We start from the raw sequence: 116478 nt of genomic DNA on the forward strand, positions 1-116478 counted from the left end.
ATTAAAATTCAAATACAATAATATCTAAATAAAAATACTGGAAAATTATTGTTGCAAACAATAAAACACCACAAGCTTTTAAAGCAAATCCTAAACTATTGTTATCTGAAATGTTTGAGAGTAGTCCTCTTGGACTGCTATCAAAATCAAAATTTCTACCAAATATACCAAATGTGAGTAAATAATTTTGTGGTTTGTTTAATTTATATACAATTGTATTCGTATCTTTCCGTTCCCAAGACCAAGACGATGATAATATTGGCATTATTGATGTATTTACTGTGTTTGGAAAATGTATTAAATTTTTCTTCTCTGGAAAATTTGCTCGAATTGTGATGTTTTCAAATGTAACTGGCCAATCAATTTTATTATAATCTGGAAATCTGTAATAAAAATTTAAGACAATCGATTACTTCAAAGAAATCCATCATTTCTCATCATTTTAGTTTTTATTCTTATTTTTGCAAGCGGTAATAATCAAGTCTGGTCTCTCATAGATATATAATATTTAACGGAAGTGTTGCAAACATAAACCAAACACATATAAAGACATACGACACCATCACAGTCATATACATATACACAAATCTGTTAACTCTATATAAAATGCATTAGGAACATATGTTCATTGATGTACGAGTTAGTTCCCAAAACTGCTACATCGTAACGCCACCAGTATCAGTGTCAAAACCACTGGCATTAATTAATTAATTACTTAATAACAAATTTTTTATTTCAACGCTCTCACGGGTAAACAGTGATGTTTATGAAAAAAATTTTTCAAACAACACTTGTTTATTTTTTTATAAGGAACATTTTTTAAGTTTAAACTTTTGTTCTGTCTCTAACGGTTTACAACGAGAATCGACATTCTTTTTTTAAGCCCTGAGCACGCTATAAAAATTCCAGCTTGATATCTCTTTTCGTTTTTGAGTTATCGTATCGACAGACGGATCGACGGACAGTCATTCAAACGGACAACCGGAAATGAATTACGTGAACACCTATACCAAAATTTTGTTCGTAGCATCAATATTATTAAGCGCACAAACGGAACGAAACTTAGTATATCTTGATATATTTCATATATACATGGTATAAAAATTATAAAATATAAGGTCCTAAATTTTTATGAAAAAATATATAATTATATACGTAAAAAAATTATATAACAACACAAACTACTAGAGTAGGATAATATTATTTAAAAAGTAGGAAAACTATCGCAATTATAAACGACAAGCGGAGTAAATATGGTACAACTCATTAAAAATAATGAAGTAGGTATCTTTTGTCTTTTCATTCAATGAATAAGTCAGGTTAGTATAACAGTATGATTTACATTTTAGCCTTAAAATTCAATCCTTTATATGTATATGGAATTTTAACGTAGAGATATGAAGATAGAGAACGCTAGCCTGTAAGTAGATGCGATATGCAAAGCGAGAGAGAAGAGAAGAGAGAAGAAAGAGAAGACGTGTCAGTACGTTCCCCTGTGTCGTTGTCTAATAAATACACTTATATTTGCTAATACATATAATAGGTACATATGATGATGACAAGGACACAGGGAAACTGATTGAGAGTCTTCTCTCTCATTCATCATATCGCATTCACTTACAGGCTAGTAGATTCCTCGCGCTCTCTGTGTATAATATTCTATGGATTTTAGTGTTAAGAAAGCTCTATCTAGGGATAGAAATAGAACTAATATTGTTAGCTATCACCAAAGAGGCTTATATACAGGGCGTTCTGTTATTAACTGCAGATCGTTGGCCTACAGAATAAGCTCATAAAGACGAACAAAAAAACTCTTTACCAAATTTCGATCTGAGGCCAGATACGGGAGATGTGCCTATGGGAAAATAGAAAGATTTTTGAATTCACAAACCTATCAAATTCATTAAATTAGTAGGTGTCACTTAGAGGTGACTATCATAAAACAATAATTGATTTAATTGGGTAGTGAATATTAAAAAAAATATTTTGTTGTTATTATTTATAAAGAAAACTGAAATATAAATCACCAATAGCCAGTTAGATGTGGGAGGTATCAAATTATATATTAATATAGGTACGGGGCAGGGGGGAATAAATAGTGTAATACAGAACACAAAATCTTAAACATTGTATTACTTTACAACTTCAACACACAACATACATACTTTGGTTTGTATCGGTGTATGTGTATCTCAGCATATATTTATCAAAACGGACAATTGTCCGTCTTGCGAAATATATGCCTAACTTATGTGATATTCGCACGATTAGTTGCGTACAACATTTAATTTACCAAGAAACGTAGTGTAGGTTTTAATGGGTTAGTTTTTATAATAACAAAAGTAGCCAAATAGTTTTTTTGTAATAATTTTGCATTTAGAGACGCCTTCCACTATGATAAAACACACCCTCTCTTTAAGTAGTGTTTTATTGGTTTCATTTAAAATGTTATTGAACTGTGATTCGCTAAAGATATACTAATTTATTTTGTTAATTATCTCGCAAAGTAGGCCTCATATCCAAAAGTGGAAAATAACTTTTTCCTTCGTCTTTATGAGCTTATTTTACAGGATAACGATCTGCAGTCAATAACAGAACGCCCTGTATAACATAGAGGCTTAAAAGCATTGGATACGCAATAAGATAATTATTGATCGCTTAAAAAAAGATCGAAGAAAGGGACCGCTTTCCCTCTTTGTCTCACAGCAGACAAAGCGAAAATATTTTGAATTATTGATTAAACACGTGCATGTATGGTATTTCATAAAAGTAATATAAGACAAACGAAGACAGCTATACGCGTATTTTCTTGTAGGTCTCTCTCTATAACAATCAACCGTTTGGATAGCCACATTACGGTTCTATGTTATTACTTCTATGGCTATCACAGACACACAATATTTTATGGAAGTGTTGTTTACAGTGGTATATATTGATTGCATACCATGCATACATTACATGTGTAAAATAAGTTGTAATAATTTTTAACAAGAAAAAATTTTGCTAAAGAATTAAATAAAACATTAAAACAATTGATTTTATTTTAATTTGGATCACTATGTCGTTTAAATATCGTTGTGGCGTGCCAATGTGCCAAATTCCGATTTAAGTTTTCATAAATTCCCAATTAAGTGTAGTGAGGAAGTAACATCTGGAGTATAATCCCTAACAGAAGGCAAGTTTGAATAAAAAACTTAAAATTTCGAAAATAAGTGAGTGTACTGGAAACACGGTGCGCCTTCCTTTAAAAAAGGGTAGAATTTTAAAATACAAATTGTAAGAGCAAATATTCACATCACGTTAAAATCGTGAAATGGAGCAAGTGTCTTTTGTCTTTTAATTCAATGAAAAAATCATCTGAGCCTAACATTTAGTTCACATTTTTTTTTCACAACTATAGAATGTAGAAATGTAAAGGAACAAAATCTCTTATGGTTGTTTGACTAAAAACAATGTCCAAAAAATACTATTAAATAAAGCGGCTAGAATGGCGCTTGTGTAGCAAAAGAGTGTTTGATGTGAACTTCTCTGTCCTTCTCTAATAACTTATTTAGTATCTACCCCAGTCTTATTACTTTGAGCACTTGTTTTAAATTTGCTACAGCAGCGCCATCCCGACGTCATTATTGATTAATGATTACCTTAATCCACAAGAACTGGTATTATTTGTAGTACAAGCAACAATTCCACATGATTGTATTCCACCATCAGCCATGCCACTAAACGATCGAACTCCGTCCCGTATTACAAATTGATACTTATAATTAGTCGAATTTAAATTCATAAGCGTCGTATTTCGACTTAGGCTAACATTAAATTCACAACAAACAGTATTTTGGCAAACTGTCTCATGAATTCTATCTTTATTTAATTGCAACGGCATAAAACTATAATTATTCATTTGATACGGAACCATTTGTATTGAAATTGATTCGTTGTTATTAGCAGGTGGATGTTTATTTTCGTATAAAATGGATTCTCCAAATTTAGGATAAATTTTATACGTATATTTTGAATTTGGAAGATAACGATTATCTTTTGATACTTCTGAAATAATCAATGTCGATTCTTCTTTTCCTGTTGCATAATAAACATTGTTCTTTGTACGGGCTTGATAAATTCCAGAACCAGTTGATCCAAATTTAGGATAATTTACATTTGAGGCTAACAGAGTTGCATTATTTACGTACGCCCATCCTTCTTGAATTTGTAAGGCTGAAACAAATATATCAGAATCACTACCAATGAAGGGAATTTCTATTTAAGATTAATTAAAACTAAAATTATTATTTTTAATCTTATTATCTGTTAGTGTATTAAATGTTTGAAGACGAAACCTAAATATCAATAAGTGAAAACAAACAATTGACTGAGTTAATTGTTGAAATACCATGTATAGACAGTGTTGATGACGCAATCGTTTGTTTTTTGACGTCACGTTAATAAAAAAAAGATATCCACTTTTAAATAGCTACACACACACTGATATTCCCATAGTAATGCATACTATAAAATTTGCACCTAATAAGCACCCTCGTGGGTAAACAGTAATGTTTACAAAAAAAATTTTCAAACAAAAATTGTTTATTTTTTTATAAAGAACATTTTTTACATTTAAACTTTTGCTCTATCTCTAACGGTTTACAAGATGGGTCCTACGGACCCAAGACCCAATTGACCCATGTTGCTCATTTACGAACTTGACCTCAGTTTTTAGGTCCTGAGTACGCTATAAAAATTTCATCTTGATATCTCTTTTCGTTTTTGAGTTATCGTGTCCACAGACGGACGGACGGACGGGCAACCGAAAATGGACTAATTAGGTGATTCTATGAACACCTATACCAAAATTTTTTTCGTAGCATGAATATTTTTAGGCGTTACAAACTTTGGTATAACAATCTGTTCGATTAAGTAAGAATATTTATATTATCTCAGGAAAAACTGGATTACATTTCAGGATATCTCCGATGATTTCTTTCGATAAAAGAAGGTAAAACTGAGATCATAATAGATCTAGTTATATCTTAGTAGATGTACCTGTACTCGTTCGTTTGTGTAGATCTGCTTACATCACAATTGATGTATAGTAGTTCATTTGTGTACATCAGAGTACATCAACACATAAGCGAACACCACTGTTGGTCTACATTGATGTATGTACACTCACTGTCAGAAAAAGTGCCACAGTTAAAACCATTCTAAGCGTACGCATCATATGTTATGTTATAATAGTAACACTTAGAATGTTTTAAAACGAGCATTTTTTGTGACATTGAGTATACGTTGATGTAGTATATTAAAACTGTTGATATAAATGTAGACCAACACTTATGTACGTCGATGTACTCTGATGTACACAAATGAACTACTATACATTTAAGGTTCATAAAATGACTCCATTAAATTTTGACAACAAAAAATATCGAAAACAGTGAGGTTTGGTAAAAATTGTCACGAGTCAAAAAATACCTAAAATCGTAAAAAATATAATATCTAATTGTTTTCGAATGAAATTTTTGACCGGAACCACAAAATAATCTTTATTTTCCACAATAACGAGTTTTCGACGAAAATCCTAATTTTATTTTTTCAAATGCTTATATCTGAAAACGGTGAGAATCGGTAAAAAATGCCAATTATTAAAAAATGCTAGTAATTGTTCATAATATCAAAGATATTAAAGAATGTGGTGTCCAGAAGAAGGGTAGGTACTTCTGTCTCACTCTCTGGCAGTAAATCGAATAAGCAGAAGTTTGAATGGTTTTGACTGTTAGACTGTTATTTCGGTTTTATTTCCCCGATTAAGATGCGGCTTTAATATATCACTTAAATTAACTGCGGATCACTTTACCTTGAGGAATCAAGGTAATCAATCTCTCCTATATGCCTTATAATTTAGAATATAAATTAATTAAAATATACAAGGGAGATAACATAATACTTTTTTTAATTAAAAATTCAAAAACTTACCTGTTAAAAATGGAAGTTCTGACATCCATCTTGTTGGAAATACAACATGTCTGATATTATAATTTTTAACTAACATTAGCGTTGGTTTGTCGAATAGAATGTCAAAACAAGTGAACAATCCAAATCTGACATTAAAATCGGTGTTGAATGTAGAAATCGTCGGAACAATTGTTGTATTAAACAAAAATTCTCCAAATAGATTATGCTTGCGATATCTAAAATTTAATATAGCTTTCAGGAACAGTGTTTTTAAAGAGTTTATAAAAAATAAAAAATAAAAAAGTATCTTTATTCAGATATTTAGTATAAGCAAAAGTGTTTACTATTTAAAATAATTATCCTGCCCGGTTTTTCAACGGGAAAACGGAATATTTTGGAGAAAAATAATAATTTTAAAGAAAAAAATTCGGAATAAATATTAGTGTAAGAATATAATAGAAATTCTGAAATGTTTTAAATTTTTCTCTGATTAATTCTGAAAAAATTTTCTAGAAGAGTCAAAAAACTTGTAATAATGCAGTCTTCGAACTGCTTAATAAGTTTTACATAAATCTTTTTAGATTTTTCCAGAGGGTTTTAGAATCTTTTAGACTTACTCATTCTTTTAAAATTGTTTTTCCTGCAAGGCTAAATTAGACTATTGGCAGAAAATATTTCTGACTGACAATTTTAATTTTCTCGTATATATCGCTCTGCTCTCCTCTTGTTATTGAACTCAATGTGAATTTTGGTTTAAAATTTAGCCCTTTTTATGTTTAAGGCAGTATCTAAGTCAAGTCAAGTCAATTATAATTTTTTTTAATTATATAATTTTTCCTGTAATATGTGTTTATAATTTATAGGTTAAACGTAATGGCTACTTTTAGGAATAAAAAAATGTATTTATATGAATTAAGGAAGGGTCGATTTATAAAACTATTTTAACTGAACTAAAATTTCGAATTATATATATCCCGTGAAATATGCTTGTTGACGGAAAAATAGAAACAAACGCCATGTTAAAAAAAAATTGATTTGAAAAGAACTTTTTTAATGTTGAAACGCGCGAGTATACTTTTTTGGCCCATTTTTTTGGGTATTTGCAGAATATTGATGTTTTATTGAAGTTTTGGAGGGTAAACTATCCCGGAGGGGAGGGGGTATATCGAAATCGTGATTAGAAATCCTTAAAGCTTTCGACTTGCTGTTTTGTACCTGTGGGGGCGAATTACCCCAATATGGGTAATATATCGGATTCTGGCTCAGAATCGTGATCAACGACTCCGAAAATCCCTGAGTATAGTTTTTTTAATTATTTTGTTAAATATTTTCAAAGTTTTAAATTTTTCAAAAATCACCCCAATAATGGATTCCAATAGTTGGCTTAGATGAAATAGTATTTTGACGCTCAAAGCGAGCGTATGATCTTTTCAATAAATTTAAAAAAATAGTAGTTAACCTTGATACTGCCATACTACCTTAATACTTCATCTGTGTAGTCTGAAGTCATCAGCTCTCTAGTCTCTTGTGATTAATTAAACGCAATGCATTTCTAACTTGTTGTGGAAATTGCCTAATTTCTACATACATACCTTGCGATAACTGTTCCATTTCTATCAAAAGCTACATTTGTGTTAAAAAAGTATAATTTATCTGAGCCACAATCGCGAGTATCATTTAACTCTTTTTGTGTGATATTGTTACAATCAAATTTTTCATTAATATTAGCTACGATATACATTTCATACTGTTTCGCTAAGCACGATAAATTTTTCAATACCTGTAAAAAAACATGTCAAAATAATTTATGTATTGCAAATTTTATATCTTGAAAACAATTTAAAAAAAATATAGTTTATTGTTTATATTGATAGCATTATCAACTTTCTTTAACTTTCCTCTGATATCGAAATGCATGTGTGTGTGCCTGACTGTAAAATTTGGGAACCCGGAAAAATGAATAAATAAGTCAGGAAAACTCCAAATAATCTCCTGACTAATTTGTTATATTCCTTAAGAGAAGTATTACATATTTAAATATGATAAAACGTGCAGTAATTTATTTTTGAAAATCTGAAATGTTTTAAATTATATTCTGATTAATTCTGAATAAGTTTTCTCGAAAAGTCCAAAACATTGTAATGATGCAATCTTCAAAATTTTTAAAAGTGTTACATAGATCTTTTCAGACTTATTCATCTTTCTATAATTGTTTTTCAGAACACTGCACGACTAAATTAGGCTACTGGTAGAAAATATTTCCGCCAGGAAGCTATCCAGCAAATTCAAAATGGTTAAATATAGAAATATTGGTCTTACAAATACGTGCAATAACTCGTTGGATTCGGAATGATGAATCCAAATTTTAAATTAATATTTATAATTTTACAAAAATTATGTAGTGTGACGGACGTACTCATTTATGTCACCACTACAACAATTTAAAAATAAAGCAAAAAAACCTATTTTCGGCGTTAAGTTCCGAGAGAGAAGATTTTTTATTGGAAATTTCTTCCTCTTTAAGAAACTTTTTTTTTAAATTTCTTGAACAATAATATTTTATGAAATATTGAAGAAAACAGAAATACCATTTATTCATCTTTAATTGTTTATAACTTTTCAAATTTTTTTATCTGATGAAAAACGAGCTATCACATGTATTTTTAAGACCATTATATCTACACTGAAAAAAATTAAAATAATGACAACCTCATTCCGAAATAAGCCGTTTCATATTAAAATAAAGTAAAAATATTTTCAATTTCCTAATGTTATGAACAAGTACAGCTAAATATTTGTATTTACAATAAAATGGGATTGAATTTAAAATATTGATACAAAATCACTGAAGGTAAATATACAAAATCGTTACTTCAATGAAAGAGATTGATTTCAGTTAAAAGTCATGTATTTTATTGAGGGAAAATAAAATTGTACTTAATTGGAATATATAATTGTGCAAATAAAGCAAATCGATGAATTAAAAGAAAATTTCTTTGCATTTGCTTTAAATAGTGGATTTGGTTATTATGATCACATATCTATCATGCCTAGTCCATACCTGATTGTGTCAACTACATGAAAATTGTTGTTAATAACTTACAGAAAGTTTGAAATAAACTTATTGATCATTTTTATAATATGTACCATATTTTTTGATATTATATAAATAACAAGCATCGGTAGCGCAGTTGCATAAGCGGTGGACTCAGGACACTAAAATCAACAGTTATCCATTTGTCGCTGGTTGAAATCCGATTCGAAGAAACAATTTTTTTGTAAATAAATCTGTTAGCAGGTATAAAACTTTTATTTTTTTTTTAAATAAATGTTTTATATACCTGCTCATGTAGTTGTGACAATCATATAAGTATTTTTTTATAATACTTATAGGTGGTAGTACCAATCAAAAAAAGATTGTTTAAAACTATGTTGCATTTCAATATTTGAAATTTGTTAAACAATATACTACTTTCATACAAACAACTCATGCGTTTGTGTCAACTTCACCACTCAATCCCGTACGGTAGTTGTACCACATTCTTGGCACCATTCTCCATATTTGATCTCGCGATGAGGTTGGTATTAATAATTTTTGTTCAGTGAATATTTCACCAAAACTGAATTCTTAAATAAGATATGGAATACTTACGCTAGAAAAATTATTATAATAACATGGACTAATTTTCTGAACTGGATTTGGAACGTACGATGAAAAATTAGTTAGGACTTTTCGATTTGGAATATTTGTATTACCATATATTCCCTGTTCAGGGAATACTAATATATCCACTCCCTAAATTAAATCAGATATTTTATATAAATATTTCCAATTTACATGAGCTTTAAAACCCACCAATTTCTTAGCATCATCTGCAACCGAATTGTATTTTTTTAAGTTATACTCCACGGATCTCGATTGATCATCCAAATGGTGTTCGTAAACTCCAGCAATATATGTTGAATACACCTAAAATAATTTAATCCATATTCAATCCAATTTTTATGTCCTACCTACGTTTTTGTAATAAATCAGGAGTATTTTAAATTGAAGGCTAAGTTTGTTACGGTTAGAAATATTGATGGTACAAATAAAATTTTTAAATGAGCAACGTAGGTCTATAGGGCCATGGGTAAAACCGTGCGTATCATAAAAGATAGTATAAATTATAAAAGCAAAAAATTTTCTTCTTGAAAAAACAACTTTTGTTTGAATCATTTTCTATGAAATCATTATTTTCCCGAAAGGTTGAAATTTGTGGATAAAACTTATTATTGATAACTGGGAGTTACAGCTCGTCAACTGGCAATAATAATTAGTACTGATTAAAATCAGAAGAAGACTCGAATTCAATAGTTACAATTTCGACTACCAGATGGCAATACTTGTATTTACCACTTTTTTAAGGCCAATATAAATTCAAATCAGATAAATCCCTCCAACTGGCGATAAAAATTTGTACTGTTAAACAGGAAGTGGACCGTTTTTGTTCCAGTTTAGACCACCTGATTACTTACCATTTATCGATAGTTTAGTCATACAATTGAAAAAGGGGCTAGTAAAAGTTTTAGAATCTTTTCATATTAGTTTTGGGCAAAAGATCTTTTTCCTCTATTTCGACCCTGCTGAGCCCGAATCTACAGGTTGCCCAACCAAAATTTCGACCAGAAGTGAGATATTCAAAAAGTGGTAGCCAAGATGGTGGCAAAACCCGAAATCGCCGCTGTAATGAACTCGAGAAACACTAAAATACAAAAAAATTATAGGTTGGGATTTTTCAAGTCGGCGACTAAGATTTCAAAAATTCACTCTAAAACAACATTTGAACTCAACTTTTAATTTAAGTACAAAATATAATACATAGTTGGTGAAACAAAAACGAAAAATTACAAAAGCTTACAGAAAAATTACTAGTGTGTCTCTCCAGAATTGAGACAGGTGCGTTTTTAGGGAGCACACAGTTTTACACACGGCACATTTGCTTTCTTATAGCTGCCTTTCTTCGTGTTACAAAGGCTCTTACCCAGAAGTTTACAGTTTTCGAAGAAAAGCTTCCAGGTGCCTATTTTTGTAATAGATTCAAATTTGGATGTGTCATAAAATCTTACTAGATGATTTTCAGGTAAAAGTCATGCACTGGAATGTATTTTGTATCCCGTGCAGTGCCGTTCATAACCCACAGATGCGATCACTTCATTTTGGCCTAGTGATGGGCAAGAAGAAGCACTACATCAGTGTGTCTAGTCATCACAACAATATTTTTAACTGTACAATCGACTACATGAAGATTCATAGGGTATCAGCTTTCTCGTGTGACACTCTAAGCAAATCAACAATGCGAGTTCGATCGGTGTCACGTTCTAGTATTCTATCGGACAAATACCTACATAAGTCCGTCTTTTTCTCCCAAAGAAATAAAAAGCTACTCCTGTTCTTCGGCAACGTTAGAATGAGTGGTTTCGCTTTGTACTGCAACAAAATACAACGTGAACTTCATTATACTTAAATCCATGACTCAATTTTCTTTATATAAAGCATTCAAGTCACCAAACACTTCAGCAATTTAATTTTCTAAGCAGGTTAATCCTGGCGTTACGAGCACAGATGAAGCTCGAACTATTTTATTTGGAGCTGTAAGCATACTAGAGTCACTCTCTCCTAGATCACACCGCTTGAGACACTGATGTAGTGCTTCTTCTTGCCCAACACTTTGCCAAAATGAGGTGCATGCATGAAATTTACATCTTGAATATCTCACTTTCGGTCGGGATTTCAATTGGGCAGCCGGTAGATTCGAATTCAGCAGGGTCGAAATAGGGAGTAAAGAACTTTTGCAAAAAAGTAATATGAAATGCTTTTAAAATTCGATTTTCTGATCTTTTGACTGGATTATCTCCAATCCAAGAAACAAACCATAGAAGGTTACAATTTTGCAGGAAGTTTCAAATATTGGGTCTATTGATCTCATACGAAACCTATTCGACAATATTAAGGAGTATCAAAGAGGTCAATTACTATCATTTTTTTAATAATGCAGTATGATGCTCTTTATGTCTTTCTGATTAATATTTCTAACAAAAAAAAAATCTATTGATACATTTTTAGGTAACAACTTTTTGATATCAAAAAATCGTGTAAAAAGTTATTCTCTGTATGACTAACGCCAAAATAATGGCCAACCAACGAGATATTTAGGCGTATAGATTAAAATGACCCACCCAGTATATTTGAAGGCAACTACTACACATCGAATTCACATTCAAGCATATAAGAAGAGTTGTTATGGATGTTAATGTGTAAAACAAAGAAAACAGAATAGCAGTGTTGTATAGTTTTTAACCGACTTCAAACAAAAACGGAGGAGGTTATCAATTCGACTGTATTTTTTTTAATTAAAAATATTTGAATCAAATGTAAATAATTTTTCGAAAATTAATTTTTGTCTCAATCTTCTGCTACCAGAGATTAAAATTGCAAATTATGAGTAAACCATTTGAGAATAATCGATGTTTATGAAGCAGCTTTTTTGTAGTAAGCAGTTAACTTCATCTAAAATCCTTGCTTAAAATTCTTTACTTCCATGGGCGTAAAAATTTGGGTGTTTTAGCTACCAAAAACCCCATATTTTACGCCCGTGAAGTGATATTACAGTGTCACCATACCAAATTTTATCCAAATTGTGCTATCCATTCTAAAGTTATGGACGAAAAACGATTTCAAACTTTTTTACTAGGGCATGTTGGGGAACTAGTTGTACTTTGGACAGAGTTGTACTTGGAACAATCATATTTCGTTCAAAAAGCCCTCGCTTTTGAGAACCGTTCTCTAAGGTATTTGAAACGTCATCTATCTTCATTAACATGAAGTTTGTTGTGATTCGCCAGCACCGTGTGAGCACTATTAAAAAAAGGTAATTTATTTTTTTACACTCAAAAAGTATGCTTTTTGGACTTTACTTTATGCCAATTCATGATCAAAGTGATTCATGTTTGTGTATCTAATAGTATCTTATCTTAGTATATTTATACCATGTATATATGAAATATACATAGTATCATAAGTTTTTATACCATGTATAACAGATAAGTCCCCGGTCTGACACATAGATGGCGTCGCTAGTATTAAATGCATATTATTTTTATATAGTACCAACCTTCAAATGATTCGTGTCAAAATTTGACGTCTGTAAGTCAATTAGTTTGTGAGATAGAGCGTCTTTTGTGAAGCAACTTTTGTTATTGTGAAAAAAATGGAATTTCGTGTTTTGATAAAATACTGTTTTCTGAAGGGAAAAAATACAGAGTCCGGAAACTCATTATCAAGCCAAGTTTTTGCTTCCACTGTATTTTTTCCCTTCAGAAAACAGTATTTTATCAAAACACGAAATTCCTTTTTTTCCATTTTTTTCACAATAACAAAAGTTTTATACCATGTATATATGAAATATACATAGTATATTAAGTTTAGTCCCAAGTTTGTAACGCTTAAAAAATGATACTAGGAAAAAAATTTTGTCATAGGTGTTCATAAAATCACCTAATCAGTCCATTTTCGGTTGTCCGTCCGTCCGTCTGTGGACACGATAACTCAAAAACGAAAAAAGATATCGAGCTGAAATTTTTACAGCGTACTCAGGACGTAAAAAGTGAGGTCAAGTTCGTAAATGAGCATCATAGGTCAATTGGGTCTTGGGTCCGTAGGACCCATCTTGTAAACCGTAAGAGATAGAACAATAGTTTAAATGTAAAAGTCCTTATCAAAAATTAAACAACTTTTGTTTGAAACATTTTTTCGTAAACATCACTGTTTACCCGTGAGGGCGCCAATTAAGCGGAAATTTTATAGTATGTACTATACTTGATTATCAGTTATGTATGTTTCACATGTTTGTATGTGTAATGTGATAAAGAAATCAACACTGACTATGCATGGTATTTCAACAATTAACTCAGTCAATTGTTTCTTTCACTTGTTTAATGATCTATTTTTGTTAATCCTGCGATTTCAATGAATGTTTTGATAGAATTTGTATTAAGGGATACGAAAATAAATAAATTTCAACAGAAAATTAAAAAATTAAAGTTAATAAAAGTATTTATCTCAATTTGAAGCTGGCCTATCCAAAGTGCAACAGACACGGTCCAAAGTACATCTGGTTTGTTGTACCTAGAATAGTTTTCTCTGTTTTTTTCAAGTGGCTAGTAGTCCCGGGTTTTTGAAAATATACACAGTTTTATGAATGAATCATGTAGTTAATTAATTGATCTTTACATACATGCAAACTAGGCAGATGTAAATAGCGCAATAATTTTTTTATTAAATAAAAATTTCAAAAACTGGCCTAGGTACAACCGGTTCCCTTTAGCTAAATCGACTTATTTTGATCTAAGCTTTATGTAATAGAGCGTTGTAAAGGAAACAGGAATGTGTTTATTGGGATTATCGTCTTCAGTGGTTTGAGCTTTTCTTTAAAAAATAGCTAATATTATTTTGGGTATCAAAAACACATCGCAGAGTGTTTATTTAGTGTAAAAGATTGTTTCCAGTCGGTCTATCAACAAAGATACAATTGATTTGATTTTTATAATCACTAATAATAACATTGTACATACCTGTAGATAAAAACATGACAAACAAATCAAAATTAATAAATTATTAAAATCCATAATTACTCTAAACATGTATTCGCGTTTTTTACTTTTGGTAACAATTATCTTAAACTCTATAATGAATGTTTCTTAAATTTTCATTTCAATAAAATAATTATCCTTTGTGTGTAGACCGCTAAGTATTATGTCTTTGTGACGATTAATAACATTTTAAGATTAAAATTAATGATTTTATGATTACAAATGATAGCAGTTTTGTAGTAAGTTTTATAATATAATATTATTTGCTAAGACTAATAATAACAGAACAGATAAGACGATATTTATATATGTGTATGTATATATTATTATATCCGAATGACTTGGTACTTTTATTGAAGATATTATTAATTAAACAAAGGACTTGTGTAGGTAATTAATAAAAATATTATTAATAATACATCAATAAATACATAACATTCGTGTAATCGCATAATAAATCATGAATGAAAAAAGTGAATTTTTTATGAATTTATTGTTATTAGTAAAGTAGTATCATTCTTTATTATTATGCTAAAATTCCCCCCCCCCCCTAGGAAAATTATCGTAAGCTCTAGGGCGGGGATGGCGTAAAGTACGCGCTGGTGTCACGCGACACAATATTTTGGGCACGCCACCGATCACAAAGTTCACTATGAATTATCATATGTAACACTATTGGATTTATTTTTATTATCTATTACATTTTTGTTATTTTGACCGTTTCTTATTTTATTTTTGGAAAACTCTTCATTGAGATAATTACGAGTTTGTTAGGTTGAGTTTGTTGACTATAAAGGCGTTGGGTTCTGAAGCTTTTAGCCCCTGCCTGCGTTAAAAAATGGGGCACTATTACAAAAAACGGAAACATTATAGTAATAATATATAAAAATCAATTTTACATTCATATATTTATATATAAAAGATATGCGATTTGAATCATATATTAAAAAAAAAAAAAAAAAAAAAAAAAAAATGTTTCGCTAAGATTCAGAACCGTGACCTCGAATGTAAGATTTTTGTTGCTATGTAGGAAGTAATTAATTTTGTAAAAAATATAATATTTATGACAAAATGCATGATTAACGAAATTAAAACAATTTTCAAATAAAGCTTATCAACATAAAGTAAGCACTTCTGTCTGTGTTTTAAAATTTAATTTACAAATAATTTTACAACATAAATATTATCTGATTGTTCTCATCCATAATTGTATCGGTAACTTGATTTGCCCTGGTGTTATGGACCAGATTTCAATTATATTAAACTCAAATAATCTCCAGACGAAGTTGAAAATAAACCAACGAAACGTTGAGAATAATTTTGAAAATTTAATATATTTTATTTTTTGCCCAAGTTCCCGATATTTAATCTTGCATTTTGTTATACAATTATGGATGAGAACAATCAGATAATATTTATGTTGTAAAATTGTTTGTAAATTAAATTTTAAAACACAGACAGAAGTGCTTACTTTATGTTGATAAGCTTTATTTGAAAATTGTTTTAATTTGGTTTACATTTGTATAAATGAAAAAAAAAAAATTTATATTCCAAATATACAAAACGAATTAAAATATAACATTTTTTTTAAATCGAAGATACTTTTTATTGGGGGAGGGAAGTCATTAAATGCAGAAAAAATTTTATTTTAGAAAGAGAAATAATTATTTCAGAAGTATTATCTGTAAATGAAGTTATCACAATTGTAAGTAACGTCTCTTCCGAAGAGATCAGGGTGTAGTACCGCCTACTCTATACCGATGTCACCATATGTCTAAAAGTCAAAAGTAAATTTGGTCTGGTATTCCGGCATCCAGCCCGCTCATTCTTTTTCTTTGTGTCGTAACATAAAGGGTATCAAGGGTATCCTCACGATAGATCAAAGAAATGAGGATAAATGGGATTTTAAACAGAGAGGGACCCTGACCTCTTCACTTAGATAGAGCTTCACTTACAGGTAATTTCATATAATCAATGCATGAATAAAATACAGTAAGAAAAAAATAATCAATAGCTTAGGAAGTTTAGGATGATCATCATTAAATGAAATATAAAAAATAACGTTATAGTGGAGCTCCTAGAGTATTCAAAACACAAAAAGCTTGAATATCCGAGATATTTAATGAAAAATATAAAAAATACATAGAATGTTTAGCTAATAATATATATAAAAAGTTTACCTCTTAAAAAATTGTGCTCTCGATTTTTAACCCCCGAAGAGGCGTGTTATAAATTTGACCGCTATGTGTACCTGTCTGTGGCATCGTAGTTCCTAAACGGATTAACTGATTTTGATTTTGTTATGTGTCAAGTGCGAGTTTGGGGTTTCGTACCTGAAACAACTAAAAAAGGGGCGATGATAATCAAAATCGGTTCAGTTCAGAGAGAGAGCTATAAAGAACAAAGGTAATTTAATGAAGAATGTTCTTAGATATGTTTCAAGTGCGATATTAGTGTTCCGTACCCAAAACATTTGTCTTGTTTTTTTAACCGACTTCAAACAAAAACGGAAGAGGTTATCAATTCGACTGTATTTATTTTCTTTTTTTATGTTTGTTACCTAACTTTTGACTGCGTGAACCGATTTTGATGATTCTTGATCTGTTTGAAAGCTGGTGCTTCCCGTGTAGTCCCATTTCATTTTGTTCCAGTTCTGACAACGGCATCAATGCGAAAACCTTAAAAGTCTTAAATTTGCATTAAGTATGCACAACAAGAGGACGAATAACTCAATATCACGCCAATCGATTTCGATGATTCTTTTTTTAGTGACAAATTAGTTAGTGTACTTCAGATTCACTAAAAATCACAAAATAATAGAAACTTTTAACAAGAAGAAAACCGACTTCAAAAGAAAATCTTTCCCAAAATAAATTAATATGCACTAAAAAGTAAAAAAATAACTACAATATAATGTAGTTAAAATTAATGTTATATTTGCAGTCGGTGTCAGCCAAGCTTATGTAGCAAACTGTTCTGTCAGAGTTGTTTCTTTGGCTGACACCGACTCCAAAAATAACAATAATTTTAACTACAATATAGTACCTTTATATTTTCATGTTTTAGTGGATATTAATTTATTTTGGGAAAGATTTTCTTTTGAAGTCGGTTTTCTTTTTGTTAAAAGTTATTTTTTTATAATTTTGTAAATTTCATATTGAAAAATAGATTAATAATTGCAATAATTCAAATATTCTAATACATGTTAAAGTTAAATAATTATATAGAGATAGTAATCGGGAAAAAAAATTTGTTTGTTTAAATATTTTCCATTTTTTATATATCAATTATTTTCCTTTGCTTATAGTGATTATTTAGACTATTGGCAGAGAAATATTTCAACAAAGGAACTCCCAATTACCCCCCCAAAAAGGGGTTAGGCCCGCCCCTGAGATTGGTCGATTTTATGGTACGATGTTGTTACAACCTAATAAACAACTATAGAAAATTTCTAAGATGCAACGCTTTTCCTTTTAGATATTTTTTGAATATTAGTTTCATTATACTATACTTCTTATGGATGTTTACCCACCGAAAGTAAGTGTTATATTAAAAAAAAAAAAAACGTCTATCACTTCAAACGATATCTGATTAGTTTGTGAAAGCCAACGCGAGGAACAGACAGGAGCGCCGCCAGCCATTAGGCCCGAGGGGGACAACCTTAAAGGTACAGAATATGAATTATAAAAAAATAAATTTTAAATTTACATTTTGCTAAAATTGCTAAAAAGGGCAAACAAAATTTTTGTGAATTTTGAGACAATACATTTTGCTTAATTGATTATAAATAATTCCTTGGAATTGAAATAAATTTCTTCATTATCTTATGCAATATGAGTACAAAACAAACAAAAAAGTTGTTAATTTTTTCCTAAATAAATTTTCTTAAATAACAAGTGAAAACAAACAATTGACTGAGTTAATTATTGAAATACCATGTATAGACAATTTTGATGACGCAATCGTTTGTTTTTGACGTCACGTAAATAAAGAAAGATTTCCACTCTTAAATAGCCACACACACATAACTGATATTCCCATATTAATACATACTACAAAATTTTCACCTAATTAGCGCCCTCGTGGGTAAACAGTGATGTTTACAAGAAAATGTTTATTTTTTTATAAGGAACATTTTTTACATTTAAACATTTGACCCAAGACCCAATTGACCTATGTTGCTCATTTACGAACTCGACCTCAGTTTTTACGTCTTAAGCACACTATAAAGAAAAAAAAAATTTTAGCTTGATATCTCTTTTCGTTTTTGAGTAATCGTGATGACAGACGGACAGACGACAGACGACAGACAGACAGAGTATCAATATTTTTAAGAGCACCTAAACCAAAATTTTTTTCGTAGCATCAATATTTTTAAGCGTTACTCACTTGAGACTAAACTTAATATACTATGTATATTTCATATATACATGGTATAATAACAAACAAATAGTACAATATTAAAACAAGTAAAAAAAAAAATCAAAAAGAAAACCACAAACCACAAATTAATCGACTAGGACAGAGTATTGGTACTGTAAATTCTTTCATTAATAATAATAAATGATCTGGTTTTTTGATTTTATTTAACACAGTCGTTTTTTTTTTTTTTTGTTTTGTTTTGTTTTTTTTTTTTTTTTTTTAATTATTAATTTTATTTTAATCGTTTTAGTGTCCCGGCATTAAAAAAACCCTCTTATTATACGACATTGAAACTTTTTACACCAATTTATAGTTCCTAATTAAATTTTAAACTTATAAATTTTATATATTTTTGCAATTCCCTTTTAAGTTCCTCTATTTTGATATAATAATCGATAAGTTTGGTTAATGTTTTTTATTAACGTATACTATTTCGCACCAAAATTCTGCCATTCTGTTTTGTTTTTTAAAACACCTATCTTAGGACATATTTAGAAGACATGAGGTAATAAAGAAATTTACAAAAAAAAACATAGATATACAGTCAAAAAACAACTCAAATAAAAGTTGCAGAGTTTGGAGGGGGACATCATGTTCTGACATCAGATTGGATCTAGTTCTTTCGATTTTTTTAAAAGCCAATTTAGATTCTAAATGGTAAGAGATAAAATAACATTTTATTTTAGAAAATGTATCCTCATAAAAAAACCAACAATTTTTGTTAACACGTTAGCTTTCGAAAGAAATACGACTTAAAAATATGTCATTATCGCATTTAATAGAAAGAAAATGCGCTTAAATTTTATCGATAATTTTAGGTCAAAGTCATGGACACCGGCGAATGTCCTTTATTGCCCTTGACAAATTTTAGCTAAAACATTGTTCTGTACATACCTGCTGTTTTTTCTTTCGATTAAATGCATTAAAACATATTTTAAAGTCGCATTTCCTCCGAAAGCTAACAGTTTTCGAAAAAATGTTTTAAATAAAAAATGTTAGTTTTTGTATGAGGATGAACTTTCTAATTTAAAGTATTATTATATCTCTTACCTTTAGGATCTAAATTCACTATTAATGAAACCCGAAGAACTAAGTACAATCTGATGTCAGAACATGATATCCCCCATCAAACTCTACAACTTTTGTTTAAGTTATTTTTTGATTGTTTAAATACAAAACAGACTATTAGCCATTATAGATTAAAATGACCCACCCTGTATATTTCATATATACAGGATGTAAAAATTTTACTTAATGTTACAAAAGTTTACTTTACAAATTTATTACAAACTCATGTATTATGTTTCCCGCTATGCCTTATAATTTACCTACGAGATCAAATTGTACCCTCATCAAACTTTGCAATTTTTGTTTAAGATTTTTTTATTGATTAACTACAAAACGAGCGAAGCAAGATACGCGCGAAAAACATATCTATCCCTTGACAGTCCGGTATTAATGAGGCTATACATGTAACAAATATGTATTTTCCCCCCTTACGTTACTTTCTGTGGCTCTGCCCGCTTGAGTTACATAAACTTAATGTTTTTACACTATGGCAGTAATGAAACATCAATACGGCGACCTCCAGACGCCATATTAAGAAAAAAGAATGTATAAGTATTTCTATGTGACCCATTAGAGACCAAATGCGTGGACCGATTTTGATGATTCTGACGTCAAACGATTTATATTAGCCTTGCGAGTGCTAAACTAAAAAGGGTAAAATAAAATAAAAAAAAACGAAAAAGAAAAAGAAAAGAAAAAAACAAGTAGGTACAGCAGATTACAAAGCGACTTTAACAGTCGGAACCCATTATTGTGAAAATTCGAGCCGGTGTAGATTTTAATTGGTCCCGACAGTTAGTCGTTATTTAAACTGCTGTACTTGTTTTTTTTCTTTTCAGTTTATTTTGCATGAATAAAGAAAAGTAGAATTAGAATTTCGATAAAAAATATTTGAACGCTATTTAATATCAACATAAAGTTTTATTAATACATGCATAACAATGGAAACACACACATGATAATAATTAACAAATATTTGAAACTTCTTCACCGCTTCGATGTATCATGTTTTCGATTAATATCTTCAAAATCCACTTTCAAATTTCCATCGGTTAGCAACAGTCGAAATGCAACGTGTACGTATATTAAGAAATATATATAAAAAACATACATTATCAAGAATTTGAAAACTTTCCTCCTTATTTAAAGTGAGTTAGTTAATAAACTTAAACTTTGTCTTATCACATAATTTATTTGAAACGAAAATTTGAGTCGCTGTTTGTCACAAAATCAAAAGTTCCAAATTTTCAATATGCAACGTTTTAAGTAATTTTGATAAAACATGATCCGGGTGATGCTTGAGAAAAACCTGTACGAGATGATTGCATGGAGATTTTAATATAAGTCAAAGCCAATTTGTACCAAACAATCGTCGATCCCGTAACTTCAAACAAATGGCAATTGTCAATTTCCTACATTGCAATCAGTGGCGGATCCACCCATATGGGCATGATGAGCATGCCCATCACCTATAAATAGACTTATGATTTAAAACACTTGACTGAGTTAATTGTTGAAATACCGTGTATAGACAGTATTTATTAACAGTGTTTGCAGTACTTTTCAGAAATTTGATAAGTTTAAAATACTAAATTTACATCAATAGAGAAGCTAATAAATTTTATTATATAAATTCATGAGCATTATTTTATGACGAAAAACGCGCTTTTAAAGTACCTGGTAATGCAAGAAGCGTTATTGAAGGGAGCGGGACGCCTATTCACCTTTAGAATACATTCGATTTGTGACCATCACGCTCGAATAATTAACGCGAAGCGTTATTTAAAAGCGCGCTCGGAGCGCTTTGTCTGCATTATTTTCATTATTGGATCTATCAATATTTATCATTATTCTATCCATTATTCTTAGATAATAAATAATGCGAAGCGTTATTTTAGGTGATATTTAGGTATCTGATATAACGCGAAGCGTCATTGATAAGCGGCGTGCCTTTTAGCGTTTGTGATCATCATGCTTGCATAAGAAATCGCGGGCGCGCTTTTTATGCATTATTTCCATGCATTATTATGCATTATTATGCAATAAGTAAGTCAGAAAATAATTTCCTGGCAAATTTGTATATTCTTTAAAAGAAGTCTCCATGTGATAATAAATCCTGCAGTAATTATTTTTTTTTTTTGAAAATCTGAAATGTTCTAAATTTTAGTCTAATTAATTCTAAATTAGACTATTTGCAGAAAATATTTCCACCAGGGCTGTATATAATAAATGTTTTAAATTGTCATGTACATCGCTGTTTAGACCGTGGAAAATCTGGGTGAGAGTCCGCATTTTTCTCTATGTACCGAGGCCTTTGCCCACCTATCTACGCCACTGGGTATCGATGGACTTACTGTTACCACTTGCTTCAAATTTTGTTTACCCACCTTCATTCAGCGGGGGAAGGGGGCTGATCTAAAGTGGCTAATTGGTAATCACTAACCTAACTGCCCATGTTTCAAAAAAAGTCTACCTGAAATTATTTTAATTTTGATAATAACTCCAAAATGATTGTCGTTCCAAGATCGAGTCTTGATACAACACGGTAGAGAGGACGATACCTTCATTTGGTACTAAAATCTCCTCGCAGTCATCTCTCACGGATTTTTTTTCGTTTATCTCCCGGGCTAATATAATCACCTCTAATATTTCTACCGAGCGTCAACCAACACAATTAATTTGTATACCTCAATATTATTCGTACTTGCGTAAGTAAAAATAATAAGTAAAGTTAGTTATAAACTAATCGACTTAATTTGCAAAAGACTATTAAATTATATAAAATACGTTCATAAAGATAAATAAATATATTAGCCCATTGAAAAGTTACGTTTGGGGTTGTATGGCACGCCATTTTACTATTTAATAGGCTAATTTTTATCGAGAAAAAAATTAATTAATTATTTTTTTTCAATCAGAAATTTTATATTTTATATTTTGTAAAATAAATCTTAGTAAAAGAGAGATTGATATAAGATAAGATGAGAAAAGAGAGATGTGAATTAAAATTATGATGATAACATAATAAAAATGTATTATTATTATGTATCATCATAATAATAATGTATTATTATTATGATGATACATAATAATAATACATTTTTATTATGTTATCATCATAATAAAAATAATTATGATGATACATAATAATAAATCAGTTAATTTTATTTGAATTAGATTAAAAAAAATGATTGAATTAAAATTATGTACATAATGGAAATAGAGAATTAAAATTATGTACATAATAAAAATGATTGAATTAAAATAATTCATTTTTAAAAAGTAGACATAGAAGCCTTTGCACCCTGTTAGAATAAACAAGTGAAAACAAACAATTGACTGAGTTAATTGTTGAAATAGCCTTGCATTTTATTTAATTTATTAAAAAAGTTAAAATAATTAATACAATTATGGTGGCCTTCCGGTCGCTATTTGTATTTTTTGCTAGAATCACCAAAAAAAAATGCCCTAAAAAATTTTTTCCCAGATAAAAATTATATTTTTTCTCCTATAAAATACGCATCACCTACAAAAATATAGGATTTCACAACATGAAGTTGACTACCATTTAACCTAGAACCATTCCATCTAAAGATAAACAAGCATTTGGAATTGATCGAGGCTGTCAAATGATCAAACTTTTGTTTGAAACAATTTTTTATGTCTGACTTACATCAAAAGAGGATCAAGCGAATACCATATGTTAGAAGTAGAAGAAATAATTTATTTAAAAGTGCAATTAATATTTATTTTAATTCAAATTTCCACATCAACTCCCAAAACTTGTCAAACTTTCTTGGTCTTTTATAAATAGGCTATTCGTTGTGTGCGTAGTCATGGTAGGGACAATAAAATCGATGCCAACGCTTTAAGTGAAAAATTTTGGAGTTTAAGGGGGCTGTTATGACTAATTTGCAATTCTTTACATGTTAATGTAATAGAAATGTCAAATTAAAATTATTGAAAAAAACGAATTAATTAAACTTAATGCATTAAAAATTGTGAAAATAAGAAATCAAATTGAACAAATATTATTTTTCAAATGTAAATTATCATAATTATTTATTTAAATTTGTGAAACAAGAATATTAAATTTTAAATGTAAGTCTTAAATGCAATCCATACAATTATATATGCATCCATACAATTCTATAATTAGAGTAGTGTATCGTTACCATGGAAACGAAACTCACGCACGGAGCGAATATGTACATTTCCATAATTATATAATATCGACTAAATATCCACAATATATTGCGATCAAAGTGACCTGTTTAAGCCAAATGCGAACTTTATTTTTCAAATAGACCTAGTTTGTTTTTACAGATTCTCTCCTAATACTCTAGAGTCTAGACATATAATACTCAAATCATTATTAGGCAAACAAGTTAGTTGTTACAGTTGTTGTTTGTTGTTTTTAGCCACTGGTACAGGGTAGCCACGGGTTACGGTAACTACGGAAGCGGAATTCCCCACGGTAGTTCAGTAAAATAATACATTGTGGTATGCAAAAGGTCGGGTAGTTTTGATTTTTTCCTATGTTGTTAGTGTTAGGCCCATGACTTAAAATCCAAGTTTTCCACCTCGGGGTGCCAAGGCGCGCCGCGGGGCGCGCCACTTTTTAATGAAATATCGAAAATTTGACCATTCCTAAGTGAAATCTCGCGAACGGTTTATTTTACAGAAAATATTATTTTAATAAATTAAAGGGTAATAAATTTGTGACAGTTTAAGCCCAACACCAGGTTTGTAGCGTACATAATGGCTGAAATACAAACCTTCAAAATAAACCAATTTTTCAAAGATTTGTGAAAATCGTGATTTTTTAAAAATATTTCCACAATATAATTGTTTAAATCAAACGCCGTATAATTTAATTGTGTATGTTAGTTTATTTGCTATAAAAGAATAAAAGAAAGTATTAATAAAATTATGAAAGAAAGAATGAAAAGTGTGTTTGTAGGAGTTATATATTAACATTTTTTTATCAATGAATGTCCTATTTAGTTAAAACAATACAGTACACTTTGGAAGTATTTGTTACAAATAACGATAACAGTATCTATTTAAAGTTTTCGCATTTTTGATGGGCCAGGATGGAAATGCTCAAGCTCTGCCTGATGCTCCTTGTTCTCTTCATCCAGTGGAAAATTTAACTCTCCTATATCTTCATGTTTAGAGTTATTTATTGACGCCAGCTTGTCGTCTTCGTCTTCAAAGCTCTCCTCAAACGGATTTATTTCCGAAACGTTTTCGCAAGATTCTCCTAGAGAACAGGTGCATAGAGAAGAACATATAAGACCAGCTTTACGGCAACCACATGAGTTCTTGCACGCTTTCTTACAATTGCAATATATCATTTTAAGAAGGGATTCAGGAGCTGCATCTCTGTCCATTTTGAGGGGAGAGAGCCCAAATCTGGTAGATACCCAGCCCCATTCAAGAGGGTTTTTCTCTTGACCTAGCCACTTCTGTATCTTAAAAATGATACTTTTAAGCAATAACCATGCACGAACATTCAGATCATTTTAAACAACAAATCTGACAATAACATGACAATAGAATTAATTTGTTTTTACTAAACTACTAACACTCAGCTGATCAATTAATAATGCAGGTTTACCAACCTATATCATTGATCCCAATTATCTTAGTTAATTTATTTTGAAGATCTATAATTCAGCCATTATTTACGCTACAAACCTGGTGTTGGGCTTAAACTGTCACAAATTTATTACCCTTTAATTTATTAAAATAATATTTTCTGTAAAATAAACCGTTCGCGAGATTTCACTTAGGAATGGTCAAATTTTCGGTATTTCATTAAAAAGTGGCGCGCCCCGCGGCGCGCCTTGGCACCCCGAGGTGGAAAACTTGGATTTTAAGTCATGGGCTCAACACTAACAACATATCCAAAAATCAAAACTACCCGACCTTTTGCACAGCAACCCCATATTTTCATACATATTTACTGGATTACGGGTCGTGCTATTATAATATTATTATACTAAAATAATTCGGTTGATACTCCGTATTTTTAGACGACAAATTTTTACTGGACATGCTTTAAATAATTTCAACGAAAGTTAATTTTGATAAGAACAATGATCAATCAAATTTTTGACACCAACGCATTTTTTTATTCAAAAATTTCGTGTAGTATAAATTTTGAATATGTTTTTTTAATGAAGTGAATACATAAATGGAAATTGAAAATCATTGATAAAAATTAATTTTTTTTTAATTATTTAACGAAGTAAAACGAATTTAATAAAATGAAGCTGGATATCGTTTTCGATTTAATATTTTTAATGCTTTCAACTGTATTATTACAAGTATGTAATCGAAAATAAAATATAAACTTCTATTTCTTAAAACATATATTCTTAAACAAGTGAAAATAAACAATTGAATGAATTAATTGTTGAAATACAATGTATAGACAGTATTGATCATCAGTGTTTGCATTATTTTTAATAAAAATAGAAAAGTTTAAAAAAACCAACCTACATATGTTATAGTTTACGAAAACTTTTCTAAACAAGTGAAAACAACCAATTGACTGAGTTAATTGATGAAATGCCATGTATAGGCAGTGTTGATGATGCAATCACTTGTTTTTTGATGTCACGTAAATAAAGAAAGATATCCACTCTTAAATAGCTACACACACATAACTGATATTCTCATATTAATACATACTAAAAAATTTGCATCTAATTAGCGCCCTCGTGGGTAAACAGTGATGTTTACAAAAAAATGTTTCAAACAAAAGTTTTTTATTTTTTTATAAGGAACATTTAAACTTTTTTACATTTAAAATTTTGTTCTATCTCTATCGGTTTACAAGATGGGTCCTACGGACCCAAGACCCAATTGACCTATGTTGCTTATTTACGAACTCAGCCTCACTTTTTATGTCAAATGCACGCTATAAAAATTTCAGCTTGATATCTCTTTTCATTTTTGAGTTATCGTGCTTACGGACAGACAGACGGACAGATAACCGGAAATGGACTTAGGTGATTCTATGAACACCTACACCAAAATTTTTTTCGTAGCATCAATATTTTTAAGCGTTACAAACTTGGGACTTAACTTTAATATACTATGTATATTTCATTATATACATGGTATAAAAATACATGTAATTGTTTTCTTTTACAAACTTTTTGAATTTGTGGAACCCAGATAGACATGTAAAGTATAATTAAGAGTTTATTTTCATATGCAACCCACATTACAGCTTGCCAGACAAATCACGGTTTGCCACACATTGCCTACCGGGCAATTTGAAATTTAGGTAAAATTTGGGTCCTTTAATACTTTGGTACAGTATAATATATTTGCGAACTAACATATATAGTTCTTTTTTATATCGCTAGATAGAGTCTTTCTTAGCATTAAAGTCCAATAATAATAAAAATAATAATTTAAACTACATGTTCTTTCTTATACAGCGATAAAAGTAATATCCAGTCATTTGCGTAGTGATTAAATAATAATATTTTTTAAATAAACTAATTTTTTCGAAATTTTTCAGTCTTATATGGATGCAGATCCGCCAAATTATGGACCATATAGAGAAACAAATACCAGCGATCCAAGATATCAAATTATATTACAAAAAGAATCTGAACAATATTATAAAAATAGTATATTCAATGTATATGATTTTTCAGTTGATAGGCGTCCGATAATCGTTCAGATACTAAATAATTATGTGGATTTTGTAAAACATTTAGCAATTGTGTCTCACAAAATGTTTATCACTCAAGACACTTTAGATACTGATACAATATTTACATTGACACGAACATATATGGCAGGAAGTTCTTTGTCAGATACAATTCTTGAGGGTTATTATATGTTCACAAATATGACTACAAGTGTCACATCAATATTTTTTGAAAATAGAACCATTACTACGGACATCTATCATGAGGAGTTTTAAGTATATTGTTGCAACAATCAATTATACGCCCGTTGAATTAGATCAAAAGAAGGGCTGACACAGGAAAAATTCCTTCGGAAATCGTTTGGGGGGAGAGGGCTCACTGGCAGCAGAGAATATATCGGTAAAAGATATAGTCTCTGCTGGCAGTCCATATTTCGGTTTTCGGAATTCCTAATATACTGTGTCATCCGCCATCTTGAATTGTAGAGTGAATTTTTGTTTATTGAATAACTCGTTTATTTTTAATTTTACACGGAAAATGGTCATTTCCAAACTTGTTTTCTACAATTTTGGTCCTTAACAATTTTTTCTTAGGATCGATATTTTTCGATTTAGACCCGAAAAAAGAGGTGGTCGTCGTTCCAATTCGAGAACTGCTCGATGAAGACGACATCGATAGTGACGAAAAGCTAGCGTCAGAACGAGTCACCACCGACTCTCCTGATCTTCTGGACGAAGTCGTCTATAGTAATGATGAAGACTCAGATGACCCAAACTTGGTCGGACTATCGAATAAAAGTTCCAAACTAACATAAGTTGAATTTTGAAGAGGTGGTCGTGAATTTTTGTTTGTTGCATAACTCGTTTATTTTTATTTTTACACGAAAAATAATTATCACCGTAGTTGTTAGGAATTAAATATTGGTTACATCGATATTTTTCAATTTATACCTGAAAAGAAGTGGGTGTAAACCTAAACATTCTATTATGTTGTTTATTATTGATTTTTTTCCTATAACCGATGATAAACTAATCTGTTGAAAATTGAGATTGCAATAAATTTGATGTGGACCATTTTTGGGACACACGATTACGGTAAAGGAAAAGAAGAGTGTACATGAAATAACTTTTGAAAAGTGCACTGAAAACAAATTCAAATTATGTTCGTTTGAAAAGTTTAGATGATGGTCCGGCCAAGTTTGGGCTATCTGAGTCTTCATCATTACTATAGATGACTTCGTTCAGAAGCTCAGGAGAGTCGATGGTGTCTCGTTCTGACGCTAGCTTTTCATCTCCATCGAGCAGTTCACTGAATTGCGACGACGAGCACCTTTTTTGAGGTTTAAATGGAAAAATATCGATTCTAGGAAACTATTTATAAGAACGAAATTTGTAGAATAATTAATTGCAAATAACTTTGAGAATAACTATTTTTCGTGTAAAATTGAAAATAATCGAGTTATTCAATAACCAAACATTCACCCTCAAATTCAAAATGACGCAACAGAGTTGGAATCCCGAAAACCGAAATTTAGACTACCATTAAACCTACCCCCCCACTGATTTCCAAAGGAAAATTCCTGTTGGGAATTTAAAATTAGTACCTTAAAGTACAAAAACATTATTTACTAGCCAATCTACGGACGTTTCAAACTAAGCGCCGCCTTTATGCAGTATCATTTTTGTTTACAATTTTAACCATATCTCCGATTCTATTGGTCGCATCAAGACGAATAAAAAAAAAACATAAATATTTGTTTTTTCATGCAGAATGGTACAAATTGTTTTGTAAAATTTTCAATAGTTTAAGATCTATAGCCGCATAAACAATTAATTTTTTATAAATAATTTCCCCCCACTCTGAGCGATGAACAACTTGAAAATTCAGAATCAGCGGGTCAAAATACGTCAAAATAGATTCCTTATTTGGTGGGGCCTGTAAATACATACGAAACCCATTCAGCGTCTACACACTATTATTAGATTAATTTCACTATCTCCTGACTTTCTGGTTTATTTCCCGGCTTCGTAACCTAACCTTAAAGTTATTAACTAGAAAAAACTTCAAACAAATAAAGAAAAATATATGGCTTAAAATGTTAAAATTAATAAATGTATTATAAAATTTGATTTGTAATATTTTAATAATTAGACTAGGAACTGATATGCATTTTTATGTGAAAATCCAAACCTAATTCTATCCTCCTCATTGCTAAATTCGTAGTTGATCATAAAATAACATTTGTATTGCCTCTACACCTGGCTAAATAACCCAGTTATTGTCAATAAATTACGCCTTGGACTGTTGATAAGGGTCAAAATATAATTGTTTGTTTGCAAACCTTACTGAATGTTACTTATTACCCAATGAACTTGCTACCAGCAAACAGTCTTAAAACATATCTTAGACCGACATTTTGTGTCGTCTTAAAGCATATCTTAGACCGACAATGTCTAAAGATCGGTTATACGATTTATCCTCAGCCAATATTCACAGTGGTGTAGAGGTCAATGCGCACAGAGCTTTGTAAAAGTTTCTTCTGTAGCTCGCAGAAATTAATTATTGAAAAATAGTGACTGAGTATCACATTTTGACTGAATAAAATGTTCTCTTACTCGAAAAAAGAGTTTTTTTGTTTTTATTGACTTTGTGACCTAGCATGATGAACAAAAGTTTAAAATCAACCCCCCTCCCCTTTGGACGATTCCTACGTACAGGTCTGGTACAAACAATGAAAAAAAATTCTACAGACTGAAATATCTTTTAATGTCAAAACTTTTTTACCCTTTTTCTATTCTTCAGAAATTTAGAACAATGGGAATAGACTGTCAGCTCGTAACAAAAAAAAAAAAAAACAATTTTTTACAGTCTGCCAATGATAGAGGATATATACAGAGTCTATAGCTAAGTTGGCTACATATAGAAAACTTTTTTATTATAAGGTTTACGAAAGAAATTTTTTTTTTATAAAAATCAAAATTATTAACATGCAGCTATTTACTTTTGACATCGAATATACAGGGTGTCTATAAATTGAGAAAATTCGATAGGAATGTTAATGGTCGTTTATAAATGTAGACCATTTTCAACAGATAATAAGAAAAACGGTTCAAGAAATCACTCCCGAAATATGTAGGAGTGTATTTAAACAATTTTGTAAAAAAACAATTACATGTACGGAACGCAAAGGTGGATACGTTGAGGCAAAAACGAACTGAAGATAATTGTTTTTAACGAAGAAGAATATAACGGTTTTCTCGTGTACAAACTTTAACATAACCAATATTAGTTAGTAAAAAAATATTGTTTTGTTAAAGTTTTTACAAGAGAAAACCGCCTGCCAATCAATTTTGAATGTATTGAACAGTTTTTCCGTTTATTTAAATGCATGGAAGACTGTAAAATATTTTTCTCTGTGTTTTACTAACAAATGTTAATTTTTAACTATGTATTAATTCGTTATGTTCAAGTTTGTAACATGTCTTCTTCCATTGGCAGGCTGTAATAAAATAAAGTTCGAAAACTAAAACCCCGACAATTACAGAATCGCGCTCTTAAAAGTATGAAAACAAGAAAATATTTTCATCTGAAATTGTTATGATAAGTAAAATCGTCATTACAGTCGGGGGACTTCTTTTCGGTCCTGTGAAAAACTGTTTAATCTTAGAGGTCCCCCGACTGTAATGACAATTTTACTTATCATAACAATTTCAGATAAAAATATTTTCTTGTTTTCATAATTTGAAGAGCACGATTCTGTAATTGTCGGGGTTTTAGTTTTCGAACTTTATTTTATTTAAACCATTTTGGGGTTATAGTTTTTGTGAGAAAGTATAACAACATATATATATTTGAAAAGTGCTATCATAGCTTTATGTCCTCTAGAAGGCGCCATATTATATTTAATGTGACGGTACATAACCAGCGAACGATCAAGAGGATTTTATCGATACCTCATTTGTCAAATTATGATAAGTAGTTTAGAAGCTCGGAGGGAACAGACGAAAATACATACATTTTAAACTATTTGCGGTTATAATTTCGTGATTGAGTGTAACAATAAATATATTTTTGAAAGTGCTAATTACGCCTTTTCATTTGATTCCAAACACGCTATAATTAAATCGGAATTTGTTTTTCGATCATAACTTTATGTCCTCTACAGGGCATCATATTAATGTGACGATACATAGCTTATAACCAGCGGACGATCCAGACGCTTCTAACGATATATTATTTGTCAAATTATGATAAGTAGTTTAGAAGCTAGGTGGGAACAGATGAACATACATACTGATCAGTCAAACATATAACCCTCACCATTGTGTAGTCGGGGTAAATAACTCTAGCCATTGTTCATTATGTTTTTCTGTTACGAGCTGGCAGTCTAAAAGCGAAAAATGATTACAAAAAAGATGATTTTCCATTTTTTTATGTTTATTTCAATTGAAGTTATAAATATTTAAACATAGAACATTTCGAATAAAATTTAATATCTGGGTACTTTAAATTCGGGACCGTCATCTTTTGGTCCTTTTCGTTTTTGAATAATATTCTGAATTTGTTGCCATTCACGATCCAACACAGCTTTCTCATTTTTATCTTTATGTTTCCGTGTACGCCGTCCGTCGGCCATTTTTACACCATATTGAAATGCTGCTTTCGGCAAAGCTTCTTTATTATTCATATAATCAGAATACTCTTCTTGTGTATCAAAATCCCAACGTCCAACCGGTCCTTTTTTATTACCCAAATCCATTTTTGTATAATCAACTTCGTCGTCCGAATCATCGATTGCATCTTGCATTTCATCTAAACCAGGATAACATTCAGCATAACCTTCAGGTTCTTGTGCTAAACGACTTAATAATTTCGCTGATCTAGAAGATACTTGTGGCGCGTTTGATGTCATCTTCTCATTTTGTTCGGATGAAGATTTCTCGAAATAGTTATGTTTACCACGTTCATCGCGTTCTATCTCATTATCACGACGGTCTTTATCACGCCGATCTTTGTCTCGACTTGACGATGTTGATGGTACATAATCACCAATGTCCCCATAAATACTATCATCAATATTCGGTCGTTCATTATCCGGTCGTAAAAGTATTCCTTTATCTTTTTTACCCTTCTTATTTTTATGTCGATTACCTTGTCGAAGGTATGTTAGAATTTGTGCCAATTTATTGATAACAATATCGTTTGTGGTTAAAGTAGGTGTCGAATCTAATGCTGGGATATCTACTTTGGAACGTATCAATGTTGTTGGTATATCCGTGTCACTTTCCTCTTCCAAATCAATCACGTATGCCATACGTCCAGCTACAAATAATTCGTTACGCTCAATATGACGTGATTTTAATGCACATATTGTCCGATGGATGTTTCTACCCAATTTTGTTTCGAATTGCATTTCGTCCTATTTGAAGAAATTTAAAAGTTAATTAAACCAATTTAAAACAAACAATTGACTGAGTTAATTGTTGAAATACCCTGAATTTTCGAAAATGTTTTCTAGGATTTTTTTTCGTTTTTCGTGAATTTTTCACAAGATCACTATTTGAAGCTAGCAAATTTTCAAATCCCTATCTTCCACAGTATAGGAGAAAATGGACAAAAAAGTTTTTTCATACAAAAGTTGTTTATTTGTTTATAAGGAACATTTTTTACAATTAAACTTTCGTTCAATGCCTAACGGTTTACAAAACGAGTCCTATGGATCCAGGACCCAATTGAAATACGTTGTTCATTTATGAAATCAAACTTGCTTTTTACGCCCTGAACACGCTATAACAATTTCAGCTTGATATCTTTTTTCGTTTTTGAGTTACCTATCGTGTTGACGGACGGACAGATAGACGGAAATGGAATAATAGGTGATTTTATGAACACCTATTGGATTTTAATGCTAAGAAAGATTCTATCTAGTGATTGAAAAAAGAACTATTGTCAAAACGCCAAATATAGTACAGCACATTAAAATGTATAATAAAGCATATATCTCCTTCCTTTTTTATCATTGAAATAATCAGCTGATTGTAACGAGAAGGGCTTACATTTTGATACTCGTGGCGCTGACATCTTAGCTTTGAAATCCAATAAGAAAATTTTGTTCTCATAATCAATATTTCTAAGCATTACAAACTTTGGGACTAAAATTGGTATACTTTAATATACATGGTGGGTAATTTTAATCTATAATGGCTCATAGCTCGATAACCAATCAAAACATAACTAACAAACAAAAATTATAGAGTTAGAAGGAGGGCATCAAGTTCTTACACCACATTGGACCTAACAATTTTTGTTTAAAGCATTTTTCCTCCGAGTTAGCTTTCGGAGAAAATGTAACTTAAAAATATGTCATTATTGCATTTAATCGAAAGAAAATATACTTAAAATTTATCGATAATTGTAGGTCAAAGTGATGAACACAAGCGAATATCCTCCATTGCCCTTGAAATCTTTTGACTAAAGCATTTTTCCGTTTTTTCTTTCGATTAAATGCAATAATGACATATTTTCGAAAGATGACGATTTTTGAAAAAAATTGTTTAGATGAAAATTGTTAGTTTTTTTATGAGGATCAACTTTCTAATTTAATGTGTAATTTTATCCCTTACCGTTTAATATCTAAATTGGCAGTTAAAGAAACCCGAATAACTAGGTCCAATCTGATGTCAGAACATGATATCCCCCATCAAATTCTACAACTTTTGTTTAAGTTATTTTTTATAATTGAGTTTTTGATTGTTTAAATACAAAACGTGCTATTAGCCTTTATAGATTAAAATGACCCATCTTGTATATTTCATATATAACAGGTGTAAAAATCTTACTTCATGTCACAAAAATTTATTTTGCAAATTTATTACAAATTCATGTATTCTGTCTCCTTCTGTACCTTATAATTTACCCACAGGAAGCAATTTTAAGCGTCATTTAAACGTCTATTTTAAAAACTTAAATCGTGGTCATAGAACATTATTTGCGGCTCAAAATACCTCAATATTAAAAAAATTAATCCGTCCGGTTTTTCTACGCGATAATTAGGAGAAAAGTAGTTATTTATAAGATATACTTTGAAAAAAATAGGAGTGTAGAAAGTTATTATAAAATAAAAGAAACTGAAAAAAATTTGAATAAAAAAACAAACAATTGACTCAGTTAACTGTTGAAATACCACAGTGTTCATTACTCTGTCACATAACACATGCATACATGTCACACATATATATCTGATATAGCCATATAGCCTCTCACGGGTAAACAGTGATGTTTACCAAAAAATGTTTCAAACAAAAGTTGTTTATTTATGAGAAACATTTTTTACGTTTAAACTTTTGTTCTATCCCTAACGGTTTACAAGAGAAGACCCAATTGACCTATGTTGCTCATTTATGAACTTGACCTCACTTTTTACGTCCTCAGCGCGTTATTAAAATTTCAGCTTTATATTTATTTTCGTTTTTGAGAAATCGTGATGACAGACGGACAGACAGACAACCGGAAATGGACTAAATAGGTGATTTTAAGAACGCCTATACCAAAGTTTTCTTCATAGCATCAATATTTTTAAGCTTTACAAACTTGGGACTAAACTGAATATACCCACTATGTATATTTCATATATACATGGTATAAAAACTTAATATACTAAGTATATTTCATAATACACATGGAATAAAAATATGTGGTTGTAGCACTAAAAGCGATAATTTTTTAATTAACGATATAAATTCTTTCAAATTATTAGAATACACAATAATTTTTTCAAATTTTTAAATTAATATTTAAAAGAATTTTTTAGTGTGAGATACTCGTTTTGACGCTATTACAACAATCTAAAAATGACGCAAAAAGGCCTACTTTCAACATTAAATTAAAATAATAAAGAATGGAGTTGGACTTCCGAGAGTTTTTTATTGGAAATTCTCTCTCTAAAATATTAATATTTTATGAAATATTGACGTAAAACGAAATACCTTTTTTTATTTTTAATTGCTTATAAGTTTTATGTGCTGAAAAACGCTTCTGGCACATTTTTCTAGACGTCATCCCGATAGCTTAAGCGAAAAGTACATTGAACTTACATTAAATGGAGTATTACTGATTTTGAATATCAGTTTTGGACCATTACTGTGAGTCTAAATCTAGATTTTTAGCCTTCAGGATGCTGTGTGTACAAAATGGTGGACGAAAAACTTCGATTTTTCGCTCGAATTTTTGCCAATAACTCCTTAATCTTTTTTAAATTAGTGACGTTTTTCTAAGCCAAATAGTTACAGATGGAACATTTTTGCTCATTCAATCAAATGAAAAAGAACCCTTCTTGCCAGCCATGAGAGATAGAATAAAATTTTAAATGTAAAAGTTATTCCTTATAAAAAAAATAAACTACTTTTGTTTGAAACATTTTTTCGCAAACATCACTGTTTACCTGTAAGGGCGCAAATTAAGACAAAACTTGGTGTCCAATTTCTCCAAATCTTTAACAGATAAATGAGAACAGCAAATTTGCAAGTAGCTTCAACTAGTGATCTTGTAAAACATTTTCGAAAAATGAAAAACAATTCTAATAAAACTTTCGAAATTTAGTATTATTTAGTGAAGCACTTTCTGGGCACCTTCACGGATAAACAAAGATATATATGTAACGAAAAAGTATTTCAAACAAAAGTTGTTTATTTTTTTTAAAAGAATAACTTTTACTCTAACGGTTTAAAAGAAGGGTACTTTTTCATTTGATTGAATGAGCCAAAAATTCTAAAAAATACTTTCAAAAATGTTCGAAATTTTCGGAAGTAATTTCTAAAATTTATTTTTTTCATTTTTCGAGAATGTTTAACAAGACTATTAGTTAAAGCTACGTGCAAATTTTCAACTCCCTATCTGTTACAGTCTTTGGTGTCCATTTTGGAGAAAATGGACACCAAAGTTTTGTTCTAATTTGCGCCCTCACGGATATCACAAGTGATGTTTACGAAAAAATGTTTCAAAAAAAAGTTATTTATGTTTTTATAAGAAATAACTTTTATATTTAAAATTTGTTTCACAGTTTACAAGTTGGATCATTTTTCATTTGATTGAATGAGTAAAAATGTGCCATTTAAAAATTAGCATACTCCTGTAACTATTTGACTTAGAAAAACAGCACTAATTTAAAAAAAAGGTAATAATTACAATTTTGAAAACCCACAAGGTTAAGGAGTTATTGGCAAAAATTCGAAGCGACAAAAAGCCGAGCGTCAAAATCGAAGTTTTTTGGCCACCATTTTGTACACACAGCATCCTAAGAGTTAAGGGTTGTCTGGATTTAGACTCACAGTAATGTTCCGAAACTCATATTCAAAAATCAGTAATATTTAATGTAAGTTCATCACTTTTGAATCCCCGAACCAAACAAAGGGATGTTATAAGTTTGACCGCAATGTGTGTGTGTGTGTGTGTGTGTGTGTGTGTGTGTGTGTGTGTGTGTGTGTGTGTGTGTCTGTCTGTCTGTCTGTCTGTGGCATCGTAGCGCCTAAACGAATGAATTGATCTTGATTTTTTTGTTTCGTTTGAAAGCTAATTCAATGGAGAGTGTTCTCAGCTATGTTTCAAGTGCGAGTTTAGGGTTCCGCACCCGGGCAACTAAAAATAGGAAATGATTCTCAAAATCGGTTTCAGTTTGGAGAAGGCTCTAAGGAATGGAGAGTGTTCGTAGATATGTTTCTAGTGCGAGTTTAGGGTTTCATACCCAAAAAATTTGTCAGAGGTTTTTCAAATTTCATTTGTTTATGTACGTTTCGTTTGGTGTACGAATCTAACAAGGTATTACAAGTATTTTTACGACCATTATAGTCTACAGTACAGACGGGGGTATGGTTTCTTGACTAACACTCTTACAAAACTTCGTGAGTGGCTTCATTTCAGGGTCACCTGCAACGTTTTCATTTATGAAAATTTTGGAAATGTGGGCGTTTTCAATGTGGATAACGGAAAACATGTCCATAAAACGACCTATTGAAAAAATATGAACATCCATTTGCTTTTTTCTTGAATGCAAGATAATTGAATAGAATAAGAGAGAATAATAGTGGCCTACAAAAATATTGAGCGGTTGGCGTGATCTCCACCCCCAACATGGAAAAATGAGGGTATGAAAATTTTACAACATTTGGCTTAATTTTTCAGAAATGTTTAATAAGTATTAGTAAAATTGAATGCTCATACTGGCCTACAAATTTCATGAGCCGTTTTCTCAGACCTACACATTAAACACGTCAGTTTAATGACTATATGTTTTATTATAAACACTTGTAGGCCACGAAAAACACATGAAAATTGAACTATTTTATGAATAAAAATTTAGTGGCTTGCAAATATACCGAGCCCTATGACGTAACCTACAAGAAAACAAAATAAAATTTATTCTTGTTTTATTCGGTAGATAGATAGTGCTTAGTCTTCTAGATTATAAACCGCGGTACATGTATCTAGGAGCCATTTGAAGATTAAAAGGATGTTCGACTTGACGATTTATTTGAAATGTTTTTCAGTATACTTAAAATTAAATTATTTTCTTTTGATATCTGCCCCATTTAGATTGTAGGCTACTACATTTTTTGATCATAAAATAGCTCAAATTTCATGTGCTACTCGTGACCTACAAGTGTTCATAAAAAAAAAATTCGTTAAATTGGCATGAAAAAAATGACATAGGTCTGAAAAAAGTCTAATGAAATTTGTAGGGCAGTATGCGCATTTAATTTTACTACTATTTCTTAAACAATTTTGTAAAAATTAGCCGATTGTTGATAAATTTTCATACTATCGTTTTTCCGACATGTTGAGGGTGCAAGTCACGCCAAACTGTCCAATATTTTTGTAGACCACTATTATTCTCTTTTATTATATTCATTTATCTTACATTCAAGAAAAAAGCAAATGGTGGTTTATATTTTTTCAATAGATCGTTTTCTTGACATGTTTTCCGTTTCCCATTGAAAACGCTCCCAATTTCCAAAGTTTTCATAAATGAAAACGTTGTAGGTTACACTAAAATCAAGCCACTCACGAAGTTTCGTAAAAGTGTTAGTCACGAAACCAATGCCCCTCTGTACTGTAGTCTATTATTTCTATATTTCACCAATTTGAACTGGTTGACTAGGCTAACATACAGATCAAGTTAATAAAAGCGTGTAAAAATTACCTCCTCTTTTTCCGGTATGATTTTTTTGTCTTTATCCTTGACAGCAGCAATTTCAGCATCCATTGATTTCATAGCCAATTCTTCTAACTGTTGTTCTTGTTCATGTTCTTTGGTAATAATTTCAGATCGTACTTTTTGCAGCAAAGCATAATCTAATCCTTTTACTAAATGAGTATGCTCCATATCACCACCCAAGAATTTTGACTCTTGAATCATTTGACGTCGTCGTTCAGCTGCATCCATACCCGATTTTAAATCGGGTGCTACAGCTCTATAAGCACTTGCAGTATTCAAAGGATCTTCACTTTGATAATCAGGATTAGCACCATCTCTACGTTCTCGAGCTCTATCACGATATTTTTCAGCTAGTTCAGCCATTTTATCATCTTCTTGTTTCTTTAATTTAGCATAGTAACTTTTCTTTTTACGTCGTAATTCTGCACGGTCTTCAGATCTACATAAATCGGTAAATTTTAATATAGTCTAAAATATTTCAACCTTTTAAATAAAATAACCAGTCGGTGAAGGCATACGTTGAATTTTTAAGCCGGTACCGATATTAATTATAGTTTATATACACAAGAAAAGTATTAGAGGAAAATTTTTTAACACAAAATTTTGCCATAATTTCTCAACAGCTGTAGCTCTGCGAAAAATCATTGAATTTCGAATTGCAATAGCTCGTTTGAAAACTTGTACTTTCTAGTTTTGAAATATATTGCTTAAAAATTTTTACCACGCCTTGCCGCTTTGCACCTTGGCTTGAAAGGATGAGAAATGTTATCCCAAAATTTTATATGGTGTTTAGAAGCATACTAAAATTTTAAAAATTATTTTACAACAAATTTGTTGAGACCTCTTGAAATTTTGTTTATTTTTCTTGAAATATATATCTGAAACTACTAGAAGTTTTTGAGCATATTGTTAGTACTTAACAAAGAAAATTGGAAAGCGCCAAGCATTAACTTTAGTTTTCATGGTAAATTCATCACTTTTTTTGTGTTGAATAAAACATAAAAAAAATATACGAGCAACTTTCTTTTCATTATAACTCCGTTAATTTTCGCAAATGACTTAAATGACTTTTTTCATTTTCAAGGGTTTTTATATTGCCTTAAAAAGTGTAGGACGCACTTTTTTCAAAAAACGTCAAATTTTTCAGTTATTTGACTTTAAATACTCCGAAACTCAATCGCCAATGACTAGGAAAGTGTTGGCTTTCGAAATATACTTAAATGGTACTTTTTACTTAGAATTCGTTACTCTATCGATTTCCGTTGTCATCATTTTCAACATATATTTTTCCACCCCCTAGGAGGGGGTATTTACCACCCCCTGGCCAAATTCACTACTATAGGAAATAATTTAGAGGTTTAATCTTCGTTTATTCATCATTTCGATAGTATCAAATTTTCATCAAAATCACTTGTATCTCAAAAACGGTGAGTTTTAGGGGAAAATGTTACGAGACAAACAATGCTTAGTTTAAAATTTAAGATCCAATGGTTTTTCTTTCATACTTCATTTTTTTCAACAGAATTAGAGGGATCGATTTTCTAGGTGCGCTCACACGCGCACATACCCTTTTTGGTGTTTATCCGGTTTAATTAATTATATTATGAAGGTTCAAAATTCAAACAAACTTCAATCCAAAAATTTCGAGTTCAGGTAGTCAAAATACATTTAAAACAAGTGAAAACAAACATCTGACTGAGTTAATCGTTGAAATACCATGTATAGACAGTGTTGATTACGAAATCGTTTGTTTTTTTACGTCATATTAAGTAAAGAAAGATCACTCTTAGATAGCCACACACAACTGATATTCCCATATACTAGGATACTATATAATTTTCGCCTGATTTGCGCCCTTAAAGGTAATCAGTGATATTTACGAAAAAAAGTTTGAAACAAAAGTAGTTTATTTTTGTATAAGGAATATTTTTTACATTTAAACTTTTATACTATCTCTAACGATTTACAAGATATGTCCTACGGACCCAAGACTTAGATGACCTATGTTGCCCATTTACGAACTCGAACTGACTTTTTACGTCCTAAGCAATTTCAGAATGTTATCTTTTTTCGTTTTTGAGTTATCGTATTGAAAGACAGACGGGCAGACAAACGAAAATGGACTAATTAGGTGATTTTATGAACATATACACCAAAATTTTGTTGGTAGCATCCATATTTTTACGTGTTACAAACTTGGGACTAAACTTAGTATACCTTGATATGTTTCATATATACATGATATAAAAACCTGGCTGGCTCTATAAACTAATGTTGGTTATTTGCACCACTACTGATAAAACTGAATTTCACATTCTGAACTATTAAAAATAATTGAGAAATTAGTGCTTTTGAAATAATTATGAACTTTTGCACCCCCTGGCCAAAAAAAACATTGAAGGGAAAGGTTACTTATCAATTACTTTATGGTCAATTCATTCAAAATTGGTACTAAGGCTCTATATTTATAGTTTCCATTGGTACAATGACACTTTAAACTAACCAGAATAACTTACTTTGGTGGTGCCATAGATGTTGCCTGACTCATTGCTTCACGAATTGATCCAGCTGCTGGTGCAGACGATGGAGCTACTCTTGGAGTCATTAATAATCTCCGAAAATCATCATTGGTAAGTCTTTGTGAACTTGGAGTCTCACTAGGACCCCCATGAAATTCTTCTTGTGGCATCTTGATTAACTTTTATTGACTTATATACTTTTAAATTGATTTTTTTTTTTAATTCAACAAACTTAGAAATTCTAATGTGAAAAGTTTACAAAATGTTTTATTTATTTTCAAACGTCAATTCTACAGCAACATGTCACTTTTATTTCTGTTAAAACTACAGACTTATATATTATATGATTGTTTATGATTATAATTGTCTGCTATATATGTCTGTGATTTAAATGTGTGAGTAAGATTGTTAGCCATTTTTATGCTACTGTCAAATAGACAAAATGCTCTCAGTTATTATTAAAATATTTAATTTAATGTTCTAGACACATGTGTTGTATGTGTGTGGAATTGATATTTCTTTTCAAATATTAATTCCATACAAAAAGCTTCAATTTTCAAAAAAATTATTGTCAATTTAAAGAACAATCTGGAAAGTTCTAAAATATATATTCTGGATAGTTTAAGAAATTTTAAGAATGATCTAGAAAGCTTGAGATGTTTTAATAAATGAATGAAATAAAAATGATTTTAATTATTATAGAATATTTTGGCATGTAAAAATTTAAAGAATAATCTAGAAAGCTCTAAAATTTTATCTAATCATCTAATATTCTCGATGATTTTAGAAATTTGGAAATTATTAGGAAAGCTCTTACCCAGCGAAGCGAGTGTTTGCATCTAGTTTTACATATACAGGGTAGGTATAATAAAACCAAAAAAATGAGAATCAAAAATAACAACAGCCCACTCAATCTGAAGTAATTAATTGATATATTATAATGTGAAAAGAAGGATGTTTGTTTTTTTGTGTGTTTGTCACATTTTCACGCAAAAAGTAATAAATTTAAATTAAATTTACTAATAATATAGCTCATATATCAAAATAATACACCTCTATCTCTATATATTATAAATGTGAAAGTAAGGATGTTTCTTTGTTTGTTACGCTTTCACGCAAAAACTAGACAATAGATTTGAATGATTCTATACGAAAATATAGCTCATAAATCAGAATAACACATGAGCTATAATTTATAAAAATATATGTAAAAACAAAAACAAAATTTAAAAAATTGAATTTATTCTGACATTTTACTGCTCCATCTATGATAAGCATTTTAAATCATAAATTAATGATTTCTGTAAAAAAATTACAATAGTAAATGTCAAACAATTCATGGCCTTCTTCTCTGAAATACTCAATGAATTATGACTATTTTATACTTAAAAAATATTAAAAATTGTGCAAATATATTAGCTGTGTAAATCAATTCCCCCGAGTGTTGTAAAAGGGGAATAAGTGAGATCAAGGGAGGCGAAGGCTATAAAGCGGTAGTTTTTACTTTTGGCCCAGTGAAGCGGGTGGGTATCAAGCTAGTAAGCTATAATTTTAAAAGACATATTAAAGAAAAATTTTTTTAAATTAAATTTAATCTATAACATTTCAATTTAATATTTATGTAAAACTGTTGAACGAGATACAATTCATGACCCCCTTTTTGAAGCACTCAATGAATCAAGAATATATAACCTATAAAAAAAATTTTAATCTGTACATATATTTATCTGTGTAAAACAATCCCTACCCCTATTTCGAGTTTTATGGAAGGGGGATAAATGAGAGCAAGCGAGGAGGAGGCTATAACGCGGTTATCTTTACTTTTAAGCCCAGCGAAGCGGGCGGGTATCAAGCTAGTATTTAAATAAACTAGGGCCTCAGATACTCCTAACAGAAAATAGTTGATAACTTTTGGTTAGTAACAAAGGGGGAATAAATTTAAATTCATAATGATTATTTTAACAATGACAATAATAATTATGGCGAAGCCATACATCTGTATAACATTCTATGCCTATAAAAAGTAATCGGAAACAAGTGAAAACAAACAATTGACTGAGTTAATTGTTGAAATACCATGCATAGTCAGTGTTGATTTCTTTATCACATTAGTGTATAGTGTATAGTTTGAACACATATTATAAAATTTCCGCCTAATTGGCGCCCTCACGGGTAAACAGATGTTTACGAAAAAATGTTTCCAACAAAAGTTGTTTAATTTTTGATAAGGAACATTTTTTACATTTAAACTTTTGTTCTATCTCTACCGGTTTATAAGATGGGTTCTAAGACCCAATTGACCTATGATGCTCATTTACTAACTTCACCTCACTTTTTACGTCCTGAGTAAGCTGTAAAAATTTCAGCTCGATATCTTTTTTCGTTTTTGAGTTATAGTGTCCACAGACGGACGGACGGACAACCGGAAATGGACTAATTAGGTGATTTTATGAACACCTATGACAAAATTTTTTTCCTAGCATCATTATTTTTAAGCGTTACAAACTTGGGACTAAACTTAATATACTATGTATATTTCATATATACATGGTATAAAAATAGCCTTGGAAAAAATTATCGGAAAAAATAGAGCTAGAGAACGATGGAAAAAATAGACCCGAAAATAGAAAAAATGTTAATTTTATGGTAATATAAGTTATATATGTGCGATATGTATGTATGTGTAATTCGGCAGAGTAATAAACACTGTCTATACATGTTATTTCAACAATTAACTCAGTCAATTGTTTGTTTTCACTTATTTTTTCAATATAAATGAGAGATCATCAATCACCATCAATTGTCTTTACGTCGATTGAACAAAAAGAGTCTCAAGAATTTTGCTATTGAGCGGATAAAAAAAAATTTTGGTCGATTAGAAATTTTTTTTCTAAATAAACTCATTACCCTCAAATGATTTAAATAAACCATTAACCATCAAAGAATTGGAGTGGGCAAAAATGAGATCGGGTTTAAATGAGCGGATAAATAAATGGAGCTGAATACCTGGTCCATGAAGGTTATAAGAAGGAGAACGATCGCTATAGAAAATATTGTCCCCGAAATATGGATAAAATAAGTGAGGCGCTGCGACCGCTAAGTAGTATCAATAAAAGCGGGTTGTTGTGCGCTAATTTGAAATGATATATCAATTTGTACATTATGCAACTAACTTCATCTACTTGTACTCATAAACAGCTAACTTCGCAGATACTACTTCTTGATGACAGCGCGGCTGGTGGCTGAAAAATGAACTATAAATTCTACAAATTTTCAGGGACAGGTGCGCTAATGCTTTAACACGTAGCGATTGTTCTCCTTCTTTATAACCTTCATGCTTTAACACGTAGCGATCGTTCTCCTTCTTTATAACCTTCATGACCTGATCTTTATATTACCTTAGTCTATGGTATTTACATATATTTTATCTATGGGTATTTACTGATATAGTCTATGGTACACATATACAAAAGCATACAAAACAAACAAATATTTTCATTTTTGAAATTGTTTTAAATAATTTTGGCAATTTTAATAATTATCAAGGTAATTAAGAACTCATCTTTATTTTATTTAACCAATTATTTATTTCTACACACGAAAATATTACGAAAAATGAATATGAAATTTTGTATGTTTTTTTGGTAATTAAAGAAAAAACCGTCAATTTTTTACCATTTCCGCAAACAGATTCGTAATCTACGTAAAAAAATACTATAATTTTCAGACGTTATAGGAGCATTTTTAAGAAGCTAAACTGAATATTTACCAAAATTACAAATTTGTGACATTTGGTACACGTCATAGCTATATAGACTATGAGGCGGTACCTGTCAGACATACGTAAGTATAAAAGCTAAAAATGTTTTTGCGTGTTCATACTGGTGTAGGGAACAATATTTGGGGGTTACAAACCTTGACTAACGGTGCCTTCGGTGGGTATCAGGTAATTTAGGGGCGCAGTACTTGAGCTCTCTCACGTTAAATTATAAAAGCTGAAATTTACACAGAGTGTTCAAATCACGATTCTAAGTCAATATTAAAAGTGAAAACAAACAATTGACTGAGTTAATTATTGAAATACCATGCATAGCCAGTGTTGATTTCTTTATCACATTACACATACAATCATGTGACACATACATAACTGATAACCAAGTATAGTACATATTATAAAATTTTCGCCTAATTGGAGCCCTCACGGGTAAACAGTGATGTTTACGAAAAAATGTTTCAAACAAAAGTTGTTTAACTTTGATAAGGAACATTTTTTACATTTAAACTTTTGTTCTATCTCTAACGGTTTACAAGATGAGTCCTACGGACCCAAGACTCAATCGACCTATGATGTTCATTTACGAACTTGACCTCACTTTTAAAGTCCTGAGTACGCTGTACAAATTTCAGCTTGATATCTTTTTTCGTTTTTGAGTTATTGTGTCCACAGACGGACGGACAGACAACCGGAAATGGACTAATTAGGTGATTTTATGAACACCCATGACAAATTTGTTTTCCTAGCATCATTATTTTTAAACGTTACAAACTTGGGACTAAACTTAATATACTATGTATTATATACATGGTATAAAAAGGTCAGACCTATCTGAAGGGTCTAACACTCCCCCAGAAGCGGTAGAAGGTCAAATGCACTGAAAGAGCCTCGCTCAGGTACATGAATGCATTTAAGAGAGTATTAGTGCAGTTTAAATTTTATAATTAATAAAAGTTATATGTGAATATTATTTAAAAATTATCATTCAATAATTTTTAAATAACCAGATATATTCGAAGGGTTGAACACCCCCTTAAATTTAATTTCTATTTAATGAATAAATAATTTTGTTCGCATCAAATTCAATAACAGTTTTCTAATGCTCTCTCATGCATAGTTCTAGCTAGCCTTTATTCAGTCTAAGGGGGTGTTCAACCCTTCGAATATATCTGGTTATTTAAAAATTATTGTTTGATAATTTTTAAATAATATATCCCACCAAAAACATAAATGTGTAAAAAGGCGTAGATGTCACAGAATCCCAATAAACTCAATTACGTCAGCCCAAAAAAGTTGTGAAATCCTGTAGGGAAAGAAATTCTTCGAAAAAAATTAATAAAAATGACATATTTTATTGAGTAACTCTTCCGTAAAGAAGCATTAAAGTATTACATTAGCAACTTTTCGGTGACTTCATACCTACACGCACCTGTATAGGAGAACAAAAGAAAATCGTTAACCCCCTACTACCTCCCTCCTCCTCTCTAATGCTATGACGTTTTAATTTTTTCACAACTTTTATTAAACATCAAAATTTAAATTTAAACAATCAGTATTCTTTAGATTATAGTCAAGCACCTACTTAACAAAGGCCGAATTTTTTTTACTAAAGAAAGAAAATTATTGGTTTAAATTTCTTGTCAAGTTTCTCCTTAGTACGTACTTATTTAATATTTTACTTCGCAAGTTTTTTATTTTTAAATTCGTTTTTATATTCCGAAAACTTGCGAAGTAAAATATTAAATAAGTACGTACTAAGGAGAAACTTACACATGAAATTTAAACCAATAATGTTCGTACTTTAGTAAAAAAAAATAGGCCTTTGTTAAGTAGGTGCTTGACTATAATCTAAAGAATACTGATTGTTTAAATTTAAATTTTGATGTTTAATAAAAGTTGTGAAAAAATTAAAACGTCATAGCATTAGAGAGGAGGAGGGAGGTAGTAGGGGGTTAACGATTTTCTTTTGTTCTCCTATACAGGTGCGTGTAGGTATGAAGTCACCGAAAAGTTGCTAATGTAATACTTTAATGATTCTTTAAAGAAGAGTTACTCAATAAATTTATGTAATTTTTATAAATTTTTTTCGAAGAATTTTTTTCCCTGCGGGATTTCACAACTTTTTTGGGCTGACGTAATTGAGTTTATTGGGATTCTGTGACATCTACGCCTTTTTACACATTTATGTTTTTGGTGGGATATCACTTCTTTTTGCAAGGCAATAGTATTTGGTTTGAAACAAGTGTTTGTAACAATTTTAACTCACCATTATGAATACATTGAATTACTGTTGAATACTGAGCATCGTACGTCAAGAGAGATGCCGGACAAGATGTCATCAAAATTGTGTTATTTATAAATATTGTTATAAAAATTTCATTTTCATATAACTCATATTGATTATTATATAATACATTCTATATAATTTACGCCTAATTTGCGTCCTCATGGGTAAACAGTCATGTTTTCGAAAAAATGTGTCATACAAAAGTTGGTTATTTCTTTATAAGGAATATTTTTTACATTAAAACTTTTGTTCTATCTCTAACGATTTACAAGATGAATTCCACAGACCCAGGACTCAATTTACATATATTGCTAATTTACGAACTCGACCTAACTTTTTACGTCCTGAGTACGCTATAAAAATTTCATCTTGATATCTCTTTTCGTTTTTGAGTTATCGTGTTGGCAGACAGATATTATGTAACTGAAAATATTTAGGCCTTATTCATGGGTAATACACACAGCTTGGTTTCATATAATAGTTCTGCACATGGATTGATCCTGAATATTACAACGGCTCATACAGGGGCTTTATATTTTGTAAGTGCGCATACTTGGGTCTTATATATTGGTAATGCGCACACTCTGATCCCATATAATTGTTGTGCGAATGGGATAATCTGGAATACAACTACTGCGCATAGATGGACCTTAAATTTTGTAAGTGTGCATATTTGGGTCTTATATATTAGAAGTGCGCACAGATTAATCAAAAATGATAGTTCTGCGCATTCATTTATCCTGAATCTTAAAACTGCGCATAGGCTAAATTTATATTTTGTTACTGCGCATATGTAGGCCTTATATATTGCTAGTGCATACATGTGGACTATATGAAATAGTACTGCGCATGGGTTGATCCTAAATATTACAACTGCGCATACAGGGACATTATATTTTGTAAATGGGCATTTTTGGTCCTTAAATATTGAAAATTAATTTATGCAAAGTGCGCATAAATTAATCATAAATTAAAGTTCTGCGCATGCATTTAACCTGAATCCTAGAACTGTGCATTAGCTTAATTTATATTTTGTTACTGCGCACATGTAGGCCTTAAATATTGCTAGTGCGCATATGAGGATTACATGTAATAGTACTGCGCATGGGTTGACCCTGAATTCAAGCAAGTCTGTCGAATTTCCAAAATCGCATCTTTCTATAATTTAGAAGTCTCTTAGAATCGGTATAGCTTAATCATTCCCTTTATAGATAAATCAATTATAGTGGAAGTGATGGAAAAATAATAACCCCACTAGCCTTACCATGTTTTGTTATCAAATCTAAACGTGTATACAAAATTTCAACTCAATCAGTTGAAGATATCTGCTTTAAAATTGAGCTATAAGATTCCCCCCATTTAACAAAAACGGAAACGACGGGAAAATTCGGTCAAGTCAACCATAAAAATTCAATGTCATTCAAAGTGAGCGTACTTACAAAATTTAAACACAATCGGTTGAGGGTGTTGGTAAAATAGTATGCTTTTGCATTAACGAAAAAAACAGGACTGGTTATTTCTTTCTCGAGGGAAAATGATTGTTTTTTCGAAAAAAATGTTTCAAACAAAAGTTGTTTATTTTTATGTAAGGAACATTTTTTACATTTAAACTTTTGTTCTATCTCTTACCGTTTTCTCAAAAATTGCAATTTAATATTTTATTTGCTCTTTACGGGAAAACAATTACCTTTACAAACAAAATTTTCATACAGCATTGTTAAATTTTATGCAAGGAACATTTCTTACATTTAAACTTTTGTTCTATCTCTTACAGTTTTTGCTATAAAGGCAAATTAAAATTTTCCTAATTAATGTGACAAAATCTTTCTACATGGTACTTTGAATTTGATAGGGTATTATTGTTTCGAAATATTTTATTTAATTTTTATAATATTTTAAGTTGAAAATATTGAAATTTTTTATTATTTTTTTTAATACTTATTCAAATTTAATCAAAATTGAATAAAAATTATATAAATAACAAATTTTTAAGCGTATTTTAGTTTTCCCATACAAAGTGTATAGGAAAAAAACTAGCCATCTGATTGGTTCATATTTTAACATTGATTTTTAAATGGGGTAAAAATGCACCTTTAATTAGCGAAATTTCCCATTTCCCGTTAAAAATTTTGATATTTGGTATTTTTTCTGGGGTATGATTTTTCTCTAATTTATTTTAACGAAAACTGCATCTTTATACCATTTCTCAGTTTTGCTGTGAATTTATATGAGTCAGTAACAAAATTTCGGGGCGTGGCCGTTTTTTGACGCGTTATTGCTCGGAAACGATGAGAGCCGTGAACGTGAAATTTGATTTACGGCGTCCCAGAGTATATATCTACTTAAGTTGAAAATTTCAACATTATAGCTCAAGTAGTTTCTGAGATATAAGGGTGTGAAAAAGGGCTATTTTATGTCCTGTATGTATAGTCACAACAAAACACATTCACATTTCACATACATCATCATACATTACCCTTTCAATTTTCCATATAATAAACTACGCTTACGCACTGTTGTGCTATATGATTCACATATAACTTTCATTAATTATAAATTTTAAACTGCACTAATACTCTCTTAAATGCATTCATGTACCTGAGCAAGGCTCTTTCAGTGCATTTGACATTCTACCGTGTCTGGGGGAGTGTTAGACCCTTCAGATAGGTCTAACCTTTTTAATATTGACTTAGAATGGTGATTTGAACACTCTGTGTAAATTTCAGCTTTTATAATTTAACGTGAGAGAGCTCAAGTACTGCGCCCCTAGATTACCTGATACCCACCGAAGGCACCGTTAGTCAAGGTTTGTAACCCCCAAATATTGTTCCCTACACCAGTATGAACAAGCAAAAACATTTTCAGCTTTTGTACTTGAACGTATGTCGGGCAGACACTGGCTCATACTCTAATAAGTGTACCGATTGATTCCCTAAATAACGTCTATTTATTGCATTAAAATTGAAAATAATTACAATGAGTTATGAATGCTAATATAAGAAATAATTTTGTTAATATAAGAAAAATGTTATAATTTGTAGGACAATTATGCGCCGTGGACTCGTTAAAAGAGAGAGTAATGGCTATAAACCACTGCACTTTGCTGTTGCAGAAGGTAATAAAGAAGTTGTCACGTTAATTTTAAGTAAAGGTGCTTATGTTGACGCTAAAGCGGCAGATAATATAACTCCTCTTCATATTGCTGCTGAGGAAGCAGACTATCGTATTGCCGCAGAACTTCTAGACTATGGTGCTTGTATTAACTCTTTAACATTGAAAGAAGAATATACACCACTACATTTTGCTTGTGAGAGTCCTGAAAATGGTAATACAGAAACTGTGAAATTATTCTTGAATAGAGGTGCTGATATTAATCTTAGCACGAAAGGTAATTTAACACCACTTCACATTGCTATCGAAAAAAATCGTGCACAAATCGTAAGACTGCTCTTACAACATGGAGTTGAAATTAATAATCTGGATAAAGAAGGTAAAACCATACTAAATCTTGCTGTTGAAGCAGGAAATTTAAAGATTGTTGAAGATGTTTTAAAATATTTTCCTGATATTAACAATGAAAGTAATAGAATTTCTTTTAAAAATGCAATACAATGCCAAGAAGGAGAGTACAAGCTGATTGTTAAGGCTCTTTTAGATTATGGTTTTACTATTAGCCCTGAAGATGCATCTAATCCAAAGTTATTATTTGTTGCTGTTGAACAAGTATATTTGAAAGTTGCTGAAGACCTATTGAACTATGGTGCTGATGTGAATATTTTACACAATCCACTTGGTGAAGAAGGACTTAGACCTTTACATTTTGCAGTCAAATATAGACAGGAAGAAGCAGCTAAATTATTAATAAGCTATGGAGCTGCTGTAAATGGTAAAACTACAATCGGAAAAACTCCAATATTTTTTGCTATAAATAATAAAGATTTAAAAATTACCGAGCTACTTATAAGTAATAAAGCTAAAGTAAAAAATCCTGAGCTACTGATTATTGCTGTTATGAAAGGGTGCAAAGAAATCGTTGAAACTCTTTTGCAACATGATGTTCGTATAAATGCTAGGGATCAACATGGAAGATCAGTATTGCATTTTACTACTCTGAGTGAAGAAAGTGAAATTGAGGATCTTAATTATATGAATATTAAAGGAGAAATTGCTGAACTGCTTCTAAGTAAAGGTGCTAATGTAAACGCTCAAGCTAACGATGGCGCAACAACACTTCATTATGCTACTAAAATGGGATATGCAAAAGTTGTTGAAGTTCTTTTGAAATATAATGCCAACGTTAACTGCAAAATTGTACGTAACCGTATTACACCATTGCACTTGGCTGTAGATAATGGCAATATGCAAATTATTGAGATGCTCTTGATATTTGGAGCTGATATTAACTCTACAGATGAGTTTGATAGAACAGCACTTCAATACGCCTGTCAAAACGGACTAAATGCAGAAGTTGTTGGAACTCTCCTGGATTATGGTTCTGGTATTTATTTGACGTGTATATCAATGCATAAAGCTCTTGATTATATCATGACTAGATACCGCTCATTCTCTCGACGCAACCCTGATGCTTATATTCGTCCGGCAAAGAAAATTCTTGAAGTTTTTAAACGTTACATAGTTAAAATGAAAACCGCAAATTTATTAGATATCAGTGAAAGTTATAATAGAAAACTTAATAATATTAATAAAGAAGATTATCAGGATAAATGTGAGAAAGAAATAGTAAGAATGAAAGCAGAAAAGATTAATAATACTAAAATTTCATTTTATGATATATTGGTAAAAGATATAAGTTCATTAGCATCATGTTTGTGCAATGAAAATATAGTGCAGGTTCTAAAAACAGATGACTATCAAACAAAATTTCCAATATACAGTAGAATATTAAAAAATCATTTCAAAATGGGCATGGATAGAAAAGAATTACAAAGACAAGCCAATAAAATTTTTGTCAACTTTTTTAAGTTACCTGAACAAATTTTAGACTGTACTGAAAAAATATTTAGTTACCTGAATGACGAAGATTTAAAGAATTTTAATGAAAGCTTTCAGGTCTAAAATTTAAAATCTACAGAGATTCAGTAAATATAAAAGTTTGTTTTTTGTAAAATTATCCATTTTGAATAAAGAGTTTTTTACTTTCACGTTCGTGTTCATAGCTAATTTTTGGCATAAAGCTTTCTTTAGCATTGGGCTTACATGCTTATAAATGTCAAATAAAGCTGTTTGTCGCTGGGATCCCACAAAATTACGGGAAACATTATCTCTATTATCTATAAAAAATATTGAAAATTTTCAAAATCTGAAAAAAGGTCCAAATAGATTAAGAAATTTCCTAAAATAAAGTTTCAACTGCCGGAATTGTATCTCTAATATTTATATATTTTACAGAGCCCTGAAAATAGCTCAAATACGGCAAGTCTGGCTCTCGCGCGCGTTCTGTCTCTAAGACCTACTAACAAAAAAAATTATTTTAACATATAAAATATGAATATAATTAAGAAATAAGAAAATTAATGTAGTTTTGAGATACATGAATAAACAATAATCCGTGGTTTAAAAATTGTTATCCCAATTTTTCCATTTGTTATGTAATTGTTAACCAACAATTGTTTCTATACAAAATGTTAACATTAAATCTCCGATAATTATTAAACTAAAACCCCAGAATTTTTTTCCCTCCATGAAGGTATTCTTAATAGGCTTACAAATAAAGTACCGTTTTTAAAATTTAAAAATTTTGATTTTTCAATTTGTTATTAACATTTGAAAATTAACAAATGAAAAAAAAAATTTTTTTTTAATTTTTGAATTGTTTTAATTTTTTATGGTTAAAAGCTACATAAAAATAATTTTTTCAATTTTTTTACCATTGTTGTTTAAAAAATTGTTATAAACAAATACATTGTTTATGAGTAAATCGAAATTTTTTTTTTTTTTTGCAATATGTTCATTATAACTCACATTGTGATTTAAATTAAGAAACAGTTTAAATTCTAAAAATTACAAATTGTATTTTTCTTCCGGATTAAATTAAAAAAATTTTTTTATTAATTTTTCATTTGTTTATTAAATAAATAATTTGTTATGAACAATTTTTTTTCGTAATTTTCCAAGAATATACAAAAAAGTTAGAAAAAATCGTACATGTGAACCAGACTAATAGAGATAATGTTTCCCGTAATTTTGTGGGATCCCAGCGACAAACAGCTTTATTTGACATTTGTAGGCATATATATATATATATATATATATAATAAGTTTGGCCTAATAATATCTTCATATGGGTCAGACACACCCAAATGAGACTCTGTAGTAGTAGGTAAGTATTTATTTTGTTTATATAATATTGAATTAAATAGGAGTTAATACACTCTTTATTATTTATTAAGAAAATAATTAATTATTTACATCCTTATTACAAATATCACATGAAATGACTTTCCTCCACTATGAATCCATTTTTTTTTTAACTAAATTATGTTGATAAGTAAATTTTATATCATATAAAAATCGTTTTTCTCCCTGGAGAAAGCAACTTAAGTTAACTTAAAAATTTTACGAAAGACATTATTACTTAGTACGGCTCTGGTAAAAAAGTACGATTGAAATCCAATTCAAATTTAAAATTCCTTCCGATTAAACCCAATATGAAATTTCCAATTCAATCCCATTCATGAATTGCAATCAATTAGAAATTGCCGACTAGTTCTATTGGATTGAATCAGAACGAATTCGAATTTTTTTCCAATTAAACCCCATTTATTTTAATTAAATTTCGATATCGAAACTTTTTTTACAATTGAATCTTATTCATTCCGATTGGTTGAATTGGAAATTTCCGATTCATGAATCGTATTTATTTTATCATGGTAACCTCATTGATATACATTGTAAGGAACTAGTTTTCTGCACACAAGGATTGTTCACACAATCGTATTCACGTTTCTTACAACATTTGAATCAGGAAGCGGGAACAAGCTAAGATGGCGTCGACTGGGTACGTGCGCGAACTGAACCAAAACTTAGAACAAAAACAAGGTAACTGAACCAAAATAAGGTATGCTCGATTCACCATCGAGCATACCTTGTCTAATTCTAGCAAGGTTCGGGGATTAAAAATAGTATAATAAATATTATTTACATATTATTCCATGGCAATTCAGTAGTAAAAACTAATCGTTCTAACATGCTATGATTCTAATAATTCGACTACCAGATATCCGCCCGATTTGCTTGGCAATTTCAACTTTGAAAACAAAGGCTACAGCGTTATAGCTCTAGATAAAATATAGTATGGTTTTAGCCCTCACTTTTCTTGACCTTGTAGATGTAACAACAATTTGCACTGTTACTATTCGTATTCATTTACTAATTAAAACACAATGGGAAATCACTTTTAATAAAATTTATTATTATTTAACAAAAATACAAAAATTAAACTTGACTCTTTTGAATACAAAAATTATTGTTTTACGTGAACGCAGACGAATACGAATACATACGATACATACGAATATATACGACACAGAATAACTAACTGAATATACACGAACGGAACATGTGTTTGGAAGTGTACCGCGCTCACGCAGAGAATATATCGGTAAAGCAGAAGCGAAAGTCTAATGCTAATTTTTATCGCATGCAATTTAATGCCATTTCTGAATAACCCCGTAAACTAAATTAATATAATCGTCTAAATCTCTAAATAGATCACATTATTATCTTATATATATAATAAGGTTCTTATCTTGAATAGTAAGGTTTTTGTTTTGCCTAAAAATGGTATTTATCCTATATGCATCAACATTAGAAAACTTATAATATTTAATTAATTTTGAAAACTTATTTATAAAAAAATTGAATTTTTAGATAATTTTTCAAAGTTAATTAAAGATTATAAGTTTTCTAATAATGTCATGCAAATAGGATGAATACCATTTTCATACAAACTCATATATTTTATACATTTTAAATTTTATCTTTTATTTTATGTTTCCATTTTTCAATAACTTAAATTATATAATCTTTGCTGCCCCTGCTCAAATTTGTATAGAAATGCATATAGAATTAAGGTAGTTCCTCCGCGACAGTCCAGTCAAAAAGTTTTGGACTAATACTATCATTCAGCGCATTAACTGTGCTATGACTGTACCATATATTTTTTTCACAAGACTGTACTTCCTCCACTACTATATCCCCTATACGTATACACACACACTATGAAATATACCTCTGTATGGAAATGTGGCAACGTCGCATTATTCTTATTACTATTTATCCTATACCTATACATGTACATATTACTACCCAACTTATAAACTATACAGTATCCGTTGCCACATCGTTTCCATACCACTAGTCTTTATATCCCCTCCACAAAAAATCATCGCTAAAACGAGTTATTGACTTAAGTTTTTTATCGAAACTATATGGTAAATAATTTTAATTTTTTTTTTAATATTTTCTAAATATAGTATTCTACATTATATTAGATTTTCATAGAGATGGTGAATGTCATTCATTGATAAATAAATATAAAATTGTCATTTTTCCACGCTTCTCCCATACTACACGTACAAATTGCGTCACTTTTAATTGCTAATATCTCATGTATGACATGGTAAATCATCTTCTAATTTTAACAGCATGTGTATTATGAATTAAATATTTTATATTCTGAGTTTTGAGAAATTCTTGGAATATCACTTTCGTGGAGGTACTACCTTAAGTATAAAATGTATTTTAAGTAACGAAACGTAAACATTAAACAGCAAAAAGAACGAAAAATATTAAAAATTGATATCTAGAAAAAAAAGAGTGTGTGTACTTATGTACACGCGTTAGAAGTTATACTTCTTTGGCGTATGAAAAAAATTTAAAATAACTCAAATGCAGTAGTAATCGACAATAAATATTAAAATCAATCAAAAAGATTTTGTTAAAGATTTGTCAAGTAATCTGTAATATAAATTAAAAAGAGATGATTAAAATTATTCGATTCGATTCACAAAATGATAAAATATTATTATCTAAAGTAATAAATAATAAATAATAAATAATTAAATTTTATTATTATTTGATTATTTGTTAGAAAAATAATAAGTTCTTTAGAAATATATCTATATATTATACTTACAAAATTAACCTCTAATATTTGAAAACACTGTAACTATACACTGTACTGTAACTATATTCAGTGTTGATATATTTTTTTATTATTTCAATTCTGTGGCTAACTTCATCATGTCGTTCGTGCGCGCGCAGCTCACAAATTCACTCTCATCCAAACGCGCCAAAAGAAGTATAACTTCAAAAAATATTGATATGAACATATTTTTTTTTTTTTCAAGAATTTTGAAAATCAATTTTACAAAAATTTCTCAAATATAAAAATAAAATACAATAACAACAATAATAATAATAATTGGCTTAAAGATCACTAAACCACTCACTTAAATTGAGTCACTAAAACACTCATTGCGTTGAGTAACTAAAACCCTCACTAAAATTGAGAAGAATGAAGAACGACTCTAGGTCGATTTGATAATATTTAAAAACAAACAATAGGGATGAATGGCTGAATAAAATTGATGTTGGTCCAGTGGCATGCTGATACATCAACCTAAAAATTATTAAGTCCAGTAGATTAACAATTAGTAATTATGTGCATGAGGGACAAAGCAGATTATATGTATAAGATGACATTTGTTCATCTCTTTTCCATATATTTTAATACACAACAATTAACCCTCAAGCATCATTTGTTCTGCCGGTTTTCCACTAAACAGCCAAACTGCCAGTTGAATTTAGGTTCTCTAAAACCTGAAAAATAAAAATTTCTTCTTATTCAATCATTAATAAGCGTAATAGAATATCGCGGTCACTCATTTTACTTCTTACCTCACTTTGAAGGACAGAACCATGGAGTTTATAAAGAAAGAGAACGATCGCTATGTACTAAAGCATTAGCGCTGTCGTTTGTAAGTAGTATATTAGCGCACAACAGCCCGCATTTAATGAGATAACTTAGCGATCCCAGCGCCTCACTTATTTTGTCCATATTTTGGGGACAATATTTTCTATTGCGATCGTTCTCCTTCTTTATAACCTCCATGGAGGTTAGAGAGAAGGAGAACGATCGCTACGCGCTAAAGCATTAGCAAGTCGGTCCCTGAAAATTTGTAGAATTTATAGTTCATTTTTCAGCCACCAGCCGCACTGTCGTCGGTAAGTAGTATCTGCGAAGTTAGTTGTTTATGAGTACAAGTAGATGAAGTTAGTACCATTCATTATTTGCTTTTTTTTCCTTTGAATGATATTATATACACGTATATTAAACGTTGATAGATCATTTGAAATTAGCGCACAACAGCCCGCTTTTAATGAGACAACTTAGCGATCCCAGCGCCTCACTTATTTTGTCCATATTTTTGGGACAATATTTTCTATAACGATCGTTCTCCTTCTTTATAACCTCCATGGAAGAAACAGTCAATTACGCGTCATCAGTACGCTCATCGTCAGCTGCAATATATTATCCATACTTTAAATTCAATGTCTGTGGTAGATAACATATATAAGTCTGTGATTCGTATGTCATTTGATGGCGAATTCATAACTTCTGAAATTATTAAATTAACCTATATTGTAAATTGGGTTATGTCGAATTTTTATAAATTGAATGAAAAATTATAATTATAAAATACAAATTTATATAACGGATCATATATCTACAGAAAAATGTCTGCAAACTTAATTAGAAATAACTTAAAGTTTTTACAGGTAAATTATTACATTATTTACCAAGTCTTAAAAATATAATAATTCATTTTTTTATTAACTAAACAGATTGTTTCCAATAATTTCCTCGAACCGAATTTAAAAAATCTTATAAATTATCAAGTAACTCGTCACCGACGAACAAAACATTTCAATCCAAAATTTAAATGGTTTCGTACACGAAAATATATAAAATTCGAAATACCCAACTTAAATGAAAAAAGTGAAGATTTACCTCCAGATGAAATTCGAAAACAAATGAAAAAGATGGGTGTTTTACCACCCAGACCATGGATGGAACGGCCATTTTATATAAGCTGTACTGGGGATATATTTGAACCTTATGTCCCGCCTGAAGGAGATGGCAAAGTTTCGATTATAACTACCACGGTAAATAAATTTTATTGAACTGTCTCAAATATTATAAATTATATGTTACTTTTACGAAGTCTCATCCACCACAAGGAAGAATTTGTCCTGAAACGAATACAAAAGAAAAATGAGCATAATAATTTAGTAATATACAGCGTGTCAACTTAAGGTAGTACTATCGGTAATAGACTTTGCATTAAGAATTTAATGAAACTTGGCATAGGTGTCCATTATTATATCATAATTAACCAGTTAAATTTTTAGGGGCCTTCAGAGAAATTTTAAAGATATTTTAACATTGATCCTTATGAGAAATCACAGATTTTATTTTATTTCATAAAACTGGACGTTCAGATTTTCAGTTCTCTGAAGGCTCCTAAAAATTTAACTGGTTAATTATGATATAATAATGGACAACTGTAAGGACAATAATGGACATATTATAAGGTTTACGAAAAAAGTTATTCTTTGTAAAAATCTCTGTTTTCGAATAAATTAATATTCAATTAGTCACTTTCGTTATCCAAATTAACCAGTCATCGTACTTAAAATGTTTATTTAATAATTTGAAACATTTATAACAAAATTAGCTTGATACCCGCCCGCTTCACTGGGCTTAAAAGTAAAAGCACTCGCTTTATAGCCTCCACCTTTCTTGATCTCACTTATCCAGCTTCCATGACACTCGAAGGGATTGTTTTTCACAGTTAAAATATATGCACAATTTTTTTATAAGTGTAAATTAGTCATAGTTCATTGAGTATATAAGAAAAGAAGGCCATGAATTCTTTGACATTTACTATTTAAAATTTTTAAAGAAATCTCTAATTTATGGTCCAAAATGGTGATCATAGATGGAGCAGGAAAATGTCAGATTAAATTTAATTTTTTTTAAATATATCTTTATAAATTATAGTTTAAGTGTTATTCTGATGTATGAGCTATACTGTTGTACAGTTTCATTCAAATCCATTCGGTAGTCTTTGCGTGAAAGCGTAACAAACAAATAAACATCCTTACTTTCACATTTATAATATACTAGCGGCCCCGACGGACGTTGTCCCGTAAAAACGTAACTCCAATTCATGAATACCTATACTACGTTTAGCCTGTCCGCTAAACCCATCCCGCTAAACCCCAATTTAACTCCTATTTATTGGAGTGGATTGACCTTCGACCTTTGGCCTGACCTTTGATAGTAGAGCTCGCTGCGCTCGCATATGGCTCTAATAAATGCCTATTGACAATACCTGAATACTATTAAAAATACATAGTACACATAGTATACATAATGTGATATGATTTATATGCGCTCCCACCATTTAATGAAATTTCATTTTTTTGGTACGGAGCCCTCAAAAACAGTTGTAGTGGACCGAATGGTAAATCTAAACCATTCTCCAATCCCCTTGAACTCACACAAAAAATTTCATCGAAATCGGTCCAGCCGTCTAGGAGGAGTTCAGTCACATACAGACACACACAAGAAATATATATATTAAGATAGGGATAATTAATATAGAACATTTATTTTTCATATATTACAAGTACAATTTCTTTTGTTGTCGAAGTAACAATAGTTATCTTCAGTTCGTTTTTGTTTCAACGTATCCACCTTCGCGTTCCATACATGTAATTGTTATTTTACAAAATTCTTTAAATACACTCCTACATATTTCGGAAGTGATTTTTTGAGCCGTTTCTCTTATTTATTATCTATTCTTAATGGTCTACATTTCTAAACGAACATTAACATTCTTATCGAACTTTTTCAATTTGTGGACACCCTGTTTATTCGATGTCAAAAGTGAATAGTTGAATGTAAATATTCTCAAAAGCAGAGATCTTTATAAAGAGTAACTTTTTTCATAAGCCTTTTAATAAAAAAAGTTTTCCATATGTAGCCAACTTAAGTAGATACGCTGTTTACATATATCGATAGTTATTTTATGTTGATAATACAGCGAGATAAAAAATAGAGATGCAATAAATCTTATAGCAAATAAAAGGGTGCATCCTTCCAATCTATCTCTAAATCTAGTACAAGCTGAGGAGTTTCGTACTAAAAAAAGTGAACTCGTCCGGTTTTTCAACGCGATAATTAGGAGAAAAATAGTAGTTTTTAAGAAAAAATACTTTGAAAAACTCGGAGAGTTGCGAAAAACGTGTTTTTGCACAGAAAAAAAAAGATTGAAAAAGTATTTAAAAAAAAAAAGTAAAAAATAAATACGGGGCTGAGCGCTAAAAAAACGAAACAAATGATACTAAAGGGTGGACCGCCTAACGTTTGGAATTTGTTAATTTAGTACATAGACTGATCATCACCCATCTGTCCGTACAGTGAAAGGTGTGCCAAAATCCAAGGGGGAGCGAGCCGAGCAACCACCGGAGCGGCAAAAATGTCAGGCGGCAAATCCTTAAAATATTATATACAGTAATATTGATAATCAGTGCTCTATAAGACCAGGGCTATTTCGAAATCTGTATATAAGTAGTCATTTTTAAGTTGTCATATGCTTGAAACTCGAAAAAAAAAGTTTTATCGATAATAAAGCTTAAAAACCAAAAATGTTGGGTATTTAGGCGCATTTCTTACGCAGACTTTAAACGTGACCTAGGTTTTCAAGTTCATTCCATAACTGTTAATTGATAGATAAACACTTTAAATTAAAAAGTTGTCATTGATTAATAAGGTAACACTTTTCCGCAAACCGTACAGTTTAGGCAAAAACGGACTGAAAAGTTTTACCCAAAATTGTATTTTCGTATCAAAATTGTTATTTCGTATAATTGTTTCTGCGAAATCTAGGCACTCTTCAAAAAATTTTTCCAATAAATCCAATAAGAGTGGTTCGTTTTTCCATGAAGTCCATTTTAGTTCAAATTGAATGAACAAACGCACAAAAAGCTATATTATTGCTGGGGATGCTTTTTACTTAAAAAAATACTTATCACGTATCCTTTTACATTTTTTCTTACGAATCTACAATGACAAATATGACAACAACACTTTGTTTTGACATTTCCACACCGCCGCCATAATGGATTTGATCCAATTACCTCAGATGTTGACTCGCTTAAATTCGTTTTGACGCTTAGTCTATGGAACTTAATGGTCTAAGGGCAGCCCATAAGTGCTAATGTATAATCGTAGTATACGAGTTTCAGCGCTTCTACCGAGTAAGGCTTTCAAACTTAATAGTCAATTGTCGCCCCCGCAAAGTAGCCAAACTTAATATTCGTCCCCGCAAGGGCTGACAAATTTAATAATTGATCTCCACAGACTCCAGATGTAACTTACAATTATATTTGTTTCTCTTCTGCTTTATAGTCTTTGATTTTGATGCTGGAAGGTTTGATGACAGGTCCAATGTGTCAGAAAGTTAGTTTTTTTTTTGTTTGAAATTTACGAAATGGTCACTTTTTGCTTGATAAAGTTGGGATATTTCCAAAGTGTAGAGTCTTCTACTCAAACTGTAAAAAATTTACTAAAATAATTTGATAAAAAGGATGTGCCAAAAACACAGTTTGTGGGTATGACTTCGCTGGATTTTTTTCTGTGAGAGCCATTAAGGACAAGTATTACGCTAACCATCCAGATTGACGATTTGAAACATGCAATTGAAGTTGTCATTGACGAAATAGAGGCCCAAACAATCGAAAATGTTCTGAAAAATTGGGTCGAAAGAATGGAATACTGTAGAGCCAGCCATGGCAGTAATTTGAATGATGTTGTGTTTCATGTTTAATTTCAAAGTACACTCTTTTCAATAAAGCAACAACTATTTAATAATATCCATAAATTTTTATTTTATAGCAAAATTAAATTCCAATTTTTAAATGGCCCAGCGTATAGCAAAAGTGAAATCCGTTCGAAACTTTAAAAAAAATTCATTTTTTTCACAATTTATTTTCTCGACTTGTATCACTCGCTAGAAATACGTTCGAGGTTGAAATTGTCGCGTTTAATGGTATCAATTTCGTTGCAAAATAGTATAAGGTTTCAGCACAATAGGTGCATTGGAAAATCCGTGCACGATCGGTAACGAAGCATCCTACAGCTATTTAAAACTAGCATTTTCTTCGTTAAGAGTGGCTCTACAAAGAAAAACGGAAATTTAAAAACTGCAGCAGTTGATCGACACAACATAGGACAGTGTGTGTCACAATTCATAACTGAGACTTGCAACCACCCCAAATGGCGATATAGTACAATTAAACTAAATATCTAAAAGGAAATAATTAATGCATCTTTGAAATTTTCCATAAATGTTTATTAGAATGTAAAAACTTCGTATTAAAAAATCGACCTCTCAGAGACGTACCTAACCCTCTTTTGGGGGGGGGGGGGTACTTGGGTCAGTTCAATCAATTTTTTACGTTTTACAAAAGAACTACGCATCAAATAAAAAAAAAGGTCATTTAAAAGTTCTAGCTGAATTATTTGTGCACATTTTGGTTTTTTTCGACTTGCTTTCTTCAAAATAGACCGAGATGTATCAATTTTAAAATGAAATTTTTTTGCTCATTCAATCAAATGAAAAAGTATCCATCTTATAAACCGTTAGAGATAGAACAAAAGTTTGACTCCGAATAACTTTTTTAGCACAAGTGGGATCGATGAGGATGACACATTATTCCTAAGAGTGTACCCAAGGTCTCCGTCAATATTTGACTGTGTGAATTTTTGTTATTTGAAATGTGTATTTTAACCGCATTAATGAACTATAATGCGGTTAAATTACACTCGCGTAGTTACATCTGTTTGAAATTTCGAGAAAATTAAAAATAATTTTTAAATATGCCACATTTTTTACGGTGCAGTATAATTAAAATCTATAATTCAAATTTTGTAATTTTTTTAGGGTGCGAAACAAAAATTGGAATTTATAGAAAAAAAGTCGAAATCTATGATGGCCGTACGAAAAATTCGTTCATATGATGATGATTTTGAACCACCTGAATTTTGTGAGGAAGCACAAGAAATATATAGACGAGTACACGAATATATGATGGCAAAGGATTTGAAAAAACTTGAAGATGTTGCTACAGAACGAGCATATCCCGAAATTATTCATAATATTAAAAACAAAACAATTAATTGGAAATTTTTAAAGTCAATTGAGCCTCCACGTTTAGTTCATGCACGTTGTACAGACGTTGTATCCAAAGAAAATATGTTTGCCCAGGTTACTGTTCGTTTCCATACGCAACAAGTAAGTACTTCTCAAATTATTACGATGCCGGTTTCCATGGCGAAACGATATGTGGATGAAATTTTATTAAAAACGTCAAATTGATCGAATAAAACTTTACTCCATGAGCTCTCGATGGAGGAAGTTGTTTATTAGCTTCAAAACCTTTACATACTTTTTTATCGACTAAAAATTGAAGAGAGAGGTTTACAATTTGAACGCTTTTTGAAAAAAGCTTTACCTTTAAGGTGGTTTTATTTCAATTTGAATAAAAATTATATACCTAAATGGTCGCATCAATGAATATTATTTAAAATCAAAAAACTTTCAGAGGGAGGAAATATTGTTTATACAATGTATATCCTTTTTATCTAGGAAAATTTTGCTACATAAAAAAATAATACAAATAAACTATATATCTAAATGGAAAAAATTAATGCATCTTTGAAATTTTCCACAAATGTTTATTAGGTTGTAAAAACTTCGTAAAAAAGTCGTCCTGTCAGGGGCGTAACTAACCCTCCTTTGGGGGGGGGGTAATCAGTTTTTTTACAAATTACTAAAAAACTATGCATCAAATAAAGAAAAAGCTGACTTACTTGTGCACATTTTCGTTTTTTTTTTCGACTTGCTAGCTTCAAAATTGACCGAGATATGAAAATTAAAAAATGGTATTTTTTGCTCATTCAATCAAATAAAAAAGTAGTATCCATCTTGTAAACCGTTAGAAATAGAACAAAAGTTTAAATTTAAAAGTTATTCCTTATAAAAAAATGAACAACTTTTATTTGAATCATTCTTATTAAACATCACTGTTTACCCGTGAGAGCGCCACTTGGGAAAAAACTTTGGTGTCCATTTTCTCCGAAACTATAAAAAAGATTCTTGATTTTTTTTCAAGTTAATCTCAATTAGTGGTTTTGTGAAACATACCAAAAAAAAAAAAAAAAAAAAAAAAAAAAGAAATTCTAGAAAATACTTGTGAATACTTTTCCTTAGTTGCGTTCTTACGGATAAGCAGTGATGTTTACGAAAGAATGATTCAAATAAAAGTTGTTAATTTTTTTTTAAGGAATAACTTTTACATTTTAACTTTTGTTCTATCTCTAACGATTTACAAGATGGATACTTTTTCGTTTGACTCAATGAACAAAAAAATTTCATTTTAAAATTGGCATATCTCGAAAAAAACGAAAATATGCACAATTCAATCAGCTAGAAATTTGAATTAAACATTTTCGGTATTTGATGCATATATTTTTTTTTTTTGTAATATGTTAAAAATTGATTTAAACCCCCAACTACTCCAAAAAAAGGGGGTTAGGTACGCCCCTGAGAGGTAGACTTTTTATTACGAAGTTTATAAATATATTATATTTATAGTATCTATATGACTAGGAAAATGACTTTCTGTGGAATTTTTTCTAACTCACCCTAAAATGTTCTTTGGATCATTCTGATCAAAAGCTCTCACGACAACAAAAAATTTTAACGAGTAGTTTTCGAGCTACGGGCGTTAAAAATTTTTGTGGTCGTGAGAACTTTTGATCAGAATAATCCAAAGAACATTTTAGGGTGGGCTAGAAAAAATTTCATAGAAAGCCGTTTTCTTATCTATTATTGCGGGGTTCTTTTAAGATTGAAAAGTTAAGTTATTAGCATTTTATCGTTTAAACAAATAATAGAAGAGATATCGATCAAATAGTCAATAAGTAAAAGATTATAGTCGTATAAGTCGTAAACGGGTCGCGATACAAAAAAAAATATTTTACATAAAAGATAGGAAATTTAATTATGTACAGTAAAGGCTATTACCATTTTTGATCTAAAAATCATTGTTATGGAAATATAGGCCAAAACGGTTTTCTTTAAATAAGATTTTTTCTAAGAATTTTGTGCATTAATATAACACGCTGTTTAAATAGCAGCATGAATCAAGCACTCCGTATTGTACTTAAAAAAACAACTTTGAGATGGTTTTCTTAAATTTTAACCCCCTCAAAAGTGTCTACCTTATTTATTTTTAAGCTTAAAATTACCTAAACTTTTGACCTCGGGTGGGTCAGGCAAACACATGCATAAATGCTCAGGTATTATGTAGATATTATATCTAAAAATTTACATGAAATTTGCGGCATCAGCTCTCCGGCTATTATAAGAATTCATCACCAAATACCGACACCAAGGAAACCGGAATTTTCGCATAAATTTCAAGCATTGAAAATCAAAATTTGTGTAATGAATTATTTTTTCAGTTATTAGCAATTTATGATCGTTTTGGTCGCTTAATGCATGGAAGTGAAATATTGGCAAAAGATGTTCTTGAATACGTGGTATTTGAAAAACATATCTCAAATGAGTACGGCGTTTGGCGTTTACATGCAAAAATAATACCCGATTGGTTACCAAAGCCAGAACCTAGCAGTAAAACATATATAAAAGAACCAATTCAACCTGTTGAAGAAGATCAATCAAAAGATGTTGTTGAAGTGAAAAATACTGATGTTACGAAAACTGTAAAATCTGAAACATTGGCAACTGTTTAATCATCCTTTCTTTAGTTTAATGATTGTTATATAATTGAATTTAGACATCTTTTAATTTAGAACCTACCACAGATCGGAACATTAAAATAACGATGCGGCGAAGTTAACATTTTATGGGCCTCAATTACTTCAAATTGTTACTCATTTTTCTGTTATTTTAATTTGTTTGTGGCGGAAACTAACACAAAAGGCTCTAGTTTTTAGAGTGAGCGCTGGATAGAGTTGAGTGTGCAAAATAAGAGAACCGCATTTTGTCAATTAATTATTGTTCAGAAAAGCTTATAGATTAATATTCCGAATGTTGCCAGAAATCCTATTGATCCAATTTTTAATGACAGTTAAATAACATTTTTTTGAACCAAAGAAAAGATTTTCTAGATTTTTTGGGTCAATTAACGTCAAAAAGATCTCTTGTGATTTTTTAGTAAAGTTCTCCGTTTTCAAGAGTTTAATGTTTGGAAAAATTCTAAAAAGGTCATTTTAAAAGCTGTAAAATGGGACTTAAAATTAGATTTTTAAGCTTATTAAAATCCTGAAATAATGACATCTTTTAATAAAGTCCTGAATAATTATTATCCGGTCAAATTAATCTATAAAATAGAAGTGAAGGTAAAAAAAATCACACCGAGCTCAAAGTTCATCATCATAAATGAAATATAAAAAGTCATCATTGATCCGACATCTGGAAAAAATTTACGCTGGTTCAAAGATCACTAAAACGGGTATTTCGTGATTTGCAGCAAAACGGTAAGTTTTGCTGATACCGATTCAAGAAGTTGGAAGAGTTGTAATCGTTATAATATGCACAAGTTTCAACACCGCCTTTAAGGAAGTGTACTTAGCGCGTTTTTTCTAACGTGGTAGGCCTATTCCACGGGTTTGTGGTGATTTTGTTTAATTTGAAACTCTTGAATAATAAAAGATATTAGCAAGAGTTGAAAATGATAAAAACGGTGTAAATAAAAAAAAAAAAATAGGGAAATTTATTCGTCTGGTTCATAATTGTTCTGCTTTCTCTTATTCTTGTTCTTCTCCATCCTGGGTGCAAGTAAATTGCCTCAATAGTGATGCATCGTATGTCTAAACATACATACTCCTCGTTAGTATCAAAGTTCAATTTTTTTGAAACCACATTTAGCACTACATCCCTTTTTACAGTTGCAAAAAATTGTGTTTAGCAATTTTTCCGGCGCAGGTGGGAGTAATAATGTATTGTCGACAAACTTCCAATCCCAATCTTTTGGGTCTAGCTGATAACAAGCTACACTTGAACTTGGTAATATACCCGAAAATATGTTGATAAGGAAGACAAGCTCATTGCACTTGTTTTTTATTTCGAGAATTTTTAATGAAACATGCATATCGAAACTTATCTAAGCAGTTTTTTTTTACTTATACATATTACGACGTTTACAACTCTTCCAACTTCTTGAATCGCTATATCTCAGAAACGGTGGCTCTTAGGGAAAAAAAAGTATTGAGAAATTTTTTATATTTAATTATCTAATCTAGAATTTTTGTCTGAAATAATTTTATGATAAAAACGTTTTGCTGAAAATCGCGAAAAACCCGTTTCTGTGACCTTTAACTCCGAGTAAATTTTTTTCCAGATTCGGATCGATGAGGACTTTTTAGATTTATTTCATTTATGATGGTGTTTTGAACAATCCTACCAACTTTAAGCTGAGTGCGATTTTTGTACCTTCAAATATGTAATTTGACCGGATCATTACATGTCACTTCATTCTAGACGCTCATTTTTCAATTCTTTCAAGATGTTTTTTTTTCATAAATAACAATATGTAAGGAAGAGATGTTAGCTTTAGAATTAAATTAAACAATCTATAATTACTCTTCAAAAAATTTAATTTTTTAGCATTGTTTTTCGGCGTTGAAAGTGACATTTTTTAAGTTTTCCTAATGTTAAACTGTCAGTAACATTGAAAAAAACGGTGAATTTTATGAAAAAATAACATGGGGCCTTTTTTACGTGAAATAAACCAACAAGAATCAATTGACAAAATGCAGTCCTCATATGTTTCACACTCATTTCATTCAGCGCCCGCACTATTTAGTGATATTTATATATGCGTTAAATAAAAAATTTTAAACTAAATTTCTTTTTCTTTTTTATGCCATGTATATACAGAGTGTTTTTTAAGTTGGCATATGCTTGAAACTCGATAGATAAAATTTAATCGAGGAAAATGCTTCAAACGAAAAATGTTAATTTCAAAGGCACACACCATATACCGGTGTGTTAAGTAAGTTTTCAGATTCAATTAAAATCTCACTCTGATTTATAACTGACAAACATTAGAGGAACGCTTTATATTACAAAGTTGTTCTTTACAAATACGCAAACATTTTTTGTTTAAAACATTTTTTTGTAAACCGAATAGTTTAGACAGTAATTGATAGCAAAAATTAAGCTTTTTGTGCGTTTGTCAATTCAATCTGAACAAGAATAGTCTTTATCGGAAAAATAAACCACTTTTATTGGATTTATCCCCCAGATTTCGGAGAAACAATTATACGAAAAAACAATTTTAGGAAAAACTTTTCAAATTTAAAGTGTTCATTTATCTGTTACCATTTATGGAGTAGAGCGAACTTTTCATTGAACTTGAAACCTAAGTCAAGTTTAATATTTGCGTACACACCCAACATTTTTCGCTTGAAGCATTATAACGATAAAAATTATATTTCGAGCTTCAAGTAGGTTTCAATTTAAAACAGACATCTTACAAACACATCCTAGAAATATATCAAGGTCAAGCTATTATTAGTTCCAAGATTGTAACGCTTAAAAATATTGATGCTACGAACAACATTTTGGTAGGTATAGGTGTTCATAAAATCACCTATTTAGTCACTTTTTAATCACTGTTAAATTTGGATGTTGGGCAAATGCATTTACAGTAAACTAACCTCAAATAAAAAAAAACTGAATTTTGCTTTTAATGGGCTCATGTGGCTTGTTTTTAATGGACTTATACGACGGACTCTTTTACAGTTTTACGCTAATGAAGAATTATATGCATGGCTACTCTGTACTCGTGGTGAACAAAAAATCAAAAGTTATTAAATTAATATTAGGAAAACATGTTTAAAAACTGTTACATTCGAATCATGTTTATATAGATATTTTTCATTAAAATTATTTATTAATGTCTAGCCTAATCGGTGCAAATTTAGTCCGTGAGTATATTTTTCGTCAGAAACCAACATGATAAGCTTGTAAATGAGGGGTGCATCATGGAATTTGATAAAGTAATAAGGAAGATAAGGTATGAACAGAAAAAAACATGATGGAGAAATTATATATAAGAATTAATTAAGTGAATATATTATAATTTGTGAGCACTTCATTTGAAATTTGACATTCGCATTCGCGATTATAGTCTCATCAATGAATGTTTTTACTCGGGAATCCTCTATAACAGCTCCGATTTTGATGATATTTTTTTTATATTTAAAATCAGAAACATTCCAGAGGGAGAAATAATCTGGAGGGAGATGCAATGTCATCCCTTATATATCGATGCCCATTCTAAATCGCTAATGTTAGAAGTTTGAAATTTCGAGAGGATATTTATTTTATAATCTAGGTGTCATTTAAGAAAGGAGTTTTTTGAAATTCATCCCCAAAAAGGCTGAAATGGGGGATGAAAGTATATTCAAATCTTCATTTTTGAATTCATTGCTTAACCGATTTTAAAAATTCTTTCACCTATTCGCTCCGTGCGTGAGTTTCGTTTCCATGGTAACGATACACTACTTTAATTATAGAATTGTATGGATGCATATATAATTGTATGGATTGCAATTAAAACTTACATTGAAAATTTAATATTATTGTCTCACAAATTTAAATAAATAATTATGATAATTTACATTTGAAAAATAATATTTGTGCAATTTGATTTCTTATTTTCACAATGCATTAAGTTTAATTAATTCGTGTTTTACAATAATTTTAATTTGACATTTCTATAACATTAACATGTAAAGAACTGCAAATTAGTAATAACATCCCCCTTTAACGCCAAAATTTTTCACTGGAAGCGCTGGCATCGATTTTATTGTCCCTACCATGACTACGCGTTGTGTGCGTAGTCATGGTAGGTAATAGAATACTACATTATCAGCAAGTAACATGGGCTTTATTATATTTTCAAAAGTTCCTTACCAAAAATAAAAATTTCTTAAATAATGTAACCGACATTGTTGAGTTCACTACGTAACCGATTTTAAAAATTCTTTTACTTATAGAATGCTAAATTATCAGCAAGTGGCTTGACCGTATTTTCTTTTCAAATATTAATTAAGGATTCGCACTAAAAGTTGAAATCCATTAAATAGTTAACAAAAGGGAAGTTAAGAGAATTGAAGGCTAAAACGTGGATATCTGCTAGTTATTTATATTGTTTAAACAACATTTGTGCAACTTATATAAAAAAATCACTCTTGCGTGATTTTTTCCACAAAAAAAAAATGTATTTTAACTTAATAAAAAAAGATTTTAACTTTAGATGCAGAACCCTAACTTTTTTAAAATAAAATACAACCCATGATAATTGGTGATAATGTAGCATTCTAAAGGTGAAAGAATTTTTAAAATCTGTTAAGTAGTGAACTAAAAAAATGAAGATTTGTATATATTTTCATTCAAACTTTCATCCCCAGTTTCACCATTTTAGGGAATGAATTGCAAAAAATCATTTCTAAAATTCGATATATCAGGGGCGATATTGCCTGTTTCCCCTCCAGATTATTTTGAATAATAATATACAAAAAGAATCATTTTGAAAAAAAAACTCATCAAAATCGGAGCTGTTATAGAGGACTCCCTAATAATGGCTATTTTATGCATTCCTTTATCCGACTAATATTGTAAACAAACATTATGTTAAAAATTCAACATTCGTCCCATCACTATTAAACACGCGCCTTGAAATTATATTGTATATTAAGGCATGTGCATTAATAGTCATGCTTCTTCATTTATTATCCTTCTCAATCATCTTGGGAAGGTGGGTCTCACTTCTTAGGCGGGAAGATTCGTTTAGGAATTCAAAAATAAAGAAATTTTCATTTTACATAATTTCAATTTATTTATTTATATTGTTACGCATTTAAAAAATTATAAACTATCTATCGTCATTAAAGTTGATTTAGGGCTTCCCCACATGGATGCAACTTCTGGTTATTTGCATTAATGATATTTTGATTTGAAAATTTATAAATGGTATAAATGAAAACATAGTTTGCAACCAAAAGTTATATCCTTGTGGTCCTTACCAGTTTTTCAATTTTTTATACAAATGCGTTTATATCAAAATAAATTACTACGATTAGTTCACGAACATCAAATAATAATGATTTTAAGATTTTGAAGAAATAAAATTTCTAATTTACTTTTCTTAGTTGACTAATTTTTAATATTTTAATAATTTAAAATATATTGACATGTTTCATCTAACATAGACATTTTCATCACAGTTCTCAAAATGTCTAAGTTAGATGAAATATGTCAATAAATTTTAAATTATTAAAAAAATATATCCAACTAAGAAAAGTAAATTAGAAGTTTTATTTCTTCAAAATCCTAATTATGGAGTTCCACAAAGTAAAGCTCTCTACAATTAACAACGATTTTATTTTGTTACAAATTTTATCGATCAGGAATCAGTTTTTATACCATGACAGAGACAGGGTGTTGTAGCTAAGTTGGCTACATCTGGCAAACTTTTTTATTATCAGGTTTATGAAAAAAATTTATTCTTTATAAAAAGCTCTGCTTTTGAAAATATTAACATTCAGCTATTCTCTTTTGACATCGAATATACGAATATACAGGGTGCACAAATTAAAAAAGTTCGGTAGGAATGTTAATGGTCGTTTTTAAATGTAGACCATTTAGAACAGATAATAAGGGAAACGGTTCAAGAAATCACTCCCGAAATATGTAGGTGTATCTTTAAACAATCTTGTAAAAAAGCAATTACATGTATGGAATGCGAAGGTGGATACGTTGAGGCAAAAACGAACTGTATATTCGATGTCAAAAGGGAATAGCAGAATGTTAATATTTTTAACAGAGCTTTTTGTAAAGCATAAATTTTTTTCGTAAATCTTATAATAAATCAGTGAAAACAAACAATTGACTGAGTTAATTCTTGAAATACCATGTATAGACAGTGTTGATTACTCTATCACATTACAAATATACCTATACATGTCACACATACATAACTGATATTCCAATATAATATATATTATACAAGTTGCGCCCTCACGGGTAAATAGTGATGTTTACGAAAAGATATTTAAAAAAAAGTTGTTTATTTTTTTAAAAGGAACATTGTTTGCATTTAAACTTTTGTTCTATCTCTAACGGTTTACAAGATGGGTCCGTGTCCTACGGACCCAATACCTAATTGATCTACGTTGCTCATTTACGAACTCGACCTCACTTCTTAAGTCCTGAGTATGCTGTAAAAATTTCAGCTTGATATATTTCTTCGTTTTGAGTTATCGTTGACACAAACGGGCGAAAGGACAACCGAAAATGGACTAATTAGATGATTCTATGACCACCTATACCAAAATTTTGTTCGTAACATCAATATTTTTAAGCGTTACAAACTTGGGACTAAACTGAATATACCTACTATGTATATTTCATATATACATGGTATAAAAAGTGTTCCATATGTAGCCAACTTAGCTAGACACGCTGTATATGTAATATATATCAAGGTATACTAAGTTTAGTCCCAAGTTCGTAACGCTTAAAAATATTGATGCTACGAACAAAATTTTGTCATAGGTGTTCATAAAATCACCTAATTAGTCCATTTCCAGTTTTCCGCCCGTCTGTGAACACGATAACTCAAAAACGGAAAGTAAATGAGCAACATAGGTCAAGGTCTTGGGTTCGTAGGACCCATCTTATAAAACTTTAGAGATAGAACAAATGTTTAAATTTAAAAAATGTTCCTTATATACAAAAATAAACAACTTTAGTTTGAAAGATTTTTTCGTAAACATCACTGTTTACCCGTGAGGGCGCAAATTAGGCGTAAATTGTATAGTATATATTATATAAATTGTATATATATGTTCAATGTGTTAGAGTAATCAACACTATTTATGCATGGTATTTCAACAATTAACTCAGTCAATTGTTTGTTTTCACTTGTTTTTTTTTTTTTTTTGTTAATTATTAATAGTCAATAATCAGGCGAGTGAAGCGAGCCTCTAGTAGGTTAAAATGTAATTTTTTGGTGGTAAACTTTACAAAAAAATACAAAAGATTTAGACATGAAATGAAATGTTGTAGTTCCATATTTATGTCTAGATGTGTTATCAATCATTATTTTTAGAAAAAAATTATATAAATAATAAAAAACAACAGTATTTTATATTTATTACATGTATGTATATAATCTATACATATGCAGAGACAGTAGCACCATCTATGAGCTACATCTACTACTAAAATATAATTGGCTACATTTAATATTAATTTTAATTGAGTGGCCATCTGTAGATTATTGCAAGTGTTAAAAAACTTCATAATGAAAAATACAAAAAACGTGATAACAAAACATAAACAATTAATTTTTGCAGTTCTACAGTAGAATAACTTAAAAATTTAAGTGATATTAATACAAGTAATGAAAAAATTTTAATTATAATTTTAAAGTTATTTATTAATTAATTGTAAATTTAGCAATAAAATGCCACGACGTCGTACGTTGACGGGTCGTAAAGAGCGTGATCGTAATCGATCATTAATGCGTGATCATCGGAAACGACGAAAACAAGATCAAGAAGAATTATATCTTTATCAAGATAATATTAATTTTAAAATGTTAAAATGTATGCAGAAAATTTTGAGATTGCTCAAAAGAATTTGAATTTTGAAGTATATAATGTAATGTCATCGCCGTTGGTTTGATTTACAAATTAATAAAGATGGGTTTTGTTGTATTTGTCATAAATTTAAAATCAAAAATGAATTGAATATTTTCACAGCGCATAATAACATGGATCTTGGTTTACAACCTGATGTTTTAAAGAAATTAACGTTTGTTGAGGAACAATTAAATAAAAAATATTTGTAAAAAATAATTGAATTACAATTTTATTTTAGAAATATCTATTTTATATGATACCATTCTACTACGCTATTACAAAGTTATACTTTTAGCTAGTTTATTTAAAAATATATAAAATATTGTTTCCCCAACAACCATTGAAATAGGTAAATTAAAAATAATAGATGGCCCTACACGATTATAACGTGTAGAGCCACCTGGAGTAAGGCACCTTCAGAGAACTAAAATAGAAAAAAATTTTCAGGGAATTGCAGATCTGTTTTAAGAGAGATAGCAAAGCACCTGCAAATTTGTCTACTACTACTATAGAGATATTCCACTTACTCAGTGTCCCAGATATCCAGTTATAAATAAATATCTGTCTCATTCATAGAGGGTACCATTAATAGAGGTCAGAATACAGGTTATTTCAGTTATAGAGGTGCAATTATTAAATAAAATAACGTATTATCAAATTAAATATTATCCTGTGTCTTTTCTTTAATCATTGGCGGGCACTTATCTGAACCTTTTTGTTACGAAGTTGCTTGACCCATGTTAGCAAACACTGTTCCAGTTCAGGATATTCTGATAAACGTACACGTTTTAGTTTTACTAAGGTACTATAAAGGGGAGTACACTCGACCGCCATTTTAGTGCAAACATATGGAGGGCTGCCATAGCAATTATATGTATTTTGGTGCTAATATAAAATCATTTTTATTATATATTTCGTCCTTTTAACATTCAAAACCTCACTGAGGTGCAATTTAGATCTTTTAGCATCGATTTTTGTTTCGAGAAGGCTCGATTTTTAACTTGAAACTGTTTGTATATGGAAAAATTGTCTAGCTCGTTTGAGGTAATGTATAACGTATAACAAAATATAAATGTACGTAATAATATCTAGTTGATATAACAATAGTTATTGCTATCTGTTATTTATTTACGAAATCAAGTGATTTATTTTTTTCAGACAAAAGGAAAGAATTAATTAAACAAAATTAATTTGAACTGCTTATTACGTCTATAAGTATCGCAATTCCTTTACAATTTTTTTATTCACGATTTGTTAGTTAATTTATTTATTATTATATATTTTCTTTTTAAAAAATATTATAGCTATTGTACTGGATTTTGTTAGGATTACCTACCTATACTGTTTAGATCATTGAAAATATACTTCTCTTGCTAGATTCGCTTCAAGAGGTCCAAAAATTAATACTAGAATGTTTAAACTCCACCTCGGTGAAGTTTTGGATGTTAAAAAATCCGATAAATATAATAAAAAATATTTTATATCAGCACCAAAATACATGTGATTGCTATGACTGCTCTCCATATGTTTGCACTAAAATGGCGGTCGAGTGTACCTTCCTTTTTAATACTCTAGTTTTACTTGCCCTTCAGAACATTGTAATTGAATTTTATCTTTATTCTGAATTATTCTACAAAGAGTACATTTTGGCACATTAAATTCAACACAGACTTCATTGCTTGTCTTCCTACTTTCATAAACGAATATTTACTTCGGTTTATCGCGTACTGATAACGATTTGAGCCTTTGTTTCGGTATTTTTTAAATAAACATTTGTATGATAGTAAAGCAAAACTAAAACTTGAGGCTCAAAATTAGTTAAGTGCGGAATTTGCGGTTAGAATAAGAATATGTAAGTATACAAACAAAACGATGTTATTTCAGTTCTCAGTAACTGAGTTTAATGCTTATAAAATTCACTTGCTCTCTCAGTTATAAAGGTAACTATGACGATAAAATCGAAAGAACGAGTCCCAGATATAGAGATTTGCTTCATCCCACTAATTCAGTGTCGATGGGTTGGGACCTCAGTACGAGTTCCAGTTACGGAGGTTTCTCACTTATGCAGGTTCCACTTAACCAAGTTCCACTGTATTATACTATAGATACGCATCTCTATCATCCTTCCGGAAACTTGTAGATTTAGTTGTCACTCCAGACACGGCAAAGCGCTTCAATCAATTAACAGACTTTTTTTAAATACGCAACGCCAAATTCAAAATAAAATTTAACTTATATATTTTTTAAGGTTTAAGATGTAATTCCATGATGACGCTCGACGCTGGGGCTTTGAGCAAAAAATTAGGATTTCACTAGCTGAAAAAAACAGAACTATGTGCAGCGTTTTAAAAGATGTAACTTAATGATGACGCTTGATGCTGGCGTTGAGTGTCAAATTTGGAATCCATCCACAGATTATAGTTTTTAAGTTTTAATTTAAAACAGATCTGCAACTCCTTGAAAAATTTGTACTATTTTAGTTCTCTGAAGATGCCTTACTCCAGGTGGCTCTTGTCATAATAGTGTAGAGCCATCTGTTAGTTTGGATAATAATTTACCTATTCCAATGGTTGTTGGGGAAACAATATTTTATATATTTTTAAATAAATAAACAATACGATTTTCAAAATTCGTTTGCATATCGTTAAGTTTCTTTGTGTGTATTCTCAATTGATTGCGTTTTTTAACTTTTTGTGGACCATTTGTGTAGGGACTTTATTTAAGTGTTTAGGCCGTTTTCATTGTGCCCCTGTTCAATTACTAATTAGTGTAATTTAGTTTAGGTCGTTTTAGGTGTGTTTATATTATTTTCTAATTTTTGTATGGTATGTAAATTGTAAATTGGTCTTTTAAATCGTGTTGATTACCTTTAGGTCGTGTTTATTTGTGTTTATTATTGACTATTGACGAACTAAAATGGTTAGACTTTGCATTTAACTTACTAGTAAATAATAATGTTAATATTAAAATAAATGCTATTTTGTTTCAAATATTGCAATAAATTATTATTTTATTAATATTTGTTATTTTATGTAAAAAACTTCACTTTATTTTATTAGAATACAAATAAATAAAAAAATGATAAAATGAATAGAAATAATTCAAATAGTACCTAATTCCCGCCATTTTTTTTATAAATAGTTCACTGTAAGTGCCTTACTCTAGGGGGTATCATCCTTTCTTGGAATTGATAAGAAAATTATAAATAGTTTTTAATTAGAAGAAATACTTGGAATTGATAACATTTAACCTTAATTAAGAAAAATATGACGTCATCACCCATAAGTTTCAACATGTTTGAATTGAAACACGTGCTATTAGATAATAAACCAGATTTTGGAGTGGTGGTAATCGTATATAAAAAGGTGCTTTACATTTACATTGCAGGAAACATCAGTTTTATAACAAATATTTATTAGTTAATATTATAACTAAAGTAAAAAATAAAAGTTGAAAATGAACAAAGAAGAAAAAAAAATTTTAGACAGTTGTTTACTGCGACCGTGTGTAAAAATGGAGGATTTGCCAATTAAAGAAAAACTAACAATTTTAAAATTGGAGCGATTAATGACGAAATTTGGAGCATCCATAAAGGTGACAGTGGAGGTGAGCTGGAATGGTGAGGTTAGAGAGGAGGCGGTGTTTCTACCAGGTAGATTCTGGAAAATATTTTGGAAAAAAATGGTATTTATTTTAATTCATTACAATTATGGGGTACATTGTCAATACAAAATCATATTGACTTGTTTCAAAATGTGGAGAAGTATTACCCGGAATATTTTAATGTGAGTAACATTAGATTATACCTATGAATTTTAGTTTAATTAAAAATTAAAAAATTTAATAGATTGATTTTTACCATCTTATGGAAGCGTGTCGTTGGAGTTTACCTACAAAGATAATAGACATTTTACGATACTCTTATTTAGAAGTGGATGATTGCTTTCATATTGCAGCATTTATAGTTAGAAATGCCTTGGAACGTATTTTATTTGTAACTTATGCGAAAAAATTCAACATGTTTGTAAAAAATTTCAATCAGTTTGAAATATTGCTAAATGAGTGTTGTGATCATCTTATTGTTGGAAGTAACTTGAGAAAAATTGGGGTACATACGATATACATCGAAAGCAATGGGTAGGGGAAAGTGTAAGGCATGATGAGAGAATGTTTATATGGTATGAACAAATGTACCCGTTGAAATTTTATGTAAAATGCTATACCAACAAATGGTGAAGGAAAATAATATACCAGAATAGTTTAAACCATGGATAAGTGCAACAAAATGTAAAGCCATAGACATGTGTGATTGTCAACGAAATTCTGATGACCATGACTGTATATAAAATAATTTTTATTTATAATAAAAACTCTTATAATTTAATTTGTCATTGTTTTATCTGTGAAACAGGAAGTTTCACATCACCCTTCTTACTACCTTTTTGTTTCAGATATATAAATTCACCTTTTTATAGGTAAGTAGTATCACAACGTCAAGTAAGAAACATGACTAAAGCACTCATTATTACAACAATATTTTTATATTAACTTAGTGAATAGTGCTTCAATAAAATTTAATGATCATGTAAACCCAATACATAATCATATTGAGAATTCTGATTTTCAAGCTGTAAGTAATAATGGTTATTTGAAGAAAACAATTTTAATATGAATCAACGTGGATTTCGTGTGCATAATATAACATCAAAGCCGGATATAATACAAGACACATTGAAATTTTATTACAATAAAGCACCGCAGACTATTCCTCATGAATATCCAAATGTGGAACAACAAGAACTTGAAAAATTTCCATGGCAACCAGATCAACCTAATGTTGAACAACTAGAACCTCATCAACCAAATGAATTTATCCCATGGAATAATTCTAATGGTCCAGATGATAATTATTTGGAATTATGTATGCAACAGATACAAAATATGGATTCTCCTTCTTGTCAAGATTTAAGAAATATTCAAAAAAAACCAAATTACAAAAAAAAATTCGCAAATATTGTAAACGTAATATTTATATGTAATACGATGTAATGTAAGGTGTTATTTAATAAAAATCTTATAAATATTTTTTTTGTATTTATTAATGATTAAAATTTACATTAAAAAAAATTTACAGAAAAAAAAAATTATTATTATGAATCTGAAAAAAAAAAAAAAAAAAAAAGAAAAAAATCATTAGAAATTTAAAATCATATTGAACATATAAAGTACTCACTTCTCTGAGCTATTTCTCTTATAAGCTCTCTTCAACTAAATTTCGAGCATAATAAAAACCCATTAATAAATTATCTTAAGAAAAAAACAATTATTAAGAACTTCTATCGTCAAATTGTAAAAAGGAGCGAACAAAAACAAGTTTATTAATCCATAACCTCATTTTTAATAAAACACAATAACACATGGTAATGAAAAACAACTATATCCATAATGGGTGGTGAATATGATTATTAATTATTCAAAAAATTCTTTGGAAATGGCAATCAATTGAAAATAAACTTTTTCTAACTTAAACCTTCATTCTCGTTTTATTAATACATTAAAAAATATATATTATAAATTTATTTATCCAATACTCTCAAAATCAATCCTGCCAATAAAAATAGGATATACTCTTCTATGATAAAAAGTCAATTTAGCCTGTTCCGCCATCTGGATGAAAAAATAATCGTCAACATCTTTAAATCGTCAAAAGCTAAACATTCCTGGTGGAAATTATTTTCTGCCTTAACAGTCTAATTTAGTCTTGCAGTGTTCTGAAAAATAATTCTAGAAGAATGAGTAAGTCTAAAAAATTCTGAAGTCTGAAGTAAGAGTACCTAAGACTTTTTCAAAATTAATTTTTAGAATAAAATTTAAAACATTTCAGATTGTCGAAAAATTAATTACTATAGGTTTTATCATATTTAATACTTCTCGTAAGGAATATACAAACTTGTCAGGAGGAGGGTTATGACTAAAAAAAATATTTATATTTTATTCTTTACTATAACTTAGTGCGCGCCCGTTTCACTGGGCCTAAAAGTAAAAACCACCGCTGTATAGCCTCCACTTCTTTTGATCTCACTATATACCCCTTTCGTGACACTCAAAAGAGTTGTTTTACACAGCTTAAATATTTGCATAATTTCCAATTTTTTTAATAGGCATAATTCAGTGAGTATATCAGAAAAGAAAGCAATGAATTGTTTGACATTTACTATTATAAATTTTTACAGAAATCTTTAATTTATGGTTTAAAATGATGATCATAGATGGATCAGTAAATGTCAGAATAAATTTAATTTTCCGAGGTGAGGACTCAAATTAGGTTAAAAACATTATATAGTATACATTAGTGATGGGACGAAAGTTGAATTTTGTACACTCGCGAATGCCAATGCAAATGTTTATTTTCAATATTCGCGAATGCGAATGCGAAGGCAAATGTCAACTTTCAACTGAAGCGCTCACAAATTTTAATGTATTAACTTAATTAATCCTCATATATCATTTCTCCAGCATGTTTCTTTCTGTTCATACCTTACCTTCCTCATTCCTTTATCAAATTCATTTGCAAGCTTGTCATGTTGGTTTCTGACAAAAAATATATTCGCGGACTAAATTTGCACCGATTGGGAAAAAACAGGCTAGACAAAAATAAATAATTTTAATGAAAAATTTCCATATTTTAAATGAGTTAAATAATAAGTGTATCAGGCAAACATGATTCGAATGTAACAGTTTTTATAGATGATTTCCTAATATTGACCTAGTAAATAGACGTAAATATGACGTCATGCAATGTCATAATTTACGTAAGATATGAGTCACAGATGAGTCTGGTTTGAGTCATTATTTCCGCCTTCCAGACGTAAGATCTTTACGTAATATAAATGACGTGAACATGACGTAAAATTGACATTTATATGACCTAATTGACATTATAATGATTTAACAATGATATCACAGTGACGTCATGTTTATGTCAAATATCTGACTTAAATATGATTTATCCTTACGTAAGATTTAGATAATTTTTACGTTATTAAATGTCACGATATTGTAATTAAAATGACCTGGAAATAATGTCATAATGATGTCAAATACCTTCCTTAAATATGACTTTTCTTTACGTAAGGTTTACCTAATTTTTCCGTTGCTCGATGTCCCGAGATTAAAATGTCATCGATATGTTATGAATTGATCTATTCATACCTGTTAGACAATAATAAAAATTTATATATTGAATAGGAATGATGTATTTACTCATTGTGGGTTTGATCTTAGCTGTACAGCTGAGAAATCAAACCAATACCTACTGCTGGTAAGGAACATGATTATATACCATAAATTACATAAAACTAACTCCGCGAATCGTATACAAAGTTCTAACTAGTAGAAAGAAGCAGTGATACTGATATTCTAGTTGAGATAGGCATATATATATTACGGAAGCCCGGTAGTGACACGTTAAGTAGCCATGGTAGTACCTCTGATTTCGCTGCGTCTGCTGACATACATAGTATGTCCGTCTTAATTTTTTAATTTTTTTTAAAGGTGGCACTACTTGTTTATATTGTTAATTGTCAAAAATTTAAGACTCGTATTTTTTGATTATCGTATTTTTTTATTAACAAATGGATCAAAACTTTGTAAAAATTCGTCATGAAAACGAAATTTTGTTGCCTTTATCCGAAAATGGAAACTTGAAGTGATGACAATTAGAGATTTGCTATACTCATACAGTTTTAAAATTTATTTGTTGTAATAAATCAAATTTAAAAATCACAAATATTGTCTTGTGTAATTTAACACATTTAATTGAATTAGTATTAAAAAAAAAATACTGAGCTATAAAAAATTCAAAAATTGTATTTTCCATCCCAGGATACTAATGAAATTTATCGAATAAGTCTTAAAGATTTGAGAGAATATAAACTGACAAGATAAGGTGCTGAAACTTCATTCTTGTCATCAAATGCGTAAAAAACATTTTTCCATCGCTGGAAATAAAAGATACTATTTCACTCCAATTTCAGTCGTAAATTTATGAATAATTAAAACTTGTTCCGGTCTTTTATCCAGTTGCCTTTGAAGTTTACTTAGACAAAATATTATTTGGTGGGGATTTAAACTTAAACAATGATCGATAAATAATCATTACAATTATATTTTCATAATAATTAGCGTACCTCATAAATAAAAGAAAAGAAAATTTTTGAACAATAAACAAAATAAATTAGCAGTTGTAATAAATATTAAAAATTATATTTTTTCTTTATACATTATTTTAATTATTTTGTAATTAAATTGGGTAAAAAATCATTTCTTATACAAACATAAATGACTAATGAACATTATTTTATGATTAATCTGATGAGCTATGTATAAACTTTTAATAAATTTAAAATTTTTAAATAAAGCTCAATACTTTCTTCAACATTCAGAGGTACTTGTATATCAGGTATCAATACTTTGACTAATCGACAAAATATTTCATTGTAGAGTTTAGGCTTCAAGGTGTAGTCTTGTTTCAGAATATCAATTGCATCCTCATTGAGTGGTTTCATGTAATCTTTGGCCCCAATAGCTTCAGGAAGGTAATATAAACATTTTGGTTTTCCCGAAGCTATACGACGATTTTTTTGTTTTCTTATTCTATGTCGATTCCACTCACGGCGAATTGTTTCCAATTCAGCTCTAATTAAGTGCCCAAAGCAAAATCGTAAACACTCGACATTTATCATAGATGAATCATTGTAAAGACCTCTTTCACGTAAGTCTTTAAATAAATTAATCCAAAAATCCAAACCATGACGCCTAAGCTGAGACCAATAACTCTCTATCCGCTGATTAGACGTGCTTTTACCTTTGATGAAGCTCTTCCAACCTGATAGACTATCATCATGATAAAATCGTAAACTTTGCTGAAGGGCTTCAACTAGACAATTTTCTGTTCCTAAATCTGACCGTATTAAAGTTGGAACTAGTTTCAATTTCTGTACTGTTGTTAAATAATAATATGCAATAATTTCCGGTTTATTGTTAGATGTTGCAACGTCCAACCATACAATTTTTCTGGAAAATCCATCGATGCATCCGTGAATGGCAAAGCCAAAGGGCTTTAATTTATCGTAGCCATCAATATGCCATAGAAAATTAGGTCCTGGAACTGTGTACTTACGCCGTATCAAACGTCGACGAGATCTCTCTTCAATAGCATTTGGATCAACTAGATGCAAAATTTTATCAACTCTACTCCTTTTTATTTTTAACCATAAATTTGCTTTAATCGTTGCCACATTTTTTTGTAGCCAATACAAGAACCACTACTAAAAATTTCATCAATTACTGCCGTACAGATTGATTCTAGAGAATCTTCATCGATTTCCTTCCTCTTCAGTCCAAGCTTCTGAAGAATTCGAATAAGGTGTCGACGAGAAATTGAAATACTGTGATACTTGGATAGAAAATTTACTATCTCATTATATGTAAAACCTTCCTTGAAATATGTTGTTATCAATGATTCTCTAGACATAGTTTGCAAATTTGTTTACAGCGGCTGCAAAAAATAAAAAGTTTAATTTTCGTTAGTAAATAAATGCTCAAAAATGTTTAATCATTCCTGGCATTGACATTAAGACATTTATATATTTTAAAAACAATTTAATTTTAATAATGAGTTCTTGTTAAAAAATTCCTCTTAATATCAAAAAGCTTCCTTAAAAATAATTTTATTCATAGAATAAACTTATCAATAAAATGTTAATAATTGTCAGATATCTGTCCATTTCAGTTTGATAGTAATTAAAAAAAACATAATTAATATAATTAAATACATACCAAATGTATATAAATGTCTAGAATTTTTTTCTAATTATTATATGTATTAAAAGAGCTTAAATACAGAGCTTCTTGTGGGGGTCGAGTGAATTTCTTATTAAATGCAATTCCTAAGTGCGGACTAAAATTATTATTATATTTTATAAAATAGTCCTACTGTTAGAGTTCCATTGTGGAATAAACGAGTAGTGCCACCTTTAAAAAAATTAAAAAATTAAGACGGACATACTATGTATGTCAGCAGACGCAGCGAAATCAGAGGTACTACTATGTCTACTTAGCCTGTCACTACCGGGCTTCCGTAATATATACACAAGAGTATAAGTATGTTTCTGAAGTAAGAATAAGATTCCCACATTACATAAATAATACGTAAACTTATGACTTTGTGGGACGTCACAATGTGACTAAAATATGACATCAGTTTTACGTAACAGTATGACCAGCTGTTTCTGAGATAAGAATATGATTCACATATTACGTAAACTTATGGATTTTATATGACGTCACAATGTGATTAAAATATGACATCAGTTTTACGTTACTTAATGTTATAAAAATGCATCATATCAAAATCAAATTTAATGTCAGTATGACAAAATAGTGAGGTTATTCAATATGACATCATAAATTGAGTCACCATTATGCCATGTTTACGTAAAATATGTCGTATGACCTTCGATCTTTTTATAACCTTTGTATGACGTCATATTAAGGTCATGTGTTCACTGGGGAAGACATCATTAAAAAGTGAATCAGCAACTGTAAAGATATTTCAAATGAAACTATTTTTAATAAATATTCTCCTAACATTAATTTAATAAACTTTTGTTTTTTTTCACCACTTTTCTACGAAATTTGTTGTTGTGTTTTAGTCACGAGTAGCCATGAGTTACAGTAGGAATTCCGTCATGTGTACACGGGAGGAATTCCTCACGGGTCGAGCTAGTACATATAATTCTGCATTCGCGTAAAATAATCCGTCGTACACATGAAGGTTATAAAGAAGGAGAACGGTCGCTATGTACTAAAGCATTAGCGCACCTGTCCCTGAAAATTTATAGTTCATTTTTCATTAAGTAGTATCTGCGAAGTTAGCTGTTTACGAGTACAAGTAGATGAAGTTAGTTGCATAATGTACAAATTGATATCTCATTTCAAATTAGCGCACAACAGCCCGCTTTTATTGATACTACTTAGCGGTCGCAGCGCCTCACTTATTTTATCCATATTTCGGGGACAATATTTTCTATAGCGATCGTTCTCCTTCTGTATAACCTTCATGGTGTACAAGCCCATTAAAAACAAACCACTGAAGTCCATGAAAAGCAAATTTCTTTTTTTAATTTGAGGTTAGTTTACTATAATTGCATTTGTCGAACATTCAAATTTAAAAGTGATTAAAAAATGATCTAAAAATATGGGTAAAGTACATAACAGTGAAGTTGGGAGTTATTTTGCAATTTATGATACAAAATGATGATAATTTTTTGTCAAAAACATTCGCATCGTTTTTTGCGAATGCTAATGCGAATGTTAAAAAATACGCGAATATTCGCAAATATTCACCAATGCGAATGGGAATGCGAATATTCGTCCCATCACTAGTATATATATAAGTCAAGAACGTATGTAATAAGGATGTAAAACTAGAGTGGAGAGGTTAGCACGAAAAAAAGGTGTCTATATTTGTGCGAGGTGTAGTCCTCTCGGTTGTTGGGTACTTTGTACTGCGCATCTGGCTGTCTTTTGTTTGTCTTTTTTAATCAATTGAAAGTGATTGAAAACATGTTTTCAATCACTTAGACACCTGATGCTCAGTACAAAGCATAGAATATATAACCTTACGGTACAAAGTACGCAACGAACGAGGACTGAACCCCACCCGAACAAGCGCCTTAAATTCAGCCACATGCGCTTATAGGTAGACATAGGAAGTATTATGTCCTTATATATATATACGTTCTTGATACAGGTGTTGTAAATATTTTAAATTTATACGTTACAAATATTATGTATGTGTTTGTTTGTTTATGGTATATACTCTATACACTATGGAAGTGACAATAAAGATACTATTTTGTGTGTAAGAGTGACTATCTTTCTTTACTTAAATGACGTAAAAAAAAACGATTGCATAATCAACACTATCTTTACATGGTATTTCAACAGCGAACTCAGTCAATATGGTACTTTCGCTAGTGAAAAATAAATTTTGAAATTTGAAAAAAGTTAAAATTTATGTAAATATTCTGATATTAATATACTTAAATATTTCGAGTCATAAAAGCACATTTTTATTTTATAATATTAAAATTAAAAATCGTAATTTTTAAACTGTATATCACGTGACCTAAAACGCGGGCAAGCCCTGATGTGATGTCAAATCGGTATGAACCATAGACCATCAGTTAGTTCAGTGTAGATAGCTGGATATAATATAATAATAAATATTTATATTTATTATAATTAGTTGTCTATGAATATATCTGTCAAACTTATCTGTGCTATTTCGTATAATGATACCAATATTACGTTACCAAATTGACAGTTTAAAAAAGGTTTAATATTTAATTTAAGTTTTTGGCAAGAAAGCGTGTGTTTATTTTTCCGAAATAAATTTTTGGTGGCTTTTTATTAGCAAAATCAACATTTTGAAGTACTTTATCAAAAATAGTGGAATACTCTATTGTTTTTATACCATGTATATATGAAATATACATAGTATATTAAGTTTTGTCCCAAAATTGTAACGCTTAAAAATATTGATGCTATGAACAAAAATTTAGTATCTGAACATGATGAACAGGAAGGAATTGCCTGACAGGTAAGTAATTGTTTTAACTTCGAAAATCAGAAAGTTATTTATTGGTCTGTTAACTTTTTTGGTGAGTGGAAATTAAAAAAAAAAAAATTATTGAAAACAAAAAAAAAACTCATGATTTTGTTAAAAAATATACTAGAAACACCGCTTGGATGCGAATAGGAGAATATGAGTGAGATAAACCTCATTACATGTTTTCCTATTCAAAAATGATTTATGACTTTAAAGATTTTTCATGATTTATGATTATTAAAGTTCCCACCTCCTGAAAGAATAGTGATTTATGACTTATGTATAATTGACATGATTTATGACAAGAAGGCGGGTTTAACTATAAAAAGAGTGGAAAATTTAAACAATAGGAAAAATTCATTTAATTAAAAGTAAAAATATTAATTCCACCAGGATACGAACCACGGTACCTTGGTTTCCAAGGCAAATACTGTATCGACACAGCTACCTGGTCTATACGTAATTATATAATTATCTTAATACTTACCTTTAGTAAATAATTAATTAATTTATAATTTTGTTCAGAAAGGCGTAATAATTACTTAACTAATTAAAAATTAATCGGGCCAATTCTAGATACGAACCGAGGGACTCTATAACCCAAGGAGAGTGATCTACTCACTATTCCAACTATGACATGTTTTAATTATCAATAATGTAATATACATACCTTTTACTCACCTATTTTAAGTAAACTTGTTTTCTTAAACTTAATTTTTATTTTCTTTTACTAACCTTTTTTATTAAACTTATCCATTCTGCATTTCTTTTTACTTATCTTTTTCCAATAAACTTACCTATAAATGAATAATTTACTCAACTTTTTACTATAAACTTATTTTCTTAAACTTACTTACCTATGAATGATTAATTGTTATTTCATAAAATAAGAAAAAAGGTAATTATGTTGGTCCCACCTTCCTACTTATGTCATAAATCAATCTTCTGTCAAGGGGCGGAAATTAAAATAACATAAAATATACTCTCTTACTTAATTAATAAAAAAAATTTCAAAAAGCTAGATACGAACCGACGTGCTTTGTAACCGGAGACGAGTGAGCTAGCCACTCCACCACTTTGGACATATTATGTTGATCAATAATGTAATATATATAACTTTTACTGAACTTTTTATTATAAACTTATTTTCTAAAACTTAGTATTTATTTCCTTTTACTGACCTTTTTTCATTTAATTCATATTAAACTTACCCGTTATGAATTTCTTTTTTACTTACCTTTTTTTCAATAAACTTACCTATAAATGAATAATTGTAGCAATATTTTGTTAAAAATGTAAGTTCTGTTTGATATTCCTGAAATCGATGTAAAGGATAAAAGATAAAGGTAGGTATAATATTGAATATTAATAATTATACTACCAGAAAAATTGATAAAAACAATATTTTATTATATATATTTATTTGTACATTCCTTGTAGAAATAAATCTGTTCTGGAAGTCGGAATATTTAATTTGAAATTCAGAAAAAGAATATGTAAAGTAAAACTATCTCTGAAAAAGTCTGAAAATATCAAATAAATCATTAATCAATCATTTAATGACAGTAAATGGTCATTGATTGAGACTTTTTCGGAAGAAATATTCTGACTTCCAGAACAGATTTATATTGCACAAGGGATATTTCACCCAAAATAAATAAGAATGAATAATAATGGTTATTTTAAACAGAATAAAATTATTTTTCGGGATAACGTTTTCATTTTTTCTAAATTTTTAATAATTTTATCCTGAATTTTTTTTAACAGTTCTTTGTTAAATTTTATTTTGAATTTCCTTGGTGGAAAAAAATATTTGAAAAAAGGATAAGTCTTAGGAAACTCTGAAAAAGTCTTAGAAACTTTAAAAAAATATTAAGAACTCTGAATAACTCTGAATTAGACTAGTACGAAAACGAGAAATTCAAAGTTCCTAAGACTTTTTTATAATTTCTTATTCTAATTCTTCAAATATTTTTTCCACCAGGGTTTGTTGAACATGTTCTCCTAAAAAAAAAATTCATGAATAATTTCATAATATTTTGCAATAAGAGCATTAATTAAATAACGGCAATGTTATTTTTTTACAAATTTGTTTCTACTTTTTATCGATTGTGAATTCGTTTATGTTTAACTAAATCACCTTTCTGAGTAAATGTTTTATTACAAATAGTACAAGAAAATGGTCTTTCTCCGGTGTGAATACGTTTATGGCTATCTAAAGAACTTTGTTGACTAAATGTTTTATTACAAACATCACATGAAAATGGTTTTTCTCCGCTATGAATTAGTTTATGTCTAACTAAAGTCTGTTGGTGAGTAAATGTTTTATTACAAACATCACATGAAAATGGCTTTTCTCCGGTGTGAATACGTTTATGTGAAACTAAATTACTTTTCTCATTAAATCTTTTATTACAAACATCGCATGAAAATGGTTTTTCTCCGCTATGAATTCGTTTATGTGAAACTAAATGTTGTTGTTGAGTAAATGTTTTATTACAAACATTACATGAAAATGGTTTTTCTCCGCTATGAATTCGTTCATGTTTAACTAAATGTTGTTGTTGAGTAAATGTTTTATTACAAATATCACATGAAAATGGTTTTTCTCCGCTATGAGTTAGTTTATGTGTAACTAAATGATGTTGTTGAGTAAATGTTTTATTACAAACATCACATGAAAATGGTTTTTCTCCGGTGTGAATACGTTTATGTACAACTAAATTATGTTGATAAGTAAATGTTTTATTACAAACATCACATGAAAATGGTTTTTCTCCGGTGTGAATACGTTTATGTACAACTAAATTATGTTGATAAGTAAATGTTTTATTACAAACATTACATGAAAATGGTTTTTCTCCGCTATGAATTAGTTCATGTTTAACTAAATGTTGTTGTTGAGTAAATGTTTTATTACAAACATCACATGAAAATGGTTTTTCTCCGCTATGAGTTAGTTTATGTGTAACTAAATGATGTTGTTGAGTAAATGTTTTATTACAAACATCACATGAAAATGGTTTTTCTCCGGTGTGAATACGTTTATGTACAACTAAATTATGTTGATAAGTAAATGTTTTATTACAAACATCACATGAAAATGGTTTTTCTCCAGTGTGAATACGTTTATGTACAACTAAATTATGTTGATAAGTAAATGTTTTATTACAAACATTACATGAAAATGGTTTTTCTCCGCTATGAATTCGTTCATGTTTAACTAAATGTTGTTGTTGAGTAAATGTTTTATTACAAACATCACATGAAAATGATTTTTCTTCTAAAACAGTTTCATCTTTAATAATTAGTTCAGTATGTAATTCTTTTTCAATTTTAATATTTTCATAATTAATTGTGTACAATTGTTTATCATTTTCATCACTCACAGGTTCATGTTTTACACTCACAACACTATCACTATCATTGCTGCCTGCCTCTTCATTTGTAATGTGTCCACCTTCCATTAAAATAGTTTCATCTAATATTTCATTTTTAATAATTAGTTCTGTATGTAATTCTTTTTCAACTTTAATATTATCTTTATTAATAAACAAATAATTATTTGCCATTTTGTTTAATATTTAATATTATTATCATGAAAACTTATTTATCAAAAGGTTCAAGCATTAATTCACAACTCCAGTAAACATAACCTACAATGACAGCTGAACAGACTATAAACCATTGACTGATTGACATTTCAGTTATCAGTTATATGAAACGTCAATGGTAAAAACCTATAAACAAGGTTGCCAACTTTCAATTCTCAAGCCCACTAAATAGATGATAGAAAACCACTAAAAAGCTACTAGACAGCATTATTATTAGAATACTTTTCTTTTTGTTAAAAGTTTTTTTATTTTTTTATTTTTACAATAATTTATCACTAAAAAAAGAATCATCGAAATCGATTGGAGTGATATTGAGTTATTCGTCCTCTTGTCGTGCATACTTAATGCAAATTTAAGACTTTTATGATTTTCTCATGCATATGGACCAAAATGAAATGAGACCACACGGGAAGCACTAGCTTTCAAATAGATAAAGAATTATCAAAATCGGTTCACCCAGTCGAAAGTTCTGGGATAACAAACATAAAAAAAAATACAGTCGAATTGATAACCTCCTCCTGCTTTGTTTGAAGTCGGTTAAAAACAATAGTCGTAAATTTAAAAATTTTATTTAATAAAAAAAAGTATCACATTGTATAGGTGTTCATAAAATCCACGGTCGTATATAAAATCACCTAATACACCAGAGCCGAAGCATTTGAAAATGGTAAAAAGTGAAAATAAATTATAGTAGGACGAAACCCATTGGAAAAGGAAGAAAATATAACAAAAATGAAAGGAAAAATAATTTACGGGCGATCTGAGGTTGGGAAGTGGAAGGGGGTGAGTTTTTAGGGTATAAAACAGTTTATCCTGATTTTCGGCAAAACTACAAGTCCTATAGAAAAAAGTTAAATAACAAAGTTGTAGGTAATGAAAAGATCTACAACTTTTGTTTAAACTCTTTTTCACATAACCTCAAAATTTATGTGAAAAATTCAAATAACCAAATTTTTGGTTTTTCATTTTTATCAGATATTGCAATAAATTATTATTTTATTAATATTTGTTATTTTATTTAAAAAACTTCACTTTATTTTATTAGTAGGCAAATAAATACAAAAAATTTTTAAAAATGATAAAATTAATAGAAATAATTCAAGTACTACCTAATTCACGCTTTTTACAAAAAAAATTTTTTTTCACGAAATTTGGTAAAAACTTTCCTTTTTATGTTTCAAATACTGTAATTTTATTTATTTAAAATATTTATTTTTAAAAAAGTCGGTGAGCTTTTTGTTCGCTGAAATCTTTACTTTCTACTGGTGGAAAAAAATACATTACTATGGTAAATGTTCTCAGAAAATACAAAGAAACGAATTTTGGATGAAGAACCAATGCAGACTAGAAATAATATTGGAGACGAAGACGGCGATGGTCTTGAAGATTTAGAAGATCTACTTCTAAATCTCAAACCTCTAGGGAGGTTTGTCGAATCTAACGATGAAGAAATGTCATCAAAGAGACCAAAACTAATGAATAGGTGATAAGAATTCAAGATAAGGTATTTATAAATAACAAGATATGTATTTATGAATATTATAATGAATAACGTAATCAGTATAAAGTATCTAAATTGCAGCAGTTACATTTTTTAAATGAAATCCACTTTTTATGGGTAACTGATATACCCATATAATACTACAATTTGCGCATAATATGCGCTCTCACGGGTAAACAATGATGTTTACGAAAAAATGTTTCAAACAAAAGTTGTTTATTTTTTTATAAAAAACATTTTTTACATTTAAACTTTTGTTCTATCTCGGTTTACAAAATGGGTCCGTGTCCTACGGACTCAAGACTCAATTGATCTACGTTGCTCATTAACGAACTCGACCTTACTTTTTACTTCTTCAGCACGCTATAAAAATTTCAGCTTGATATCTCTTTTCATTTTTAAGTAATCGTGATGACATACGGACAGACGACAGACGACAGACAGACAACCGTAAATGGACTAATTAGGTGATTTTATGAACGCCTATACCAAAATTTTGTTCATAGCATCAATATTTTTAAGCGTTACAAATTTGGCATAAAACTTAGTATACCTTGGTATATTTCATATACATGGTATAAAAACTATTTACAAAATATACATTTTGCATTTTTAAAAACCAATTCAAATTTACTTCTAAAACAGTGTAGCGTATCATGGCGTCTTGAATGGCACCATTACTTGACATACAATTATTTTTGTTTATGCAAGTTAGAAGTATTTGCAAGTTTACATGTTTTTGTATTTGTAAGCTTACATAGCATTCAATATGGCGTGATGTACAGTACCTCCAAAGTACATCTGATTGGTGTTTGCTTTCACGTAACTGGATGTATAATTTTAAATAATTTATTTATTTTTAATAATAATAATCCTTATATTTTATAACAATTATTAGGTGATTTGATGAACACCTATGTACCAAAATTTTATTTGTATCATCAATTATTACTTTGATTATTCTAACGTTACTTAGCGGCAAATCTTGATTTGAGTTTCTTTGACAGCCCAAAAAAATACATCCTTCCCACTGATAAGGTACTTTCGGTGGTGAAAAATAAATTATGAAATTTGATAAAAATTAAAATTTATTTAGTAAAATTAATTCCGATTAATGAAGGAGAAATATAAAGATTTTGATGAATATTATACTGACGGATCCGTTGTAGATAATCGAGCAGGATATGCGGTGACAACCGAAACAGCTGTATTATCCACCCAACGCTTGAACAACCTGTGCTCCATCTTCACCTGTGAAATCTCAGCCATTATCTATGCATTAAAAATCATCACAACAAAAAATTACAAAACCAAGAACGTCATCTACTCCGATTCCAACTCCGCACTGAAAGCTATCAGCAATCAGAATAGTACCCATTCACTAGTACATATAGCTCAGCAACTCATAGACGAAACAACAAATCAAGGTTCCAGTGTTGTACTAGCATGGATCCCAGCACACCAAGGAATACAAGGCAACGAATTAGCCGACCAATCAGCTAAGGAAGCCACACGAAGTGAAGATATAACAAATACAACAGTAACACATTGTGAAGCTAAGAAACACATAAAAAATGTAATAATGCAACACTGGAACCAAAAATGGCTACAACTTTTACCGACAAAGCTCCATACAATACGCGATAATATTTTCGAAAAGCTACCAACCCTTGACCGCCAAAAACATTGTACAATCATTAGATTACGGATTGGACACACGAACATGAGCCATATCCATCTCATAACCAAAAGTTACCCAAACCGATGCCAACACTGCAACGCAATAATATCGGTGAATCACGTTCTTTCACAATGTCAGGGATACCAGCATCAAAGAAACAAAAATGGATTACCCTCGGAAGCAAAGGATATCCTCAATGATCCCAAATATTTCCCGAGTCTCTTCAAGTTTATTAAGGACAATGACTTAATTATATGAACACATTTTGTATTAATAATAACACATGTAAATAATGTATAAGTCTATGCGGTCGCTAATGACCTAGACGTTAAAAGCGACCTTAAATAAAAAAAAAAATAAATAAAATAAAATTTATGTAGAAATATTAATATATTAAATATTCTGATGTCAATTCTTAAAACATGAAAATTTAATTTAATTTTATATATATATTTTATATATAAGAAAGCGTGTTAATTTTGCTAGAATATAATTTTTGTGTGGCTTTTTATTAGGAAAATCAACATTTTGAAGTACTTTTTCAAACATAGTAGAATACCCACCCTATTATTAGTAGTCCATAACAACCTTGATATATTTAGGTAGTCCACTCGTTGCAAGTTGATAGTGAAACAAAAAGGTATGTCGTATCACCATAGACAACATATTAAATAAATGACATATCTATGAATAAAGAAGCCGGCTTGAGTTCGAATGCTGTTTGTAAGAAAGAATTGCCATTTTTGTACTAATCAACCTATTCAGCAAAAAATAAAAAGTCTTGTGAATTTTGTACAATTTAGTGAATAAGTATTAAATATAGTTTTGTTTGGCTTTACGTTACGAGTAAGTATTATACTTTTTTTTTTGTAAGAGAAAATAATTGATTATATTGACATTAATGTATTGTATATTTTATTTTGCCGCGTTTTCCTCTAGAATTTTGATTGTATAAGTCTCAAATTAATTAATAATAATGAGTAAAAAATCAGAAACTGCGGTTGAAAGCGAAGCAGAAGAACAATTCTCTGTGGAAAAAATAGTTGACAGGAGGGTAAAAAACGGTAAAGTCGAGTACTATTTAAAATGGAAAGGATATGGCGATGCAGACAATACATGGGAGCCCGAAGAAAACTTAGATTGTCCTGATCTTATTAAAGAATTTGAAGAAAATCGTAAAGCAAAGGAAGCCGAAAAGAAAAAAGAAGAATTACAACAAGCTAAAAAACGAAAATCAACGTCAACGCCAACGCCAGATCAAAAACCAGCAAAAAAAAAGTTGCCAGATGATAAAAAATTACAAGGTTTCGATAGAAATTTAGAACCAGAACGTATTATCGGTGCAACAGATAGTTCAGGTGAATTAATGTTTTTGATGAAATGGCAAGGAACAGACGAGGCTGATTTAGTGCCTGCTAGACAAGCGAATATCAAATGTCCACAAATTGTAATAAGATTTTATGAAGAAAGGCTTACATGGCATACACCGTCATTAGATGATGAAAAGGCTGATGCAGAACAATGAACAATAAACAAACATTCGATTCGAAACAATTCCCCTACTAACTATTTTAATGTCCTTTTCTAAGTTAAACAAGTTCACTCAATTTATTTTTTGTACAATATCATTTATCGATCAACCTGTGTAGCATTATTTTCTTTGATTTAAGTTAATTAGATAAGATTATGTTTTTTTTTTTTTAAATTTAAATAAATTATATTATTATTTGAATTTTCTAGCTATTCATTTTCAATTCAAAACGTTTAGTCGAAGAAATAAAGCAATGTCGAGCAGTAAGACGGATCAGGATGCGATTTTTTGCATTCGATTCGTGAAGGCGTCTACAAATTTTGTAAACAAAAGTGATCAGGGAGAAATGACAATTTAGAATAACTGGAAATACTCGAGTAAACGAGGAGGAAAAAGACTAAATCTCTAAATTTTGATCTATAGCACTCCGATTTCGACGAAAATCTGGGATCAAGCAAAGTTCACTCTCTAGATTAAAGTAATATGGTGCCGATTGGTGCTTGTGTCCAGAAGGTGGTAATATATGTTGAAAATGACAACGAAAATCGAAAGAGGGATGAATTCTAAGCAAAAAGTGTCATTTAAGCATATTTCGAAAGGTCAATACTTTCCGAATTATTGGCGAATCGTATTTCTGAATATTATTATATACAGGTTAAGGCTACATATGGAAAACTTTTTTATTATCAGGTTTACGAAAAAAATATATTTTTTATAAAAAACTGCATTAAAAAATATTAACATTAAGCTATTCACTTTTGACATCGAATAAACAGGGTGTTCAAAAATTGAGAAAGTTCGATAGGAATGTTAATGATTGTTTATTAATGTAGACCATTTAGAACAGATAATAAGGGAAATGGTTCAAGAAATCACTCCCGAAATGTTTAGGAGTGTATTTAACAATTTTTTTTTTTAAATATTTACATGTATGGGACGTGAAAGTGTATACGTTGTGGCAAAAATGAACTGAAGATAATTGTTTTTACTTACGTCTACAATAATAATAGGGCATTATCGTTAGTCAAAAATAAATCATGAAATTTGAAAAAAGTTAAAAGTTATGTAAAATCATACTTAAATATTCTGATTTCGAATCATAAAAGCACATTTTTCTTTTAAAATATTAAAATTAAAAATCGTAATTTTTAAACTGTATATCACGTGACCTAAAACGCGGGTAGAGACCATCAGTTAGTTCAGTGTAGACAGTTGGGTATAATATATACATAGATAATAAGTATTTATATTATAATCAGATGTCTATGAATATATCTGTCAAACTTATTTGTGTTATTTCGTATAGTGATACCCATATTCATCAAATTGGATGCCCGCGTTTTTGACAATTTAAAAAAGGTTTAAAATTTAAGTTTTTGGCAAGAAAGCGTGTGTATTTTTCCGAAACAAATTTTTTGTGGTTTTTTATTAGCAAAATCAACATTTTGAAGTAGTTGATCAAAAATAGTGGAAATACCCTATTGTAACGTAATGTATGGAAAATAAATTTTTCTGTATTAATTATTTTTGTTATAAATATTTCAAATTAGCAAATAAACATTTTAATTACGATGACTGGTTATTTGGATAGCAAATAACGTGTTTTATAAATAGGATTTGTAAAATTTAATTTAAAATTAAAGTGGCCAAAACACCCCCTTCGTTAATAATTCTTTCCTAAACAGATATCTTCAGTTCGTTTTTGTCTCAACGTATCCACCTTCGTGTTCCACACATGTAATTGTTTTTCCACAAAATTGTTTAAATACACTCCTACATATTTCGGGAGTGATTTCTTGAACCGTTTTCCTTGTTATCTGTTCTAAATAGTCTACATTTAAAACGACAATTAACATTCCTATCGAGCTTTCTTAATTTGTGGACACCTTGTATATTCGATGTCAAAAGTGAATAGCATAACGTTAATATTTTTGAAAGCAGAGCTTTTTATAAAGAATACATTTTTTTCGTTACCCTTATAATTAAAAAGTTTTCCATATGTTGCCAACTTAGCTAGACACGCTGTATATATATTTTTGAAAAAACTATTCTGTACACTTTTTAAAGTACTATACAAAACCTAGACAATGATTCAAGTAATTTGCATAAAAATTAACAATGAAAAGAAAGTTGCTCGTACCTTTTTTTTTATGTTTTGTCCAGCACTAAAACTGTTGAATTTACCACGGAAACTAAAATTAATACTTGCCGCTTTCCAATTTATTTTATTTAGGTACTGACACAACATGTTGAAAAAGCAGTTTTGGACATATATTTTTTAAAATATTGTAAGTTAAATGTCTTTATCGTTAAATAACTCGAAAAAAATAAAGTTACAAAAATACGTTTTTAAGATAAAATATTTTTGCGGAAAAAAATTTAAATTTTTTCACCCTAACTTTTTTTGTAGCTATTATATTTAGACGCCTAGGGCGGCCCGCGTACAACCGCGTCTTTTGAAGTAACGAGTTTTGATGAAATATGTTACATACTCTCGTAAAACTCCAAGACGCGAGGTATATACTGCTAACCCTGGACACCAGGTACCTCGGGGCCTATTCGTAGTGACATTCGAGTTCTGCGATCCCCAAAATAACAAAATTAGATTAATTTCCAGATTTTCATTTCTGCCTCATCACTTTTGTTCACAAAATTCTAGCCCTCACTAATCGAATGCAAAAAAGCGCATCCTGATCCGTCTTAATGCTCACAAAATCGACAGTTTATCCGTTTTTAGTGTTTTATTTCTTTGTCTAGTATTGGTTCAAGAACATTCGATTTTTATTTCAAGAAAAGATGCCTTTTTTTGGAGAACTTTATTTTAATGAACGATTTCAAAAACCTGGTTCAAAATCCTTTCAATGGAATTTTATTTTTTAGGTATCAATTAATTTTTAATTATTCAAAATACTCCAGTAAACGAGGAAAAAAAGACGAAATCTCTAAATTTTGACCTTTGATGAAAATTTGGAATCAAGCTTAATAGTAGAGCCCGTCTAGGGAATGGAAATATATATTTAAAAGGGCAGCGGAAATCGATAGAGTAATAAAATCTGAGCAAAAAGTGTCATTTTAGTATATTTCGAAAAGTAATACTTCCCGAGTTATTTGCTGTTGAAATTCGAAGTATTTAACGTCAAATAACTGAAAAATTTGACGGTTTTGGAACAAAGTATATAGTGGAGAGCCGTTAGATTTTTACCTCGGAATACAAGGATAGTTAATGAATCTGTTCGACTGCATTGTTTAAAGCTTACTTAAAAAAGTTAAAAACAAAAATTTGTGCGATCTTGCCCAGGGGGTGGGGAATATCCCTTCTTCGGGATGGAAAAGTTTATGTTAAAAATGATAACGGGAATCGATAGAAGGATGAATTCTAAGCAAAAAAAAATCATTTAAGTATATTTCGAAAAGTCAATACTTTTCAAGTTGTTGGCGATTGAAATTCGGAGTATTTAACGTCAAATAACTGATAAATTTGAAGTTTTTTGAAGAAAGTATATGGTACACTTTTTAAAGTACTATGAAAAACCATTAAAATGAGAAAAGTTTCAAGTCATTTGAATGAAAATTGGTGGAGTTATCATGAAATTAATGTTTTTTGTACCTTTCTTTTTATGTTATATTCAGCACAAAAACTGATGAATTTACCACGGAAACTAAAATTAATGCTTGCCGCTTTTCAAGTTACTTAATTAATGTACTGGCAACATGCTCAAAAAGTTCTAGCAGTTACAGATATATATTTTTTGAAATATTGCAATTTAAATGCAGAAAAATTTTTCAAAATTTCGAAAAAAATGTATTTTTTGTTAGATAACTCGATAATTGATAAAGTTACAGAAAAGAGTTGAGTATTTTAAATATTTTACTGAAAAAAGCTAAAATTTCAGTTAGTTGACGTTAAATATTCCGAATACCAATCGCCAACAACTTAGAAAGTATTGACTTTTCGAAATATACTTGAAAGACTTTTTTTGCTTAGAATTCATCCTTCTATCGATTCCCGTTGTCGTTTTTAACATAAAATTTTCTTTTTTACCTTACGGGTCTCTGTTAAGCCATTTTTATTGACTGATATAATATGAAAGAAAATGCTTCACAGTTCACACTTCATATATACTCAAATGCTATTGTAAAAATAATAAATTCACGACCTAAAAGTGCCTAAAAGCTAGCGTGAAATTATTCATAAATGTAATAATAATATTATTGAAGTTTAAGAGTTTTTTGCTGTTTAAAAACAGTCGCCTGTTTACGAAAAAATGTTTTAAACAAAAATTGTATATTTTTTTATAACGAACATTGAGTGTGCTTAGGCCGAATTTAAATGTAAAACTTTTGTTTTATCTCTAACGGCTTACAACATGGATCCTACGGACCCAGTTGACCAATGTTGCTCATTTACTCGAAATCAAAATCACTTTTTTCGGCCTAAGCACACTCAATTTTCAGCTTGATACCTCTTTTCGTTTTTGAGTTACCGTGCCGACAGGTAGACGGGCGAACCGGACAGTCGGAAATGAATTAATTAGGTGATTTTATGAACTCAATAAAAAGGTATGAACTCAAAGGCATACTAAATTTAATATATCACATATACAGGATACAAAAACTTATCCCGTGACTAACACGTAGATCAATTTTTCGCTTATCCTAATCTAGTCGGGTTTTTCTTTAAAATTTTGGCACTCATCTTGAGCGCAGAAAATTGCTCGTTTAACTTGAAAAGATATGATATAGGCCTAACTTCATAAAACATTCGATTATTAGACGGTTGGATTTTGGATATTTCTTTTCTTATTTAAATTAGGTTGGGATAATTTACGTTTGGCACCTTAAAACCGTCGCGTTTAGTGCGCATTGTCGAAAATTGCTATTTTTAAAATCATTTTAGGAAATTTTTGTTAGCTCAACTTTGGTTTGAAAAGTTAATTCGATGCATAATTTCGGCCGCCATTTATTTGGTTTTCGAAAATTTTTGAAGATATTTTCTAGAATTTTTTTACAAGACCACTAGTTGAATCTACCTGCAAATTTTCAACTTTCTATCTTTTATCGTTTTGGAGAAAATGGACGCCAAAGTTTTGTCCTAATTTTCACCCTCACGGATAAACAGTGGCGTTTACGAAAAAATGTTTCAAACAAAAGTTGTTTATTTTTTGTTTATAAGGAATAACTTTTATATTTAATCTTTTGTTCTATCTCTAACGGTTTACAAGATGGATCCTTTTTCATGATTGCATGAAAAAAGCGTTTTAAAATTGAAAAATCTCGATCAATTTTGGAGCTGGAAAGTCGAAAAAAACTTTTGATTGAACTTTTTTTTTATTTGATGCATGGTTTTTTGTAATTTGTAAAAAAACGGGACACCTTCAAATTTCGCATTTATTTGGCTCCCAAAAGTTATTCACACCCCTGTAGTAATTGCGCGAACTCAGATTACACGCATTTAGGACCAATTGAACGTATTAAAACCATTTCCCGCTGCTGGAAATTAATTTTTCAAAACGTTTTTTATTGATTCTATTCGATTAGTTTATATTTAGAAATGAATACTAGAATTTTATTAAAATATAATTGCAGTCAAAATTTATTAATTAATAAATGATTATATATTAATATATTGATATATTATATTATACCTATAATTAAAAAATTTAAAGAATTAAAAATAATTAATAATAATAACTTCTATTTTTTTTATACAAAATCAAAAATAAAATAATTTATTTAAAATAAAATCAAATAGATACTAAATACTAATGAAATGCATATAATAGTATTAAAATTGTACAACAACTAATAACTAAACCTATAATAATGGAATCACGTCTCTTTCTAATATTAATTCGTTGTAATAGACCACTAATTAATGGGAATCTATTTGATATATCATTAAAACGTGTTTGTAAACGTTTAAATGTATGCCGTTGTCCAACTAAATGATCACGTGTTTCAACTGCTATACGAATTTGTTCATTTACCAAACGATCAGATCTGAAACAAACAATAAATAATCAATATTGTTAATGATTGTTATGAACAAAATACTATACTCCAATCATCTTAGGGTTTCACCTCAGAATCTAATGGAATAAGCTGAATTTTTGTACAAACCTTTATTTTAATAGTACAAATGTTGTTTCAAAAGTCACATATGGTCACGTGTGCACGTCCTTAAATATTCAAGGACAAAAATCGCAAAAATCAGTTTTTATTATAATAGTTGTACAGGATAAAATTATCTACAAATTTCGAATGAAACTTTTTTTGTATGTTGATCCGTTTTTGAAATAGAGGGGGCGCATAAGACGAAGCGCTTAGCTTAACGTACTTCAATACGTATGGCTGAGCGCTCCATCTTCTGCCCCCTCTATTTCAAAAAACGGTCTAACGTATAAAAAAAGGTTTCATTTGAAATTTGTAGATAATTTTATCCTCTAGAATTTTTATAATAAATGTCAATACAATTGAAGGCAAAGGAAATGAGATATTCTCAAAAAACTGATTTTCGTTACATTTGACGTTGAATAAAACATAAAAAAAGGTACGAGTAATTTTCTTTTCATTATAATTTCGTTAATTTTCGTACAAATGACTTGAAACTTTTTTCTTTTCCAAGGTTTTTTATAGTACTTTAAAAAGTGTATGATATATTTTTTTTTTTAAATGTTAAATTTTTCAGTTATTTGACGTTAAATATTCCGAATTTCAATTGCCAATAATTTGAGTTTTCGAAATATGCTTAAATGACACTTTTTGCTTAGAATTCATCCCCTTCCGCTGTCATTTTCAACATATATTTTTCCACCTCCTAGAAGGAGTTGCTACAACCCCCTTGGGAAAAGACACTAATTGGCATCATATTAATTTTGTTTCTTTGGATCTTAACTACTTATCATCCAATTTTCTAATCAATCGGAGCTATAGAAGAATCGTTTACCAAAATATGAAGTCATTCCTGTACTTGGTTTTCGTGAAAAACGATGTTAAGGTAGTTGTCATTTTCAATATATATTCCAGTTCTATCCCAGCAAGCTAGTAAAAAATTAATGCCTTATTACCCATGCTAAGATTTTTTTACTGCTACTACTATGGTCTCACACAACACTAAGAATGAATAAACATACAGTGTGTCCCTAAAGTATTGCCCCAAACCCTAGATTTAAGTGTTCATTGTCTATCAAACAAACCCATGTTGCCTCATCCGATTGTGTTTCGTTCGTAAGATATCAACTTACTTGTTAATTTGCTTTCGTGCTGTAAAATCTAATTGAGCAGATTTACGTTGCAAATATTTGATGTACAAAATTAATAGACATGCCTCCCAAAATGAACGCTATCAAACTGTATTAACTCAACTATAAAACACACAAAGCTATATCAGTTTGTACGTTTATGATCTTCACGCTGACATCAACAAAAATCTTTTATCTTAACCTAGTAAAAAGTTATGACCGTTTTACTCAAGAGAAGCGTTGTTTTTCTGGAAATTTCCAGAAAAACAATAACTTTACGTGTTTTATAGTTGAGTTAATACAGTTTGATAGCGTTCACTTTGGGAGGCATGTCTATTAATTTTGTACATCACATATTTGCAACGTAAATCTGCTCAATTAGATTATACCCAGAAGAACAACCGGGAAAAACCAGAATTTAGGCTACAAAATGATCTCGCTATTTCCATTTTTAGCGAATATATGGCCTGATAACTGTCAGAAAACGTGGTTTATGGTATTATATTTAACTACAAGATTGTGTCTAAATATTTTAGATAGTTTCTTATCACACTCTCTAGATTTTTTGATGTTGAAATATCCAATTGAAAAGGATAACCTACCCGGTGACCTAGGCATTTTTTGTGATTTTGAAACTTTGTTAATCAAAAAATGTATTTATAAAATTTTATTGAAATCCCTAGTATTATTCATTTCTTGCATATCTCCTTAACTGAAATCAGAATTTTAAACTCAGCCTTCTACAAATAGGGTAGGTTCTTAATATTTTGCCTAGCGTCAGAGACGATCCAAAAAAACTATTAGAAAAAGTTGCTTAGAATATTTTTTATAAAAGAGCTATTAAAAATAATTTTATAACTAATGCGCTATGGAATGTAAAAAATGGACAAAGGGATAATTTGATGTAGTGTAATGTATTCAAATATTTCAATAAACTTATAATAATTTTGAGAATGGCCAAAATAATGAAAAAATTAAAAATGCGAATTTTGTCATGAAAATCGGTATATAGGTATAAAAAAATATTCTAAGCAACTTTTTCGAATAGTTTTTTTTTCGATATCTCTAACCATCTTTGACGCTAGGCAAAATGTTAAGAATCGACCACTATTTGCCAATTTGTAGTGGGCTGAATTTTTTAAATTTTGAATTCGGTTCAGTATCTCAAAAATGTGACCCATCTTGTATGACTGTGAAATAACGAAAGTATGAGGGTGTCTTCATCTTAAATGCGATATACTTAACAAGATCACGTCAAAAGAGTTTAAAAAATTTTAAAACTTTGTTTATAATAATTTTTTTAAGTTAACAAAAAATGCATAAAAAATTAAAAGTTATGCAATGAAGACGAAAATTTGAGCAAGTTTTCGTTAAAAATTAACTTAAATATAAATTTCCAACGGTAATAAATTCTTTAAAGTTTTCAGAATACACAATAATTTTTACAAATTTTTTATTAATACCTTCTTTAATTGATTATAATTTTTGCAATTTTTTATGTGCTGAAAAACGCTTCCGATACATTTTTCTAGACATCAATCCGAATCCAACGAGCTATCATACGAATTTTTATGAATATAATCTATACATTTCACCAATTTGATTTTGTTAACTATACTAATTAGATAACTAAATAAATTCTTTCAAAAAATCAGAAAAATGGAATCTTTTTCCCATTTATGTGTCCCATAATTTTTCAGATTATGGGACATTCGCTTACACTTGTACAGGTTGAAATACTTACTCATGTATGTGTTGAGACTCCTTCAAATACATATCACGTCGATTTAAGCCTGTAGCAGATTTAAATGATGTATCATTTGAATCATTTCGTACGGTACGTAATAGATCTTCTCGTTCTTTTCGTGCTGTAAAATTTGCTTGAGTCCGTGAAAATTCCTGTTGATAATCACGTAGTATTTCACGATGTCTTTGCTGTGTGTGTAACATTGCAGCCCCACTCATTGGCTGTTCACTCATACGTTCGTTCACTTGTTGTAACTGTAATTCAAAACAAAACAATTTTCGAGTAACATAAATCTCAAATATAATTTTTATAATTTCGTAATTTATTATTATTCGTCTGAAGGGTAAACGATTTTTTTTTGAATTTTAGGTTAAGGTAGATTGCATTAAGGCGCAATTCCAATTAGGCAACATGAATCATGCGGCATTGATGCAAGCTACACACAGCCTTTCAATAGATAGGCTAATAATTATGTATTATAGAAAGGAACTAAGACGTTCACGGATTTTTATTGCAGGAACCGTTCAATGGGTTATTAAGGCAGTACGAGCGCCAAGGCAAGTTTTGCTTAATGGTTGAAATTATTTGTACCTTATTTTCAACTTTGATGATGAATTTTGTTATAACTGTAGATGAAAAATAAGAATAAAATCTTTCGCTATCTGCCTTGGATTTCAAAATATCGAAAACTAAATAATTAAACAAAAATTTCAATTTTCGATATTTTGAAAATTATTCCAAATATCGAAAAATTTTATTCTTACTTTTCGTCTTATTTTGTTAAATTATAACATAATTCACCATCAAAATCGAAAATGTATATTTTTTTAAATTTGTGTCACCACTACCGTGTTCATACATCCTTAATTAGTCGGGCACAACGGGTTTTTTTTTTCAATAATTTATTAAGGTTTTTCTTTTATTTTCAGCGTCTAGGTTTGGAGAAATCTATGAAAACATATCATCCATCTACCGTTTTACCATAAAATCAATGTTAAATATGACTACTTTTGAAGTTATTTATTTATTTAAATAATCGGACAACTACCTTCCCCCCCCCCAAATTTTCAAAATTGATTTAGAGTTAGTCCAACTTTATATTAAGAAAAATCAAGCCTTTAGCCAAAATTAATAAAAGAAGGAAAAACCACGGAGTGTTATTAAATGAGTGGGTAGAAATTGAAGAAAGAGGTGAAAAAGGACCCCTTTTGGTTTTTCCCAATATCTCTTAAACTAAGCAAAATTTCAAGAAAATTTACATAATAGACGTTGATTTATGACTAATTGGTCTTAGAAGCACATACAAAGATCAATATAAATGCATTTAAAAGAGGAATAAACAAACTTTTGATTGCACACATTCTTTCTTGTATAAATAATTAGGACCCCGTGCACGCTTTTAAAATTCATATCTGTGCAATCTAGGGCCCATTTTATTCTGGTCGTTACTTTACCTTAGAAAGAAGATCCTCAATTTCTGCAGACATATTCTCAAATACATGATCACCGCCAAGTAATGGTTCTGCATCCGCAGACTTATTATATGATACTTGAGACGATCCGACTTTACTAAATCCAACCAATTTTAAATCAATTTCATTTTCTAAATGTCTTGCTTGTTTACGCAACTCTTAAAAAAAACATTTAATGCATATCAAATTCAAGTAAGTAAAACAAACAGCTATCAATTCTTTATAGTTGAGTAAATAAGGCATTGAGTGTATTCAACAAAATTATATTCATGCAAACTTGTGCATTTTCGATTTACGTCTATAAAATGGGACAGAAGTACCCTACTTCTGGATACTACATTCTCTTTATTTAACATTTTAACTATTGGAATTTATATTTTGAGCGATTCTAAGCACTTTTAAACCATTTTCAAGATATAAATATATAATAAAAATGGGGATTTTCGCCGAAAACTTGTTATTTACAAAAATTAAGATTATTTTGTGGTTCCGGTCAAAAATTTAGAAAGCCATTAGATATTATATTTTGGACGGCTCTAAGCATTTTTTTACTTCTGACATTTTTTACCAAACCTCATTATTTTTTATATACAGAGTGTCCCGCACGCTTGTATTGCATCAGGTAGAAAATAAAATTCTAAGACGAAAAGTCCGCTTCCATTGAACTGACTGAAAATTGGAACCACTCGACTCTGACTGAGACTGACTAATTAATGATTTTTGATAGATTAAAAATAAATTATTAGATAATTATTATTGTTATTAACAAAAAATTATGTTAAGTATTCAGTTTGAGCAAAGCTTTGAATTTATTGCTATCAATATTAATTATTCGATATTAATAATTTTCTTTTTTGTTAATAAAAATAATAATTATTTAATAATTCATTTTTAATCTATCAAAAATCATTAATTAGTCAGTAACAGTCAAAGTCGAGTGGTTTCAATTTCCAGTTAAAATGCTCTGATTGGCTGCCTATTTTAATTAATAGCTAACTATCCGTGCATCGGATCAAAAAATGGAAGAAGACTTTTCGTCTTGGAACTTTACTTTCTATTTGATGCAACAAAAGCGTGCGGTACTTACGGAACACCCTGTATAAGTGTTTGCCGAAAATTCATTATTGACGAAATAAAGATTATTTTTTTTAGTTCTGGTCAAAAATATATGACTTTTTAATTTGAACTATTTTAAACAGTTTTTACCTGACCTCACTGGTTTCGGTATATAAGCGTTTAAAAAAATGTGTAAATAACAAGTTTTCGGCGAAAATCCGCATTTTTTTTTTCAAATGCTTATATTTTGAAAACTGTAAAGTTTAGTACAAAATTTCAAAGTTTAAAAAAAATAAAAACTTATAATCGCCCAAAATAAAAAATCCAATTTTATAATGTTAAATAAAGAGAATGTGGTGTCCGGAATTAGAGTGATTCTGTCCCACCGTATGGACGTAAATCGAAAAAGCACAAATTCGCAAGAAAATGATTTTATTGAGTACACTCAGATAAACATTTCTGGCGAGGAGTCGATTCCTGGTTTAGGCTGTTTTTTCGTTGTTATTTTCTCGATTATTAGCTTTAATAAGTATTTCGTAAAAAATTACGAAGTGACTATTTGCACGTACTCATGTACACGGGCTTGCCTTCAATGGGGTCGAGTTTGGACGGGTCTGTGGGTTTTTTGCCTTTGTGTTCAACCTGTAATTCACGAATTAAATATTTTGTATCCGTGTAAATGGATACGTGCAAATAGTCACAGCAAAAAATTTAAATATAAACCATTATTTTTATTATCATTAAATAATTATGTGACATATTTAGTGTCATTTTAAAATTAAATGATTTCAAATTGCAAAAATTTACCTTCCCAACCTATGGCTGTGGCCATGTTTACGTTTTAGTTTTCTACGACTTTAGTAAGTTTTGCATGAAACAAAATAATAGAAAGTTTACGAATTAAATAAAATTCACTAAAGATGACTCAATTACTTCATTAATACAATAGATTTGATTTTTATCTACTTAATTATGTACAAATAAATAGAATTATCAAGAAATTTTTTAGTTCACTAAGCTGTCATTTTCACATATTTATATTTATGTTCCAAAAATGTTGTAAATTTCAATTTAAATTTACAAAAAACAATTTGAAATATAAATATGAAATGTTATCTACATTAAAATTCTTTAAGTCGTTTTAATAATTATATTTATTTAATTTTATTTGCTCAATTTAACTTTAAATTATATTTTGAATACTAAACAGTTTGAAGACTTCTGATTCTCAATATGACAAAGTAAAAGTATTTTTGTAATATTTATTAATTTTTGCATTATTTAAATAATTAATTAATGTTTATTAATTGATTTTGAACGTTATTTTTGGCCTTTTTAAATAAAAGTTTGGTAGTTGTTAATAAATTTTTTAAATAAATTTTCTTAATTTAAAGAGCGGTAAATTTAAATATGTAGCAGATTTACATAACTTTAAAGCAGTAAGATCACAGTACTTATTGGGGATAAACTTATAAACTTCAAAAACGGCTTCAAAAATAATATACTAAAGATTCAAATAAATTCTTTTTATACCCTGTATATTTGAAATATATATCAAGGTATACTAAGTTTAACAACTAATTAGTCCATTTCCAGTTGTCTGTCCATCCGTCGACACGATAACTCAAAAACGAAGAGAGGTCAAGCGGAAATTTGTATAGCGTGTTCAGGACGTAAAATGTAAGTTTAAGTTCGTAAATGAGCAACATAGGTCCAGGTTTTGGGGCCGTAAGACTCATCTTGTAAACCGTCACAGACCAATTGTTTAAATGTTAAAAAAATAAACAACTTTTGTTTGAAATATTTTTTCATAAAAGGTCTTGTGAAAGATTCTCGAAAAAACGAAAAAAAAATTATAGAAAATACTTTCGAAAATGTTCGAAAACACAAACAAAAAGATTTAAAACCCATAGTAATTTTATAAAAGTTAAAATACTAGATTCTAGCTGTATAGGTACACAGGTACGCCCCTTCAATGTAGGTTTATTTGTTGTTTTGTTTTGAAAGTATGGACAAAATGTTGCAAAAACTGGTTGAAAACCTTGCACATTCGTAACAATTCTAGCGATTAGAAGTAAATATTTATATTATTAATTTATGTTCGCTTGATAAATTGTGGCCACATCATAATCCGTTGCGTAGTTATAAAGATCTAAGCATACATAGGAACCGACAGCGGGAAGCGACTTTGTTTTATACTATGTATTGATTGTTTAATATTAAAAATGTTTGATAATATAGGGGCTCTAACGATACCGCTATCCTCCAGCCAGGTCTGCATTTTTGTATTAGGATATAATGGGAGAAGTATCTGACGAATTTTTAGAATGCCTCAAACATCTACCCAAAAACATCTCTACCAGTTCTCGGGCTAGAAATTCATTTGACAAATGGAATTAAGCAATGATATAATATTCAATAAAATGAGTCGAAAAAAAAAAGATCGAATCGAAAGTGTTGTGTTGTTAATTGTGAAAACGTCGCCCTATTAGCTCAGTTGGTTAAGGCGTAACCAATTCCGTCCGCGGTATGCTTAGGGTAGCGGGTTCGATTCCCGCCGCCGCAACAAAATTAATTTAATTAATAGTTGTGATGGGCTGATGTAGTGCATGGTATATGCATGAAGGAGGTGCACTCAACCTCTGAAATTGAGGAGCTGATGAAATGATAAATGAAATTATCTGCGTAAAGGTGGTAAAACACATATATGGTATCACAATTCACAATGGGCTCTATAGCCTAAGTGTGTCCTTCGTGGACAGCCAATATAACCTAACCTAATTGTGAAAAAACACCCAGTAATAATCCAGAATTACAATTTTACCGCTTTCCTGGATATTCTTATGAATTAGTTATGAATTAGAGAGAAAATAAAACCAAAAAATAAAAATAAAACACGAGATAGCGTTCTACTTTACTAGCGTAATATCGAGTAAATGAGTTATTTATGTTTTAATTTAACCTTTAGTAACTCCCGTGTTTGTACTGCCTTAAACTGGGATAGGATCATAAACATTGTTAAAAAAAATTAGATTTATAAAACTTTTTAAAATTAAAAATATTAATGAATTGAAATATTTAAAATTCTGTCAGGAATTTAAAACAACATTTAAAGTTGGAAGGAATCATTTTTTTTATTCGTTAAAAAACACGTAGGAGTTTTCTAAAATAAAAAAAAAAAACTTGTATTATTTTGAATGGTGGTAATATTATGAACACAATTCGATAGTGAATTTAATCGTTAATTTCTTTACGATGTTCACTCTCACTCTAACATATTAAAATGCAATATTCGATATCTTTATCTAATAACGATCATTTTAGAAAAATAATTGTAACGGCTGTTCGTTCGACATTGTGTTGTTAGTAATATTCTCGTTAACAACCGGTATTTATTGAACAAACAGAAAAAGGAATTTAAATATAAAAAAATATTTTTGTTAATTAGACTTTCATTAAAATTAATTAAACATGTATTGTTCATCGCCAAACGATGAACTTCGTTATCATAAAAGTCAAAAGAAATGTTTACGACAAAAATTACAAAATAAATTTGACAAAGAATACAATAAAACAACATATCCGTCTACAACCACCAGTGAAAATATGGAACGACGTTCCTCTGACCGTAGTATATTAACTAGTATTTCAAATTTAAGTGAAACCAAAAGGGTTTTTCGATCTGGAGCTGAGAAAATAACCAAAACATTCAATAATGTGCGAACAAGTATTGGATCATTTTCACAGGTAAGAATATCATATATATATTTTTTTCATATTAGGGTTCAGTAACAATTCTCGAATTTATTTTTATGTATAGAAATTTAAAATATCAACGAAAAGACGACAAAGATTAGAAGAATGTCCAATGACACCAGCAAGCTGTGCCACTCCACAATCGGCTGGAGTTAGAGCTGTATTAGGTCGTACACCCACGAAATTGTATAGTCCATTTGGTATTGAATCACCAATACGACAATCAACTTATGATAAAGAAAATTGTACACCAAAAAAAGAAAGTCCATGTAAGTAAGTGATATAGGTAAAGAATTAAGTCTGGGTTGAAAAAAGATAAAAGAATTACGATTGAAATGAATATTTAGAAAAATCTATTGAAAATATGAATACAAATTAAATGGGTTTCATTTAATCCAGTATACGAGGAAAGAAAAGACGAAATCTTTCAAGATCAAAAGTACGGTCGTGCCAAGTGGTGCTTCTGTCTAGGGGGTGGTAACCAACCCTTTTAAGGGATGGTAGAATATATGCTGACAATGGCAATGAAAATCGGTAGAGGGGTGAATTCTGAGCAAAAAGTGTTATTTAAGCATATTTCGAAAAGTCAATACTTTCTGAATCATTGGCGATTGAAATTTAAAGTATTTAACGTCAAATAACTGAAAAATTTTACGTTTTTATACCCTGTATATATGTAATACATATCAAGGTATACTGAATTTAGTTCCAAGTTAATAACGCTTAAAAATATTGATGCCATGAGCAAAATTTTGGTATAGGTGTTCATAAAATTACCTAATTAGTTCATTTGCGGTTGCCCGTCCGTCCGTAAACACGATAATCAGATATATCAAGCTGAAATTTTTATAGCGGGCTTAGGACGTAAAAAGTGAGGTTTAGTTCGTAAATGAGCAACATAGGTCAATTGGGTAATGGGTTCGTAGGGCCCATCTTGTAAATTGTTAGAGAAAGACATTATTGTTAAATAACTCAACCTTTTTTTTCGAAACTTTTTTCATTTTCAAGGTACTTTATATATAGTATAGTACTTTAAATATCCCGTGTGGTAACGGGAGTTTAAAAGAATACAGGACCACTTACTGTTTCCCCTGTCGTAAGAGGCGACTAACCGGAACACCATAGAGATCCTGGATGGTCAATCTACCAAGATGTCCCAGGAAGTAGTGAGGAAACAACACGCCAAATCCTGATGAAACCTCGTGCAAGCCTAATTATTAAAAGGTGGCAGCTCCCACCATTAGGATCGGGAGTGATGGGCTAATAAAATGTCACTTCTTAAAAAAAACCTATTACTGAAACCGCAGCGGCCCTGTGCCCCCCTAGGGATTAAAGGAATTAAGTCAAGTAAGTCATAGTACTTTGAAAAGTGTACGATATACTTTTTTCAAAAAACGTCAAATTTTTCAGTTATTTGACGTTAAATTCTCTAATAGTTGTTGCCGGGGAAAAGGAGCAGTTGTCTTCAATTAGCTGTATCTCAACAAATATCGCTCGAAAACGAATAAAATAATGTGCTTTAATGTAATAGCTAAATAATGTACAAGGTTTTTTTCATGGAATGTCTATTTTTTTAGTTATTTGAGGAAAACTGATGAAAAACGTGATTTTTTCAATAAAAACGGCAAATTTCAATCGCCATAACTCGAAAAACATTGACTTTTCGAAACATGCTTTAATGACACTTTTTGCTTAGAATTTGTCCCTCTTTCAATCTCCTTTGTCATTTTCATTATAGCTTTTTCTACCCTCTAGAAGGGAGAGCTACCCCCTGGGAAAAACACTACTCAACACCATAAAAAAATTTTTTCTTAGGGTAATTATCTACTTACCGTCGTATTTTCAAGTCAATTGGAGCTATAAGAAACAATTTAAAAATTGTTTTGCTACGTTTCGGGCACTGAAACTTATACGGCTTGAAAGACCAATAGCTTACTCATTATTGGATCAGTACAATCAATAAAATGTGTTCTCAACCTTGGTCAAATTGTGCGAAAATTTGTGTCACCAGCTCCCCTACCATTATAATTTTACAATCCATAGTAAAATTGTTATCAAAGCAAATGTGATATTTCGTTGTTGTTGTCAAATAATTTGTATAGAGTTTATAATACAAACTTTAATCGTTATTTAAACGATTATTAGACCGTACTTTCGGCTAGGAGATACAGAAAAATGTTATGCAACCCACGGCCAGAATGTTGTTTTTGTATTGTTTCGTATTAGTACAATTAAACTAAATATCTAAAAGGAAAAAATTAATGCATCATTGAAATTTTCCAGAGTTGTTAATTAGGTTGTAAAACTTCGTAAAAAAAAGTCAACCTCTCAGGGGCGTACTTCACCCCCATTTTTGGCGGGTAGTTGGGGGATTTAATCAGTTTTTTACATATTACAAAAATTATGCATTAAATTAATAAGTTCTAATAAAGTTCTAGCTGAAGTATTTGTGCACATTTTATTTGTCGACTTTCAAGCTTCAAAATGACCCAGGTATGAAAATTTTAAAATAAAATTTTTTTGCTCATTCAATCAAATGAAAAAGTATCCAGCTTGTAAACTGTTAGAGATAGAACAAAAGTTTAAATGTAAAAGTTATTCCTTATAAAAAAATAACGTTTAAACTACAATAGTACATTTAAACTTTTGTTCTATCTCTAAGGGTTTACAAGATGGATACTTTTTCATTTGATTGAATAAGTAAAAAAATTCTATTTTAAAATTTTCATATTTCAATCAATTTTGAAGCTAGAAAATCGACAAAAAAAGGAAATGTGCAAATACTTCTGCTAGAACTTTTATTTGAATTTTTTTTCTTAATTTAATGTATAGTTTTTTTTTTTGTAATATGTAAAGAACTGATTAAAACCCCCAACTAACCCAAAAAAAATGGGGGCTAGGTACGCTCCTGAGAGGTCGACTTTGTACAACCTAATAAACAACTGGAAAATTTCAAAGATGCATTAATTTTTTCGTTTTTACAATGATATTTTATTAATTTTGTTGTACTATATGATGTTTTGAATTTATAAAAAAATTTAATTTTTTTTTAGGGATCCCTAAAAAAACTGGTAAGAAATTACAAGCGGTACGTATGTCGTTAACAAAATGGAATAATATTGTAAATGCAAATCAATATACGGATATGTCACCTGATCATAAAAAAGGATGTGGTTTTAATTATCCTATTAAACTACGAGCTTAATTTGATGAAATGTATGTGCTTTGCATTTAACTAACTTATACTATAAACTTATCTCACTTCTAATATAGATAAGCTGATCAAATCAAACAATAATTAATGTTAACTAACATAAGATATATATATATATCTATATCACAAAGTATTCTCAATCTCAAAACAAAATCACCAATCATATATTTATTGAGCAATTTCTTGCATATTCATTTTATCATTTACTAAGTATTCAACACTTACTTATTAGACGCATCAATGAATGTTTTTACTCAGGAGTCTTCAATAACAGCTCTGATTTTGATTATTTCTTTTTCAAAATGATTTGTTTTGTATATTATTCAAAGTCAGAAACATTTCAGAGGGGGAAATAATCTGGAAAGGGAATAGGCAATGTCGCGACTGATATATCGACGCCCAGCCTAAACCGCTAATGATAGACATTTGAATTTTCGAGAAGATATTGATATTATACTGTATGTGTCATTTAAGAAAGGATTTTTCGAAATGCATTCCCTAAAAGGGTGAAATAGGGGATGAAAGTTTGATTGAAAATATATATATTTTATTTTTAAAAAATTAAGGTTCCGCACTAAAACAAAAATCCATTATATAGTGCAACCGAAATTTTACCATTTCACCCTTTTAGGGAATAAATTTCGAAAAATCCTTTCTTAAATGACACGTACAGTATAATATCAATATCTTTGCGAAAATTCAAACTTCTATCATTAGCGATTTAGGCTGGGCGTCGATATATCAGTTGCGGCATTGCCTATTCCTCCTCCAAATTATATTATTTAAAAAAAAATCATCAAAATCGGAGCTGTTATTGATGCGACTATAAGGACATATTCTTAAGGGTCTAACCTTTAAAAATATACAAAAAAAAAAAAATTAATTTGTAGACCAGAATATTGCCTTAATTAACACATTATTTTGAATAAATATATCGCGAAACAAGTTTCACTTAAAAAAAAACCATCACATTTTTATTACACAATCATTTGCCCTGGTGGAAAAAATATTTGAAAAAAGAATAAGAAATTCTGAAAAAGTCTTAGGAACTTTGAATTTCTCAACGTTTTCGGACTAGTCTAATTCAGAGTTATTCAGAGTTCTTAATACTTTTTTCTAAGACTTTTTCAGAGTTTCCTAAGACTTATTAAGACTTATTCTTTTTTTAAATATTTTTTCCACCAGGGTGTCCTTGTTTGCCTAATTATTTTTCGCAAACGCAAATTCCAAAAAAGCGCAGCTTACTACCGTAGCGTAGCAAAACGATGTTGTTCAGATAAAAAATGATTCTTTGTATCTAACTTTTTAATTAATTGTGACCAGGTTTATGTCTCAGTTAGTTTTACTAGTGGTTTTCCTATTTGTTAACATCTTAAACTCCTCTGTAGGAGGCAAAAATCTGGAACTGTTTGAATTGTTCATATTTAAAATTTCACAAAGGTTGTAAAAACAATACAAAGGCCGCTCGGTAATCCAACAAACGTTTTGCAGAACAGTGTCGGACTATCTAATTTATCGGATTGTAGAATACTGCTGAGTAAAGACCCTCCATAGTTCGGAATTTTTTACATAAGAGTACCTTGTAATCCGACAAGTCACAAATCCAATGATAAGATTCTATATGTTATATTCAATAATAGGTATCTATTTACCATCTTTTAATAAAAAAAAAAATAGTTCGGATTACGGGGGTCCACTGTACAGTTAATCTATACATATGAATATCTCCTTTTGTAGTTAACTAATCAAAAAAATAACTTAAACAAAAGTTGCAGAATTTGATGGGGTAATCATGTTCTGATATCAGATACCTAGTTCTTCGAGTTTCTTTAATAGCCAATTTAGGTGGTCGGTCAAATGGTCATTTTGAATAAATTTTGTTTGCAATTTTTAAATTTATCAAAAGAAATTGATCTGAACTCTTACGAACGTAGGATACAAAAATCTTACTATAGTGATTTATTTGATGACTTTTGTTACGCTACAGAGCTTAATACAAAAAGCATTTTCGGGCTTCGCTCGCATTATTAATAGTTTTGGGATCAAAATAATATTAATGAATCTCAAATCAAATCAAACAAGTAAAACAAGTCTGATTAAAAATCATATCAATTTTAATTTAATTTATTTATTGTACCAAAAATTTTTAGTTCATCGTTAATATTACATTTTTTAAAATGAAACTGAAAATAAGACTCTTAATATCTATGAAAATTTTAATGCCCGTTTTTAAAATATACTGGAAGATTAATACAAAGGATCCAGATGAAAATAGATGAAATATTAACAGATATATAGATTTAGGCCAGATTTAAATCATTATTTTTGTTACTCCTGCGGAATAAGTTTTTCCATCCTGTACTGTTGCCCGTGCCACGACGAGTAGTGCGTCAAATGGTCTTTTACCCATTTAAGCGGTAAAAGCACTTTCAGCGGAAAATTATACCGTGTGTTTTTTTTAACTTGACATAGATTTTATTGAAAAAAAAAAAATGCTTCACACATAAAATTTGAGACATTAATTTCAACCTCCATTTTCAGGGTTAATGAAAAGTTAGCTAACTCTGCTTCATAACTGATAAGAGATAGAAGAAGAATACTTTAACTT

At 29.9% G+C, this 116478-nt stretch overlaps 8 protein-coding genes across 8 annotated transcripts in view; 4 read left to right on the plus strand and 4 right to left on the minus strand.

Annotated features, from left to right (window-relative positions):
* The window catches only part of LOC123301450 (vanin-like protein 2), a 15669-nt gene extending 926 nt beyond the window's left edge, over positions 1-14743 (minus strand). Inside the window, exons 1-7 of the mRNA XM_044884188.1 lie at positions 14566-14743; positions 9809-9922; positions 9605-9748; positions 7545-7732; positions 5974-6188; positions 3642-4215; positions 1-383 (exon numbers count right to left, since the gene is read on the minus strand). The exon at positions 1-383 is cut by the window's left edge and continues 926 nt beyond it. Coding sequence (XP_044740123.1) covers positions 2-383; positions 3642-4215; positions 5974-6188; positions 7545-7732; positions 9605-9748; positions 9809-9922; positions 14566-14634 — 1686 coding nt within the window. The 5' untranslated portion in view covers positions 14635-14743 and the 3' untranslated portion in view covers position 1. The remainder of the gene's footprint in view (positions 384-3641; positions 4216-5973; positions 6189-7544; positions 7733-9604; positions 9749-9808; positions 9923-14565) is intronic.
* Positions 14744-32229: 17486 nt separating this feature from the next.
* Positions 32230-41785, minus strand: LOC123301451 (protein Red). The gene is made up of 3 exons (XM_044884189.1): positions 41478-41785; positions 38947-39400; positions 32230-33171 (listed from the first exon to the last, which is right to left on the minus strand). Exons 1-3 carry the CDS (start codon positions 41648-41650, stop codon positions 32242-32244), a joined length of 1557 nt encoding a protein of 518 aa, XP_044740124.1. The 5' UTR covers positions 41651-41785; the 3' UTR covers positions 32230-32241.
* Positions 41786-50590: 8805 nt separating this feature from the next.
* Positions 50591-52429, plus strand: LOC123301367 (putative ankyrin repeat protein RF_0381; the record flags this gene model as incomplete). The annotated part of the gene is made up of 1 exon (XM_044884103.1): positions 50591-52429. A coding segment is annotated over exon 1 (1839 nt), but the record flags the coding sequence as incomplete, so codon positions are not given.
* Positions 52430-58200: 5771 nt separating this feature from the next.
* On the plus strand, positions 58201-67214 carry LOC123301456 (probable 39S ribosomal protein L45, mitochondrial). The gene is made up of 4 exons (XM_044884195.1): positions 58201-58345; positions 58412-58732; positions 63580-63930; positions 66165-67214. The coding sequence occupies exons 1-4, from the start codon at positions 58304-58306 to the stop codon at positions 66453-66455; spliced, it is 1005 nt and encodes a 334-aa protein (XP_044740130.1). The 5' UTR covers positions 58201-58303; the 3' UTR covers positions 66456-67214.
* Positions 67215-82759: 15545 nt separating this feature from the next.
* LOC123301368 lies at positions 82760-90524 on the minus strand. Its single transcript, XM_044884104.1, has 2 exons — positions 90447-90524; positions 82760-83707 (listed from the first exon to the last, which is right to left on the minus strand). Exons 1-2 carry the CDS (start codon positions 90522-90524, stop codon positions 82760-82762), a joined length of 1026 nt encoding a protein of 341 aa, XP_044740039.1.
* Positions 90525-94551: 4027 nt separating this feature from the next.
* On the plus strand, positions 94552-95523 carry LOC123301465 (chromobox protein homolog 1-like). The gene is made up of 2 exons (XM_044884210.1): positions 94552-94699; positions 94793-95523. The coding sequence occupies exon 2, from the start codon at positions 94830-94832 to the stop codon at positions 95376-95378; it is 549 nt and encodes a 182-aa protein (XP_044740145.1). The 5' UTR covers positions 94552-94699; positions 94793-94829; the 3' UTR covers positions 95379-95523.
* Positions 95524-101146: 5623 nt separating this feature from the next.
* On the minus strand, positions 101147-107899 carry LOC123301462 (Golgi SNAP receptor complex member 1). Its single transcript, XM_044884205.1, has 4 exons — positions 107708-107899; positions 105827-106002; positions 104370-104626; positions 101147-101384 (listed from the first exon to the last, which is right to left on the minus strand). The coding sequence occupies exons 1-4, from the start codon at positions 107730-107732 to the stop codon at positions 101147-101149; spliced, it is 696 nt and encodes a 231-aa protein (XP_044740140.1). The 5' UTR covers positions 107733-107899.
* Positions 107900-110371: 2472 nt separating this feature from the next.
* LOC123301369 lies at positions 110372-113861 on the plus strand. Its single transcript, XM_044884105.1, has 3 exons — positions 110372-110647; positions 110721-110925; positions 113710-113861. Exons 1-3 carry the CDS (start codon positions 110372-110374, stop codon positions 113859-113861), a joined length of 633 nt encoding a protein of 210 aa, XP_044740040.1.
* Positions 113862-116478: the final 2617 nt, after the last annotated feature.

Source organism: Chrysoperla carnea, chromosome 5 (genome assembly GCF_905475395.1).
Source record: "Chrysoperla carnea chromosome 5, inChrCarn1.1, whole genome shotgun sequence".
Classification (NCBI taxonomy): Eukaryota; Metazoa; Arthropoda; class Insecta; order Neuroptera; family Chrysopidae; genus Chrysoperla; species Chrysoperla carnea.

Excerpts from the sequence above, each read along its gene's own strand:
- LOC123301451 (XM_044884189.1), bottom strand. The coding sequence starts at position 41,650 with ATGCCACAAGAAGAATTTCATGGGGGTCCTAGTGAGACTCCAAGTTCA. Across the intron at positions 39,401-41,477 it reads ACATCTATGGCACCACCAAA|ATCTGAAGACCGTGCAGAAT; the intron begins GTAAGTTATTCT and ends CGATTTATGTAG. Across the intron at positions 33,172-38,946 it reads TCATACCGGAAAAAGAGGAG|GACGAAATGCAATTCGAAAC; the intron begins GTAATTTTTACA and ends TTCTTCAAATAG.
- LOC123301456 (XM_044884195.1), top strand. The coding sequence starts at position 58,304 with ATGTCTGCAAACTTAATTAGAAATAACTTAAAGTTTTTACAG. Across the intron at positions 58,733-63,579 it reads TTTCGATTATAACTACCACG|GGTGCGAAACAAAAATTGGA; the intron begins GTAAATAAATTT and ends TAATTTTTTTAG. Across the intron at positions 63,931-66,164 it reads TTCGTTTCCATACGCAACAA|TTATTAGCAATTTATGATCG; the intron begins GTAAGTACTTCT and ends TTATTTTTTCAG.
- LOC123301368 (XM_044884104.1), bottom strand. The coding sequence starts at position 90,524 with ATGGAAGGTGGACACATTACAAATGAAGAGGCAGGCAGCAATGATAGT. Across the intron at positions 83,708-90,446 it reads TGAGTGTAAAACATGAACCT|TGGTTCTTGTATTGGCTACA; the intron begins GTGAGTGATGAA and ends AATTTTTAGTAG.
- LOC123301465 (XM_044884210.1), top strand. The coding sequence starts at position 94,830 with ATGAGTAAAAAATCAGAAACTGCGGTTGAAAGCGAAGCAGAAGAACAA.
- LOC123301462 (XM_044884205.1), bottom strand. The coding sequence starts at position 107,732 with ATGGCCACAGCCATAGGTTGGGAAG. Across the intron at positions 106,003-107,707 it reads CACAGCCATAGGTTGGGAAG|AGTTGCGTAAACAAGCAAGA; the intron begins GTAAATTTTTGC and ends GTTTTTTTTAAG. Across the intron at positions 104,627-105,826 it reads TTGAGGATCTTCTTTCTAAG|TTACAACAAGTGAACGAACG; the intron begins GTAAAGTAACGA and ends TTTGAATTACAG.
- LOC123301369 (XM_044884105.1), top strand. The coding sequence starts at position 110,372 with ATGTATTGTTCATCGCCAAACGATGAACTTCGTTATCATAAAAGTCAA. Across the intron at positions 110,648-110,720 it reads GTATTGGATCATTTTCACAG|AAATTTAAAATATCAACGAA; the intron begins GTAAGAATATCA and ends TTTTATGTATAG. Across the intron at positions 110,926-113,709 it reads ACCAAAAAAAGAAAGTCCAT|GGATCCCTAAAAAAACTGGT; the intron begins GTAAGTAAGTGA and ends ATTTTTTTTTAG.